This window comes from Amblyomma mixtum, chromosome 10 (assembly GCF_055824585.1).
Source record: "Amblyomma mixtum isolate Tamu chromosome 10, ASM5582458v1, whole genome shotgun sequence".
Taxonomy (NCBI): domain Eukaryota; kingdom Metazoa; phylum Arthropoda; class Arachnida; order Ixodida; family Ixodidae; genus Amblyomma; species Amblyomma mixtum.
The window spans coordinates 2,442,341-2,586,519 of NC_143021.1; the positions used below are offsets into that span (position 1 = coordinate 2,442,341).

Sequence of the window (144,179 nt, forward strand, 5' to 3'; positions counted from 1 at the left end):
AAGCCCTGCTCAGCCCGTGCAGTATATTTTATCGAACTACCGCTGCCTATCATCCGCAGACCAACGGCCTCACCTAGCGACGTAACCTCACCCTCGGGGACTTGTTCTTTATGCTGTTTATTGATGCATATGTGTGAGAGGTGAATGTCTGCGATTAAGAGCATGCATAAGGGCAAAGGCTATATAAACGTTCTTCCTTGAACAAATCCTGTTCAAAGTGCAGTGCTCGTCCTGTTCCCTTACTCGTCCGTGTTGCCATTTTGCGCTCTCATGTCTTTCACGAACACATGTTCTTTATGTACGTCACATCCAGCCACTCGGATTGGGATCTCGTCATTCCTTATGAGACATGCGTACGATATCGCTCGGAGATCTGCTACCGGCTTTCCTTCTTTCTTCTTTACGGACATCATCCGTCTGCTACAAGGGATACCATTCTGCGTTACCAACCCCACGTCTCCGAATATATCCTTTTCCGAAGCCGTGCAACACGCCGAAGACTGTCGCTAAATTGCCCGCTCATTCAAGACTGACACCCAGTATAGCCACAAATCCCGCCATCACAACGCTCCCACCTCATCGCACTTCTCAGCTGGCAACCTTGTCTGTCTCTGGATACCGGCAAGCACTCCTGTACTGTACCCGAAGTTTCTCGTCAAGTTCCACGGCCTCTACCGCGTCCTGGAGCGCACATCTCCTGTTAATTACATCGTCGAACCCCTCACGCTGTCTCTCAATCACCTCCACCGCGGCCGCGAGACAGTGCATTCCCAGCACTTAGTGCCTCACTAGAACCTTGCCATCTTAACGTCGCCGTACGTCGGCAGGATGGCTCCTCTTCTCCCTGGGGGCGATTGTAAAGCATACGCACATTTGTGACAAAGACGAAGATGACCATGAGCTTCAGCGGCATTCTCATCGCCACGAGTGTCTTTGCTCGACATGGCTGACCTGTGACTGTTTTTCGCCGTTGCTGCGGTCGTCCCAGTTACTTTCAATAAACCTCCGTCTCTTTGAAAAACGCATATGCTTCGTTTTACTTTGTGATCTCACTCACGCTCAAAGCATCTTTTCGAAAGCCTGCAAAGTGCCTGCGAAAAAAATCATTTTGTTCGGCTGCGCAGCCAGCCAAGCACCGTTTGGTGAACCTCTATTCCTTGCAAGCTTCTTTTTCATTAGAGCCTCTTTTAGAGGTCCGAACATGCGGTGTTAAGCGGAAGTCAGGTCTGGTGAGGGGCGATGATAAGGCAACCATTCAGAATGCAGGGTGGTGATTGTCACGGCTGTTGCCCGGCAACTATCAGACCTAGAAATGACATACTGCAAAATAACACTTGTAGAGAGCAGTCAACGACACTTCGTTTTTATGCAGGTGTAAGCGCGTTCTCCTGCAGCTCGCTGACTCTGTTCATCTTAGGTGTGTCACTCCTAACACAGACGAGGTTATGGATAACCCCTTCGCATGGTTGTGTTCCACAGTGTTTTTATATTCAGGATGAAAATGACGTCGTTCAATTCTTGCTCTGTTTCCGGGATGTTGTAACATGCCCATGCTTCATCCTCTGTAACGAGTCGTCACTTAGTCGTTCAGACGGGCAGCGCAAGTTCTTCACAGATGTGAACACGACGCTATTTCAACTCTGTGGGCGACTGCCATGGTAGGCACGTCACTAATACTTGCAGAAAGTAGAGCACGCCGTGACCAACCTATTGCGCTGAACTGTTGCTGAGGTAGAGTGCTGTAGTGACTTCGTCCAAAGTCACTAAGCGATATTGCCGCCTTAACGCTTCCACATTACTCTCCGGCGTCACAACTTGACCGGCTTGAAATGGGCGACGTGCATTCCTGACAGATGTCACAGCCGTTGTAAATTTCCCACTCCACTGCTAGGCTTGTTGCTGTACCATGTATGCACCACTTAGGTTTCGTTGTGTGATAAAATTCAACATGGTTTGCCCGTTAACCGGGAAGTTTGTAATACCCGAGCTCTGTTATTCCAACAGGTGCTTCGAGAACGGGCTAGATGCAGCTTAAGAAGGGAGAAAGTTGCGTGCATACCGATCAGAGGACGAGAGAAATTGCAGAGGCATTACCAAGGAACGAGGCTGCGTCAGCGAACCCTATCGGAAAAAAGCTCGCGTTTTGGGATAGTAACGGCTAGTCTTTTTCTGCCTAGTTCCTTGGCGTTTTCTTTATATTTTTATTTGAGCGTTTTTTCATGACCCCTATTTATTCAGATTAAGAAAAATTAACCCGCTTGTTGCTAGTAAGCGCTTGTCGTGTGTGTCCTTTCTTTGTTCCGTGTGCTCGTCTTCTTGCGCTTTAGTATCCATTACAGATGCTGCTTCATTTTTACTAGCGGCTTTCGTTAGAATGAAAAGGACACATTCAGTGACGGTACCACTCTGGCCACGAAAAGTGCAAGAAGAGGGACTGTGCTGTCTTGTGTGAAGCAGGTCTCGACTAACTCATGCGCCCACGAACGACATGAAAACTTATGACTGCAAATGGGTCGGCTTAGTAAGTGTGATGCCCGAGAGGCTACTCATTGGCGTTGCCGAGGCTTCCGCGAAAGAAAACTGAAACGAAACTTCTCGCAGCCCTTCCTGACGTCTATGGCACAGGCTGAGGAAAACAGGCCAAAGGTTTGGTGTGAAGGTCACCCTACTGCTGCTTTCATGTTTTAAAGTGCTTGTAAAAACGCTAATCATGAAGACCCTGCATATGAAGACGGGTTGTGATATTAGGCATGTTTCATCTTTTGTCGCCTCCTCAACAGCGGGTATTTAGAAAATTATTCTTTCTTGCAGCAAGTCCCTAGCGGGGAAGACTGGGCGTTGCCTATTATGAAAGGCTTTTCGAGCACACAAGGAAACGTGGCTCCCTGCAGGCTCCGGGAAAAGGAGGGCATTCAGGCCACCCGTGTGGTATCAAGCTTGGTAGTTATGTTATTCCCTATTCGTTGCCATGACCCGGAGAGGATTAGGTGTGTTCCCGAAGGATAAAAAAAATAATTTCTCACCTACGCGCGTGTATCATTGTATTAGTTGGAGCGGGTAGAGCGGGTCGTTTCTATTCTATCTATCCGAGCTGCCAAACAACTTTTTTTTTTATTTATTGCCTGGCTTTAGCACATAACATTTAACCAAAAAACACTCAACAAAAAACACACAAAACGCTATGAACATACGACACTGTCGTGGTCAGTCAGCACGAGTTTGGCTTCGTCAGACTAAAATTCCTGTAACATACAGAACCACTCGGGAGGCTCCGCAACGGGTTTCTGGATGGCAAGAAGCCAATCCATTCTTTCCCGAAAGTAAATTCGGGCAAGTTGTGCATGTGTATCACAATGATAGCCTGACATTCTTGAGCGCCATATAAAGTCGAGGCCCAAGAGCATTCTGAGATCAAATGGTACCCCCTCCTCACTAACAGTACCTAAATAACGAATTCTCTGCGAGTGATGTGGTAGCTCTTTGTTAATTGTCCTTTGTAACACATGGCAAAAATAAACGCCTTCCCCGCAATGCAAAAAAAAAAAAAAAACTAAACATCGTCTATTCTTTCGGGCTGTTTACAGATTAAGCAGTTCGTTCCCCACGGTAAAAAGAAATCCTTTCCCGCTAAAAACTCTAACTTATAGCGTCCATGGGGTGTAATTAAAGAAAAGGTTGGCACCTGCATTTTCTTCACCCTTTTCCCGGGCCCCTCTGTACAAGGCCGTGTAGATGGGCTCTGGGAAAACATTATCACAAATATCACAGTGCAACTTTTTCCTTTTAGTTTTGTACAAATAATCGCTGGAAAAACGTGCAGACGGAACCTAACACTTGCTACAATCTCTCTGTAGTAGGCTAAAATTTCACTCTACAGCTCTCCTGTGGATACTACTACTCCGGGAGCAATCGCCTCAGCCTCAATTGGAATACGGTGCGCAAGAACGGGTCTGTGACGTCGCGAAAAAACAAAAAAACTGTTCACCTGCTGCCTTAAAAAGAGGTGACCTAGTCCCAGCCCCCCGTCTTTTACCCGCCGGAACAGGTGCGTGCTGCTGCAACGTTCCCATTCGGAAGCCCATATGAAGACGGCAAAAATCCTGTGTAGCTTATGGATGTTCACACGCGAGCAATGCAAAACGTGCATTACATACCAGAGCTTGCTGGTAAAAAAAAGGTTGCAGACTGTAGCCTTGGCGAAAATTGAGAGGTTGGTGCCTTTCCATTTCCCAGTTCTGTCACGTGCGTATTTAGTTTGCTCTTTCCAATACTTCTCGCTATCGCGATAAGCCTCGAGGGGAACGCCTAAATACTTGCCCGGGGTTGTCGTCCACGGTGCGTTGGCGAAATGGCCCGGGTGGGATGGCCACCATCCATGCGAGAGTCCCAGGCACTTAGACCAATTAAAACCGCAGCCGGTGACTTCGCTGAACTCGCGCACAAACCAGTCAGCCTCGCTTATGCCACCGTGATCAACTGTGAAAACTGCAGCCTCATTGCATAAGCTAGCAGCATAACTTCAGCTGCTTGTAACCTAAAGCCATTAATGCTGCTGCTTTTATTATTTTCGTACTAAGCGTTTGGATACAAATACAAAATAAGAGGGTGCTGAGGGGGCAGCCCTGGCGCACCGAACGCTGCACGCTAATGGGTTTTCAGTTTTTTAACTCACCACATCACAGTTACGCGATTTCTAAGTTGTTCTTTTCCTAGTCGTCACGTGGGATTATTTCACGTTTACAATGTACTCCAATAAAATCAATTGGTAAATAGCGCATAATACGTTCATCTTTTGTTTTTCATTTGTGGCCTCGTCATTGTAAGCAGCGCAGCGCTGCTAAAAATCTGTTCTTCTGTAGTACATTTATCTACCGGGCCCGCGCTCTCCTCTATCCTCAGTCTTCTGCTACTTGCTGGAGATTGCTTCCGCGCTGCTGGCTTGCAGGGCAGTTGAAAGAAATATCGCGTTATTCAAAACTTACTGTGTTCATTTGCCTCACCAATATATAGTGGTGAAAAGTACTCCGCCGAAGTTTCATCCTGTAACAAGGTACCCATGTGGGCTAGTTGGTGTACATCAGACATAGCTTCACCATAGCTGCAGGAGTGTATCCACTCCTTGGTGATTTGCCACTTATGTATTTGCTTGTTTTTTTAGTGTGTCTGATACGCATGCGTCTTTTGGTGACCTAGGTTGGCCGTTTCTCGACTGAACACCAGTTGTTAGTGCAGCGTTGTCGTGTGTCCTCCTTTTCCTGGTGTCTTGTACTTTCGCTGGTGAAGCTATGTCTTTCATCCTGTAGCAGGAATTTGAGTAACGCAGCGCTAGTGTAGAGCCCATAGCCCTCTGTTCGAGAAAAAGAGTCTCATATAATGAAACATCATGAGTATCCCATTTATTGCGAACCTTTCATAATATACGGCGTTTCACTAGCGCTCATTAAAGGTGCGGCCAGCAGCGGGAGCTCAGAAAAGGAGCACCCGGTCTGCGTCGTGTCCGATGTCCCTGAGCGCCGGCTTGCACAGCTCGCTGATGAGTCTCGGGGGGCCGCAGCAGAGCACCAGGGTGCCGGGCCCCGGAGGCGGCAGCTGAGCGGCCAGGATCTCCTTGGTCAGCCGGCCCTGGAGGAAGCTGACTGGTGCGCCGGACGTCGGCAGTTTGCTCAGCACGTGGAAGATCCTGCGCAGAGCCACCAGCCTCCGCTGCTGCTCTTTGCACAACGAACCGCAACGCTCGCAAAAGTCGCCGCCGCATCGCGCTCGGCCCTTCGGCAGCCGTTACGGCCATCCATGCATCGGGCCAATGCCGCGAGCCGCTTGAGCCCTCAAGCCCAGCATATCTGGACAAACGTTCCCAGTGTGCGCGATTGCCAGCACGTCTGCATGGCGATCGACCAAAAAATTGCAGCGGGAATTTTCAATGTTCGGTTGACCTCAGTGACTTCCTATGACCGTAAGAAATAGTCGGTCTCAGCGCAGGAGCATTTTTATGAATCTTCACCTGCCGCGTGCAAGCTTAAAAGTTATGAGCCTGCAGCGGGCGACGAGCACTGTTATTAGCCATGTATCGTACGTTGCCCAGATGGAAACGGACCTGCGGGAGTGTCGTACTATTCGCTGGGTGAAACAATACTTCACGGAAGTGGGCACTCGGTGACAACGATGGAGTGTCGTTTGGAAGAATGGGCGGCCGCTAATATAATAACGTGATAGAGCTATTGCGCGCATCCATTAGTAGTCATGTTCAGTAGTGGCCAGCTAAATGCAATGCTAAAGCAATGCATCCCTTCGCCACGGCTTACACGGGCTATTTTTGAGTCATTTGTATATTTACCTTATACACAGCAGTCCTACTCCAGTAGCACTACTGAGCCGTCGCGGTGGTTCAGTGGTTACGGCGCTCGGCTGCTGACCCGAAAGACGCGGGTTCGATCCCGGTCGCGGCGGTAGAATTTCGATGGAGGCGAAATTCCAGAGGCTCATGTACTTTGCGATTTCAGTGCACGTTAAGGAACCCCAGGTGGTCAAAATTTCCGGCGCTTTTCACTACGGCGTCCCTAATAGCCTGAGTCGCTTTGGGACGTTACACCCCAATAAACCAGTAGCACTACTCCTCAGCTGAGCTTGAACACAATAATTTGCACGAATCGTTTAAAGTAACCGACCCAACTGATGTCAGAATCCTTGTAAATAATGCACTAATAGAACACACGTTTTCATTTAAGTATCTAGGTGTCGCATTTGACAGCCACTTACACTGGCAAGACCAAACTGAGGCAGTCTGCGGGAAGTTGGCAACTGGATGTCATGCTCTTCATCAGGTTAAGGAATTATTTGACATCTCTACATTACGAATGCTTTATTTTGCCTTCATCGAAATCCATCTATCATACTGTGTCGAAGCATGGAGTGGAACTTACCATACGTATTTAAATCCTATTATGCGTCTTCAAAAACGTGCAATAAGAATAATAAACAAGTCTAACCGTTATGAGCACAGCAAACCGTTATTCCGCAAGTCAATTATCCTTCCATTTGATTCACTGTACAGATTAAAAATCTCTATGTATTGACAACATAGTAAGACACAACCACCCTTTTCATGCATCAATACTTCATCTCCCGCTTCGGTCCACTAGAAACCTCTCTTTCGGCAATTTCAACCTCCCTCCCATCCGCAATGTATATGGTGAGCGTTTAGTGCAGTCTGCTGGGGTAAAAATTTGGAACGCGATACCCATTTCTCTTAAAAACTCACGCAATTTTGCTGGTATGTTTAAAAAACACTTAATTGAAATAATTGATTTAACCTGAAATTCTTTTTTCGTCACAGTTTTCTGTTATTATGTACTTTGTATGTAACACGATAGTTTTTACTAACATTTGATGTCCGAAAGTTCTTTTTGCGTGTCATGTTTTCAAAGCTATTTTCTTTCGTTTGCCGCACCGAATGTTATCTACCAGCGTTATTTAGACTGCTTTGCTTTTAATCTTTTACTACGCTTACGCTTTTCTGTATATGTCCGCCGTTTTTGAATTTGCTTTTACATATTTTGTGTACATGGACCCGAACAAGCCGCTTGCTATGCGTCCAAAAAGTGTTTGTATTTCCTGTAAAAGAAATTCGAAAATAAATTGAAATTGAAACGATGTAGACACACTTTAGGAGTAAGGCACGCGTGGAGTTCCTGAGTATTAACTGAGGAATGCTTACTTATAAGCAAAATCTGAAATAAGCATAAATCTACACAGACCAAGTTTAGGTGGTTCTGTCGAATCATTAAGTGAAGCGAAGAGTCGTTGTGTGTGTTCGAACAAATTTTATTCCTGTTACTTTTACAGACTCGGCATCGTCTGTGCAAGCGCGACATGAATGTCCACGTGCCCATCTATATTAAACAATGACGCACTCATTGATGCGACATGCGAGTGCACCGCTTAGACAAATGGACCACCCAGCCACGTCTCTGCTCCCCAGTGGCTCATGATTTTGCTTATGATTTTCGGATGCTTGTGTAACACTAGCGCAGATGTGTGATACCCGAGCAAAGAAGCTGGAGTAGCAGCAAAAACTCGATAGTTTGCAAGCGTTCGGCGAAAGCCTTTCTCGCCTCCTAAGGAATGAATTCGCAGCTGTCCTATGAGCTCACAAAAGGGGCCTTCATGACAAAACCTGAGAAAAGCGTCAACAGTTTTGCCGCTGTCCTACCATACAGCAAAGACTAGGATACATTCAAGAGGGAAGTGGACTGCTTGCCCCCTTCCCATAACTCTTCATTTTTGAAGAGGTGCACAGCATACCTATCTGAATGCAGTCAGATGAATGTCGCGTGCATCGAAAGACAGACTAAGAGAACAATCAAACTCTCTCAAGAACAGCACTGGGGAGTACCTGCCGGCGCACTGCAAAGAATGCGGCTTTTTCTCGATTTTCAGCGGTACAGTTACTTTAGGCCGCAGAAAAGACAAGCTTGAAAGCGAAATTTCTGAAGCAGCGGTCATTCTTCCTTCCGGGAAAAACACATGCGTGAGCATTCCATCTGTGCCACTGCTCAAGAAAGAATTAGAATTTCTACCAAAATGATAAGATTTGGTGCAAGGCGATGTTCGCTTGTGTCACACGTGCCGTGTTTGCTAATCAGTTTGTACCTAGTGCTTTCTTCACTGTATTTTAAGTTTTTTTTTTGTCGTTGATGAGCGCAAAGCATATATTCGTTGACGCGGATTAATAAAATCAGTTGTTAGGTGGCGCTCTGAGATGCGTTTTCTAGGTCTTGTCCTTGTCTGCCGCGCCGAAGCACTTCTTGAAGTTTAAAAAATACCACGTGACAGCGCGCTCCCTGCGCCCGAATGCACCGAGATTACAGCGCTATCATCCGTGCTTTGTGAAAAGCATCATTCGCTTCGTGCCTTTCGTGCTGCCCAAGACAGAGCTTCGTGTTGTGCTTGGTTCTAAGATAAGCGGCAGTGGGTTCGGGCGGCAGTTTGAAAGAAAGCGCGGCTCCCGTTCCTGCGGCGATAATTGCGCTCTCACGTTAGCAGAATGCAAGCGGAGGAACGATGACAATCTCATGAGTTCAAATTTGGGAGCAAGATCTAACAAGCGAAGATGCTTATGACAAACTTGATAACGTCGTGTGAATTACGATGATAAACGGGAGCCGCGCTTTCTTTCCACTGCCGCCCGTACCCACTGGTGATTATCTTGGAACCAAGCACAACGCCAGGCTCTGTCTTGGGCAGCACGAAAGGCGCGAAGCGAGTGATGTTTTAAGCATGAAATGCTTTTAGCTCCCGATGCCGGCAGTGGGGTGACGTCACGCCGAGACCGATAGCCAACATCCGCGCACTGAATTCCACTCATCCGGTCAGTGAATTCCACAAATCCGGGAGCTGAAACGAGAGCATCCGGGCACCGTACTAATTTTAATGAGACTCTAAGAGAGAGGGCCGCTTAGAGCTAGAGGGGAGCTCCAGGGCGAGAAGGGCTTTGGGCGGAAAAACTGCTGCCGCGCCGTCCCCAAGGATGGCACCGCGGTCCCGCACTCACACACGTAAAAGACCGGCCGCTGGGCCTTCAACTCATGACGTTTCCCTCTTTGGCAGGCAGATGTATACATGCTCGCGGAGTATTCGAACGCGCTGCTTATACATTCCTGTCAGGCCTGCGTCTCGTCGTGTCCGCGTACGCTTCTGCATCGTCCTGCATTTCGATGCCGCCACCGTCACAGCTGCTTAAGCAGAGCAATGGAGATAGACAGAAACCGGATACAGCTGACGTGGCAGGACGGAAGAGATTTCCCAGACACTCACAGGAAACGATTGCGTCCACATGGACCAGTGCACAGTATGTGTGGTGTGTTGAACACTAAACCCATTTCAGGATTTTGACTAGTACCATCTACAACCAATGTGTTATGCCCGTAAACATTTCATGCTTACTCTACTCTCGGTTACGGGGGAGGCAGATATTTTTTTACAAAGCACGGGTGATAGCGCTGTAATCGCGGCGAATCCGGGCGCATGGAGCGCGCTGTCACATGGTATTTTTTAAACTCCGCGAGCTTTCGTTTACCCCGAATAAAAACTGCCATGCTAAGTCTATCTCGTTGGAAGTTCCTGGGATGGACAATATTTGTGGAGCTCCACAACTTTCCTATTGACACCTGAATGTTTCAAGCTATATTATTGCGAAAGCTACCCTACGCCAGGTCTAACCGCTCGTCGCGTGGACCCCCTTGCTCCTCGAGGAGCCGCCGCCCCGCCTAACAGATAGTGTGACGTAAGCCTCTCTGTTGCTATGGCGACGTGTGACGTCAGCTTGCTCTCTCCTCTGAAGTTACGCGCGCCCGCGGGGCACTGCCACGCAGGGCTGCCAACCCCGACAGCCGCTTCTCCCCCAATTTGCAACCAAAAATTCCCTAGATTTCCCTAGATACGAAAACTAGTGTTCAGTTGTACGCGTATATTGTAAAATTGTAAAACTGTAAATTAATGCGGAGTTCAGTAGCAGCTGTTATCATGCAGCTACCCTATTACCAGACGTTGGTAAGCAGATTAGCTGTAAATTTGAAATGAAGGATGTAAAATGAAGAACTTCTAAATGAAGCTACAAGATAAACCGTAGCGCTCTCTGGAAATTACAAATTAAAGGCTCTATATCGTATATATCTTTTTTTCACTGTACGCAAGATATTAGTCAACATCCATCGAAATGTGGAATTAACTGATTTTTTTTTCCCTCATGTTGTGTCGGTTTTGACTTCAGCCGAAGGACAGCATGTACAAAATGCCTGATGGTCGCTTGGGGAGTGTACGGAAACTGCGATATAAAAACCGGTGATTCATTTCTTGCGACTGCTCTAGAGGGTGGCTGACGTAACAGTTTGAGTCAATTGAAACAATGAAGCAGTGATTGGCTTTTGTATGCCTCTTGTGACCTGAACTCACTTTGTTCGTCGTGGTGGACCTGGAAATTATGGTTGATGATTTTGGAGGGTCTAACGTCCTAAAGCGACCCAGGCTATGAGGGATGAAATAGTGAAGGGCTCCGGAAATTTCGACCATCTGGGGGTCTTTAACGAGCACTCTCATCGCAGAGTACACGGGTCTCTAGAAATTCGCCTTCATCGAAATTCGACCGCCGAGGCCGGGTTCGAAGCCTCGTCTTTCGGATCAGCAGCCGAGTGCCATAACCACTGAGCCACCACGACGGGTGAACTGGGAATTGGTGCCTTAGTTAGACTAGCTCAGATTTCCAACACGGCGCTCCTTTATAAAAAAAATGGCGCTGTTGTTCTTTCCTAGTTATCAAAACAAACATGCAGATATGCTTACTAAATGGGAATTTCACGTTGTGCATCGAGATCCAAATACAGCGTGAGGAAGGGACGCGCGTGTTGAGGGAAGAGGTGGCGCGCCAGATCACAGCATCGGGTGCCACTGGTACTATAGGATCGGGTGAGCGTGGTCGGGCCGGAGAAGGGACGAGGAAGGCGGGAGACGGGGTTACGAAGAGAAAACAAGGAAAGAAAAGTTTATACAGGAATATTTACATTATTTACAACAAGGGTAACTGAGAGGGATTCTCAGTGAAAGAGAACTTCTTCAGGAATCAACAGGAGTGCTCTCGAGTCCCAAAACAACACCTCGTTAAAAAACGCACGGATTCCCCAGATCCCTGTCTGGGGAATATAGTTCGAAGAATGACGTCCAATCGCATGGACAGACGTGGACTCCGGAGGTACCACCCACGGCTGGGGCGGTGCTGGCTGTCCCGCTCTCTCAGCTCGGTCGGTGAGAAAGGGTAGAGTCGGGAAATGAACCTATCCCGCAGTCTACCCGCAGGTGAACGACCTTCCTCGGGCACATGTTTGACGCTTCCCTGCCGGATGTCCAAAACACGAGACGCCGAGGACACAGCCGTCTTTCATTAGCACATCTGTCCGTCGACCCGAGGGTCGACTCGGCCACCTGACGCTGCCACGTCGCCACCACGTCGCCGCTGCTTCTGCCGCTGCTGCCGTCTTTGCCAGCCCCCGCCGCATCTTCGGCCTTCGCCGGTCAGGGTCCGCTGCCTTAATCCACTTAGGCAGGAGGGGACCGCGAGCTGCCTTAATCCACCCAGGCAAGAGGGGGGGGGGGCATCCCAAACCCAACACTGGCCACGTCAGGGACCATACACGTCTGACTACGTCCGTGTAAAGGCTAGTTCACATGCATGCAAGCGACTGAAACTTGAGCAGCGCAGCGCTGCGAAAAATTTGTCACTAGTTGGAACATCTCCGCTCTGACTGCTGGAGCCGCCGCAATGGGTCTAAAGAGCTTTTGCGCTGTAGCAAGAAGGCGTTTTCACCTGCATGTTAAACAGGCTTTACTTGAGCGCGCGGCGTTGTTGTGCTGGCCTCCGTCAGGTGTAGAGAAAAAACAACGAAAAGCTTGTACTGTTTTCACAATTTCAGGCAGAAAAAAATAATAATTCTTCGAGCAAATTATATTTCCCTAGATTATACCAAAAAATCACTTTTCCCCTAAACGACGTCCAAATTCCCTAGATCCAGGGAAAAATTCCTACGACGCCGCTTTACCGCCGACGTCTTCGGCGCGCTCTGACGGTGCCGGCGTCGAAACGAAATATGTGCCCATTCTGCGCGGGGCGCATGGAGGAAGGAAAGCTAAGGAGAGGCCCTTGGTATTCCCAATGCATTGACGAGAATGTGGCGGAAGTGACGTCAAAATTTAGGCTTAAAAAGTTGGGCCACTAGCAACGTTGTTGTTGTTGCTAAGAAAAATCGGGCCACTAGCAACGGCGTACGGCGTCGCTAGCGTCGTTGTTGCTAGGGGCCCGAGTTTTTCTCGGTGGCGGTGGACGGGCTTTCGGCACGGTGTGTTCGGCCTTGCGTGTTAAATTCTACATGCCTGGCGTCGTGACGTTACGCACGCATCTACGATTGCTTTTTAATGCGTCAAATAACCGCTCATTTGATATTTTGTTAGTCAAACTTGGTGTCGTTACGTATAGCGATCGATACATTGAAATGAATCTCTCGAAAAGGTGGCACTCCGGAACCGCGCTTCGACACGCGAAGAAGCGTTGATTGTTTTGATCAGCGAACTTTCGCACCTCACCAAACAGCACAGAAACATGAAGCTAATGAAGCCGCTCTCGGCGATGCTGAGCTGCGCTTCGAAGGCCACACGGCGGGTGTACGGGTAGCCCGAGGAGGATGGTGAGCTGAGCTATAAGCGGCTCGCAATGTCGTCTTTCTTCGCCTGGCGTCGGAAAAGGTTCACCGCACCTGTGCGCCGGTCTGTGTCTAGGTGCGTGTTTTCGGGGAGGGAGGTGTAGGAGTGTAGCGGCGAGCGGCGCGGTTTTTTTTATACCTTTCTTTTACGAAGCGCTTGCGAGCAGCGCGCGGTTCCCGCCCCGTAGCTCGGTGGAGAAAGAAGATAGTGAGGAGAGCCGAGCCAACTTCCGGTTGCGGGGCGGCTTCACAAAAAGTGACGTCAGGGCCTCTCCTTAGTTCTTTCCTTCCTCCATGGCCGGGCGCGTCGTCTGCGGAGCACGTGGCCGCTGCTCGGAGGCAGCAGGCCGGACGAATGGATTTCTGCGCATGCGCGCCGATTGTCGCTTGGCGCTGTCGCGCGGAGCGAATTTCAGCCCGGCGCAGCGTCGCCAACGTGACGTGTCCGACCACAACCCCCGCGCGCGCCGGGAACATACAAAGCCATCACACCGCAGCGATCGCCAGTTGCGCATGCGCAGTAGCGGCGCATAGCTTGCGTGCCGGGGCCGCCGCCGCGCGCCTTTCAACGCCTCTCTCTCTGTCTCCTCGTTCCTTTCGTAACTCTTGAAATTTAACCAAAGCTAAACCACTGCCAATTTTTTGGAATACACTGTGTGTGTGTGTGTGTGTGTGTGTGTGTGTGTGTGTGTGTGTGTGTGTGTGTGTGTGTGTGTGTGTGTACAGGGTGTCCCAGCTAAGTTGGACTAAGATTTATAAAAAAACTAAGCGTTCTTCAGAACTGAAATCGCGCGGACGTTGTTAGGGTTTATCTAAAGTTACAGCACTATTTTTTCAGTCTTCCTATTTGAACAATTAGTCGAGAAAAATAAATTAACTTTTTAAATATAGCTTGAAACGTTCAGGCGTCAATAGGAAAGTTGTGGAGCTCCACAAATATTGTCCAACCTAGGCACTTCCAACGAGGTAGACTTAGCGTGGCCGTTGTTACTGGGGAAAAACCCGTTGTTACCGGGGTTTAAAAGATACCACGTGACAGCGCGCTCCGTGCAATTGACCTTGCTCCGTGCGCCCGAATTCGCCGCGATTGCAGCGCTCTCGTCTGTGCTTTGTAAAAAGCATCACTCGTTTCGCGCCTTCCGTGCTGCCCAAGACAGAGCTTCGAGTTGAGCTTGGTTCCAAGTTAAGCGCCGGTGGGCACGGGCAGCAGTTGAAAGAAAGCGCGGCCCCCGTTTCTGCGGCGATAACGTTAGCAGAATGGATGCGGAGGAACGATGACAATCTCATGAGTTCGAATTTAGGAGCAAGATCCCAACAAGCAAAGACGCATATAATAAGACGCATAATAAGCTTGATAACGTCTTGTGAATCACGATGAAAAACGGAAGCCGCGCTTTCTTCCAACTGCCGCCCGAAACCACTGGCGCATTTCTTGGAACCAAGGAAAACTCGAAGCCCTGTCGTGGGCAGCACGAAAGGCACGAAGCGAGTGATGCTTTGTACAAAGCACGGATGAAAGCGCTGTAATCGGGGCGCATTCGGGCGCAGGGAAAGCGCTGTCACGTGGTATTTTTTATACTCCACGGGCTTTTATTTTTTCCGAATAAAAACGGTCACGCTAAGTCTATCTCCTTGGAGGTGCCTGGGTTAGACAATATTTGTGGAGCTCCACAACTTTCGCATTGACGCCTGAACGTTTCAAGATATATTTAAAAAGTTAATTTATTTATCTCGACTCATTATTAAAATAGGAGGAGCGAAAAACATGGTGGTGTAACTTTAGACAATCTCAAACAACATCCGCGCAATTTCAGTTCTGAAAAACGGTTAATTTTTTTTTTATAAATTTTGGTCCAAGTTAGCTGGGACGACCTGTTATATATATAAATAGTTCAGGAAAGTAAAAACAGCGCTAAATTCTACACAAAACACACAGAAAGACGGACAGGACGGGCGCTGACTCCAACTAAGTTTATTGAAGGCGACAAGTAGCATATATACGAGGTTGTTAGAAAAGTATCCGACTTTATTTTTTTTTACGAACACCTGATGGATTTGAAACAAGCACGCTTGCACCAGCCTACCTTGAACCTTCGTGCGTATGCACAAATTTTTTCTCGCCTGCCGATAGCGTCAGACAGCGTTTGAGTGAGGCAGTGCGCAGTGCTCTCGTCGGTTTTTTATTGCAAGGAAAATGGCGGAGCGACAGGAGCAGCGCTACTGCATGAAATTTTGCCAGAAACTAGGAGACAGCCAAATGGAAACCATTCGGAATATTCAGACGGCTTTCGGTGACAATGCTATGAGCACCACACAGATTAAGCAGTGGTACAATTGGTTTAAAGACGGCCGCACATCGGTGCAGAGAGAGCCACGCTCCGGTCGGCCATCAACATGCCGAAATGACCAGGTCATTGACGAAGTGAACGCTGTGGGGACGCGGGACCATCGTGTGACTATCCGAGAAATTGTGGAAGAGGTGGACATCACCAATTTTTCTGCACGTTGCATTATCACCGAAAATTTGGCCATTGAGGAAGATGCGGAGAAATTCGCGCCAAAGCTGCGCACGGTGGATCAAAAGCAGCTTCGTGTTGAAGTCTCACAGGATATGCTGGACTCCACAAACAGTGACCCCGACTTCATGAACACCATAATCATTGGTGACGAGTCTTGGGTACACGGGTACGACCCGGAAACCAAATCCCAGTCGTCACAATGGCAGCATTCCACGTCACCAAGACCAAAGAAGGCCCGCCAAGTGCGCAGCAATGTCAAAGTGATGCTGACTGCTTTCTTTGACTCCCTCTGTGTGGCACACCACGCGTACGCACCCCACAAAGTAAACGTTGCCCAAAAGAATACTACAGGGATGTCCTCCGTCGTCTGCGTGTGCTGTGCGGCGCAAGAGGCCGAAGTTGAGGTCAACAGGAAATTGGCGCATCCATCATGACAATGCTTCTGCACATTCCTCGCACTAAATGCACACTTTTTTCTCGAAAAAAATTGGTTGAGGCTTAACTTGGTTAACCCTGGTCAGATGCGAAGCGTATTGATGGCTAGGCTTGGTAATGCATGGCTTTCCTTGGTTATTGGCGCGTGACGGCGATCTGTCGTGACGTCATGTGTCACGTGGTATGTCACATGGTGTGACGTCACTGTACCACGTGGTCTGCACGGCGTGCAACCACAGCGACGGCGCGAGGTGGACCCTCATCTTCCTCTGTCGTGACGTCATGTGTCACTTGGTGTGACGTCACTGTACCACGTGGTGTGCACGGCGTGTAACCACGGCGAAGGGCTGTAGTGTACCTCCGTCTTCCTCTGTCGTGACGTCACGTGTCACGTGGTGTGACGTCACTGTACCACGTGGTGTGCACGGCGCATAACCACGGCGAAGGGCTGTAGTGTACCTCCGTCTTCCTCTGTCGTGACTTCATGTGTCACGTGGTATATCACGTGGTGTGACGTCACTGTACCACGTGGTGTGCACGGCGCGTAACCACGGCGAAGGGCTGTAGTGTACCTCTGGTTAAAATGCTTCGCATAAAACCAGACTGCTGTAGTTCAACAGACTCCTTACTCTCCTGATATGGCCTCCTGTGACTTCTGGCTGTTTCCCAAAATCAAGAGGCCATTGAAATGAGCGCGATTTCAGACAAGAGAGGACATTATGGCTGCAACGACAGTTGAGCTTAACTCCATTTCGAAAGAGGCCTTTTCGGAATACTTCCAACAATGGCAGCACCACTGGGAGAAGTATGAGGAGTCCCAAGGAGACTACTTTGAAGGTGATTAGGTTTCCAACGCTCCAGCTATGACAGTTTTTTTTTTCTTCGCCAAAAGGTCATATACTTTTCTAACAGATCTCGTATAGCCCGAAGAAGGTGAACGCATGCGCATTCCTTACATGGCAACACACACACACACACACACACACACACACACACACACACACACACACACACACACACACACACACACACACACACACACACACACACACACACACACACACACACACACACACACACACACACACACACACACACACACACACACACACACACACACACACACACACACACACACACACACACACACACACACACACACACACACACACACACACACACACACACACACACACACACACACACACACACACACACACACACACACACACACACACACACACACACACACACACACACACACACACACACACACACACACACACACACACACACACACACACACACACACACACACACACACACACACACACACACACACACACACACACACACACACACACACACACACACACACACACACACACACACACACACACACACACACACACACACACACACACACACACACACACACACACACACACACACACACACACACACACACACACACACACACACACACACACACACACACACACACACACACACACACACACACACACACACACACACACACACACACACACACACACACACACACACACACACACACACACACACACACACACACACACACACACACACACACACACACACACACACACACACACACACACACACACACACACACACACACACACACACACACACACACACACACACACACACACACACACACACACACACACACACACACACACACACACATATTTATTTCTTCAAATACTCTAAAGACCCTCTGCAAGAGGGTATTACATAGGGGGGCACACGAAACACACTAATAAGAATATGCGAGAAACAAAATAGTAAGAATAAACAATTTCAGCAAACATAGCAAGAAAACCACAAAATACGCAAACACCAATATTAGAAGTGGATTAAAGTTCGAATAAAGATAAGATAAAAGTGTGAAAATTGAAACACCGGGGGTTCAAGGATAACACAAAAAGAAAAAACTACAATACGATATCGAACAAGATGCACAGGTATTAAATTAGTCCTAAAAAAAGAAAAAAAGAAAAAAAAAACAGCTAACCACAAAAACGCACAGAGACGTCAAATTCTGATATGAGTCCACAGCATTTGATGAAATTGATCGGTGTTAACTTCAGTGGCAATATATGATGGTAGGTTATTCCAGTCAGCTATGGTTTTGGGGATGAATGATTGTGCGTAATGGGCCGAGTGGCATGCTGGGCGTTTGACTTTGCAGGGATGATCACGGCGAGGAAAAATGACAGGGGGTGACTGAAAGAAGTCGTCGCGCAAACGATCATGATGATAAAGTTTGTGAAAGAGAGATAAGCGGGCGTGTTTCCGTCGTAGTGATAGCGGATGCAGTTCGGCACGAATTTTTAAAGATGAAAGACTGGAGTACGGAGAATAATCTGAAAAAACGAAGCGAGCAGCACGGCTTTGCAGGGATTCAATGTTACGTATAATGTAGTCTTGGCTCGGGTCCCAGATGGCACATGCATATTCAATTTTAGGCCTGATTAACGTGATGTACGCGAGTTTCTTTAGATGTGAAGGCGCTTGCTTTAGTCTGTGTTTCATGATTCCGAAAGTACGGTTAGCAGATGCAAGAGTAACGTTGATGTGATGATGCCATGTTAGATCCGATTGCAAGTTGACTCCTAAGTATTTGTACGTGGTAGTAAGTTCGACAACGTTGTTACCTATAAAGTATGAAGTTGGAATACGGGAAGAGGAGTGTGTAAATGACATGCACTTAGGTTTAGTATGATTTAGGGTCATTTGCCAGTCTGAACACCATCTGTTTATTGCGTTGAGGTCTGACTGCAATGCTTGATGGTCAGTGTCAGTAGAAATGGTACGGTAAATTACGCAATCATCGGCGAACAGTCTTACTCTGGACGACATGCAGTTAGGCAGGTCATTAATATAGATTAGAAAAAGCAAAGGGCCAAGCACGCTGCCTTGTGGAACGCCGGACGTGACAGGAATAAAAGGGGAGTTGTGATGATTAATATTTGTGAATTGAGTTCGAAATGACAAGAAATCTTTTATCCATGCAATGACTTGTGCGTCAATGTTAAAATGTTTTAGTTTCAGCAGTAGCCTGTGGTGAGGAACGCGGTCAAAAGCTTTAGAAAAATCTAAGAATATCGCGTCGACTTGGTTGCCAGCGTCAATACATGAAAGCAAGTCATTAGTAAACCCTGCAAGTTGCCCATCGCATGAATATCCCTTGCGAAAGCCGTGCTGGTATTTGATGATTATGTTATGTTCTTCTAAGTATTTTATGATTTGAGAATGTATGATATGTTCCAGTAGTTTGCAAACGGTGCTAGTTAACGAAATAGGCCGGTAGTTAAGCGGTGATGAGCGATCGCCAGATTTAAAAATTGGTATAACCTTGGCTGTACGCCAATCATTTGGAATTTGGCCGGATGACAATGACTGTGAAAAAAGAGCGCACAAGATTCCCGAAATGCTTTGCGATGTACTTTTAAGCAACTTGTTGTTGAACCCAACGTGGTCAGATGCAGATGATACGTACCTTACGATTATTAAGTAGTGATATGATACCGGACTCGCTAATATTTATCTGTGGCATGATGATATCGGAAAGTGTACCTATGTTTGGGCATGAAGTGACGTCCTCGCGGGTGAATACAGACGAGAATGCATTGTTTAATATTTGTGCACACTTTGACTCGGGAACAGTGGCGCCTGTGGTATCGGTAAGTGTTACATCTGGATGATTGCTTGGATTTATTACTTGCCAAAATTTGCGAGGATTGTTAGTCAGCATAGATGATAGGTCGTGATTAAAAAAGTGATGACTGGATTTAAGTAACTCTTGGTATTCTTTGTCGCACTGTTTGTATTTAAGCCACGACGATGAAAGATCGGATTTCTGGGCTTGCCTGTACAATCGCTTTTTTTGTTGTTTAGACGCCGAAGTTGCTTGTTAAACCATGGCGTAGAGCTCCTACTCCTAATTGTTATGGACGGTATATACTTGCTAACGACGTCGTAAACATATTTTTCAACGCGACCCAGTTTTCTTCAACTGTACGGGACAAGAAGTCATTAAGAAACTGGTCTGCAAAAAGAGATAATTGTGCATTCATTCCATCAAAGTTAGCTCTGCTATAGCATTTAATTTTTTTTTCAATGATCTTCCTACGGTTATGCCGACAAACAATGTTCCCAGTAATGACGTCATGATCGGAGAGCCCATCTAGGTGACTAATGTTGGCGCAGATGTCAGGGATATTAGTAAGGATTAGGTCAAGAATACTGGAGCATGTGGCAGTGCGCCGTGTGGGCTGCATGATAAGTTGGGATAATGAAAAATCTAAACATGACTGAAGAAATGCATTCGATTCTCTTTCACTCTCCGTGACAGATAGCGTTGCCCAATTGATGCGTGGATAATTAAAATCCCCAAATATTAAGAACGAACAATTTGGAAATCGGTTACACACTTCACTCAAAATGCGATAGAACTCTTCAACAAAAGCACTGCCCATATCAGGGGGGCGATAAAAACACCAATAAGTATGTCAGTACTGCTACCGTTTAACAACACCCATACACATTCAAGAAACGTAGAAATTATGATGGGTACACATGATAATTCTTTTTTTATTGCCAAAAGGACACCACCGCCTCTTCGATTTGACCTGTCGAAGCGAAATATGTTCAACGTCGCCTCGGTAACAAAAATGCTGTCGTCGGGAACATTGTCCGTAAGCCATGTTTCCGTGAACGCGATTAACGATGCAGAGCATGAATCGATGAGCGAGGAAATGGGAACAGCTTTAGAGAGGATACTTCTGGTATTTGTATAGAGGAAAGTTAAGGCGGCATCATGACAAGGCTTATGAACTGACGGCAAAGAAGGGTAGATTACTTGAGCTGAGGCAGGAGAATGATTGGGTCATTCGTCTGCACTTCCGTGGGCGCCGTCCCCTGCCTGTGGCGCATCATTTCCAGATGTTTGTAAACGGACTGCGCAGTTGGCATCCGTGTCCCACACATAAGCGTCATCATTTAGAATGAGCTTGGTGAAAGCAAGGCGGGGACGATCACCCTCCTTTTTTATTGACTTCGAGAACTGCCAAAGCTTTCGGCGCTTATCGCGCACAGCAACTGAGTAGTCCCGTGCTATCCTGAAATCTGTTTCCTTCAGCTTGCTGCCATTGCTGAGCAGAGCCTCGATTTCTTTTTCATTGTAGAATTTAGCTATTATTGGCCGATTTTTCTAGGCTGAGAACCGACCCAGGCGGTGGGCCCTGGCAATAGACTGTACTGAAACCCCCAGTTTATTTTTACAAAATTATCGAACTATAGCCTCGGTACTGTCCCACGTTTCTGAATGGTCGGTGTCTGCAATGCCAAAAAACAGTGCATTCGATCTTCGTGAACGGTTTTCGAGGTCATCAATTTTCTCTTGGAGTTTGCGAACGTTGCTGTCACAGGTTTCTGGAAGTTGCGTTGGAGGCGTAGGCACACATTTGGATTCAAGCTCATCGACGCGTATAGTTAGCGCGTCTAAGTCTTTCTTAAGGATGCTATGCATTTCTAGAGCTTTTTTTTACAGATTCTAGAAGGCTCGCGTTATTTGTCTCGAGACGCTTAATTGCATCGCTCACTAAGTCAAGCTTCTCCTCTTGCGCCTTTGTCATCGGACCAGGGTTCGACTCAATATCACCACCTAATAGCAAACGACGCCACAGGTACAAAGCCGCAGTACGAAAACGCTTGCAACAATCGGGTGGCCACGACACCGCAACAAGAGAGACATTGTTATCACGAAAGGCGTAGGAATCGTGGTAACTAACCTGTACAAATGCAAACGGTGAGAACAACATCGCAACTGCGGTGGCGTGGCCCGACATGTCGAAGATGTTGGCGTCCTTTTCACAGTGCGGATCAGCTGACAATGTTCCATGTTGCCAGACGAAGGGTGCTCCCATGTCCAGAAGTGGTGGTGTAGGTAGGGCCGGCTCGAGGATAGGACACACTGTTCCATTCCAAGGGCGGCGGTCCTAGTTGATGCGTCAGCACACCATCCGTCCTTTATCTTGAAGAGCCGAGTCGAAGCAGTAGGCGTTAGCAGACCAAGCCCAGTCACCAGCACCTGTACAAATGCAAACGGTGAGAACAACATCGCAACTGCGGTGGCGTGGCCCGACGTGTCGAAGATGTTGGCGTCCTTTTCACACTGCGGATCAGCTGACAATGTTCCATGTTGCCAGACGAAGGGTGCTCCCATGTACAGAAGTGGTGGTGTAGGTAGCGGCCGGCTCGAGGATAGGACACACTGTTCCATTCCAAGGGCGGCGGTCCTAGTTGATGCGTCAGCACACCATCCGTCCTTTATCTTGAAGAGCCGAGTCGAAGCAGTAGGCGTTAGCAGACCAAGCCCAGTCACCAGCACCTGTACAAATGCAAACGGTGAGAACAACATCGCAACTGCGGTGGCGTGGCCCGACGTGTCGAAGATGTTGGCGTCCTTTTCACACTGCGGATCAGCTGACAATGTTCCATGTTGCCAGGCAAAGGGTGCTCCCATGTCCAGAAGTGGTGGTGTAGGTAGCGGCCGGCTCGAGGATAGGACACACTGTTCCATTCCAAGGGCGGCGGTCCTAGTTGATGCGTCAGCACACCATCCGTCCTTTATCTTGAAGAGCCGAGTCGAAGCAGTAGGCGTTAGCAGACCAAGCCCAGTCACCAGCACCTGTACAAATGCAAACGGTGAGAACAACATCGCAACTGCGGTGGCGTGGCCCGACGTGTCGAAGATGTTGGCGTCCTTTTCACACTGCGGATCAGCTGACAATGTTCCTTGTTGCCAGACGAAGGGTGCTCCCATGTCCAGAAGTGGTGGTGTAGGTAGCGGCCGGCTCGAGGATAGGACACACTGTTCCATTCCAAGGGCGGCGGTCCTAGTTGATGCGTCAGCACACCATCCGTCCTTTATCTTGAAGAGCCGAGTCGAAGCAGTAGGTGTTAGCAGACCAAGCCCAGTCACCAGCACCTGTACAAATGCAAACGGTGAGAACAACATCGCAACTGCGGTGGCGTGGCCCGACGTGTCGAAGATGTTGGCGTCCTTTTCACACTGCGGATCAGCTGACAATGTTCCATGTTGCCAGACGAAGGGTGCTCCCATGTACAGAAGTGGTGGTGTAGGTAGCGGCCGGCTCGAGGATAGGACACACTGTTCCATTCCAAGGGCGGCGGTCCTAGTTGATGCGTCAGCACACCATCCGTCCTTTATCTTGAAGAGCCGAGTCGAAGCAGTAGGCGTTAGCAGACCAAGCCCAGTCACCAGCACCTGTACAAATGCAAACGGTGAGAACAACATCGCAACTGCGGTGGCGTGGCCCGACGTGTCGAAGATGTTGGCGTCCTTTTCACACTGCGGATCAGCTGACAATGTTCCATGTTGCCAGACGAAGGGTGCTCCCATGTCCAGAAGTGGTGGTGTAGGTAGCGGCCGGCTCGAGGATAGGACACACTGTTCCATTCCAAGGGCGGCGGTCCTAGTTGATGCGTCAGCACACCATCCGTCCTTTATCTTGAAGAGCCGAGTCGAAGCAGTAGGCGTTAGCAGACCAAGCCCAGTCACCAGCACCTGTACAAATGCAAACGGTGAGAACAACATCGCAACTGCGGTGGCGTGGCCCCAATATATCTGCCCAATATATATATATCTGACAGCCGTCGCCGTAGCTCAGCGGTAGAGCACCAGACGCGTAATTCGGAGGTCGTGGGTTCGGACCCACCGGCGGCATGTGGTTGTTTTTTCTTCTGCTTTTCTAATCAATTAGCTTTAAACGATAACATATTCGGTAATATTCTAAATCGAACAACAGCACAAAATAAATAAATAAATTAAAAAATTCCCTGTTTCCCTTGGTTTCTGTGGCTGTTGGCTTCTCTCATATTTGTAACGAGCCCCTCAGTACCCCTGCCCTTGTTGCTATATATATATATATATACATATATATAGCACAATAAGATAAACGTACTTGGTTGCTAGAGGTAAGATGCGAAATTGAGAAACGCTGGATTTATATATATATATATATATATATATATATATATATATATATATATATATATATATTGTAATGTAGAACAAGGACGTCGGGGACGGCGTCTAGGTTGGCGAGCGAGTGGGGGCGATCAAGACCAACACGATCAGCACGATGGCAATTCCACAACTGCTTCTTCTTCGTCGGCGTCCAGCGAAGGGGTCCATCATCTTCTTCACAATGACCCCCAGAGAAAAAGGAGCTATCCTGGCGTCTTAAGGGTACGAAGATATAATGGGGTCGTAGAACGGCTTAAGGCGCTGCACATGTACAATTTCACTGCCAAGGCGCCGAAGATCAGAAGGTGGCGTAAGAGGCTCTGTAATTGACTGGCGAAGTGCGCTCGACGACACGGTAGGGCCCATGGTACTTGGAGAGCAGTTTTGTTGAGAGTCCGATGCTGCCGGATGGAACCAATAGCCAGACGAGTGAACCGGGCTCGAAGTGTAGTGCATTCTTCTGAGTGGTGTCATGGTGATGTTTTTGGCGCCATTGAGAGTCCGTCGTGAACGATCAGGCAATCTGGCGGCATTCTTCGGCGTGCTGTGCAGCTTCGGTAACGGTGGTACATTCAGATGCACCAGGGTTGTAGGGGAGCACAGTATCAAGGGGAGCAGATGAATGCCGACCGTAAAGCGAAAAGAACGGAGAGAAACCCGTGCTGGATTGCGTAGCAGTGTTGTGTGCATAGGTGATATAAGGAAGGACAATGTCCCAGTTGGTGTGATCGGATCCGACGTACTTTGCGAACATGTCACCGAGGGTGCGATTAAATCGTTCAGTAAGGCCGTTTCTTTGCGGATGGTAGGCGGTGCAAGTACGGTGAATGATTTTGCACTGAGTGAGCAGGGCTTGAACGACGTCAGATAAGAAAGCACGGCCTCTGTCGCTGAGCAATTCGCGAGGAGCACCGTGACAGAGAATGAAGTGCGTCAATAAGAAACCGGCCACATCACGGGCTGTTGCAGCTGGGAGCGCGGCGGTTTCGGCATATCTCGTCAGATGGTCGACCGTGACAATGACCAAGCGATTGCCGGCAGCTGTGTACGGAAAAGGGCCGTAGAGGTCAGTGCCAACGCGGTCGAAGGGTCGAAGCGGACATATGAGAGGCTGTAACTCACCAGCCGAACGGTGAGAGGCAGGTTTGCGGCGTTGGCAAGCCAGGCATGATCGAACGTAGCGATGGACCGAGTTGTACATACCGCGCCAATAGTAGCGAAGACGGATTCTAGTGTATGTCTCGAAAACTCCGGCGTGACCGCACTGCCGATCGGCGTGACCGCACTGCCGATCGGCGTGGGAAGCTGTAGATATTTCGGTCCGTAGATGGCGCGGGATCACGAGGAGCCATTTCCGTCCACTTGAATTGTAGTTCCACCGGTAAAGGAGGTTATCCCGAATCTCATAGTGGGAAGCTTGGCAGCGAAGGGCTCGTGAACGGGTAATCTTCGAATGGTCGGAGAGGTAGTCAATAAGAGAGGCGATCCATGGGTCCTTTCGTTGTTCGGCGGGCATGTCACTGACGTCGAGCGTAAACGCCGCGGGGTCCAAGATGGAGAGGCTGGCAGGGTCGGCTGGAAGCGGCGAGCGAGACAAAGCGTCGGCGCCTGTATGCTTGCGACCAGATCGGCAAACGATACGAATATCATATTCTTGGAGGCGAAGAGCCCATCGTGCCAACTGGCCGGAGGGATCTTTGAGCGATGAAAGCCAGCAGAGGGCATGATAGTCAGTCACTACATGAAAAGGACGGCCGTAAAGGTAAGGTCGAAACTTTTTGAACGCCCAGACCATGGCCAAGCGCTCCTTTTCCGTTACCGTTAGTTGGTTTCGGCTTTCGTGAAAGTACGGCTGGCGGAAGCGTACGGCTGGCGTATTCGCCAAAGCCAGAGGGGCGCTGAGCAAGCACAGCGCCGCGAGGCTGACACCACTGGCGTCTGGGTGCAATTCGATGGGCGCTTGGGTGTCAAACTGGCGCAGGATGGGCGGGGCTGTGAGGAGGCGGCGCAAGGTGTTGTAGGCGGTGTCGCATGCTGGTGACCACAGCGAAAAGTCTGAGTTGTTGCCAAGTAGCTGAGTCAGCGGGGCGACAATGGAAGCAAAGTTCCGTATAAAACGCCGAAAGTATGAGCACAAGCCCAAGAAGCTCCCGAGTTGCTTAATGCTAATAGGTTTCGAGAAGGCAGTCACAGCTCGAAGTTCGTCGGGATCAGGGCGGATACCCTCCTTGGACACAACGTGGCCTAAAATAGTCAGCTCACGAGCAGCGAAACGACACTTCTTCAAGTTGAGCTGCAGACCGGCGTTCGCAAGACATGTTAAGACCTGCTTCAGGCGAGAGAGGTTGGTCGCAAAGTCCGGCGAGAACACCGCGATGTCGTCAAGGTAACACAGGCACGTCTTCCACTTCAGGGAACGCAGAATAGTGTCGATAATACGCTCGAATGTAGCAGGAGCATTACACAGACCGAAAGGCATGAGGGTAAATTCAAAGAGGACATTGGGGGTGACAAATGTGGTTTTAGGGCGATCTTCCGCAGCCATGGGTACCTGCCAGTAACCGGAGCGTAAATCGAGCGAAGAGTTTAGCGCCTTGTAAACAGTCATCTATACGGGGTAGAGGGTAGACATCTTTCCGCGTGATTTTATTTCGTCGACGGTAGTCAACTCAGAAGCAAATAGAACCGTATTTCTTCCTGACCAGGACTACAGGAGAGGACCACGGCCATTATGAAGCATAGTGTGAACTTGGGCTTCAATAACTCGGCGCTCGGTGGCAGAGACCCGATAGAGGCGCTGACGCAGAGGAGCATGGTAACCGGTGTCAGTGTGGTGGGCGACAGTTTATGTGCGGCTAAGTCGAATGAAGAACGGAACTGATGAAGCAGTGCGAGAAGTTCAGAGCGTTCAGGGCCAGGAAGATTGGAATCGATGGAGCGGAGGAAAACGTCAGGAGACGAGTGGTCCAGCGCAACAACAGGTGGTGTGAGTGCAGCAAAGTATTAAGGCTGTGAAGCGGTTGTTGCGTCAGCGGTGAGAATGAAATCATTGAGCTGTACGGTGCCGAGGCATTCACCACGATGCAGGGAGAACGGATACAGGGAGAACGGAAGAACGGATTAGAAATCCAGAGCGCGGTGAGGCCAGCTGATATAGAAAGTACGGCATAAGGCAGGGGAAGACTTTTGCGGTTCAGAAAGACGGGCGATGGTGTGAAGAGGACATTCGGTACTGCGGGAAAAAGAAGAAGCGGTGGGCACAAGAACGAAAGAGCACGCAGGGAGGTCAATATTTTCGGCAACGACGACTTTGGGAGAAGGGACGTCCGGCAACGGTTCGTCATGCGCAAAAAAGTACAGTTCGGCACGAGCACAGTTGATCACCGCATTATTACGCGACAGAAAATCCCAGCCCAAGAAAAGATCATGAGAGCAGGAAGGCAAAACGGCGAACTCAATTGCGTACAACCCTTCCTGAATGACGACTCGTGCTGTGCACACCGCTATAGGCTCTACAGGCTGGGAACTTGCCGTGCAGAGTGAGAATCCTGAAATAGGTGTCGTTACTTTGCGCAATGAACGGCAAAGACTTGCAGTCATGGCAGAAACAGCAGCGCCGGTGTCGACCAGAGCCAGTCGTACAAAGCCCTCAACAGAAACTTAAGCAGATTTGGGGGGGATACGTGAGGCCTTTGACAGTTCGCTCGTTGCGCAGTTCTCGCCTCAGGAACTGCAGCATTCAGTTTTCCTCTTGCGGAAGATTGGGACGCCGTCGCAGAGGAGATAGGGAGCGGCGACGCGGCGAGGTTGAGCGACGAGGAGAAAAGGTGGCACGGTCATCCGCGACGGAACTTGCAGATGGATCGGCGGCTGCGTACTGATTTCGCGGCTACTGCCAGGAAGCTGACATTCGGCGCGGTACAAAATCGTCGGGAGTGTGATTTCGGCAGTACCGGGCGACATGGCCAGCAAACCCACAGGAATAACAAATGGGATGGTTATCACTTGTTCGCCATGGATTGCGGCGCTGCGGAAATTCCTGTACTGGCCCTGGAGGCGTAGCGTAGACCAAAGGGTAGCTAGCTAGGAGCGGGCGTGATTGGTGAAACGACAGGGACGTCGGCGTATGCGAGGGGCTCAACGGCTGGTGAGGGCTGTGGCATGGGCGCTGGCGGAGCGACAGAGGGAAGGGCCTCTGCCACGCGATCATCGAAGACCTGTCGAAGGGGCGTCAAATTTTGAGACAGCTCGCAGTTCGTGGGAAGTAACGACATCTGGCGAGCAACTTCCTCCCGGATGAAGTCTTTGAGTTGCTGCCGCAGCGTGGGGCTCCCAGATGTAGAGGAGAGACCAGAAAGTATTGCCACAGGCCCGGAAGGCGGTGGAGTGATGAGGCGCTGCTTGCGCAACTCATCGTAGCTCTGGCAAAGGTTGGCTATTTGGGCAACACTAGTCAAATACCGGGATGTTAACATTTGAAAGGCTTCATGTTCAATACCCTTGAGGTTGTGCTTTATCTTTTCTGTTTCGGACACCTGTGCGTTGAAGCGACTGCACAGATGGATCACATATTGAATGTAACTTGTAAAAGTTTCGAAGTGCCGCTGTGATCGATCGTGCAGGCGTTGTTCGGCGCGGAGCTTGCGTACAGCAGGAAGGTTGTAAGGTTAGCCTTGAATGAGTGCCATGTCGTGATATCGGCTTCGTGGTTACGATACCACAAGTTGGCAATGCAGGTCAAATAAAAGACGACGTTTGTTAACTTCGTGGCGTCGTCCCACTTATTGTATGAACTGACTCGCTCGTACGAAGCAAGCCAGTCATCCCAGTCTGTGTCATCAGTCCCACTGAAGAGCGCAGGGTCTCGCTGGCGTAAGGAGCCCGAGCAGACAACCGGCGGGGTCATCGGGGCCGCCGGTGGGCGTTCGTCTTCAGCCATACGAGTTACCAGGAGCGTTCGGGTGCGAAGCTCCAGTGTGAGGCAAGGATATCAGTCCGCACCTCCACCAAATGTAGAAGAAGGACGTCGGGGACGGCGGCGAGGTCGGTGAGGAAGCGGGGCGATCAAGACCAACACGATCAGCGCGATGGCAATTCCACAGCTGCTTCTTCTTCGTCGGCGTCCAGCGAAGGGGTCCATCTTCTTCTTCACAATATATATATATATATATACATGTATATGACAGAAGCCCATATTTATAACGAGCCCCTCATTCCCCTTCCCTTATATATATATATATATATATATATATATATACATACATACATACGTGGGTGGCGCTGATGAACACTCTCAAGGTTAGGTTACTTGTAAAACATAAATACCCCCGAAAGCAGAAGATTTGACAGCCGTCGCCGTAGCTCAGAGGTAGAGCACCGGACGCGTAATTCGGAGGTCGTGGGTTCGGATCCCACCGGCGGCAGTGGTTGTTTTTTCTTCTGCTTTTCTAATCAATTAGCTTTAAGCGATAACATGTTCAGTGATATCTAAATCGATCAACACCACAAAGTAAAAAATAAATTAAACATCCCCTGTGCCCCTTGGTTTCTGTGGCTGCTGGCTTCTTTCATATATATATATATATATATATATATATATATATATATATATATAGGAGACAAGGGACGGGGTATGACGGGCTCGTTATGCATTTTGAAGAGAAGCCAACGGCCACAGAAACCAAAGAACACAGGGGATATTATTTTTATTTATTTATTTTGTGGTGTTGATATATATATATATATATATATATATATATATATATATATATATATATAGAAGAAGGGGTCACAACATTGCAATTATCTTCATTTAATACCGAGAGTTTCGAACGGAGGACCATCCTTCCTCAAGGTATACCCTGAGGAAGGACTCGGTATTAAATGAAGATAATTGCAAAGTTGTGACCCCTTCTTCTACAAGTCTTCCTGGCTCATTGAACAAGACCTGCTGCAACTATATATATATATATATATATATATATATATATATATATATACATATATATAAGGTCGTTCCACGGTCGAAACGTCAATATATTGTTTCAAGCGTTTCAAACGTTGGTCTACGTTCTTGCTGCTACATACCGTGCCAAGATTTTCCCTTTTTTGCATTATATATATATATATATATATATATAATGCAAAAAAGGGAAAATCTTGGCACGGTATGTAGTAGCAAGAACGTAGACCAACGTTTGAAACGCTTGAAACAATATATTGACGTTTCGACCGTGGAACGACCTTCGTCAGAACGGCATTCTGACGAAGGCCGCTCCACGGTCGAAACGTCAATAAATTGTTTCAAGCGTTTCAAACGTTGGTCTACGTTCTTACTATATATATATATATATATATACCGGTCTACGTTCTTACTACGTTGGTCTACGTTCTTACTATATATATATATATATATATAGTAAGAACGTAGACCAACGTTTGAAACACTTGAAACAATTTATTGACGTTTCGACCGTGGAGCGGCCTTCGTCAGAATGCCGTTCTGACGAAGGCCGTTCCACGGTCGAAAGGTCAATATATTGTTTCAAGCGTTTCAAACGTTGGTCTACGTTCTTACTACTACATACCGTGCCAAGATTTTCCCTTTATATATATATATATATATATATATATATATATATATATTTCGGTTGACACACGGCAGAAAAACAGCAACTTTATTCTAACGTTTCGACCAGGGTCTGGCCTTCGTCAGAGGGATGGGGTACAGGCAAAAGACACAGTTTATAAGTGCATGTACGCGGGGAGGGAACATTCTGATTAGCGCATCGCAGCGGCAAACACCTCAGTATGAATCGCCAGTGAATGATAAATGTAGTCAACTAAGCACAGTCAAAAATTACTAAATCATCATGGAAGATAACGGCAATCACATTGTGAAAAAAATGTAAATAATACAAAAATCGTAGCTCAAATGCACAAGAAAAGCAAGCAACAAAAAAAAATATACAAAAACAAAATCATCAGTCACGAGAACACAGGTGAATACCACTTTTGATTAAACAACGCCGCTTGTGAACGGGTATGGTACTATAGGTTATGGGTATGGTACGTTTATGTTCTACCGGATCCATCCGATCTTCACCCCCTTCTTAATATACACACACAAGAGAAAAGACCACGTAAGACGTTTATTCTAGCCCTCTGCCAGAGACATGTTCCAAGCGAACAGCCCCAAGCGATGACGACGGGAATTTACCGGTGAAAGAGAATGAAGTCGCCGCCAGAGAGGCGACGGCGACGAAGGCGAATGAAGTGCTCACACTGACTACCCGCGCGGCCCGAAGCGGCCAGCCTAGCCGCGATTATTCTGATTAATCTGATTAGCCTGATTGGTCTGATTAGACTTGAGGCGGGAAACGTGTACAGTTTCAGTCCCACCGTAACGGCGGTCAGGAGGAGGATCAACAGGAGTGACGCGGTAGTTAACTGGTGATGTTTGGTTGAGCACCAAGTAGGGACCAATGAAACAGGACTGAAACTTGTCGCATAGTCCAGGCGTCCGCAGAGGGGTAGAAAGCAGGACCTCGTCTCAAGGGTTGAACGAGACAACGCGGTGCGTCGTGTCGTAGTGACTTGCGGTCTTCCTGATAGGCTTCCGTGTTCAGGTGAACAAGATGGCGGCACCGGGCCAAGCTGGAGAGGAACTGGTCGGGGACAGACGGTGAGGAGTTCGCAGGCGTCGAGAAGAGAGAGAGAGTCACCGAGAAGGGTAGTGGGAGAACGGCCGTAAACGAGGAAAAACGGGGAGTAACCAGTGGTTCGTTGCAACGCGGAATTGTAGGCAAAAGTGACAAAGGGAAGGACTGCGTCCCAATTCCGCTGGTCATATTCGACGTAGCACATAGCAGTCATATCTGACAGGGTGCGATGAAACCGCTCAGTAAGACCATTGGTCTGGGGGCGGTAGCTGACGTCATCTTGTGAAGTGTAGAAGAAGCTTGAAGAGCTTCGGCATCAACGTTTGAAATGAACGTCCGGCCGCGGTCGCTGAGAAGCACCTGAGGGGCGCCGTAGCGCAGTGCGATCAATTGGAGAAAGTAGGTGGCAACTTCGGGCGCCGATCCATCAGGCAAGGCTGCGGTCTCGGCGTAACGTGTCAGATGGTCAGTGGCAGTGACTATCCAACGATTACCTCATGTAGAGAGAAAAAGCGGGCCATAAAAGTCGATACCGATGACGGCGAACGACTTGGCGGGGCATGCTAGAGGCTGCAAATGTCCAGCAGGAGGTGAAGTCGGACGTTTGCGGCGCTGGCACAGCGGGCAAGATGCGACGTATTTAGCGACGCTGGAGGGAAGGCCAGGCCAGAAGAAACGGCTCTTGACGCGGACATAGGTTTTGTGAAAACCTAAGTGACCGGCAGTAGCTTCATCGTGGAAGGCCTCCAAAATACGGGAGCGAAATGCACGTGGTACCACTGGAACCCAGCGTGAGCCATCAGGGCAGTAAACGTAGCGGCAGAGCACATCGTTTTCGAGTTTGAACTGCCGAAGCTGCCGACGCAGCCGAGCGGAGGTAGGAAGCTCCCGTGAGAAGGTCGATTAGGGAGCGGCAATACGCATCGTTGCCTTGATCCGATACAAGGGCGTTTAAGTCGTCAGATGCAACGCAGAGGACGGCGGCGACGTGCAGAAGAGCTTGCGACGAGGAGGAGTCACTCTGACAGGAGGAAGGTGGGGCAGAAGAACTACACAGACTCCAGAAGCGGGAACGAGAAATGGCTTCGGCGTCTCGGTGCGTTCGACCGGCCTTATAGTTGCCGTCAAAATTGTATTCTTGGAGACGAAGAACGCAGCGCCCAACGCGGCCTGTCAAGTTTTTGAGGCTAGACCACCGGAATAATGCATAATGGTCCGTGACGACCGTGAAGTGGCGGCCGTAAAGATAGGGGCGCAATTTATGAACTGCCCAAACGACGGCAAGACATTCCTGCTCAGTAATAGTGTAGTTACGTTCCGCAGGTGTCAGAGTGCGGCTGGCGAACGCAATAACTCTTTCGCGAGAAATGCTATCACGTTGCATGAGAACAGCACCAAGGCTGTGGCCGATAGCGTCAGTGTGTAGAATGGTGCGAGCATTATCGTCGAAGTGGCCAAGGACAGGGTCGGAGGTGAGTGCTTGCTTCAAGGCTTGAAAAGAAGTTTCGCATTGCTCATTCTAAACGAAAGCACTGTGAGCAGTGAGGAGCTGATGCAGTGGCGCGGCAATGGTAGCGAAATGTCGTATAAAACGCCGGAAATAAGAAGACTTTCCAAGGAAACTGCGATGTTGTTTAGTCTGCTGGGGACGGGCAAAGTTCAGGAAAGCGGCACGCTTATCAGGGTCGGGTCGAATGCCGTCCTGGCCGACGAGGTGGCCCAGAATCGTGATTTTTTTCCTGACGAAATGGAACTTTTTCGTATTGAGTTGAAGGCCAGCAGAAGCGAGGCAAGCGAGCACGTCATTGAGGCGGCGTTAGTGTTCACGAAAAGTTGAAGAGAAAATAACAATTTCGTCCAGATAGCATGTGGGCAATTCCTCTGCGCGGGGACGCACAGGCAGTCACTCGAGGCAGGACTTCGTGCAAACGGTTTATTCTCACATGGCAGGGGGGCCGGTCGTCGTCGTGGCAGCTGGGTCAGGTGGTCCTTCTGGCAGGGCTGGTCCAAGAGCGAGAGAGCGCGAGCCTCTCCGGTCTCGCCTTATAAAGGCTTTCTCCTCGCCTCTCTCCCCCCGCCCCACCACTCGGGAAGAAGGGGTCCGAGACTACCCGCGGTGAGCGGCGCGAGATTTGACTTGCCCGCGAGCAGACCCTACATCTCCCCCCCCCCCCCCTCAAACGTCCATCCCGGGGTCCGCCAGTAGGCGTTCGACGACCTCCGGGTCCGGGTCCATAGAGTCGTCGCAGGGGGGAGGGGTGCTCGCCGGGGGGCCGCTCACCGCTGGCTGGACGGGCTCCTCACGAGCCGCCTGGGGGAGCGAGGCGCCTGGCTCCGCTGGGGGCCCTGCCGGCAGCGCCCTCCAAAGCTCCTCGGCCGCCGGGGACAGCAGGTCTGGGCGGCTGGACTGGAGGATGCGGAGGGCCGCCTCCTCCGGGCGCCCCTCTGCAGTGGCGCAGCGGGGGAAGGCGCTGCAGCCGCCAAGCGCTTTTCCGCCGCGAAGGGGCTGCGCCTGGTCCCGCCACCTGGACCGCGCGCAGTAAGAGATGGCCGCTCCGTTGGCGACCGTGGTCCAGGTGGCCACGTGCCGCAGGACCCTGGGCCGCTTGGGTTGCGGCTGCTCGGCGGCCGAAGCGCCGGCTGGGTGCTGAGGGGGGCCCTGCGCCTGGTCGTCACTGGCCCTCTTGCGTTGGCCTGCACCACTGGGAGGTGCTCTCCAGTGGTTAGGCATGTGGTTTGGCGGGCGGTGGGGGCCACCGCGGCCGTGGAACCTGCGCCACTCGCGCGGCTCCTGCCGCCAGCCGGGTGGCGCGCCTTGATGGCGGCCACCGTTCGACGGTGGTCTGCCTTGCCTTCTGGAGTCCGAGCCACGGGCGTCGGTCCGCTGGAGCTTCCTAGAAGACATACTGAGAGGGCGAGAGCACTGCGAGTGATAATTGATCGAGAGACACGGGTGCTACCTGGTCCTCAGGTTGTAGCGTCGGTTGCGAACCGCACCGCTACCTGCTCGTCCTCCCGGGGGTGAGATCGCCGCATCGCGCTGATTTTCCACCGCTTCGCAGTCATCGTCCTTGCGAAGGTGGAAAGCCTTCAAATCAGCGACATGCACCGGACCGGCGGTTTCGCCGTTTGTCAACAACCGCAACTGGTAGGTGAGCGGCGTAGTCCGTGCCGTAACTTCGTACGGCCCAGCCCACTTGTGCGCTAGCGACGCGGCGAAGCCGCGCGCTGCGTTACTAAGTGGGTGCGTCCTCTTGAGTACTAGGTCGCCCGTGTTGAAAACGACGTGACGGCGACCTTTGTTGTACTGATCTGCCTGCTCCATGCGCGCCACATCGAGGTTTTCGCGGGCTGCTCGCTGCGCTGCCTCCAGGCGCTCCCGGAGCCTTGCCGCGTACTGCGAAAGCGGAGGGGGCGCAGGCCCCGCCGCGTCGAGTAGGGCATTCTCTAGCGGAAAAGCGATCTCTCTCCCGAAATTCAAGTAAGCGGGTGTAATACCCACTGACCTGTTCACGGTTGTCCTTGTAGCGAACGCCAGTTCGGACAGCCGCGCGTCCCAATCTCTGTGCTGCTCGGTCGTCGCGACCAGCATGCTCTTCAGATTTCGATTCACCCGCTCGGTTATGTTGCTCTGAGCGTGGTAGGGACTCGTTCTCCTGTGGCGGATTTGAAGCGCCCGACAGGAGTCCACAAAGACTTTGCTTGTGAAATACGAAGCATTGTCTGTAATCAGGTCGGAAGGGAAACCGAAACGAGTGAAAGTCTCCAACAGTTTTTCCCAAATTCGTTCCGACACAAGCTTCCTAAGGGGGAAAACCTCAACCCACTTGGAATAGTGGTCCGTTATTACCAGGATGAATTGGTTTCCGCGTGCGGACCGAGGGAGGGGTCCCATGATATCGCACGCGACCACTTGCCACGGGTAGTTGCTAACTACCGCCTTCATCATGCCAGCGGGCTTGCCCGCCCGAGGCTTGGCTACCTGGCATACCGGGCAGGTACGGGCGTATCCCAGCACATCCTTTCTCATGCCCGGCCAGGTCGCGACACGGCATAACTTGTCGTAAGTCTTACTGCCGCTGCCATGGCCTGCCAGCGCTGAGTCATGGAAGTACTGCAGGAACCGCTTCCGCAACCTTCTCGGGACCACGACTCGGAAAGGGGATGCTATCGCCGCTTCCTCGTCAAGTTGGGGAATATAGCGGAGCAGCAAGCCATCATCGCCCAGCAGATACGCGTCGTACTTGCCCTCAGCGTTCCCGGTGCAAGCTGCGCTGCTCGCAAGCTCCTTCAGCACCCGCTGGCAAAGACCGTCTGCTTTCTGGGCCTCGATCAGCTCTTCTCTACTGACCGCTACTCCCCAAGACAGATTTCTTTCTGCCTCGCTCCTAGGCAGGCGAGCGGTCGCCGCCACGAGCTGCTGCGTTTCCCTTCCGTCACAGCACCGTGCGGGACCTTTGTCCGTCTCCTCTCTCTCCAAACCGGGCGCGACATTCCCGTCCGCCCTCTCTTCCTCTCCAACAGCGGTGACGCCGCTTTTTACAAAGCTGGGCTGCGCCTCTGAAGCGCTTCCGCCAGCATTCCATGGTGCGCGCGATAAAGCATCGGCCACCTTGTTCAAGCTGCCCCGGCGGTACTCGATGGCGTACGCGTAACGTTGCAACGTCAGCGCCCATCTCGCGAGTCTGCCTGCGGGGTTCTTGAGCCTCTTTAACCAAGACAATGCCTGATGATCTGTCTGCACGGTGAAGACCGCTCCGTCTAGGTACATGTCGAACTTGGACAATGCGAACATGATCGCCAGACATTCCTTTTCGGTCACGGAGTAATTCCGCTCCGCCGATGTGAGCGTGCGACTAGCGAACGCGACAGGGCGCAGTCTGCCTTCGTGTTCCTGCAACAAAACAGCTCCAACACCGTAGTCACTAGCGTCTGTCTGCAAGACAAACTGCTTGTTCAGGTCGGGGAGGCGCAGACTAGCGGTATTCGCTATCGCGCGAGCCAAGGCAACAAATGCGTCACTCTGTTCCTTGCCCCAGACCCACTTCGAGCCTTTACGCAACAGCAGGTTCAGCGGCCTTGCAAGCTCCGAACAGCGCGGGATGAATTGCCTGTAGAACGCAACCATCCCCAAAAACCTCTGCAAGCTTTTCACATCCATGGGGCAGGGGTAGTTCAGAATTGCCTGCAGTTTGTCATCATTCGGTCTCAGTGTGCCATCATCCACGACAAAGCCCAAGAGGTTCACTCTCTTCGATGCCAACTGCACTTTCTTTGGATTGATGGTTAGACCGGCACGTCTCATTCTATCCCGGTCGTCGTCGTGGCAGCTGGGTCAGGTGGTCCTTCTGGCAGGGCTGGTCCAAGAGCGAGAGAGCGCGAGCCTCTCCGGTCTCGCCTTATAAAGGCTTTCTCCTCGCCTCTCTCCCCCCGCCCCACCACTCGGGAAGAAGGGGTCCGAGACTACCCGCGGTGAGCGGCGCGAGATTTGACTTGCTCGCGAGCAGACCCTACAAGCATAAGCAGGTTTTCCATTTCAGGCCGCGAAGAACTGTATCAATCATGCGTTCGAAAGTAGCAGGAGCATTACATAGTCCAAATGGCCTAACATTAAATTCGCAAAGGCCGCCGGGAGTAGCGAACGGGGTTTTTTCCTTGTCCGCTTCATGCATAGGAATCTGCAAGTAACCGGAACGAAGATCTAGGGTGGAAAAGTATTAAGCTCCCTGGAGAGAGTCGAGGGAGTCATTAATCCGGGGCATGGGGTAAACGTCTTTACAAGTAATTTTGTTAAGTGCACGGTAATTAACCCAAAATCGCAGGGACCCATCCTTCTTCTTCACCAAAACCACCGGGGAAGACCAGGGACTGGCGGAAGGGCGAATAATGTCTCGGCGGAGCATATCGCTGACATAGCCTTCGATGATTTTGCGTTCAGAAAAAGAAACGCCGTACGGGCGGCGGTGAACAACCGAGGTACCTTCGGTAACGATGCGGTGCTCGGCAACAGAAGTTTTGCCCAGGGGCTCTTGCGAAGCAAACTCTTGCCGTTGCGACGCCAGGAGATCTGGATTGATGATGGCAGAGAAGATGGAGAGAGAAACGTCCGCTGAAGGAGCCGCCTGGGAGGAGGGCGCTGTAAGCACGACGATCGAAACCCGGTGCTTGTCCAACGTGCAGAAAAAAGAAGTGTCTCTGGGTAACACGAGAGGTTCACGAGAAGTGTTCAAGGCAGCGACGATGGCAGATCCATTTTCAAACCGAACCAGGCTAGGCGGCAAGGCAAGTCCCCTGACGAGGTGTCGATCAGAAGGCGCGATGAGCACATCCCCATGAACGATGGTATCAGAAGTAAGCGTGACAAGATTTTGACTCTGAGCGGGTAAAACCGAATCTGCAGCGGCAATGAGGCGATGACAGGGCTCGGGGACTTCAGATGATGGGTCGCTCTCGGTGATGTGGACGATGCGGTCACGGCAAGAAATAAAAGCACCGATGGAAGACAAGAAATCCCAGCCAAAAATTATAAGGTAAGTACAAGGAGACATCACGACAAGTTGTACATGATGACGGACACCGTCAATAGAAACCCGGACAGTGCACTAAGCGGGCGGGCGAATGATGACGTCGTTAGCTCCAAGCAGGGGAGCCCCACCGTACGGCGTTCTCACTTTCCGCAAGCGAGAACATAAGTTAGTATGAATAACAAACTGCAGCGCCCTTGTCATTCAAAGCCTCCAGTCTTAAACCTTCAACCCACACTAAAACCATATCAGACGGGCGCTCCGGAAGTATTTGTGTCCAGAGCATACAGCTTTCCCACCAAAAACTGCGCCAGCTAGTTTTCCGAGCGAAGGTCAGGCGCGGGAGAAGCCGGCCGGAGCGGAGAGGAAGAGCGGCGGTACGGCAAAGAGGATCGAGCTCTGGTGAGTCGATAATCACGAGGCGGAACAGAACTGGAGGGAGGTGAAGAACGTTCGAAAGAGTCAGTGGAAGAACGGCGCTGATGAGACGCACCGCTAGGTGTGTAGGCGCTTTCGAATGCTTCATACCCGCGACGTTCGTTTTGAAGGCGCCGACGGCAGAAGCGGGAAATATGGCCCCGGAAGCCGCAATAATAACAAATCGGGTGGTTTGGGCACTAGGGCAAGTAGAACGGGCCGTTGAGGTTGGAGCTGCCAAAGCTGTGACATGGCTGTGGCGTAGGAGGTGGGCCATAGACCGGTGGCATGGCAGCGACCTGAGCGTACGTGGGTGTTGGGGCGAAGAGCAGGGGTGTCGGATACCACAGAGCAGATGATCGACGCCAACTCTTTTTTATTGATGCTGCGAAGGCCAGCACCAGCAGAGGACGGAGATGGAGGCGCAGGTTCGGTCAGGCACGAAGAACCGTGTGTGAGAAGCTCTTCACGAATGAGCGCACGAATCAGGGCACGCAGGTCGGAGTCGGTGGGCAAAACGGAGGCAGCCGGGTCAGGTTGCAAATGGATGGATTGCGGCTGATCGAGGCGCTGGCAGGTCGCTATGGTGGGATCTACGGACGCAGGGCTTTGGACGGCAAGCGCATTGAACGCCATAGAGCCGATACTCTTCAGGACGTGGCGAACACGGTCAGCTTCGGTCATTGTGGCATTGGCACGCCGGTAGAGAGCAAGTCCAAGAAGTGTACGACTCGGCAGGGCGCTGGATGCGGTCAGCGAGCTTCTTCTTGGCTACTTCAGAGCGAACAGCAGCAGAGCCAAAAATCTGTCGCAACTGCTGCTTGAAACTTGTCCAGTCTGGCAGATCCGCCTCATGATTAAAGAACCGTGTGCGTGCGACGTCAGTCAAATAGAAAGACACATTGAGGAGTTTAAAGTAGTCGTCCCAGCGGTTGAAAGAACTCACGCGGTCGTAGTTGTCTATTTTTCAGGAGGACACAGGGGCGCAATAAAAGACACGGACAGAGAAGTAGACAGGGACGAGCGCTTACTATCAACAGGCTATATTCGACGTAGACCGTAAATATACCTTCGCTTTACCCAAGCGCCACTAAGCGAATCACAAGCACGTGAGTTCCAGAGAACACCAAAAGAATTCCGAAGGCAGGCGATCGGGAGCGGGAGGGACCTGGGCCGTCGGCGTTCTCCTCTTCAGTCATGACGGCGAGAGTACACAAGCGGCGACCGGCACGCAGCTCCAGGGGGAAGCGTGGAAAGAGGATACCAGGAATCCAAGGTGCACCTCCACCACGTGTAAGGGAAGACTTCATGTAAGACGTTTATTCTAGCCCTCTGCCAGAGACGTGCTCCAAACGAACAGCCTCAAGCGATGACGATGGGAATTTACAGGTGAAAGAGAATGATGTCGCAGCCTGAGAAGCGACGACTACGAAGGGGAATAAAGTGCTCACAATAGATAGGCTGCGAGAGCATGGAGTATTTCACTGCTTAAGGGACTATATAGCGAAGTATACGCTTCGGTAAAAGAAACATATCTATTTGACTCGATAGCCAAGTTCCTCCTTTGCTCACTATTTTCTTTAGATTGTGCGAAACTTTGTGCACAAACGGGATGCACGCTGTTTTCTTTCTTTCTGCCTGACCCGCATCGGTGCAGTTGATCTTTCGCAAACTACATTCAGCAAGCACGGACTCAGCAGCATTTGTCACCATCTTCATGGGGTATCCCGCTGTGGATAGCCTGTTCACCTGTGCGTAGAAACTGTCCTTTCTCTGATGCACACATGATCTTTGCGGCGCGGCTCTTAGCCATGCCATGACGACACCGCGCTTAGCAACCTTGGAGTGAGCTGACCGGAAAGGGAGAAGGCTCTTCCTGGACCGCGGCGAGTATGCTCAACAAATATGGTTGTTAACAATTGTCGGTTCAATGTCTAAAAATCTGAACCTAATATTATAGGGGAGCTCTGAAGTCACTTGGAGGTCATTAAGTTCATGACAAAACACGCCAAAAATCTTTGGAGCTGTTTGCTGTGCGTCATTACTGCGACACAAAATTAAAAATACATCAACATATCGCACCACCATGGGCCACCATGGATGACACCAACTGGTGCATCTTGGAAGGAGTTGAGTCCCTTCCAAAAGACGTCAAGAAAGGTAACACGCGTGTTCTCACCTCCGCTGGGGCAGCCCTCAGAGACGCAAAGGTGAAGCTGCTTCAGTCCCACGAGAAGGGTGGCTTTGTCATCATGTATAATGACTTGTACAAGGAAAAGGCTCAAGAAGCAGTCCAAGCCAACTTCAGGGAATTACAGCATGTAAAATCTGATAAAGTGCAAGAAAAAGTTGTTTAGCTTTGTGAAAAAGCTGGCCTCTCGAGGCTGGCTTCGTCGGTAAAAGCGTCGAAAGGAACTTGCCTTTCAGTGTTCTTCACTGCCGAGACACACAGGGATCAGTGCCCGTACCGCGCAATCGTGTCTGAAAGTGGCACATGGCAACGTAAAAACGCTGTTTTCTTGAAGAAGTGCCTTTCTCACATACAGAAGGACGACTCTTTCCTCATCAGGAAGCCAGAGGCTGTTTCAGACTTCCTTCAAGATGAGTGCCCACCCTATGCAAGACCTTTTTCTGTTGATTTGAAGGACCTAAGAAGAAACATAGGGCCACTGACCAAGTCAAAGTTTAATTAAACGTACTGACGTTTCGGAAGCCCTACGGCTTCCTTGTCCGCAATGGGGAAACCAGGCAAAAAAACATGTCTTCTTCGAAATACGTCGTAATGGTCTTGCGTAATGAGATGGCAGATTTCCTTGCGTCCGATTTAGTGTGCCATGAGTGGTCTGAATCATCAAACACTCTAGATACAAGCGTCTAGAAGTGATTCGTTCTCTGTCAAGCACCCGTGCCCCGTCCCAATTGATGAGATGTCCAGTTTCTTGCACGTGTTCGGCCAGAGCGTTAGCAGCGCTGTGTCCTATCGCCACGTCATTTTTGTACTACTGGATTCGTTTGCACCAGTTTCCGGATTCCCCGATATAATTGCGGTCGCAATCTGCACACGGAATCCTGTACACGACCCCAGGATATCTGTAAGGGGGAAAAGGGTCTTTCACATTGACGAGCGCGTGTCTAAGCTTGCTTTTTGGAACGTGGGCAACTTGCACGCCGTACTTTCGAAATATCTTACCAAACGCTTCACTGATCTGTGGGATGTAAGAGATGTAGGCGCGTCTTGGCTTAGAAGCATTGGAAACGTCAGAAGGTGGCGGTCGCTTTAGTAGTTTCTTTTTTGTGTTTGCCACAAAGCTTCTTGGATAGCCAATTCTCGTGAAATCCGTTTCGGCAGTCCTTAGCTCTTCCTTCAGAGATTGCTCGTTAGAGGACGTGTTTATTGCTCTTTCGACTAAAGAGCAGACGACAGAGCGCTTGTGTGCCATCGGGTGGACAGAATAGAAGTCAAGATAACGGCCTGTGTGCATAGGCTTCCTGTACACGGTGAAACCCCGGCTCGTGGGTTTTCGCGTCAAACGGGTGTCGAGAAAAGAGATGCAGCCATTCGCCTCCCCTTCTACAGTGAAATTCATTGAGGCTTCAATGCCGTTGAGGTGGTTTCGCAAGTCGTGCCCTCACAAAGTGCATGATAGTGTCAATGATCAGGTCTCACATCTTTTGACAGCAGGCTTCCCCAGACCGGTCACTTCAGCTGTCGCTGAATCGCCCCTAGAGAAACAAAAGGCGGCCAGAAAAGGAGATGTGATTTCCCCTCCACTGCGCAGGTGGTGCTTCCATATGTGCACCAGCTTAAACACAACCTTAAAGGGTCAGTCTACTGAATTTTATCGACCATATTTTCTTTGCGGCAACCGATAGCTCTTTACTCAAATTACCGTTTAGCCAGCTGTGGTGCCAAGGAGTGCGGTAGAACATTTTAAAATAGAATTTATTAATTGGGGAACACATCTGTATGAGATGGTAGTCTCATCTGGCAACCATCTGGATTTCCTCCGCGCGGCGGCAAACATGGCGGCGTCCGTCGAAGCCGGACCTCTCGCTTCGGACTGAATTCTCGTTGTTGCTGCCTTTTTCAGTGCGTTCACTGGCCATAAATGGGGCGCCTGTCTTTTGCTTCGTCTCATCTCGCCTAAAAGAAAACATATAAGAGATAAATTTGCTTTATTTTAATAATTAGAGTGACGATTCTGCCGCTCCTAGGCTTAAGTGGAGAGTCGGTTTGTTTACAGCAATGGTTCCCGTCCTGACGACCAGATGGTGCCACTATAGGCTGAGTTTATTTTTGCGTCTCTGCTAGCATACGCTGAACTAGAAGTGGGAATGTGCCTGCGTTTTGCGTACGTGTAACTATAAATATTCAAGTGATTTACAAAAAAAGCGAGCGGTACGCCTTCTACAGTTTACTAGGACAAAACGTGCGTTTCTCTGACATTGGGGCATACAAATGGTACGTAGTATATTCACTTATGCTTCTACAAAAAAAGACTACCACTTTCTTGAACAAAATGAACGTTTGGGGTCGCCACCATGCTTTTTTTACGCGACTTTTAACGCCGAAATAAAATATAAATTCCTGCCTAAACCGGGCGCAGAACCCTCGTTATTGATGTTATAGGGTGCCAACTACCAGAATATGCCATTATTTATACACTCATCTCGGGGAGTAGACTGCCCCTTTAAGAAGGTTGCCTGCAGGCACCATGTTCCTTTGGTTTTTGCCAGCCCCGAACGAGCCTACAAAGCTTTGCTCACGCATTTCTGACGGTCATCGCGGGGCTGTAATAAGAAATATGGTTTTGCCAATGTCAACTCTGCTGAAGAACTCATATAGAGAATCCGCCTTTCTTGCGGGGCTTCCTATGTAGTCCAAACGGGCCATTGCATCAATGAACGGCTACGGAAGCATGCCAGAAATATAGAAAATAATGACAGATACTCTAATCTTGCGCGTCATTTATCCTCTTGTGTCAGCACGTACAGGGCATAACTAGAGGACACCAGGGTGCGGGGCATGAGCGCCTATGAAAAAGCTCGCCTTTTGCTTGGAGCGTTTCATGTCCGAAAGCTATCTGATCGATGTGTGAGCGACACTTCTGTCCGCCTGTATGATTCTGAGTGTCATATTTGAATTCGTATTACTGAGAATCACGATTGCATGATGTGCTTCCTATTGTTCCGCTTCTGTCTGTGCACGCTCGCCTCTTCCCTGTACATTGCGGTTTGTAAGCAGTGAATAAACAGTTCGAAGTAGCGCCTGTCGTCGTCGTGTATGTTCTTCCAGCCTACGTCCCTTGTGTTGTTTACGGTGATTTTTTTCAAAAGCTGGTTAAGTCCGGGGGTCTACATGCGGTTGGACGAAGCCAGTCTTTCGCTGGATGATTGCGAAGCCCGAATGTGTACATTGTATATGGAATGTATATTGCGTGCTTCATTTTCTTCTGAATTGTTGTCTCAGTGGAATTCTTTCCAAAGTCGGGGAATAAAAAATAAAGCGTTCTGGCCTATATGTAGTGCGCGCTTCTTACAATCTACAGGTCCTGAGTTCTATTCCGGCTTAATTTATTACATTTTTTTCCCCGCAGTTACCTTACTTTGCATAAATATTGTTAAGATGTTGGCGAACAATGCATGCATGCTAGAACTTGTGTCTTTCTCACCGTGTTGGTTCCGCGCATTAACAGGGGTGCATGCATGTGCAGCAAGCAACAGTGTGATCACAGTGGAATGAAGCCTGTTTCACGTGCAAGCGAATCCTGCCGCCGGGAGGCAAAAAGCTGTCGCGGCGGGTCGAGCGGCAAGGTTCCAACGAGTTCGCCCCGCCGCTCAATCGCGTGCATGTGAACCAGCCTTTACCCGCGCGGGGTCATGACCCTGGTCATTAGTCGACATTTTTTCGCCACGCTGACGCAGGCTTTTCTGCGTTCTACTGGCGTGACAGCTGGGGAAGACTGCAGAAATATACGGCGGCACTGCAGTCCACGACACTGAAACGCGTCAGCTTTCGTGTAGCAGAGCGACAGCGCAACATCACCGCATTGCCGCGCACAAAGCAGCAAAGGATTAGTTTTGCTTTCTTTCTTGTTTCATAGCTATAGTTAATTCCGTCTGCTAAAATGCCGAGCTCATATAGCAGCTGCAGCTGCTATATGAGCGCCATTTTCGCAGGCCCAAGTAACTATCACCGCAAAAAAATACAAGGCTCGGAAGAAAGCAAAACTATTCCTTTCCTTGCTTTCTTCCCTGCAGGATATACATGTTGCATGTGTGACAAGACATAACTGGCGTTGGATCATCTTAATTTGCGCTTGGCTGGTGTAATTAGGCTATTTACTGTAAGAAACGGTAAGACTAGAAAGGGATCAACGCTCGAGCTTTTAGAACTGCATCATGGTATCGCGGGCCGTTGCATTTACGATGCATACAGCGAAAACGACACAACGTGGCTTCATATATGCGCACTTACATTGTGCAGTGACTGTACCGCCAAGAAAAACAGCGGGAGAAAATTCTTCTTGATAACATGCGTCTTGCTGCATATTGCGCCGTTTGGCATCTTTATAGCGGTGTGCAAAAGATTTCGGCGATTGTAGAAAGCGGTTGTAAGACATATCATTTGCAAACATCCCACAATTTTCGCGGACTGCGAGATTGTTGACCGTGTTACAAACGAGCCGGCGGCTGGCGAACGCCTGCCAACGGGTCGGCGGCGGAGCCCGCTAGGACGAAACGAGACGGGTGGCTGGAGCAAAAAGAACAAGGTTTATTTCCTGGCTTGGGTTCTTATAGCCAGTTAAAGAAAACGAGATTGAAAGGAAAGGAAAGCTGTGCTTGGCCGTGACGCTGTGTGATAAGATGAGCAGGGCGGAAGAGGGCACACGTGGCGCTGACGAAGCAGTTAGCTGTTCGCAGCAGGCAGCAAGATGCACTCCTCGCGCATCAGTGTGCTTACTGTAGTAAACCTTCAGACAACTGATGGAACAATTCCATAAAACAACGTTTCTTCGCCAATGTCCTCACTTTCCAAAGCCTGAAAAAAATTTTCACGCGCACAGTACCTACAATTCAAATGACAATGCAGCTCGTGCCGAGACAAAGAGATAATTACGATGCCACATGCCGGGACAATATCGGGAAGGATCATGCTTCCATCATCATCATCATCATCATCATCATCATCATCATCATAATCATCATCATCATCATCATCATCATTCCCCCCCCTTAGCACTCGTTCTGTGTACCTTTTTGTGCTGCCGCATGTGGTGCGCTAAGATGTAATCGGCCTTTAACTATGAGCACATAGCTAGAGCACATAGTTATGAGCACATAGCTGTGCGTCGGCAGTCGTTGCGATTTACACTGATTTATAATGTTTAAGTGGCTCTGGTTTCTTTTTTATTTTGCAGCAGATTCAGAAGACACTCCAGCACTCCACGTAGTATCATGTGCACGCGTGCATTCTTGCTTCTTTGTTCTATTGGATATAATTTTTTTTAGTATTCAAAGTTTTTCGTGGCCATGGCCGACGTGGAAAAAACGTAGAAGGAGCAAGTGTATAGAACCCAGGAATGCATGCGACATAAAATATTTACACGCATGTGTGTGCGGAGGTCGGCGACACAGACGAACTTCGCCGAAAGCTTCTCAGCAGTTTCGCCTGTACCGCAGCTTGTGTAGTATTAGCGTCTGTTTGAATAGCGTGATTTGTGGGGAAAGCTCAATTATGAGTTGACAGTTGATAGTCAGCGCTTGTTTGTGTTACTCTGTCGTCTTTCGTTTTTCCCGTTCTTGTTGCGCTGTGAGCAATATCATGAATACTTACCAACTCGCCCAGATTTCTGCTTTGCTGAAAGCTCAATTATACCTGATATTTCCCGGGGCCTGCATCTTCTCTTTTAGGGCTGTGCAATCGCAGTGTTCGTGCTCAAATAAGCGAAGGTTAGGTAGAAATATCGGAAACGCGCCTGTGTCAAGCATTTATGATGTGCGCTTGAAATCTTTAAAATATAATGCGTATCAAAGGGCAGAAATGCATAAGCAGCACAGCCGCAGCCTAGTACAAGTCAAATCTATGAAACGGTTTATGGAGGCTTAACGTCGAAGAGCGACTCAGGCTATAAGGGACGCTGTAGTGGAGGGCTCCTGAAATTTCGACCACCTGGGGTTCTTTAACGTGCACTGACATCGCACAGTGCTCACGCCTCTAGAATTTACTCTCCAGTGAAATTCTACCGACGCGACCGGGATCGCACCCTCGTCGTTCGGGTCAGCAGCCGAGCTCCACAACCCCTAAGCCACCGCGGCGGCAAATCAATGAAACGTTACTCACCAAACAAGCCGTTAGTCCTCATTTTTGTGGCCTTAAAAATAGATCATTTGCGCCCTTCGCCTGTTCTTGGATACCTGCTTGCCTATCCTAGTGCATAAGAATGGTATAAACGCCGCTTGGTATACATGAGAAAGAGAGAAGCAGCAAACTAGGCAAAATAAGGGGAATTTCGCGGTGAGACGCAGTATATCAATCAATCAATCAATCAATCAGGTTTATTTTCACATAAAGGATGTGGGGAGCGGGGACAAAAAGCCTATAGAGGCTTGACGGAGGTCCCCGCCCCCTACAGCAACTACATTGTGCACAAAAACTCACAATCACACAACGGTACATTATATGTTATGCCTGTGACATATTTAAAACAAAAGCACATTGTATCGAAAATGAACACGTTCAGGGCATCAAAAAACACATAACCATCAAACATATCACGTAAAGAGGGAAGGCATAGAAGCAGGCTGAGTTAGTACACTAAAGAAAGAAACTATATGCTGTTACTCTTCACTAATGACAGTTTTTCACAAATTGTTTAAAATGGACGGGATATTGTAGGACAGCATTTGTCTGCCGTAGTTAGTTCGCGTTCGCGGTAAATACCAGTTGTCTCCGATGCGCGTATTGTAGGGGCGTTCTCTGCATGTTAGTCTAGACAAATCAGCGAGGAATGCAGTTCCTTGATTAATATTTGATGTGTACTTTTTGCGCAGCAGGACAGAGTACAATTGCACAATAGGTACAATGTGTAATGCCTCAAAGACAGGTTTGGTGTGTGCATCATTTGGAATGTTGTTAATTGCACGAACTGCTTTTTTCTGTAGTACATGGAGTTTTGTAATATTGGAGACAGTAGTTGTACCCCAGACTAGAAGCGGACAGTCTGCCACGCTTCAAGATGGATGGGTAGATGGATGAATAGGAGCGCCCCCTTTGAAACGGGGTGGTGGAAATTGCCACCATGCTCAGCTTTTCTTTCTTTATTATTTTTTTTGTTTACTGTGTTGGCAATTCTCATTAAGAATCGCCATCATCTTTACCTACAGTTTCCTACAATTCTAACCTACCTCCACATCTCTGCTTTTCAGCCACCAATCCTCCAATCGCTTTTTGCTAACTTCCACTGCAGATTTATTTACATGACCATTGTTATCTTTATACCCTAGGGCCTCAGGAAAAGTGACTGCGCCTGCATCGACATCCGGATGGATACCATCACATTTGATTATGAGGTGTTCAATTGTTTCCACAGATGTACCACACACTGCACATGTGTCATCTTCTTCGTTAAATTTCTTTTTGTAGCTGCGCGTTCTAAGACACCCTGACCTAGCTTCAAAAAGTAGGGCACTGCCTCCTGAGTTATCATAGAAAAATTCTTTCCTGATCTGCCTTTTCCAGTATCGATATACTATGTTTCTTTTCCATTGAATTCATCCAATTTTTAACTTCCGCGTTTTTAACCTGTCGTTTAATGCTCTTTCTTTCTCCGTCCTCATGACCTGCATACTTACTGGTTAGTTTTCTAGTTCTTTTCCGCCACTGTGAGTCAACGCTCTTTCTGTATAAATATTTAAATACCTTAGCTGCCCACCTGTTATCGTCCAATTTCCTTAGGCGTTCTTCATATAGTATTTTACTCTTAGCTTCCCGTGCTTCGAACGATTCCCAGCCCATATCCCCTTGTACTGCCTCGTTTGTGGTTTTGCCGTGGGCACCTAGTGCTAATCTTCCAACAGCTCTCTGATTTACGTCTAATCTCGACTGAACTTCTGCCCTTAAGCACAGAACCGCATTGCCGAAAGTAAGTCCCGGCACCATTATTCCTTTCCAAATACCTCTTAGTACTTCATATTTGTTGTGCCCCCATAATGCCCTATGTTTCATGATCCCGGCGTCTCTTCGTCCTTTTGCCCTAAGAGCCTGTTCGTGCTTTTCCGTGTATATCTGCCCTTCGTTTAGCCATATCCCGAGGTATTTGTATTCGGCCACTTTCGGTATTTCGTGGCCTTGTATTGTAAGGACCTGGTCAGTTGTATCGTTAAAAATCATCACACCTGATTTAGTTGCGCTAAAACTGAATCCTAGAGCGTCTCCTTCGTCTCCACAGCAATTAACCAAAGTTTGTAAATCTTCCTGGCTATCTGCTAACAGTGCAATATCGTCCGCATACATTAAACCGGGGAGTCGCTGCTCAACTACATTTCCGCCTAATATGTACGACAGATTATAACCTAGATTAGTTTCTTCTAGCCTTATTTCCATATTTATCACGTAAAGCATGAACAGCGGCGGTGATAGAGGACAACCTTGCCTTAATACTTTGTGCACCCCCACAGTTGTGGTACTTTTTTTCCCTTCCCATGTAATTTCAACTTCATTATCTCGGTAGATTTCCTGTAGAAAATCAATTACCTCGTGGCCGATACCTAAATCTTTCAATATGCTCCACAGGAGTTCCCTGTTCACGTTATCGTATGCACCGCCGGAAAGGCTAAAAACAAAGGTCTGTTTTCCGCCTTAGCTATTTCTATGCATTGGGTAAGCACGAACAGGCTATCATCTTCTTAGAAAACATAGCGCAAAAAGGACACGGACGACACAGAAGTGGACAGGACGGGCGCTATCCACTTCTGTGTCGTCCGTGTCCTTTTTGCGCTATGTTTTCTAAGAACTGTTACCAACTAGCCCAAACCAAGCTACTAGGCTATCATCTAAACGCCTACCCCTTCTGAACCCATTCTGAAGTTCTCCGAGTATCCGATTACCTTCTACCCATGCCTGCATTTTAATTTCACCGCCTGCATTGCCAGCCTGTACATAACAGACGTTATCGTAATCATACGGTAGGATTTTATGTTCATCTTACCCCCTTTCTCTTTATAAATCAAATTCATTTTACTCTGTCTCCAGCTGTGCGGATTTTGCTGATTTGTTATGACTGTCTCCAATGCTTTTATCAGCGCTTCCTTGTGCGGGCGACGGCAGCGCCGCCGCTTCTTTCTACCAAAACTCGTACTGGCTGAACAGTAGGAGGAATACTCGAGGTCACTGTAACTAAAGGGCGGCCATGACGCCACTTTTTGAAAAGCCACCTCGCCACCGGGAGTTTGTTTCTCTCTCCTAACCTTCTTCCTGCTGCGGCCAGCTTCGGGGCGCGGTTCGGGTAACGCCGTGTCGCACGAAAGCGAAAATTGTGAAAGTGCAGTGCGTAATTACGATGGTTACGTTGCCAGCGCCGTTTTCAGACGGCCGCGACATGTCTGCGGAGTGTCATAAGCAAGCTTTTGTGCTCCACGCAGAAGGCCGCATACACGACTTTTCGGTTTCTCAAGTGGGCATTTCATCGATTCATCTGCTTACGCCAAGCGAACATGCGTTTTCTTGAAAAGTAAGCTCCGTCGAAACAAGGGGGCTGATACCCTGCACCATGGGCATCGTCGCATCTAGTCCGATTTACGAGCGGTGCAATGCTTACGCTCTTGGTGAGAGACAAGCTTATCCCCATACGCACGCACGCACGCACGCACGCACGCACGCACGCACGCACGCACGCACGCACGCACAGAGAGAGAGACAGACAGACAGACACACACGCTGCTGAGAAGCTCCGCCCACATTCAGGCCGTACGCTAAGAATTGCGCCACAGAAAAACAACTGGTCCAACTTTAAAACATTTCTTGTTACATCAACAAGAAGCTAACCACCAGACGGATTTATAAGGTCAAGAAGCGTATATGTCTCTGGCTTGGTTAACACAGACAAACATTAACAAGCGAATTGCGTTTACTTTTTTTATTGGTCAGCGGAGTAAGACAGGACGCCGGCAAGCACCGGCCGTTGTTACCAACGGCTACCTTTTAAGTTTTATTAATAAAGCTGGGGCTCCCGTGCCGGAGAAAGCTGCCATTACACTCTCGCAAGGAGATTTTTGCCAGCGCTTGGAAGTGCCGCATTATTTTCGAGGCTCCAGCGTAGCATGGTTGGTTGTTGTTTATTCTGCGCAAGCAATGCCTTATGCAGTGTTATATGTGCTGATCTGGGTTGTCGTCGACATGAAGCATCTGGACGGTATCCGCGACATTTCTTTTGCAAATACACTGACCGCAAGAGCTGTTTTGATGGGCCGAGAATACAAACGCCATGACAGGTTCTGCAGACAGCGGCCGCTACGGCGTCGGCGTGCTGACGCTGTGCTGCTGGCGGCGGCCACAGAGGATGAACCGCGCGTCTCTTGCCGACGCCTTCACACGAGGTGCTCACCTGATTCGGCTAGCGTATCCGTCCAGTTCCTCTCTCGCGATGATGTCCTCCTCGGAGGAGTTGACGTCAACCAGCACGACGTTGGTGTGGTCTCCCTCGTCGGCGACCACGTGTCGGAGCAACTGCAGCATGGGCGTTACTCCGCTGCCGGCAGCCACCAGGCCCAGCTGCGTGGCCACAGGGAGCCGGCGACCGTCGCTCAGCGAGAACTGGCCCCGGCCCTCGTACACGAAGCGGCCCTTGGGACCCTGAACCTGTGTCGAACGGGTGCATCGATTCGAGGAGGCTCCCAGCACAGGAACCGCGACTAATAACTGGTATTCAGGCACACCGTTCCTGATAGGTCAGTCCTTTTGCGCGAGCGATCTTTGCCTGCACAAAGCAATAGTGCTGCGGGATGAAACGAGCTGCATGGCGTCGCTCTGCGCCGTTGCCTTAGGAAACGATTGAGTAAAATAGCGTTTCCTCCGCAAAGTCTTCTCGTACACTTAAAAAAATACCCACATGCCAATGGTCGTGAACGCTTCGCGAAGAGCTCAGCGGGAGAAAAATTCGGAGGAGACACTTAAGGTCCGCCTTAAGGGTATGACGCGATAGGGTTATTGATTGGTTTTGGTTTTGTGGGGTTTAACGTCCCAAAGCGACTAAGGCTATGAGAGACGCCGTAGTGGAGGGCTCCGGAAATTTCCACCACCTGGGGTTCTGTAACGTGCACTGACATCGCACAGTACACGGGCCTCTAGAATTTCTCCGCCAAAGAAGTTCTAGCCGCCGCGGCCGGGATCGAACCCGCGTCTTTCGGGCCAGCAGCCGAGCACCATAGCCACTGAGCCACTGCGGCGGCGATAGGGTTATTGAATCAATGCCCATATATGTGGAATTGGCCATTCCCTGAGCCTGATGCTTCTGATGCTACGTACGGTGAAACGGACGCACGGAGCGGCAAACGACGTAGAAGGGCTGCCAGGCTCCTTGCCTAAACGCACGGAACTCAAGTTGCAGTCGTAGTTCGTCGGAACGTCGTTCTTGAAAAACACGATGCCACGAACGCCAGCATAGCTTCCGCGCCGAACGAACGGGCAGCAAGCCGGAAGCTTCGTGGAGAACGCGCCTTGGATGCGCGCTGCGTTGCTCGCCACTCACCGCGTTATTCCTGCGGCCCCGCATGGCCCCACTGCGCCCTAACGAGACGAGCGGGAGGCGCTGCCGTCGCGCAGTATCTGTTGCTGTAGTGGCGTATATTGCGAGGAGGAGGAAGGAGTGGTTTTAAAGGGCGCCGCCTGATGGCGCTACGTGCGCGCCAAGTGAAGAGGAAAAGTAGCGGGAACGTACACGCTTAAGTGCGACTTCTGTTATTTCCATGCTCATAATTACTAATACACACCACAGTAAAATTGTCTCTAAGGCACCCTTCTAAGACAACACCGTATTCACTAGACGCGCCTTTGTTCATTCCAAACCAACGAGCTGGCGTGACAGAGTGGAGTCCCAGCAAAGCGGCTGGTAAGGATCAGGTAACATGCAAAAGCACCGTAGTTTGGGCCAGTTGGTATTGATCCATGTTGAAAACATAGCAGCGAAAAAAACGGGGACAAAATAGACACAAGTACGACAGGACGTATGCTGCAGGTAACAGCTAGGTCTCTTGAAAGACAGAGGGCAGGTTGTGCTAGAAAAACTAGCTATTCTGTATACGGAGTGCCTTTGACTTCGAGCGTACCCGAAGTTCGGAAGAACGTTAACATTATCGTAATTCATAAGAAAGCAGACGCCAAGGACTTGAAAAATTTCAAGCTTGAGGAACGGTTGAATCCTAAAGCAGCGCGAAACACAGGACGTAGTGGAAGAAACAAGAGACGACACGAGCGCAATCTAACAACTTAAATTTATTCCTAGAAGGGTTAGGTATATAAGCACCAAACACAGCGATAAAACACAAAGACACATCGCGATGGCCCCCCAAAAATCCGTACGCGCATGCAGCGGAACGCCTCATCTAAACAAAGCCATTCAGCAATCTGGGAAACGCCTAGGGAAACTGTCCTCGCAAGCGCCAACCTCTCGAGAGATCCCAGGGCGTTCCTGAAGGCGATAAACAGAGGTGTGTCATTGAGTGCTCAGAAATCGTCGTCAACTACAAGGGCAAAAAGGCGTCAAGACGTATAAAGGGGCTGATTAACTACTTGGCAGCTGAAGGTTTGAGGCCTCTTCCTTCTGACAAAGAGGGGTTCTTCTTTCTCGCACCAGATGATGTGTTCACCAAGAAGGCAGAGGAAGCTGTGGAAAAGAATTTAAAACAAGTGGTTTTGAGGCCTGCTGCCATCAAGAAGCAGGCCATGAGTTTGCTACAAGGAATGAACCTGGATGCACTGTGTGCTACTGTCAACAAAAGAAAAGGTACGGTGTTGGACCTGTTTTTCACGGTTAAGACCCAAAAACCCGATGTCCCTTTTCGGGCAGTGGTATCGGAGCGTGACACCTGACAGCATGCTGTTTCAGCTATTTGCAGCGACATTTAGGCTCCCTTAAGCTGCCCCACCCTTTTCTGGTGAAGAACTCTACTGAGGTAGTTGATTTCCGGTCGCGGAGGGAGGACCAGATGCTTTATGCGTTTAGCATGCATGTGGAGGATTTGTTTTACTCCCTACCCCGTGCTCAGCTGTTGGAGAACGTCATGAACTGCATTGTCAAGGATAACGACGAAAGGTACTTTGTGACGATTCGTGCGCGTACACCAGTGGCCGCACAAACACGGTAAGTGACTCCCGGGAGGCGGCAGACCGCGCCATCCTGGCGGCGTGTCTCCACGGAGGGGCAAGGCCACATAGCGCATAGGATGGCCGTCGACGACTCCTACGGTGGGGATTAAGCCTGTCACGAAGATTCCAGGGGAGAGCTGCGCGGAGGGAACAAAAGGAAGCGGCGAGCGGGCGGCGCCGCGGGGGCACCAGTGGCCGCACAAACCCGGTCAGGACTCCCGGGAAGCGGCAGACCGCGCCATCCTGGCGGCGTGTCTCCACGGAGGGACAAGGCCACATAGCGCATAGGATGGCCGCCGACTCCTACGGTGGGGATTAAGCCTGTCACGAAGATTCCAGGGGAGAGCTGCGTGGAGTGGACCCGGTCAGCGACTTTCCCGGGAAGCGGCAGACTGGCGTCGCGTCGCCACGGAGGGGGGCTCGACGCTGTCACGAGGAGGGAGATCTGCGCGAAGGGAACAAAAGGAAGCGGCGAGCGGGCGGCGCCGCGGGGGCGGCGTGAAGCAGCCAGCGGCTACGGCGAAGGTGGAGGCTGCAGAAAGAAAGAAGCAAAATGCTTAAAAAGGGGGAGCCGACGGGAGGAAAGGACAGAGAGAGACAGGGATTCGAGCGAGCGGTCGAGACGGAGGAAGGCAGAAGACCGGGGCCGCGCATTGACCAGGGAGCCCGGGGTCTAGCCTTCGCCCACGTTCGACCTCCGACAGCACGCTTCCACACCAGCAGCTCCTCCAACGCCTGGCCGAGAACGAGAGCTGCACCGCCGCAAAAAGTCCCCAGCCTGGCCGCAGAAAACTTCCAGCCATTCGTCGAGCCCGTGCCACAACAAGCTAACTAAGCCCTGACGTGGACGAGCCCTACTGCATTTCCCGTAAGCGGCATCAAGCCAGATCCATTAATTAAATCATATTCTAAAATCATTCTTGGAGTCTGTGCATCAATCTCCTCATGCCCAGTGTGGACCCAGGGCAAATTTAAGAAACCGGTCCATCACATTGGTGTCAGAAGTGGGGTCCACACTTAAATCATTGGGCAAAAGCTGGATTGCACCCCCAGCGAGAGGAGCTTGAGGCACTGACTATTCGGTCTAAAATGGATGCGGCCCACTCGAGTGCACAGCCCTTTGGGGCAAGCGTATTTGCTTTGTCAAACTGTTGTAGGAACGAATTGCGCACAAAAGACACACACAGGAAAACATGAGGGAGACTGAAAGAGCGCTCTTGCGCTCTTTCAGTCTCCCTCGTGTTTTCCTGTGTGTGTCTTTTGTGCGCAATTCGTTCCTACAACAGTATGCACCAACTCGCCCAACAAGAAGTTCTTCTTAACTACTTGCTTTGTCAAGCATGGTGGAGAAATTCACTGGCGACGGTCAGGGGCCGTCTATTGTCGAATATTTTGACATGTTAGAGCAGGTGAGCAAAATGGGCGGTTTAAATGATGCACAGCAGCTGGGACTGGCGAAATGTCGCATGTCTGGAGCAGCACATAACTTTGCCTGGAGAGATGAGGAAGTCAGGAAGGCTGGCACGGTGACTGAGTTCAAAACCCTGGCGTTCAAATATTTCGACAGGGAACCTTCCAGTGTAAAACTCAGGCGGTTCCTCGACGATCGACAGGGGCCAAAGGAAGACGCACGCGCGTTTGCCTCCCGCCTTCGCTTCCTGGGGAATGAAACCCTAGCGCGAGAACCGGGACCTGATAGTGCGAGGCAAAAGTACGCTAAAGAGCTGCTGCTGGAGCAAATGAAGTCACAGTTCCTCATTGGCCTGAGGGATCCAGTGCGCAGGTTTGTCTTGTCTAGAGCACCATCGACTCTTGAGGGAGCGATAGAGGCAGCCGTAGAAGAGGAGCGTAATGAGCTGCTGGTCTCTAGTGAGGAAAGGGTGCGACTCGTAACGGAGCCAAAAAGCGCAAGCGCCGACGCGGGCATTATTCAGTATTTCAGTTGACTGATAGGCTAGATCGGCTGGAGGCGCTCCTTGCTCAAAGCATACAGCCGAATAGCAGGAGCAATTTTAGGGACCGTGAACGGAGGCAGGTTCGCTGTTATGCTTGCAAAAGGTACGGTCACATTACTAGATTTTGTCCCGAGCTAAACCGCGAATCGTGTGTGTCAAATGGGCAGCAGCGGGCACAGACCGACATGGAGAGGGAACAAAGAGCCACCGCTCCAAAGAAACTCGTAGAGTCCCCCGCAGCCGAGCCGGTTGAGGGGAGTGATTGCCAAATTCGTGGTAAACGGGGTCACTTGCAATCTTTTGGTTGACACTGGCTCGCGGATAACGCTCCTCAAGGAAAAGTTTTTAGATTTACTGACAAGGAGGGGAGACAGGCAGGTGCAAGAGGCCCGAGAATCTCCGAAAGTGCGCTTCGTGGGGATTACAGGAACTGATCTCGGCACAGGAGGACTGTACCTTTTGCGCTTCACAATTGGGAACAGTAGCTTTGACCGTCCAAGCTACATTTGTTCAGACGCGGTGTCGCTGCCGGATGACATATCGGGCCTCGTAGGTCAGGACCTGTTGCGGCAACATGGCATCGATGTCATACTAAGCCAAAACTGCCTTTCCTGTCGCGGAACTTTGGTCCCATTAGCAAACCGAGAGGCTGAGTACGTTGCACGAGTGGACTGTGGGGAACAGAGCGCGGAACAATGCTCGCCAACACATGCAAGTGTTAGTGTTAGGGCAAGGAGAGAAACGGTAGTGCCGCCTCGGTCTGAGATAGAACACAAGCCAAGCAGGGCGCACACAGACGCGGACGCATTAAATCGAGCTAATTTGGTGCGCACCGTGAATGAGCTTCTTCCAGCTATAGATTCAGACGACCTCCGCACCGAGCAGCGAATGGACAAGGCGCTAGAGAAAATATTTCATGCTGTTTCGGGGGGGATCGCCCGAGACCCCGACAATTGTTACTTTATTGACAACGAGGGGACACTACGGAAGCGCACCCGGCCCACGCGGTCAGGAAGGCAGGCCGACCAGGTATGGGAAAGAGTGGTGGTGCCACGGTCAATGGTGACGCACATCTTGAGAGTTTTTCACGATGCCCCGTACGCGGGCCATCTGGGAGTAATGAAGACGCAACGTAGGTTGGAGCGCTACGATTACTGACAGGTAGAGATGTAAAATTTCAAGAAATTTTGAAGGGCATGAAAAAAACCGTTCTTTTCAGGGTTTTTTTCATGAAAAATTGGAAATTTTGCAAAACATGACATAAACAGATTTATTTGCAACAGCACAACGATCAATAATAATGCTCTGAAGTTCAGTCGAATATGCAGTTATAGATGTCATATTGTGAAACGAACTTCTTGTTCTATTGCACCGAGAAGATAATGATTTGCACTTGAGGCGAATATGGAGATATAAGTATCATATTTGTGGAACGAACTTTTTGTTCTATTGCACCAAGAAAGGGAGCATGAAAACTGATCTATAAGTCACTCCATATCGGACACAGAGTCACTGTCGCTGGATGCGGCACTACGCGCAGCAGCATGGATTGAAGCTGTGTCCACAGCTATTTTCGACTGCACATACACAAGCTTTCGAACGCGTTCCCCTGACAGCCTGCTGCGAATCCTTGTATGGACGTTTCCGAAACGTGACCAGTTTCGTTCGCAGCTGGCGGATGATGGCGGTATTTGCAGCAGTCGGCAAGCCAGACGAGTTAGCAGCTGGTTAATGCAGAGGCCTTGCCACCAGGTAGATGGGGCCACGTGCTTCGCTGAAGACGCCTTTCATGGACCAAATTTCTGCGGATGTCCTGTACTCTGCTACGTTGGAAACCAAGAAGCTAGGCTTGCATTTGGCTAAAACCGCTTACGTGCACAGCAGTCTATGTTATGTGTAGCGCTGTAGAATTTGCAGCCATTTTGTTCTACTTCAGCCGTGAGTTCAAGTGTTAGTGTTTTTAAGTCAAGCCTGGGTCTTATATGTGACCTGGCCTTCAACCCGCGTACTCGCAGCACGAACATTTTAAAAGCACTACCTGGCACCGGTGATGACGACAGCTCTCCAATCATTCAACGATGCACGCTGTAATGATTTTCAAAGGAGAAACAAAAACCTAAACTAAAAGCAAGCAATCATAGAACCTTGAATTTGCATTGTGAAATTTTCGATGTTTCTTTCCATTTTTCCTCGTCTGAAAAAAAACGAAAAAAACCGGTTTTTTTCCAAAATTGCAGTGTTTTTTTCAGGCCTTCACATCTCTACTGACAGGGCATGCGTTCCGGCGTTAAAGAGTACTGCGCTAACTGCCGTTCTTGCCTGGAAAGAACGACGACAGGAAACAAATACGTGTTGGTCTGCGTTGACCATCTGACGAAGTATGCCGAGATAACAGCACTTCCCGACCAAAAGGCAGAAACTGTGGCACGAGCCTTAGTGGAAACAGTGGTTCTGCGTCACGGCGTCCCACGCCAGTTGTTAACGGACCAAGGGTCAAACTTTGTGTCGAGGGTGATGAAAGATGTATATGGGCTTCTGGGAATTGACAAACGGCAGACCACGCCGTATCACCCGGCTTGTAACGGTGCTGTGGAAAGGCTGAATCAAACAGTAAGCAAACTGTTATCCCACTACGTTTCACGAGACCAACGGGATTGAGACTTGTGGATACCATTTGCTGTTTTTGCTTACAACACCGCGGTACATGAGAGCTCCGGTGACTCTCTTTTCTACCTCCTGCACGGTCGCGACCCAGACACACCGAACGCGGTGGTTGATGGACAACGACGGGTGCCATACGGGTAGCTAGAGGATTATCGAGCCGAACTGACGTCTCGATTGCAAGTGGCCCATGACGTAACAGCCGAAAAATTACGGGATGCAGCCGACAAAAGGAAAACACGGTTCGACTCTAGGGCTAGGGCGGTTCCTTTAAAGGTGGGAGACCGCGTATACCTTGAGTGCGTGCAGGTCAAGGCAGGACTCGCCCGTAAGTTGACGCCCAAATGGAAAGGACCTTACCGCGTAGTAGAGCAGCTATCGCCGGTTAATTTTCGGATTCGGCTTATCGCAGGGGCATCGACAGCTGTAGTTCACGCTAACAGGTTAAAGCAAGCACCAGCATGCTCGCCTCTTTCTGAAGCGGCTGCCTCAAGGGGACAGGAGGGGGAGGACGATCTTCGCACGGAGCCCGCCATTGTAAACCACCCTGCATTGCAGAAAAGCGGACAGAGCAGCCAGCACAAAAAGTTCAGTCCCTGTGATGAACTGGAACACTTCATGAAGTCGCAGCTCGGAAGCGCCCTCCTTGAGGAGGAGGCAGCCCAATCAGGCAGCCTGATTCCACGGACAGCAGCCGAACAAGCTAGGTCAGCTGAACCGGTTCCTGCTCCCTCTCTCATTCCAGCAGCCAGGTACTACCTACGTAGCAGAGTAGTGGACAGGGGGTTGCCTCACTAAGTCTGTATTCCCTTTTGTTTTGTTAGGTACGGTACAAGTGCGATTCTTTTAGTTTCGTTTTGTTTGTTTTCTTGTTTGAAATCTTGTAAATACTGTTAATTATTATTTCATTGTGTGCACTCGAGTGGTATCTACGTGAAAGAATTGTTCTTAAACTTCGGTCTGGCTCGATGCTCGTTGGGAAGGAGGGCGTGATTTTCGTGCAGTCCTGAACAGCGTGCGCGCCCGTGTGTGCGGTGAACTCCTAATGTTCGATGAACATTCTTTTTAAGAAGGAGCGGATGTGACGATTCGTGCGCGTACACCAGTGGCCGCACAAACACGGTCAGTGACTCCCGGGAGGCGGCAGACCGCGCCATCCTGGCGGCGTGTCTCCACGGAGGGGCAAGGCCACATAGCGCATAGGATGGCCGTCGACGACTCCTACGGTGGGGATTAAGCCTGTCACAAAGATTCCAGGGGAGATCTGCGCGGAGGGAACAAAAGGAAGCGGCGAGCGGGCGGCGCCGCGGGGGCACCAGTGGCCGAACAAAACCCGGTCAGTGACTCCCGGGAAGCGGCAGACCGCGCCATCCTGGCGGCGTGTCTCCACGGAGGGACAAGGCCACATAGCGCATAGGATGGCCGCCGACGACTCCTACGGTGGGTTTTAAGCCTGTCACGAAGATTCCAGGGGAGAGCTGCGCGGAGTGGACCCGGTCAGCGACTTTCCCGGGAAGCGGCAGACTGGCGTCGCGTCGCCACGGAAGGGGGCTCGACGCTGTCACGAGGAGGGAGATCTGCGCGGAGGGAACAAAAGGAAGCGGCGAGCGGGCGGCGCCGCGGGGGCGGCGTGAAGCAGCCATTGGCTACGGCGAAGGTGGAGGCTGCAGAAAGAAAGAAGTAAAATGCTTAAAAAGGGGGAGCCGACGGGAGGAAAGGACAGAGAGAGACAGGGATTCGAGCGAGCGGTCGAGACGGAGGAAGGCAGAAGACCGGGGCCGCGCATTGACCAGGGAGCCCGGGGTCTAGCCTTCGCCCACCTTCGACCTCCGACAGCACGCTTCCACACCAGCAGCTCCTCCAACGCCTGGCCGAGAACGAGAGCTGCACCGCCGCGAAAAGTCCCCAGCCTGGCCGCAGAAAACTTCCAGCCATTCGTCGAGCCCGTGCCACAACAAGCTAACTGAGCCCTGACGTGGACGAGCCCTACTGCATTTCCAGTAAGCGGCATCAAGCCAGATCCATTAATTAAATCATATTCTAAAATCATTCTTGGAGTCTGTGCATCAATCTCCTCATGCCCAGTGTGGACCCAGGGCCAATTTAAGAAACTGGTCCATCACAACTTCATTGCCAATTGTGGCATTTCCGTGGAGAGTTTTCTTGAACATCTGTCCTTTTACTTGCGTTCGACCTTCGTTGGATGGGGTGAAAAAGTTTTCTTCCAAAGGTCTGGTGTGTGGCCTGGTGTGTATTGGGTCTCGGGTCGCCCCGGTGTTGAGTGACATTTTTCTCCGCAGGATGGACATGAGACTGGATGAAGATCTTCAGGACTTAGCTATGAAAGTGTATCGCTATGTCGATGATTTTTTAGTGTTTCTGAACCAAGGGTCCCTCAGGAGTGTTACCGATGTCATTAAGATTTTCAAAGAGAAGAGTCAGGGTCTGTGTTCCACGTTTGAATTACCAGACTCGGGTTCTATTCAGTTCCTTGACCTGAAAGTCAATTGCTTTTACACAGGAACGTGTTGGGAGTATAATCCAAGAACAGCTGAGCCGCTCCTCAGTTTCAATTCAGAGCAATCTAGGTTGGTCAAGGCGGGAATAGCGACGGCATGTCTCAAGGCTTCATTGCGGAAGTCGTGCTCCCATAGGGTTGAGACTAGCTTCCAGGGGCAGGTTCGGAGGGTGAGGGACGCTGGTTATCAGGATGTGGCTCTGGCTCAAATATCCGAGAGGATACTGACTAGGGACGATAGTCTCGCAAAAGAAAAAGACGGCACGCTTACAAGAACCGCGGGGATTCCGTTCGTACATGGAATGTCACACCGGTTGAAGAAGGTAGGGTCGAGATACGGGGTGAAAGTGGTTTTCACAGCTAAGAATAAGCTGAGCGGAGTCTGCAGTGCGGTAAGTAAGAAGATCGACTGCTGGGACGACCAAGCGAGTAACGAATGCGCAGTTTCCCAGAAAAAAACCACTGGTCGTTTGCAACACCGGAGTGGTTTATTCTATACCGCTTCATGCGGCAAGACGTACAGTCTTTGTCAAAAGTTTAGAGCCCAGGGGGTTCACTTCCAAGCTTTATACTGGGACTCCAGGAGCATTCATGGAAATCCTACCTATTGGAGGAGGCAGTACCCGAAATCTTGTCATGTCCAGGAAATTTGGAGCGCTAGAGATCCATTAAGAGCGACACAGTGTGGTTCGAAAGAAAACCCCCTGGGCTCCAAACTTTTCACAAAGGCTGTACATCGGCCAGACAGGCCGCTGTATAAACGAGCGGCTGTTTGAACACCGCAGGTCAGTGAAAGGGGCAGTGTCATCGAACCTTGCTGTGCACTGCCGGAAGTGTAAATATTCTCTCCCCCATTAGGACAGGACAAATATCTTGTTCAGCCACCCAGATCGTACCTGCAGGGAGTTAGTTGAGGCGTTTCTGATAAGCAATGAGTCTGAAACATGTGTCGCCTCGCCTTCTATTAATCTCGTGCAAATAGAGATTCGCGCTCTCGAGGAATGTGCGCAGACAGGGTTGTGGGTTTCTGAGTGGACACAGGCCACCACCCACCGCGGGTTCGAGCTTCGCGCGAGCCAAGGGCCCCGATCAGCCGTCACCACACACACACTGGGACACCGATGCGGTGCACTCAACCTCCGCTGGGAGGAGAGCGATTCGCCGCAAAGAAATAGGCCTCCAAGTTCACAAAGGAGACGTTTATTCACATCGTCCTCCAGCTGATACACACACACTCAATAGTCACCCCGTCCCGGGGGCGCGCGAGGAGCAAGGCTCCGCTGCGCGCACGAAGCGACTCGAGTAATGCGCACCGCTAGCACGCCGCTGCAGGAGAATGTCCCCGCGGCAGTGCTGTGATCTCTCTCTCGTGTCGACCGTTGGGCCGGTTGCGAGAGAGAGTGGGCATTCAACGCTAGGTATGCCTGTCAGAGGTCGCTGGACCCCGCTGGACAGGCTCGAGCCGCTGCAGGTCAGAGGACACGTGCGGGCGAGCTCGAGTAAGCACTGGTCCGAACGGCAAAGGCCGGCAGGGACAAACAGTAACGTACGCACCTTTCGCTGTCTCGGAGGGATCTCTCTCTCTGGGCCCCGCTCGGACGGTCGCGGGATGCGCGGCCGCCAAAACGGGTCCCGGATTCCCGCCAAAAGGCGCCAATGGCAAAGGCCCTTGGGGAGCCGGGGCGGAGCTGTGGCTAAATGACAGTGATTAGTCACCCAGCCGCCTCTCCACCGCCTGAGGCGGGAGCAAGGGAAAGAGGAGAAACAACGCGGGAGGCCGGCTAGCCGCGCAAAGGCGACGGCGGAAAGCTAGATTCCCACATCCCCCTCTCCTTAAATGCCCTACTACCCATCGGCAAAGCACGCGGCCAAAATAAAGAAATCAATACACAAAAAAATAAGCTACACTTCAGTTCCAAAATAAAGAAATGAATACACAAAAAAAACTATATACACTTTAGTTCCAGCCACAACAACGTAAGAAAAAAAACAACACAAACAAAGGAAAACAAGGCAAACAAACAAACACGGGCATACGCTTCAGTAAATCAAAGCAGCCTGCAGATTATATACACGGTACACAAGATGTGAATTCCACTGTACAACTATGTGACAGGTGGATGTCAGCCTCAAAGTTCGATGGCGCGGCCCAGTAGGCCGGTCGGCGACTCACCGCTCGCAGACTTCAAGTTGAACGGGTTGGGAGGGCCGACGACTGATGGCGGTCTTCTTTCCGTTGATGTAGGGTGCGTTGATGACGACGGGGCCGCGGCAGAGCACTGACCTCGTGCCCTTGGACACGACATCACGTTCGGCACAAGAGAGTTAGTGCACCCCCTTCACGCCGGCTCAAACGGGCGAGGACGTTCGGCGGTGTCCTGATGTGTAACCTTGGCCACAGCGAGGGGTCCTTCTCATCCTCGCGCTCACGCAGAAGCACAGCGGCACAACTCACAGGCGTCGCCTTGGTTCATGGTTACGCGCGCACACAGTCACAGCCACAACCACGCATACACCGGCACGTACGCGGACGCTGGTCGGCGCTAACGATCCCCTCATCAGAAGCGTCCAGAGGCGCCGCGGCGAGGGTCAAAGGGTGCACTTTCCGCCCCCATCGCTCCAAACGCCCCGCCAACTTCCCCTCCATACGGGCCGCACAAAACTCCACCGCGACACACGGCTCCTTAACGAGCCAACCACCCACAGTCGGGCCGGAAATGAGAAAAGGCTCGCTGTACAAACGACACCTAATCCAATCTATTCCTTCTAGAAGATAAGAGCAAGCACGAGCGGGCTGAAGTTTGCCTATGTACAAGTCTGGTAAAAAAAACTGAACGCCAATGCTGACCCATGTTGCCTATGTACAATCTCGGTACGTTAGAACGAAAACAGACGTACAAGCAGGAAACGAAAGTGGCTAGAAACTGACGTAAGCAAACAAATAAATAAACTGATAAACACACAAGGCTGGAACTGAGCATGCTGCAAAAACAACAACAAAAAAATTATCACACCGTGCTTCGCCTAGGTAGGGCCTGACGAGAAAGCTCGCCAGCTAGCTGAGGCTGCGTGCCTTCGGTTGCGGAAAAGTCCGCCGTGCGGCATAGATCACACCGGTGACCGTCGCCTCAGATTGTACCGGTGCTCCGTACGCTTGCGTTCCGCAGCACCAGTTGTGCCTTTGCGCTTGTCTTTGATACCAATGGGTACCGGCGCAAGCTCGTCAGACCGTGACGCGTAGGCCTTCAGGTCTGCGATGTGGGCACGGCTGGTTTTCCCCGTAAGGGGATCCTCCAGCAGGTACGCGAGTGGCGACCAGACTCTGACCACTCGGTACGGACCAAGCCACTTAGGAGCGAGCGAGGCTGAGAACCCCTTGCTCGCATCGCTAAGAACGTGGTTGCGCTTCAGGACAAGATCACCCACCTGAAAAGTCAGGCGGCGGTGCTTGCGGTCATATTGAGCCTTCTGTTGGGCTCTGGCTGCCGCCAAACTCTGCCTTGCTCTGTTGAGAGCCCGACCAAGCCGGTCCCGAAGCGTCGACGCATAAGCAGAGCAGTCTGCCCGCGTCTGCTCATCCCCGAGCTGGCTCTGCACGACGTTTGACATCGGATTCGCCAGCTCCCTCCCGAAATTGAGGAAGGCGGGAGAGAAACCAGTTGAGCGATTCTCAGCTGTTCGAATGGCGAACGCGAACTCACTCAAATGGTCTGCCCAATCCTTTTGACACTCGGCAAAGGCCGCCAGCATTGGCTTGAGCGTTCGGTTGATTCGCTCGGTCAAATTGGACTGGGGGTGGTAGGGTGAAGTGATGCAGTGCTCGATTCCGAGGGAACGGCACGTGCTACCGAACACCCGAGCGGTGAAATAGGACGCATTGTCCGTGATCAGTCTTTCCGGAAAGCCGAACCGACAGAACACTTCCTGGAGTTTATCCAGCACCACTCGTGCTGACACTTTCCGAAGGGGGTACAACTCAACCCATTTGGAAAAGTGGTCAGCGACTACCATCAGGTAAATGAACCCCTGCTTGCTCCTGGGGAAAGGCCCCATCAAATCGCAGGTGGCCATCTGCCACGGACGCACACTGTCAATTGGTTTCATCATTCCAGGCGGCTTGCCGCCCCGTGACTTCACCGCTTGACAGACATGGCAGGAACGGCAATAGCGGAAAATGTCACGCTTCATGCCGGGCCACGTCACCGATTGACTCAGTTTTGCAAAAACTTTGGAGCCACTCAGATGACCGGCCAGTGGTTCGTCATGAGAGAATCTCAACAGTGCACCTCTCAGACTTTTGGGGATAACCACCTTGAACGGGTCGATGGACTCGTCATCGGTGGCTATGTATTTCAGCACGAGCCCGTCATGGTCCAGCAAATATGAATCCCCGGGGTTCGCCGCGACACACGCTGGCTTCTGCCCCCCTGCGCCCGCTACAATACCAGTAGCGTCACGGCGCTCCGTCTCCCTGAGACCGTCGCTCATTACGCTACAAAAGGGGTCATTTTGCTGGGCTTTCAGTAGCTCTTTACGGCTGAAAACGATTCCAGTCATCCCAGAGGGGAGCGTGGTCTCGTCTCCACTCAGGTTTGCAGCCAAAATTTCCGTTCGCGTCGGCAACTCCGAGGCGCTCACGAAGAGCTTCGCCTCTCGTCCTCTTTGCGAAGCGCTGCTTGCCTGGTTAGCGGAATGGGTTAACCCGTTCACGGGCTCTCCCTCCTTGCCGCCCGGCGGCTCGTCCGCTGTTTCGCCCCCTCCGCCTACAGGCGTCAAGGCGCCGCTGGCGAGTGGGGCACGGGATAGCGCGTCAGCTACCACGTTTGTGCTCCCCTTTCGATACTGCACGGAAAAGTCGTAATGCTGTATCAGGAGAGCCCAGCGCGCCAGCCGACCCGCAGGCTCGCGGAGCCGCATCAGCCAACTGAGCGCACTGTGGTCTCTCTGCACCACGAATTGCGTTCCATCAAGGTAGACGTCAAATTTGCGCAGTGCAAACACGATGGCGAGGCACTCCTTCTCGGTCACGGAATAATTCCTCTCCGAGGGCAGCAAGGAGCGGCTGGCAAAGGCCAGCGGTTGCAGCACGCCATCGAATTCCTGTAGGAGAACTGCTCCTAAACCCAGATCGCTCGCGTCAGTCTGGACTACGAACTGTCTGGTCAGGTCGGGTAGCCTGAGCTGCGCTGTCTCGGCAATGGCACTAGACAGGAGGCGAAAGGATCGCTCTTGCTCGGGCCCCCATCGCCACGCTGCAGTATTTCCCAAGAGCTTGGTCAAGGGTGCCTGCACGCGGGCACACGACGGGATGAACGACCGATAAAAATTGGCCATTCCCAGAAAGCGGCGGAGGCCGCGTACGTCCTTGGGCGCGGGAAATTCGAGTATGGCTCGAAGTTTCTCCGCATCAGGCTCAATGGAGCCCTCGCCCAGCGTGAACCCTAGTAACTGAACCCGGGTCCGCGCTATTTGGGCTTTCGCAGGATTCAAAGTCATCCCAGCAGCCCGTACCCTCTCGAACACGTCGGCAATGTGGCCTAAGTGCTCATCGAAGGTTCGTGAATAAATCACGATATCGTCCAGGTAGCACATGGCGTGGGACCATGTCGCTTCCCCCAGGACGCGGTCCATGAGCCTCTGAAAAGTCGCAGGACCATTGCAGAGACCAAAGGGCATACGAGTGAACTCAAACAGCCCTCTGTGACACGTGAACGCGGTCTTAGACCGGTCAGTGTCAGCCATCTGGACCTGTAGGTAACCTTTGGAGGCATCTAGCGTGGAAAAGTACCGCGCGCTGCCCAGGTTTCCTACGATTGAGCTGATCGTCGGGAGCGGATAGGCATCCTTGCGAGTCAGCGCATTTAGACGGCGATAATCCACACACAAACGGTGGCTGCCATCTTTCTTAGGCACCAACACCACCGGAGACGCCCAGGCGCTGGACGAGCGGCGGATAATGTCCGCCGACAGCATCTCATCCAGCAACCCATCAATCACCTGCCTTTTCGCAAGGCTGACGGGTCTAGGGTTGCACTTCAAAGGAAGCGCGTCTCCAGTGTGGATCTTGTGGCTCACTAAAGTGGTACAGCCAGGTTGATCCGTGAAGAGCTCATCGTACTGACGCAATAGCGCTGTCAAACGAGCCTTCTGTGTGTCATCCAATGTTACCGCACTGGCGGCCAGCGGATGTGGTGCCTGGTCGTGCCGCGCCGCTCGGTCCCAATGGGGAGGCTGAACGACGGAACGCTCGACACAAGGGCGTGGCCCTGTCCGCTGAGCGTGGCACTCTCCGAACGCCTTCACTGCGCAGGCAGATACTGACGCCGGTGGGCTAATGAACGGCTTAAGCTGGGAAAATGGTCCGTCGCGATAGCCGCCATTCGCAATGTCCACCACGATCCCGGTTTTCAGGAGAAAGTCCCGTCCGAGAATCATGGGCACACTGAGCCCTGGGAGATGGATGAAACGCGTGCGTCTCGTCCGCTCTCCCCACCTGACAGTCAGCCTCGCGGCGCCAGCCGAATGGGCTACGCCTTTCGCAAGGTTGAATGCCGTACGGCAGTCCCGCAAGCGCACAGAGTGCTTTTGCAAGTGGGACAAAACCTCTTCACCGAACAAGGAAGCGCTGGCTCCCGTATCCAGTAACGCCGAAAATTCGCGGCCAGCAATGGTGACCGGAATAAACGGCGCGTGCGCATTAGCAAGGCAGCTTGCTCTGTACGCAGAGGGAATTAGCAGAGATTGGGCCGGTGGTCCCTTTACGACCGACCCCCGCCGCCGTTTCCCTGCCTCGCAGGAGGCCTGGCTACGGTGCATTCTCTTGCTAAGTGGCCCCTCTCTTGGCAGCGGAAACAGCGCACACCGCCGCGAGCTTGGTCGCGGGACAATTGCGCCTCTCCCTGCCTGGGTCCGCCCGCTGCACGACCAAAGGGTCGGCCGAGTCGGGTTTCCCCCTCCGCTGTGCGTTGGAGCGCTTGGCGCCCCTCAGCACGCGCTTCAGAAAACGGTGCAGCGCAGGCTGCCCGTCTCCCGTACGAGTAGGGATCGAGAGCTCTGTCGCTCAACTCCCATGCATCGTTTTGCCCGCTAACAGCTGCAAAGGCAGGTTGTGCGGGTGGTCGCCGGTTGGGTAAGGGCAAGGCCCCTCTCCATGCACAGCGTGGCTCAAGGGCCTCGCTTGCCGGCGGTGGCGGACGATAGGCGCGCGCGGCGAGAATGTCGCCTTGAATGCGCTTTGCCTCGGCGGCCAGCTCCTCCAAATCTCGGAATCGGCCACCGCGCAGGTAAGCCGAAAAGGTCGGATGTGCCTGCCTGATCGTCCTTTCGACACGCTCCTCGTTCGAGGCTCTGGGCTCGGCGATTGAGAAAAGGTCTTCCATCGCACGAACATACTCTTGCAGCGACTCATCCGGAGCCTGAGTACGGAGCTCCAGCTCTCGCCGCATCCTACGCTCGTAGTCAGCGGGCAGGAATTCGCGCAGGAATGCTGCACGGAACTCCTCGAGAGTCGCTGCCCGGTGGCCGGAAAGCCGATGCCACCGAGCTGCCGTGTCAGTCAGCGCTGCGGGGATGATGTGTGCAAGCACCACCTGCTCAGTGAGACCCATAGTTCTCTGATAATGGGTGAGGGACTCAAGGAAATCCCGGGCACTGAGTAGGTCATCATACCCGCGGTATGTTGGCATGGGCAACTTGACCGCGGGGTGAGACAACTTCGGCGTGGCCAAAAGTGTCCCAACAGCCCCTGACAACGACTGGATCATCTGGGCAGCACTGGCTAGCAGCGCCTGCGCCCCGGCCTCAGTGGAGGTTTGGGCGGGCTGCACGAACGAGGGAGGCAAGGCTCCTAGTTCGACGAGCGGCGCGGTTTCCGCAGGGAACCGGGCCAGCGCCTCGCCGTTCCCAGAGCAGAATTGACTGCTCGCGGGGCACGGCTGCTGCTGTTCGAAACTGCCGGTTGCGGCAGCGTGACACGAACTGCTTTCGCACTGGGCGGAAAGCGTGCACAGCTGAGGCATGTGACCAGCGGATGCACCGCAGGGTGCTTCCGATACAGCTCCAACGGGAGCCGCGTGGTCGACATTTTGGGTTGTGTCGCCGTAAACCCCAACGGGGGCCGCGGCCAACCACGGTGTCTGGCTATTCGAAGGAACAGCAGCCAGCGGATCAAACGACGCTACAACTCCGTAGGGAGCCGACATGTAGCTACCGAGTGCCCCGCTGGGGGTAGACATGGTGCGCAAGCGTGATCGGCAAGGCGACCTGCTCGGCTAATGTGTCATCAAAGACGTAGCGCCAATGACTTATCACGTTGGGCGCCAGTTGCGAGAGAGAGTGGGCATTCAACGCAAGGTACGCCTGTCAGAGGTCGCTGGACCCCGCTGGACAGGCTCGAACCGCTGCAGGTCAGAGGACACGTGCGGGCGAGCTCGAGTAAGCACTGGTCCGAACGGCAAAGGCCGGCAGGGACAAACAGTAACGTACGCACCTTTCGCTGTCTCGGAGGGATCTCTCTCTCTGGGCCCCGCTCGGACGGTCGCGGGATGCGCGGCCGCCAAAACGGGTCCCGGATTCCCGCCAAAAGGCGCCAATGGCAAAGGCCCTTGGGGAGCCGGGGCGGAGCTGTGGCTAAATGACAGTGATTAGTCACCCAGCCGCCTCTCCACCGCCTGAGGCGGGAGCAAGGGAAAGAGGAGAAACAACGCGGGAGGCCGGCTAGCCGCGCAAAGGCGACGGCGGAAAGCCAGATTCCCACAGGGTCATACCAGGTGCTTGTCATGTGCTAAGATTGCTGAATGGCTTTGTTGAGAAGAGGCGTTTAGCGTTCCGCTGCATGCCCGTACGGGTTTTTCGGGGCTTTCGCGATGTTTCTTTGTGTTTTATTGTTGTGTAACCCTTCTAGGAATAAATTTCAGTTGTTAGATTGCGCTCGCGTCGTCTCTTGTTTCTTCCACTACTTCCTGTACTGCGCGCTGCTTTAAGATGAATCCGTTCCAACTTGCCCAGATTTCTCTTCTCGTTAGGAACGGTTGACATGTTTAGCGATTTTTCGAAAATGACTTTTTGGCAACGCGCATTCTATTCGGAGTACCTTTTTAGGAACATATTAGGTATGTTGCCCGGTTCCATACCTTTAGTGGTATCAGTTTTTAATAAAAAGTTCTTAGCCCTATTCACATACACCTCACTATCCGTACTATAATTCAAAAGGAGGATTGGAACTATCATCATGGTGGAAGATACAGTTGTTATTATTAGTTATGAGATATGGTCATAGGATAAATGTAAAGTTGGTCATTGATAATGAATGATAAAGTATTATGAGAGGAAGGAAGTATCGTCTTCCAAAATACTCACATCAATTATTTATGCAGAAAACTGTCTTCAGAAACAGGAGTTGTATCACATTGCCGCAGTATACTTGCTTTGAAAGCCAAAATTCAGATATATCAAGCTTTATTTAATTCTCATCTAAATTATTCTAGGTTGGTTGGTTGTAGGGGTACAACAACTGAGAGAAATGTAAACGGACTTCTAACAATATAAAAGGGAACAATTCGTCTTATTGCGAACATGGAACCAATGGCCACTACAACAAGTACCTTCAGACCATTTGAAGTACTTCGCGTTGACGGTATTTATGAATTCACCCATTGAAAACAGTTTACTCTTCCTCCCTTACAACAATCAACCAACTAATGTCATTGGCATCTCTGCAGCGCCGTGACACTAACGTACTCGCAAGAAATAGAGATTTGTGGGAAATCCGAAGGTTCCGAACATTTTATAAATATCAGGCCCTGTCGCATAACCTCCTGTTTATACTAAACAAAAACACATAGTTTAGGATTGAGTATAAAAGGTTTGAGGTCTGTTTTTTTTAATTGCTATGTTCTGGTAATACCTTTTGTTTGTTACAATTCATTATGTTTTCTTTTTTTTTAGTTTCGTTCACTTTGCTGTTCACTGTTTCTTTGTTTTGTTCACGTTCTCTCAGCGCTTGATTTAGGCTGGAGGGAGCATGAACGTTCGATGGGGACTGGAACAGGTTCGAATCAGCCTCTTCATTGTATGGACTGTGAAATAAACTCCTGCAGACCCATTCTTGAGAAAACCTTTGTTTTAGATAGAGGCCGCGGTCGAGTGTCCCGTGAATTAAAAGGAGGTTTTTTGACCAGGAAACAGGGCCCCAATGCCTTTAGCGATGCATCTATCATCTTGTACCAAAGTGAAGAAGGCTTTTTAGAAAGGCTTTCCTTTGTACGAGCATGTGTACAGGTGCTTTTTTCTAATGTAATCCAAAGTGTTCAGTGCAAAAAGCCTTTTTCAAAGGGTTTTCATGTTTCACGTGCATTGTATCTTTTTTTACTTTTTTAATGCATTTTCGTTTTGTTATCATCCTGTCGGATCCCATACACCACGCTTCTTCGGCCTTCCACTCTCACTTGGTCTCTACATATCACATACATAGTTAACAACGCCAATCGTATGCTGGGTTACATCCGCCGCAACTTCGCCAGAGCTCCTTCATCCCTCAAACTGCTATTGTACAAGACATTAATACGTCCAAAACTAGAATATGCCGCATCCATCTGGGACCCTCATCATGAAAACCTTATTCATTCACTCGAAATGGTCCAACATAACGCAGGCAGTTTCATTCTCTCCAACTATAATAGGACCGCTAGCATATCTTCAATGAAATCAAACCTTAATCTGCCATCCTTAGCTTCACGTCGCAAAATGTTTCGTATCTGCCTATTCCATAAGATCTTTCATCATCCACACCTGCGCAGTGTATTACTCTCCTCCCCGCATCACCTATCATCAAGATTAGATCATGCCTACAAAGTCGGTGTCCCATTTTGCAGAACTAACGCTTTCTTTCAGTCATTTTTGCCTCGAACAGCAGCAGAGTGGAATCACCTTCCCGCACCAACAGCAACCATCAAAGATTACCAGCTTTTCAAGAACGCCTTAGCTAACATTGTATGATTAGGCACATCTGTAACTTTTTTGATAATAGCCCCATATCGTTTATTGTATTGTTGTTTTTTTTTTCACCTGTAAGCACTCTCTAATGCCAATGGCCCTGAGGGTATATGAAATAAATAAATAAATAAATACACCACATGTCTTGCCTTTTAATGTTCTTCCGCAGCTTATATCGTTTTCAGCTACGTCGTGTTTTTAGTGTTTGTGTCTTTTATCGCTTCTATGACCCTTTACATCATTCTGACATTTGCTGCAGCTCATAGATGGTGTGACGGTGTGCCTATATATTACGTGTTTCTTTCACTAAAGCAATCAGATGTCAGTAGCGCGTTGTCTTGGCCACCTTTCTTAGGAATGTCTCGTTTTTTGTGCTAACGTTTGTACGTAGAGCTATGCACCGACTATCCCAATAAGTGTTACTTGAAACCTTGTGTAATAAAACCTCAGCACCGTAGCTTTCACTGCTTATAAGCAAGTCGCTAAAAGAGGTGACCATTAACACGTGTAAAATGTATAACGACATTTAGTTTCCGCTTAAGATAATGACAATAATGTTTCAGAAAACCTCCTTGTGACCTAATAAACCAATTTCATTTTAATTCATTTAATTTTATTACCTTAAAGGCCCGTTAAAAGGGGTGTTACATAAGGGGTGGCAAGAATTAAAAGCAGAAATTCACAATAGCAAGAATAGTTTCTACATTATCATTTAAAAGACTTGGGCAAGTAATGATGGCAACATTGTTTGGAAGGCCTTTCCAGTCTGCGGCTGCACGAGGAAAGAAGGAATTAGAAAAAAGTGACGGTGTGTGAGCGTGGACGAATTACTGCGTGATGAGATATGCGTGATGGGGGAAGAATATAAAGTGCGATGTGCATAGGGCTGTGGAAGAATTTGTGAAATAAGGACATGCTGGCAGTGCGACGGCGGAGCGATAAGGGTGATAATCCGGATGCTATTTTAAGGAGGAAACGCTGATGTCATAAGAGTAGGATGAATGAATGAAACGAGCAGCGCGATTCTGAACAAATTCGAGGGTATTGATGAGATATGATGAGATTCTTTAATTGATTCATGCTGCTCCTCGGTCATTGCGCTTACCGAGACTTGGTTAAATGACATGGTTCCTGATGATGTCGTTTTCGCCTGTGACTCCGAATTCAACATATTTCGTTGTGACCGCACGGGCCGTAGAGGTGGCGGTGTCCTTCTGGCTGTCAATAAAGTGCTCACTGCTGTGCCTATCGAGGTCACGTCGTACATAGAATCGGTATGGGTTCGGTTGAGTTGTGGTCCCACGGTCGCCATCATTGGCGTCATTTACCGCCCTCCGGACATGAATTCTTCATTCGCAAGTCAGTTTTCTAATTTACTAAGCGATCTTACTTGTCGTTTCCCGAATTCAAGGTTACTTTTACTTGGTGACTAACTTTCCGGCTATTAACTGGTCGTCATTAACAGCTCCTGCCAATGATCCTGAAGCTCAGGCTTTCCTCCAGTCCTGTCTCGATTTCTCTTTGCAACAACTTATTTCTGAACCTACGCGTCGTTCCGCCACTACAGCCAATATTCTCGATCTTATCTTGACAAGTGATCCTTACCTTTGCTCCAACATTGCGCTCTTAGAAGGCCTTTCCGACCATTCCATAATCACGGGTAACCTGAATTTTGTGCCCCATAAAAAGGTAACTCGTACTAAACAAATAAGGTGCTACAACCGAGCAAACTTCGGTGAAATAAACGCTCAGTTGTCAGTCTTTGCTGATCATTTTCTTCACGATGTTTCGTCACGCTCCGTGGAAACGAACTGGAACTTGTTCAGCGTGAAACTGGCTACTCTCATTGACAGATTCATACCCGTCATCAGTATCCCTTGCACTAACACAGCGCCTTGGTTTAATAGGCATCTACGTCGCCTTAATAACAAAAAAAGCGCCTTTACAGACAAGCCGACAAAAATAGACACTCCGAATCTTGGCAACGGTACAAACTATGTGATAAGGAATACCAGTCTGAGTTGATATCTGCACGTAGGCACTTCTTCACACACGATCTACCGGCAATGCTACCAAACAATCCACGGAAGTTCTGGCAGGTAATAAGCCCCGCTAATCATCCTGACATTACTCTTACCAACGCGGAAGGCAGCAGTGTTCCAGTGGCCGAATGCGCCGAACTTTTCAATAACGCATTCACATCCGTTTTTACCCGCGAAGATCTCCCTCTACCTCCTATTTCTGTCAGCACTTCTAATACATCAATGTCCGAAATAGTTATCAGTGAGACCAGTATCTTATCCTTACTAGGGAAGCTTAAAACATCATCAGCATCAGATCACCTTGGCTTTAATAACAAAATACTCAAAAATTCATCTGATGGTATTCATCGCATCTTGTCCGCTATTTTTTCACAATCTCTATCATCAGGCGTGATTCCGCTGGACTGGCGCCTAGCTAAAGTTGTGCCAATTTTCATGTCTGGCGATCGTTCCTCACCACTAAATTACCGACCCATTTCATTAACTAGCACTGTTTGCAAACTTCTTGAACACGTAATTCACTCGCAGGTAATTAACTATCTTGAAGAACATAACATTATCTTTAAATATCAACATGGGTTCCGTAAAGGCTACTCATGCGAAACGCAACTTGCCGGATTCATTCAAGACATACATTCATCGATTGATGCTGGCATTCAAGTAGACTCCATATTTCTTGATTTTCCTAAAGCTTTCGACAGAGTACCTCACAACCGGTTATTAATGAAAGTAGCACTGCTTAATATTCACCTTCTTGTCATTGCATGGGTTAAAGATTTTCTCTTTTCCAGGTCTCAATTTACAACTGTCAATAACCACAATTCGTCTTTCAGCCAAGTACACTCTGGCGTCCCACAAGGAAGTGTGCTTGGCCCCTTACTTTTCCTAATATTTATCAACGATTTACCGGATTCCATTTCTTCCCATAGATTTTTGCTGATGATTGTGTAATTTATCGCAAAATTTTTGCTAACACCGATTGCCAATCCCTTCAATCTGACCTGGATTCAGTAACAGCATGGTGCTCAACCTGGCTTATGCAACTGAATCATTCAAAAACTAAATTGATGTCTTTTACTAACCGAATGTCTCGAATTCAAAAAGCATACTCCTTAAATAATAGCTCACTCGAGCTAGTCACCACGTATAAGTACTTAGGACTTCACCTTCATTCAGACTTAGCATGGAACCACCATATTAACCTTATGCTTGCATCTGCTAATCGTTCATTAGGTCTCTTAAAACATAACCTAAAGCATGCTCCTCCTCACCTCCGTGCTCATGCCTATACCACTCTAATTCGACCTAAAATTGAATATGCCTCGGCTATTTGGGACCCTTACCAATCTTACCTAATAAATAACATTGAATCATTGCAGAATCGCGCCGTTCGTTTTATTTACTCCGATTATTCACGTAACACCAGCATCACTGCCTTAAAGAAACGCGCAGGTCTCCAGGATTTATGTCTCCGCCGTAAAATTGCACGACTATCACTTTTTCGTAAACTTTATCATCACCCATCACTTCATAACGACTTTTTTTCTTTGCCTCCTTCGATTTTTGACCGCCGCGGTCATCCCTTTAAAGTTAGACGTTTCACGTGCAGAACATTTATCTATGCGCATTCATTCTTACCACGCACAATATCTGACTGGAACACTCTGCCTTCACATATCGCAACCACCACTGATCCTGATAAATATTTTAAACTTATATCTTCAATAACTACTGCTTAACTCTTCGCATACATTGTTATTTTATTTGTTCATGTCTTCCTTTTTTACAGGGTTTGTTACTAAAAAGATTCATTGTGCTAGTGTTCTGTTTGTATAATTTTAATACTGCAGTAATCTTCGTTCTTTGCCGCGCTGCAATTCTTTTGATTCTTTAGCTTACTTATGTCATGCAAAGTGTCTTATTTGTGTTTTTGATTGATTCTTTTGCTTACTTAGGTCATCCAAAGTGTCTTATTTGTGCTTTTGTTGTTTGTTTTATATTTGTGGTTTTGTTTTATTCTGTTCAATTGCCTGTGCCCCCCCTCCCCCTATGTAATACCCTCTCGAGCGCCTTTAGGGGTATTCTGTATAAATAAATAAATAAATAAATAAATAAATAAATAAATATGCTTGATGCGGATTCAAGATGGGCGACGCAAATGATAGTTTGGACCTAACGAATGATTTGTAAGCTAATAACTTGACATGCTGGGGAGCATCGTAAAGATGGCGCTTTAGGAAACCTAACGTCTTGTTTGCTGACGATATTATGTTAGTAATATGCAGGCTCGAAGAAGGAAACAGTTATGCCTAGGTACTTGTATGACTGAACTAGTTGTACGGGAACTTCAGATATTACGTAAGAGAAGGTCAGATGATTACGGCGGCGGCTATTGGACAAAAGATTACACTTACGTGGGTTAAGTTCCCTTAGCCATTTATTATACCAATCCTGGACGGCATTAAGATCATTTTGAAGAGAAGATTGGTCAGCGGTGGTGAGAATAGCACGATAAAGTACACAGTCGTCAGCGAACATGCGTATGTTAGATGTTATGTTTGAAGGCAGATCATTAATGTATATGAGAAACCGTAGTGGGCCAAGCACAGATACCTGTGGGACGCCCGAGGTTACTAAGAGTGAGTTAGAGTTCTTATTGTTAACGGAGACAAACTGCGATCGATTAGACAAAAACTCTTCAATCCACTTCAAAATATGAGGGTGTAAATTTAATCGAGAAAGTTTTATCAGCAGGCTGGGGCAATTTATCAAAGGCTTTGGCGAAATCTAGAAAAACGATTTCAGTCTGTAGATTAGAATCAAGGTTAGCATGCAGATCAAAGAATGAATGTAGCAAGTTGGGTCTCGCAGGAGTAACCCTGGCGAAACCCGTGCTGAGGAGGATGGAAAAAGTTATTCGAATCAAGGAATGTCATGATGTGGTTATAGATGACGTGTTCCGTGATTTTGCAGGGAATACTAGTTAGAGAGATGGGGCGGTATATTAGCGGCGAGTTCTTATTACCTCATTTGTAGACTGGAACTATCTTCCCATTTTTGCAGTCTATGGGAAATTGACTTGTGAAGAGTGACTTAGCGAATAACAAGCACAACAGAGATGAACATATATCTTTGGTATTAATCAGTGTTTTAGCGTTGATGTTATAAATTCCAGCAGAGGATATAGCGCTTGCCTGTGTCTCCTCGCTTGTCCCGTCTTCTCGTGTGCGCTATTTTTTTTTCCCTTAAGAGGATGAAAGTTTAATGTTTTCTATTTATAGTGACAAAATTCCTGCTGAAGAAAATATAAGAGGATGCATAGTATCTTGAATAACTGGGGGGGAGGGGGGGGGTTGAAGGAAATGTCGGATCTGTTTCAGAGTAGACACGGATGAAAAGGCTGCGTTGAATATGTTGGTGCAATCAGTTTCAGAGACAGTTGCAACCGAAGCATCAATGAGGGAAAGAGTACGTGTCACAGTGATACTGTCATGTCTCCTGAAAGGGCTGCGTGCCACTGCTCTCGGCTTTTTCTTATCACATGACTCTAATGTATAACATATAATTTTCAGGATAAACACTTAGTTGCCAGTTAGTGCTCGTCCGTGTCGTCTTCTACAGAGCCTCCTCCGTTTCTCGCTGTAGCGCCCACAATGATCTAACTTTACCAACTCGCCCGGCTATCTATCCTTACTCAGCCATAGAACAGGCTGTTTTTGTTCACGCTGGTAAATACAGATCAATGCGTAACGCGATTCTATACCAATGATGCGGTCAGGTACCTCAAAAATTCTTAGAAGGTAAAAAGCAACACACTGCAGCAAAAAAATGCAAGATATATCAGAGTGTTTTTTTTGAAAGAACATTAGCCGCGTTGCTGTAAATATGCAGTGCTGCAAAGAACTGCATAGGATCTGCAAAGAACGACAATTCTTTGCAGATCTAAAAGAAATACAGCACAGATAAATGACTACATCCGGGCCGCGGCGGTTGAATTCCTTCGGAGGAGAAATTCTAGAGGCCCGTGTACTGTGCGATGTCAGTGCACGTTAAAGAACCCCAGGCCGTCGAAATTTCCGGAGCCCTCCACTACGGCGTCTCTCAGAGCCTTAGTCGCTTTGGGACGTTAAACCCCATAAACCAAACCAAACCAAACATTCAAAATGGTTTTCTACGCAATAAAAAATAATGTTGGGGCTTCATATCCGCACCTGTATCTCGTCTCCGGGCACCAGGTGGTCCAGGTACTGGGACATGATCCCCCCGTTGGGGAAGGCGGCCGACGCGTGCGCGGCGTACACCTTGACCACGAGGTCGAAAGAGCCGCGCTGGTCGCAGTGGCTGACCGGCGTGTAAGGGCGCACCACGACGCGGCCGGCCACGTGCGCATGGAGGTACACGTGCTGGCAGGGGCGTAGGCCCAGGTTCTGCGACGCACAGCAGCCAGAGACGCACGGACAGGCAGTCACGCTCTACTGCACGGAAGTGGCTATGAAGCTATAAATCAGATTCTATGGAATTCGCACCGTAAAACCTTTTGACATTGATGCCATTGAACAGGCCGTTAATTGATTTTTTTTACTTGCCTTGTACTTTTTGTTTTGTGCTTCTTTGTATTGTGTTTATTGTGCCCCTCCTGCCAGGGCCCTTCACTGGGCCTGCAGTATGTCCTAAATAAATAAATAAATAAATAAATAAATAAATAAATAAATTCAGCCAAAGTTTATTTTGCTACTAGAATAAATCAGTTGTTACTTTGCTCTTGCCCCGTCTTCCTCCATGTGATTTGATCCTTTTGCGACCCATCTTTACGCTGTATGTCTTATTGTGGGATTATGGCCCCCTATAAGAACAGATCTCGTGAAAAGTGTTTTCTGGATATTTTTTCTTTTCTGTATGTTACGCGCAACTCCTTTTGGTAACGCTGTTTTATGCTTGAAACTACAGTCCACGGATTGCGTAAAGAGAGCGCGCTTTTCTTGTATTGAAGTGAAAAGCTTCACTACGAGGGTCGGAGCCGAGCTTCGCGTATGCCGTACGCCGCGACCGAGTGAAGTCATGGAAAGGAAACGACGCCTGCCTCTCACGTCTCGGTGGACAGCCGAGCCGCGCCGTAATGGAAGGAAAATAAAATGAAAATTGGTTTTAAGGAAACGACGATCTCTCATATCTCCGTGGACACCCGAACCGCGCCGTTAGGGAAGGAAAATGAAAAGAAAATTGGTTTTAAGGAAAGGAAACGACGCCAGTCACTCTCACATCGTGGTGCGTAGCCGAACCGCACCGTAAGGGCCTTAAAAAAATGAAATGAGATGAAAATTGGTTTCAAGGAAAGGAAATGCCTGCCTCTCATATCTTGGTGTACACCCGAAAGGCATGCACACCACAGCACGTCTCTAAAGCACCCTTCTAAGACAACACCGTATTAACTAGACGCGCCTTTGTTCATTCCTGCAGCCGCGTGTTTACCAGTCTACTCCTACCCCTACTATCACCTCCGCCGGAAGGACGAGGAAGCTGTGAACAGCATTATACGTTCAGCGTACAAAGCGGCACTGGGGCTACCTCAGTACGCCAGCACACAGCACCTCCTCCAACTCGGCATCTACAACACGCTCACAGAACTCATAGAGGCACACAAGACCGCCCAAATCCACCGCCTCTCCCGCACTAAACACGGGCGGCTCATACTTGACCGTCTCAACATCAACCCCATAGGCGACGTCCACCCCACGACGCCCATTCCGATAGGGGTCTATAGCCGCCTAGTTATAAAACCAATCCCCAAAAACATGCTACCTGGCCGCCATGATACGCGCCGTCAGCTGAAAGCCCAAGCACTAGATGCCACATACCTTGCCGACGAACACGCAATATACGTAGATGCTGCACGGCAAAGTGCAAACACATACGTGGCTTGTGCAACCACGCCCCAATCTACTCTCGTCACCGCCGCCACAGTAGTAGCTCACTCTCCGACAGCGGCAGAAGAAACCGCCATCGCGCTGGCCATCGCTGACCCACGTACGCGCACAGTCCTCAGCGACTCCAAAAGAGCGATACAAAATTACTCGGCAGGTTTTATCTGCCACCCCGCATCCTTCGCGGCTGCACTCCCGACCATAAGATCAACCTGGTCTGGGTACCCGCCCACGCGGGAAACTCTGGAAACGAAGGGGTCGACCGACTAGCCCGAGGGCTAACCAACAGGGCGGCCGGCCCCACGGACCCAGACGCTCTTGCCGAGGCTCCCCAGACCTTTGCCGAAATTACCAACCGAAATCTGCAGCTAACTCGAACATTCAAATCGCTTTACAAGGAACCCCTATCCCCGTCACCCCCCACCCTCCGTATCCTTGGCCTTTACTTGCAGGATTCAGGACGCAACGATCATACCCTTAAAACACTCAAGGCCTCCACGCAATCTGTGTTGCAACTTCTACGCCGCGTATCCTCCCTGCACAAAGGTTTAGACGAAGCGGACAGCATGAAAGTAGTAGTAAGGTGGAAAGTTGGGCGAGTTGAATCTTATTCATGATGAAGTTTAGCGCCAAAAACGAGGACAAAGTAGGAGTGAAGACACAAAGCGCTCGTGTTGTGTCTTCACTCCTACTTTGTCCTCGTTTTTGGCGCTAAACTTCATCATGAAAGTAGTGCATGCTTTTACACTTAGCCGCATTTTATACGCCACCCCATATCTTAAGCTCAACCGCATGGAAACAGAGCGAGTGAACGCCATGATTCGTCTAGCAACCAAGGCAGCCTTAAACTTACCCGCAGCACTAGCACAGCCAAGCTCCTTGAACTAGGCATGCATAACACCTTTCAGGAACTAGTAGACGCGCACCTCCAGACACAGTATCTGAGACTTGCCGCGAGCGCAACTGGCAGGCATATCCTCGCTTCCCTTCGCATCAACATTCCCGCTAATCAGACATCCCTTATAGCTATTCCTCGACACATTCATACCCCCCTCGTTGTGAAACCCCTTCCCCGGAACGTTCATCCCCAGTACCACATCCCTCGCCGCATGGCTCGCGCTAAGGCCCTACACAAGTATTATGGACAAGCACAGGACGCCATTTGGGTAGACGCCGCGTGCACAACTCATGAAGCTGTAGCTGTTGGTTACAATCCAGCCCTAGCACAGCCCCTCACACACCGCCTTCCCTCGGGCTGTACGCCTGAGGAGGCAGAGGAAACCGCCATCGCCCTAGCCCTTGTACATTCCAATGCAAACTACATCTTTAGCGATTCCAAAACGGCTCTGTTCAACTTCGCGAGAGGCAGGATTCACGCCCCTGCTTGGGAGTTGTTGAACACCCCCACCAAAAACTTACCACGCAGGGTAGAGCTCCAGTGGGTGCCGGCTCACTCTGGGAATCCAGGAAACGAGGCTGCCGATAAATTGGCCCGACGTTTGATTTGCCGGGCTCAGGACGGCCTCGATCCAGGTTTCTCGAGAGAACGGGCGCACACCTTTGCAGAGCTCACGCAAATGCCCCGCTTGGACCGTCGGACTTACCCTCCTCCACACCCCTCCCTTACCCATTCCCAACAGATCCTCTGGAGACGCCTCCAGACCCGCTCTCTCTCTTCCCCTCAGCTGCTATCCCACTACTGTGGCACCTCCCCTGCATGCACCCTGTGCGGCGACCCTCACGCCACACTCTCCCACATCCTTTTCGGCTGCCCTGCTGATCCTCCCACGCAGGGACAGCCCGCGTTATCAAGTTGGGAGGACTGGGAGGTCGTGCTCTCGTCTCCGGACCCGCCATCGCAGCTTGCTGCGGTGCTTCGGGGTGCCGACGTCATGGAGAAACACCACATGAACGTTCCGACGTATTCCGACGTAGAGTGGGACCTTGCGGTGGTCCAGGGACCCAAGGGGGGTCAACACACTTGCCATAATAAAGTTTCTCTCTCTCTCCTAATTTGAAGAGTCTGTCCGTGATAGTGCTCTTTTGTAGGTTTAGCGCTGCTTTGGTAGCCATGCGGATAAGAGCATTGATCTTGTCTTTATCCGAACAGGAGAGGTTCAGGTAAGGAGTGGTGTAAAGAATGCGGCTAAGCACAAAGGCATGCAGCACCTTGAGATTGTCTGCTTCGTCTAGACCGGCTCGTGAATGTGAAACCCTTCTAAGAAGATGGATGACGGAGTAAGTGGACTGTTTTAGTGCTTTCAGGGTAAGGTTGTTTTTCCCCGTGTCCTGTAAATGCAGGCCAAGAATGCGGAGGGTTGGTGTTTGCGGTATGGGAGTGTCATGCAGGTCGATTGTGATGGGGGAGGTAGGGAAGCGCCGCGGCCGGATTATGAGGAGTGCTGACTTTGTGAGGGAGCATTCAAGCCCAATGTTTGCCGCGTGAGTAGCGATAGTTGTAGCGGCTTCCTGAAGGGTCGATTCTATGTCGCCATCCGAGCCGTATGTGGTCCAAACCGTTATATCATCCGCGTAAAGTGTGTGTCCTAAGTGCGGGATGCGGCTGAGAGCGTTGGCCAGGGGTATGAGGTTGAAGAGGAAGGGAGATAACACTGCCCCTTGCGGGGTACCAATGTTACCAAGCGTGAAGGGGGGGGGGGGGTCTGTATATCATCTATATGCAGTGAGGCTGTGCGACCGTTTAAAAAGGCCCGGATATAGTTGTAGGTCTTAGGCCCCAACTGCAGCTCTTGGATGCCCTGCAGGATGGCGCTGTGCGTAACTTTGTCGAATGCTTTGGTGAGGTCGACTGCCAGGATTGCTCTGGTGTGATGTAACATGTCATTGAGGATAGCGTGTGAAATCTGCGGTAGGGTGTCCTGTGCCGAGAGGTGGGATCGAAATCCTACCATAGTATGTGGATATAGTCCATGGGATTCCATGTGTTGCGTGAGACGGGTGAGGATGACATGCTCAAACAGTTTGCCTAAGCACGAAGTCAGCGAAATGGGACGGAGGTTTTGGGCGTTAATGGGCTTATTTGGTTTAGGAAAGAAAATTATTTTCCCGTGCTTCCATTCAGCAGGTAGCGCCCCCATTTCCCAGCTCTCATTGAAGTAGTCGGTGAGAAGGGAAATTGAACTGTCATCTAGATTTCTGAGCATGACATTTGTGATTTGGTCCTCCCCAGGGGTTGAGTTTCGGAGCTTGATAAGGGCTGCTCTGACTTCAACCTCCATAATGGGAGCGTCGAGGGAGGGTTGATCGGGGCCTGCATAGTCGGGATATGATACAGCTTGGCCCACAGTGGTATAAGTTGACTGGAGTTGGCGTAACAGTGCTTGATGATTTTGACGATTTTTATGGGTAAGTCTTTTGAGTGCGAGCCGAGTTTGCTTTTTAGCTTGAGTGGGGTCTATCATACGTCGCAAAAGATGCCAGGCCCTGGTGAAGGAGAGATTACCTCGTAATCCGTCACATAATTGGTGCCAGTTAGATTTGCTGAGTGCAGCACTGTGTTCTTCTATTTGTTTCTGTAGTTGCGCTAATTTTAGCTTAAGTTTCCGATTTTGCTTCTGGGTTTTCCAGCGTGTGAGGATACTGTTTTGAGCTTGGAGTAGGTGCGCTAAGCGACTGTCTGCAACGGGAGTCTCGGGGGTGGCGTCTAATGTTTGCGTGAATGCCTGGACATCCTGTTTCAGCTCTGTCGTCCATGTGTGGAGGTTAAAGGGGGATTCTAATGTTTTGGCCTCTCTGTGCTTCCGAAGATTATCCCAGCTGGTAATTCGGACACGGTAGTTTTTAGCTTTTTTGGCGAAATCAAGCTGTATAGTTATGATGTAATGATCACTGCCCAGGGCCTCATTTGAGTTTGTCCACACCGGCGTGGGAAGGTTGCGACCAAAAGTAAGATCTGGCCTTGTGTCGGCAGTGACACTATTGCCGATTCTTGTAGGTGTGCTCAGATCATTATATATGGACAGGCCGTGCATCTGAAGGGTGTTGCGCAATTCCGCTCCTCTCTTGTTAGTGCGTGTGTACCCCCAGTCTACATGTGCGCAGGTGAAATCCCCTAATATAATGAGGGGGTCCTTTTTTGCAGCGTTGGAGGCGGCTTTAATTAGAGAGATTAAATCTGAGACCGGTTGCCTCGGAAGGAGGTAACAGTTGAGGATGAAGAGGGGCTGAGATCTGTGAGTGGAGGGGATTAATTCTAGGAATGTGTGAGCTACCGGCGAGGTTAGTACATGACAAGTGTATGGTACGAAATGTTGGAGATACATGGTAACCCTGGGGTTTGGAGTGGTGTCAGAGGGTACCAGAGCGTATCCTGGCAGCGATAAATTTGTGCCAGCATCCTGAAGTGCTACTATATCAGGGGTTGTGGAGGAAGCAGAGAGGAGCTGCTGCAGGGGGTCTCGTTTGCGACGAAACCCCCTGCAGTTCCATTGTAGGATGCTTAATTGGAGATTATTGCCCGTCAACTGGGCCATGCTGGAGGGTGGGGTGGGGGGGGGGGCGGAGGATGGGAGCAGCTATGGGGTTGCTAGCTGGGATATGTGAAGACATTCCAGCAATTATTTGTGGAATTTGTTGTAGAATAGCAGAGGTTACCTGACTGATAATAGTTTCTGTAAGCTTAGTTAGCATAGTTTCATAGCATAGTTAGCATAGTTTCTGTAAGCTTAAGCTCACATAAGAAAACTTGGCAATAGGTGTGTCAGCACCCCATCGGTTTCACTTTTTTCATCCGAGTTCGAATTCTTAGATGCCGCCCTTAAATAATCTTTGACAATTTTTTTGTTTTTTTTTAGTTACCGCTTCCTCATGTGTGCTCGCTGTGATGGTCGCTTTGATATCTTTACCTTTCCTGCCCTCCTCCCTCTTTTTCAGTGGAACTTCGCCATATAAAGGCGCTGCCTGGTTTCAATAAAATTAGTTGTGAGTTAGCGCTTTGTGTCTCGTCCTTGTCTTTTCGTGGTCTGCATGCTCTGGCGCTATTTTATTCAATTCAAGTATGCACCAACTCGCCCAAGAAGAAGTGTTAAAGCTTAGTGATGGCGGCTTCAATGTAATTTTGAGTCTGTGCCAGAATACTGGCTTCGAGCTGTTGGACAAAGTTTTGTAATTTAGAATCCATGTCTGGAATGTCTTCTGGTCTGCGTTTCTTTTGTGGAGTGGGTGTGGAGGGTTGGGGTGTTGGTGAAGGAGTGGGTGAAGAAACGGTAGGAGGGATAGAATTAATGGCTGCCCTAAGATGCGTTACCTCTTCCCGCAGGAGAGCTATCTCTTCCTCCCGCTGTGAGGTTTGGGGTGTACTGGTGGGTTTGGTCCAGGCTCGCTGGCGATCTTGATGAGGCACTAGCGGCGGAAAGTCCTTTGGCGTGGGCACTGGTTGCTTGGGTTTCGGCGCGGTCTGTCTACGAGGTGGAGGGGTCCTGGCTTTGCACGAGCCGGTACCGGTAAGGTGGGAACCACCACAAAGAATGCAGCTTGGCGTGCATGGGGTCTCTTGAGGGGTGTGCTTATCGTCACACCGCGGGCAGAGTCCAGCCTTCGGGAGAGGGCACACGTCGTACCTGTGTCCAGGCTTCCTGCAGTTTGTGCAGGCATCGGGGTTTCCCTTGTATTTGGTGCAGCGGTGTACCACACACATATATTTAATTGTGTGAGGCACGGGACCTGAGGCAAAAGTTATTAAGATGGACGTTGTTTTACCCATGCGTCGGGCCGCTATAATGTTAGCGTCCGGGTTTCTGTACTGTAAGTCAGTTAGGATTTGTTCTGGTGTCTCATTCCAGTAGGCCCGGGAAATGACGCCCTTGACTGCCGCTGGAGGGGCTGTGATGTACGCGGCTACCGGGTATTGTTGTCCATCTAAGGTAATTTGCTGAATTTTCACCAATGCCAGAGCTGTTGCCTCCGCTACCATAGCCACTGTGAAGGTGTTGTTAGTTGGGTGGATTCTTATGTGCAACTCGCCAATCACTGAACAGCTGAGCGTCGAGTGAAGTGCCTGCAGGATACTGGGAGCCGGGATCTTCTCCAGGGAGAGGCCGCCTCGCGGGCGAAAGACGACTCTGATGGTTCCCGCCGGCAGTGCGGCGAGTTGCTTACTTCTACGGACGACGGCGCGCGTCATGCGTAGGAGGTGCGGCGTCTGTCTCCTTGAACGCGTTTCGTGAGTGCCCAGACGCAGCGTCCGGTGGCGCCTGGCTTAGGTTGAACGGAGGCCGATGCCGGGTGTTTTGAGGGCGAATTCGAATCAGTGGTCCGATTGCGGTATGCACGGAGCACAGTTTTCCACTCACCATGGTGGCAGTCCAACGGTTTAGAGGTCTCACCATCTACGGGCTCCTCCATGGCTGTTGGGCAGGGAGGAACGCGGCGCGCCGGCGAGGCCCGCCCCGATGAGGCGAGGCTTAGCGCAGCGGCGTGACTGCCAGAGACGTTTTCACCAGGGAGCTCACCGAGGTCATTGGGCACATCCAAAAGATGGTAGCGATTGGGGTCTGTGAACCTTCCAGGATCCGTTGAGGGCCTCGGTGGGTCCTAGAAAGGGCTTAGCTGGGCCAGCGCCTCCTCTATACTTTCTGTGCCTGGGCGAACGCTCTCCTCAGGCCGTCGGGCGCTGGCTCCGCCGCCGCTCGCGGCTGCCGCAAGGAGGCGCTGTGTGAGTAGAATACGTCGCGCGCGGCGGGTGCCTCGATGCCCGCGCTCATGGAGGATACGAGAAGCTCGGCTACTGCTGATCGGCCGCGCGGAGTACGATTCTTGTTTCTTTTTCAAGGATCAGGCTGGGCGCACTTCTGCCGTGTCATTTTCAGCTGCAGGGCCAACAATTACGTTCGTGAAGAACGTTTATTGGTGGTTCGTGCTTCACGATATCAGCAACACGACGCAGCACATACACGAACATTTTCCGGATGCTCGCCAATTCGACGACAGTGCTGATCCGCGGCTTGAATGGCTTGAAGTCACTTTCCCTATGTATTTAGAAGGGCTAAAAAAAAAAAAAGATCTGGGCATACCCGTGAATTTCTCACAGACGAAACCTATCAGGCAATTCTGATCACTACCTATTCTACAGTGGCGTGTGTCAAATATCTGCAATAGGATCGCTGCTGAATTTTCGGATGGGGACGAAAAAGAACTCATCAGTCAATGAATCCTTGTTTGGTAGTTTGCGAATGTCATCCGGGTGTAACGACATGTTGGATGTTGGGGCTGCATTGTCAGGTCTCGAAAAGCTACTCAAGACCGGGATCGCTGCGTATAATTCAGTATTCAATATTGGCCACAAAGAATGTGCTTCGATGTCAAGACTCTACCCGCTGACGTCCTTTCTTCTGCGCAACCAACTTCTACTTCAGCTCCAAAGCCTCCCCTGATGTCGACTGTACAAGCAGCGCCAAAGCTGTCGAGACCAAGATTGGTGCTTCTGAGGCTTACTACCACAATTTTTCCACAGCACCTGCCGTCGCTTCAGATCTCGGCTACCGCTTATGTGGGCGGTTACATTGCACTAGTTGTTGGCGAGCATATGGATTGCGAGAACTGCCTTACTTTGTGTACGAAGCCGGTTAGCAACCAGCCACTCCTTCAGTTCACCCGCAGCCAAGACCGAGGTGGGCTGCTCTACCCGTCAGATCAACTTCTCTTCGTTCTCGACACATTAAGAGCTTTTGCTGACCGCCCCCTGCAGGACGATCAGACCTTGAAAAAGCCTATCACTACATTAGTAGAGCACGCTGTCCCAGCCCTTTGTGCTTCAAAGTTGCAGAAGTGCAAGAGCGATGGCATCAACGAGCTCATGAACCTTATATCGGTTCGTTTCCTGAGGCCGCTTCTCTGCAACTACGCATTCAATGTCAATACGTGACAAGCATGACATAGTTAAACATTTCACAAAAAAGCCCCTTTCGCGAAAGTACGCGAGGCTCTGAGGATGGCGTACGTGTTACTGCCGTGTAGAAGTTAGCCTCCACAATAAATACTTTTTTTTTTCGAGTTTGAGTAAGTGTTGACTCACAACGCACTGATATTGAATATATGAACCTCTATATCTGCGCAGCGTTATGTGCAGGCATATGATGCAGCGTCTCACGTTACATAGCTGGTGGCACTGATAGCAGGGAGCATTTTTCGCGCGTACCATACACGCTCAAGTTGAGCGTCAACGATGCGATTCGAGACACCATGCAGTCTTGCAGGAAGTGTGCGGCAGATCAAATGATGAAACCAGTTGGCAAAGCTGCACATTTTCTGGCGCCAACTCTGGCCTCGGTGGCGACAATGGTAACTCAAAAACTTTACGAAGGAAACGCGGGATCAGGTACCGCCTTGGAAGCAGTCTAACGGCTTTACGTGCTACTTACATGAGTAAACAACAGCACGCGACGGAGCTCTTTCAGAGCCCAAGCTTTCAGTATTAGCTGCTGCCAAGCACTGCTTTCAAATAGAGACCCTCAGAGAAGCGAACTTAAAGGTGACAGAACAATTTTCCACGCAGTGGATTTAAGCAGGCGCGCGCTGTCATATCAGCGCAGCAGACGACGCGCGAGCGCATTGCACAGCAGTAGCCGCGAAAGACACGACTAAAATGGTCCGATTACCCTTAGCGACAAGTGCTTCTGAGCTCCTTTTTAAAAAAAAGTTTTGATTGTACTTGAAACAACATGAATGCAGCCGAAAACTCAACGACAGAACAACTGCGAACGGTCTGCGTTTCAATGAGCGACGGAGCGACGGCGCGGCAGTGATCCTACTCCGGTGGCGGCGCGTGGCGGCGAAAGGCCGTACTAGCCCCGACGGCGGGCTCCCATTGTTCGCCTCTCGTTCTCCCAGGCACAGAAAGTATAGAGGAGGCGCTGGCTGGGCACATGAACCAGAAATTGACGGAGCCGATAATCATCGAGCGATACAGAAGAGCTAGCTCGGGAGTTGGCTGAAAAGATATGAAAAGCTCAAAGCTAAACGAGCGGCCGAAACACCCGAAGAGCGGGAAGAACGCCTCGCTGAACGACGACAAAGAGAATAATGAAATAAAACAGCGCAAGGAACGGGACGAAACACGAAGGAGCAAAACACAGACACAGGCGCTTATTTCATTATGCAATACCAAGTAGCCCGGCATCTTGCACTTCTGGACAAAGAGAAGCGGAAAAGTGGCTTTTGGCCGCGTCCGTGGCCAGTGGGAGCAGCCACATGAGTGAAGGCGACGAAACAACTACGCATTAGGTGTTGCCTTTTCGCTTCTGATACCCTAGCTTAACCGAGCTAAGCCACTGCCAAATTTTATTTTCTTTGCCCTTAGTGGGCCTCTTCGATTATCCGCCTCTGGCAGCCAGCGTGCAGCGTGCGGGCTGCCCGAGCGCGGCGCCAGGCGTTTGATTTTCTCGGGCTGCTCCGCGCACTTCCGGTGGCTGCCCGGAACGCGTTGGTTATTTTCTGGCTGGGCGGTTTCGGGCTGCCAGCCGGCAGCCAGACTCGCCAGGCCGATTTTGTGTTGGTGGTGGTGGTGAAGAACATTTATCGTGCATTAAATTTTTACAGAGAGGTGATTGGGGTAGGCCCTATTGGCCCTTTCCCCTAACAATACTAGGTGGAGCCCTTATTCCGGGGCCCCATTGGCATGGCTCTCACTAATCCGAAGTCGAAACACATCATCACCGACTCGCGAGGGGCCTGTCGGAACTATGAGTTGGGCTGGGCTCCCCCGCTTTCCTGGCGCATACTGGAATATAGCTGCCGACGCGAAGATCCAACTCCACGTAACCCGATTTGGGCCCCCGGTCACGAGGGACTCCAGAGAAACGATCAGGCCGATCAGGCCGCCCGAGCCCGAGGAGTAGGCTTCCAAGGACAAGGAGACAGCCCGAGCACTCTCTCCTCGGGCTATCTCCTTGTCCTTGGAAGCCTACTCCGAATCAGACAATCTGGCCTTTACATTCAAACACATCACTGATTACTACAAGGAGGAGCACCGGCGAAACCCGGCCCCTTGTAAGGGACTGGATCGCGCTGACGAGCGCCTCCTTATCAAAATTCTCACTAACACTGTACTCTGCCCGGCGGTACTTAAACATTTCAACACATCCTTTGATGGCACGTGCCAGTTCTGTGGGGAGGTGGCTGTCACCTTCCACATTGTTTGGGCGTGTCAATCAAACCCATCTATCCCCCCCAACCCCAACCCCACCAGAGAGGGCTGGGAGGCGGCCCTGCTCGGCTGTCAGGACCTAAAGACCCAAAAGGCCTTGGTTCACCGGACGCGGGCGGCGTTGCTTGCCAATGGCTCGGGAAACTAGCAGACGACGGAGGGGTGGTATGGTAGCGGGAAGCTCGCGCGGCCATTCTTATAGGGACTAGAAGGACCGGGCTTCTTCATGCGATGTTTTGCGCGATGCAGGTGCTTTGTTTCCACCAGGCCACGGTGCATATCGACTGTGTCGCCTGCAATGGCACCTTTTGCGGTAGTTCTCGCTGTTTATTGATATGTTTTGCGTGCGTATGCGCAATCATATTTCGATCGTCTCACCAACTCTTGCTTCATATTACGATGGCATACTTCTCATTCACAAAATATTTCGGCTGTTAATTTCGTGCGCCCGGCTGATATTGCGATGGTGTTCGAGGCCGTTCACGAGAGCAGCCGCAGATTCCAGTTCTGAGTACGCGTTCAAAGGCGCGCATATATGCATGTGCTGAACGTGTTTTACGAAGTGTTGGTTGAGCGCGATACGAAGCGTATGGTCTTCATTGCGTTTGGCGCAGTGCAAAGGCGGACATGCTTTGAAAAACGCTTGACTGAAACATGTCCTTTATTAAAAGCCCTCACGGGCACATTGCGGGCATATATATGGCCACACAGTTGTCGCTACTACGGCAGCCTACCGAGGGCTGATTCGGTCGTCGCCAACGGTTTTACAGCTTGATGCTCGGGCTTTTGCCACATAAGCTCAAAATATCTGAGAAATACCGTAGACATGCATCTCCTCGCGTTTGGCTCATTAAAAAAAAACAGAGAGATAAAAATAAGCTCTTAGCGCTGATCATCATGCAAGCACACGCGAACCTGAGGCGCCGACACGCAGGGCTTTATTGTAGCGCCTTCCATTCCAGTGCCAGTTCTCTGCTATAGAGCTGTGTTATTACAGCTTGTTCTAGGTGAATGTTCAACAAGCTGATATGCGCTTTTGTCGAGATTATGCGTGCATTCCTTGCCCGCAGCAAAAGCCGGCGGCAAACACACTACAGTTGAACTAAACGTATCCCGATTTTTTTCTGTTTACAGCTTACAGCAAGCAGGCTACGAGTGCAGAAATCGCAACGACCACAGCAGAGTCAATCACTATGCAGGGTCGATCGTCGGCGGTCATAGTCATATATACTTACTGCATATAGTAAGCAAGCACGCAATAATCCGAGAGTACGGCTTGTCGTTTGATAAACAACGCACGGGCAGTTTTTCCGTCCTATGTGGTGTCGGTTGAAACCCGTTAGATTGCGATTGCTCATCGCATGCTTTTGAGGATTTCTCGAAGCTTACACAGCACACTGTGCACCGAAGGCACACGCTCGCGTTGCCGTCGCCGATGTTTACGAGTGCGAGCTTGATCAGCGGCATGTTCCGCAGTCTGCGGCACGCAGCCAGACGCAGCCCTCAATAACTGGAAGTCGTTGTTTTCGATACCAAGCAGCCTATTTCTACCGTATGCGTGCGTAGCAATGAGACGCAGCAGAACGCGACGCTAAATAGAGCATTTGCCCTCCGTGATCTGTGACTTGGTCGCCGCCGTGATTGCCGGCTAGGCTGGTTCCAGTGGCCGCCAGCCCACGTGACCATGATGCGTTTTACCGTCAGAGGCGAACTTGCGGACAGCCAGCGGGCTGCCCGAGCGCGGTAAATCGAAGAGGCCCAGTGTTTCAATGATTTCAAGCTTCTCGTGCTTTCAAAAAGAGGATATATGTCAAAAACTCTTTTCATTCGAAATATTCCGAACGCTTGTCCTGCGCCTTGCCGAGAATTATTTGAGAGGTTAAGCATATTTTATGCGAAGCATATTACAATAGGTAACCCAAGCCCTTCGTGACGGTTACACGCCGTGCACACCACGTGACACAATGACGTCACGACAGATGAGAGACGGGGCTCCAACTCGTGCCGTCGCTGCGGTTGCACGCCGTGCAGACCACCTGGTATGGTGACGTCACACCACGTGACACAATGACGTCACGACAGATGAGAGACGGGGCTTCAATTTGTGCCATCGCTGCGGTTGCACGCCGTGCAGACCACGTGGTATGGTGACGTCACACCACGAGACACAATGACGTCACGACAGATGAGAGACGGGGCTCCAACTTGTGCCGTCGCTGCGGTTGCACGCCGTGCAGACCACGTGGTATGGTGACGTCACACCACGAGACACAATGACGTCACGACAGATGAGAGACGGGGCTCCAACTTGTGTCGTCGCTGCGGTTGCACGCCGTGTGAATCACGTGGTATGGTGACGTCACACTCCCGCGCATTTCGAACGCGCGTTCACACTCGGTGTAGGTGAAACGCTCGCTCCACCGGGCAGGCGGACGCGGCTTCCGTGGCAATCCAGGCGCTCACCCAACGCGCGTCTCGGGGTTAGTCGACGTTCCGCTGTAGCCATGCCGTTGTCTTCCCCCACGACGAAGGCTTCTAGTGGTTGTATTAAAATGACCAAGTATGCAACCAAGGAAAGCCATGTATTACCAAGCCTAGCCATCAATATGCTTCGCATCTGACTAGGCTTAACCTTAGCTAAGCCTCAGCCATTTTTTTAATCCATCGTTCTGATTACGAACACTCGCACTGACCAGTGTGAACGAACAATGCTGGCGTGGCAGAAAGCCAGTCTTTCTATTTCGCGTCTCTGAATGCTTCAAAACCCGCTTTAGGAAGATAACTATATTTAAAATGATGTGCTGCTCCGTCACTGACATAGGTCACCTTAGTACATAAAGATACCGTATCGTTTAGCCACTCGTAGGATTTACTGAGTGTGTAAAACGCGTGAGCCGAATCGTGGGTTCTGTCGTCAGTTATGATAGCGAAATTATGGACCTTTAGTTCGTCGTGACGACACAAGTGAGAACAGAAACATGGAATTTCCTCCAGTTTTTTCGTGTCATCGGGAAGGATAACCGCCCTGTTTTCTGCAAAGTTGAAGAGGGGGGGGGGGGGGGGGAATGCTGCGCTTCTGCAAAAACCTTTTCCTCCTTATTGGTTTTTCACTGAAGACATGCTACATTGTGATGTGTTTTCCATCGCTGGCGGAGGTGGTGAAGAAATCGTTTTGTATCCGCTGAAATAATCTGCGCAGTGCATGCGGTTATGACCGCACTCCTTAGCCGTAAAAGCGAAAAGAAAGGAAGAGACAGTGGTGAACAGTAGACGCCTTTGCTCACGGGCCGGAGGTGCTCAAGCGAGAAAGAAACACCGAAAGAGGCGCCTTTCCCCGACACACCGCGTTCCCTCAAGGGGGAAGTTCAAGGCTTCGCTCTTCGTTTCGTAGACATCTAGGCTGCCTGATGAGGTCCGATTATCTCAGCTTACTGTCTCTTTTATGCGCCTTGCCTAAGGCGGTGCGACCTCAAAAGAAACGAGCATTGAGCAAGCGCGGCAGTTTTAGCAACTGATCGCAGAGCCCAGGTGAAGATAATAAGAAACAATGAATATTTTTAGCCACAAACCTCTTTTATGCGTAGCATATTGCAATCACTCAGTTCAGCCCTTGGGCTTGGCCGGGCAATCACCAAACCACGTGACGTCACGTGACGCCACGTCACGTGGTAACGTGATGTCACCAAACCACGTGAAAAAAAGAAAAGAAAAGAAAAAAAAAGAAAAAAAAAGGACGGCTGAGCATGGTGGCGGTTGCCACCGCCCCGTTTCAAAGGGGCGCTCCTATCCATCCATCCATCCATCCATCCATCCATCCATCCATACGTCACGGAGGAAAAGCTGCTGAGAAAATCGAGTGCCGCCAAGCAATACCTCGCGCAAAAAGACCGCGCAATGTGCAACGCATTCTTGGCTTAACCAAGCTAAGCCTGGGCATTCTTTTTTCTAGAATAATTCGTTGTTTAAAAACGTCGATCGCACATGCGTGTTCGATATATTGTGGACAGCACCTACAGATGTAGTTCAAAAGCGTAGATTTTTGGGCTTGTTGGTGCATAATCATAGCGAGAGAATATAGCGCAGAGTATACGACAGGACACAAGAAGACACGAACAACACGAGCGCTATGTTGTAGCGCTCGTGCAGTTCGTGTCTTCTTGTGTCCTGTCCCACTCTGTGCTATATTCTCTCGCTATGAGCACCTACAGCTTCCTAGATCCTTAGACACGTGGAAACATCCGAAAGATGGCCTCTGTGTTCGTTCGCAGAATGGTGAATGTATGAAATTCGTAGAGGATTCATGGACGGCTCGTAGACGTGGCAGCCGCATGCACAAGCAGTGCATGCGGCTTTTTTCGAGGGGGCATTTTCGTGCGCACACGCTCAGCCCACAGGTGCTGCACTTGACACTCATGAGATGAGAAATGCGTTTGCATTAACATTCCTATGGACGGTCCCACTTTTCCTTACCAGCCGCCTGCTGGCGTCCCCTACGTGAGGGAGCCTCAAGGGCGTTGTTAAGGCACGGCTGGGAAGAGAGAGGGGACATAGTGTGAGTGTGTGTCGGGGGAAGGCGGCTCGTCAACGTGTGTTCTTGACGGACGTTCCCGTGAGTTGCGTGTGACAACCGTGCGTTTTCTCTGTACCACGTTAAATGTGCGAAAGTCACTAAAACCCCTCTTCTATATTTTCTAACTGGTGGGACCTGTGTGTGTCAAAAGTGTTAACACTTATGATTGCCGTGGGACGGAGACGGCCCCCCCTCTCTCCAGCCGAGGTTTCATTCAATCAAAACTAATCAGGATAACCGATGGAACGAGGAAGGGGCTCACCTGTGTGGGCCTGGGCAGGGCGAAGCGCAGGAGGCGCACATTGTTGGTGAGCGGCTGCCGCTGACGGAGGACGACCGTGTAGAAGGCGCCCCGGTCGGCCAGCAGCACGTCGGCGGTCGCCAGCAACCGTCGCAGTCGTCGCGCACAGAGCACAAGCAGGGCCACGGCACCGGCAGCCGCAAGCGCCAGCAGCAAACGGCGTCGCCGAAAAACAGTGTAGAACCGCATTGTTTGCCTGCAGTGTCGGACAGCTTCGTTTTCGTCGGCGGCACAAGCGTCTCCAGGAGCCACGCTCTCTTCCAAGCCGAGGGAAAATGAACTTGTCCTTTCTTTTCTCTATCTTGAACAGACTTTTTTTTACTTTTCCTTTCTTTTGACAGAAGGAACCTCACTTGTAAGTGATTTCGTTTTCACATACTTGAGAAGGATTTCAGCTGCAGTGCTTTTTATCTCCTCATAAAACTACGGCGGGGACTTCCGATTACTCAAGTGCTTTGAATGCGTTCTTTTTTACCTTTTTCTTCTTATTTATCTTTAAATTTATTTGCCTTGCTTTCTGATGACACACCTACGCACTGGCATGCATGCCTTTGTTCGCAAAAAAGCGACACGGTTTTTTGGCCTATGGCTTGCCTCTCGGTCCGAAGGGCCTTGATTAAGTTCCCTGTACCTTCGAGATAGCTTTTATTTTTTTCATGGATACCACAGTGACGTAATCGAGCATTTTTGGGACCGCTGCTGCTGGTTTAGCGCCGACGCCGGATCTTGTTGTTGACGAGCAATATAAGGCTTTCCAACTGCGCGTATGCGTTCTTAAATAAGGACAGTCACCTAGCATTCCTCCCAAGCACAGCCATTATTGTTGTTGTTATTGTTGTTGCGACTGAGAGAAGGATGAAAAGGAAATTGCATGGGCCTGCTAACTGGCTCAAGCCGAGCTACTACCGCTGCCACGTCCAGATAGAGCAGAGTTAAAAGATAAGAGGAAAGAGCGAAATAAAAATTCAGGGGGCACTTTGGCTCTCTAAAGTGCTGCAAGGCGAAAGCGTTTCCTGGCGCACTGTTGTTTTTTATTTTCTTTTTATTTTCATATTTTTTTTGCTCCCTTTTGTTTTTATTGTTTTTATTTTTATTTTCATCACCTATTTTATTTTGTTTTTATTTTTGCTTATTTTCTTATTTTTATTTTCCTCTTCTTGACTTTATTTCTTTTATTTTATTTATGAAACCTATGCATTCACTATACTCCGTTTCATACATCAGGTGCAACGCTGTCAAAGCTAGCGCTCTTTTTTGCGAGCCGCCGCGGTGGCTCAGCGGTTATGGTGCTCGGCTGCTGACCCAAAAGACGCGGGTTCGATCCCGGCCGCGGCGGCTAGAATTTCTTTGGAGGAGAAATTCTAGAGGCCCGTGTACTGTGCGATGTCAGTGCACGTTAAAGAACCCCAGGTGGTCGAAATTTCCGGAGTCCTCCACTACGGCGTCTCTCATAGCCTTAGTCGCTTTGGGACGTTAAACCCCATAAACTAAACTAAACTAACTCTTTTTTTGCGCAGCCTGCATCCGTGACAGAAAATAGTGCGTTGCTTGTGGTGAGCGAGAAATAACAAATGCATTGCCGATAGGCTTCGTGGATAATACATTTGTCATCAGCGTGACAGAAAACGCTGTTATTGCGAGCGAATCGATCGAGATCTGTGATTTTGTATTTTGCGTTTGTCGTCCTTTTCCATTTCACGTTTTCGCTTGCCCCGCTGGCCGCCGTGTTTACTCTTTCCGTCCGCCTCCCTTTCACTTTTGAGAAAATGGCGTCCAGCTGAGCGGCCGCGGCCAGCTCTCCTGTACGCATTTTCCCGAAGGTTCGTGCACGCCAAGCAAGTAGTTGCGAATGTGTTCGGCCGCACCAGGATCCGTTTTCCGGAGAAGTCTGTTCGGGAAATACTGAGTGCTGTGAGCGAGGACACCGGAGTATCTCCCCGTAGCGTTGCCAAAATCAAGGCGGAGCGTCTGTGCGGGCCTGTGGCGTCTCCGAAGAAAAGACCTCGCGACGTGAAGACTTCAAGCTCGCGGATAGTCAAGAATGACAGCTTCACAGTCCATGCCATCTGTGTGAAAGTGCACAGTATGTAGGCGAAGAGGGTAGTCCCAACACTGGGTAGTGTGCTAAAGGCTGGCAATGAGGACGACGACCTGCCGAACTTCAAGAAAACCACATTGCGGAGGTTGATGAAGGACATCGGATTCACATTTCATAAAAGAAAACGGAATCTTGCACTGATCGAGTGAAGTGACATCATTGCCTGGCGTCGCAGATACCTGCGGGCGATCAAGGAATTCCGAGGACCGGGCAGGTACGGGTCGTTCCTTGCTTATTTTCTTACGCAGCACGTTTAGACTGGCTTCACATAGAGCTTGATGGTAGCTTTGCGACCTCGTAGTCGGAACAGTGAGTGTTGCTTCAGGATAACACGTTTAGAAGAAATCGTCTTAACCACGTTGCTGTTGCCGACCTTTTGTGTAGTGGATCACCACTACACAAAATCACGATGTTTCACGACCAGTTTTGCGCTACGTTTCGCTGGGGCACGTGTCTGCATGGGTCAGATTAAATCGCTAAATCCCAATTGGTGCGGCAAGCAAAAACAGCAAACTGCCAAAATTTAGCACTGCAATGGGTAGTGCCATCTCGTCGTCGCCGTAGGAACGAATGGACACCCACTGTGCACTGCCAGTTGCTCCGGTGGTGCGAGTTACTGGCGCTACTGCTGCGAACGTTGGCAATTTTTGTTCGAAGTCGCCGCGAGTGAAGAGATTTCAAACGTTGCCGAATTAGTCAAGTACCCCATGCAACCATACAGTGAATATAAGCTGGCTACCAAATGCCGTCTGGGCGTGAAGTATAAGCCCGAACAAGGGAGCAATTAAGCTGAGATAATTGATTTTCTCGAGTGTCTTTGAGCGGCTGTTTGTGAGACAGGGGTCAGCAGTGCGTTTGTTGCAGTGCATTGCCTACTTACATGCTGCAGCGTGTTTGTTTACTTACAAGCATTGACTCGTGTACTCGGTTGTTTTGCATTTACAGGTGCATCGTCTACCTAGATGAAACCTGGGTCAACGCAGGGTACACAAAAGAATACGTTCGGCAGGACAAGACTGTAAAGTCATTTCAGGATGCATTCCTGAAAGGTTTAACAACGGGATTGGCTGCGCCTTCGGGCAAATGGGCCCGTTTGATTCTTGTACATGGTGGGAGTAGTCCAACAGGATTCGTGGAAGACACTGCTGACTTCTTCAGAGCAGAAAAGGGAAACCACGCTGACTACCACTCTGAGATGGATGGCAACTACTTTGAGAAGTGGTTCACCGGCAAGTTTTTGCCAAACATTCCGGCCAATAGCATTGTCGTCATGGGCAATGCTCCATATCATAGCGTGGCTCTTGAAAAAGCACCACTGGCTGTTTCCAGAATAAACCATTTCTCGCAAATACTGCGGGGTCAGCATTTTTTTTTCTCCTGTCTCATTTATTCTTTGCTCTTTCGAAATATTTTTACCTAGCGTTGTACAACTTTTTCTGCATTCTTACTTGACGCTCCCACAGATTGGAAATCTTTTTACCTGACTGCACGGGAAAACAGGCCATATCGAGGTGGTGTGTGTAAAAATAATTTGACCCGAAAGTTACAGACGGCCACTTGTTAATCGGGCCACGGCGGAGCACTCAGCACTGTGCTAATTAATTAAACCCGATGAATGAACGTCATCTTTCGCACAAACCTCTCGCTTACATCTAAAAAGTATAGTCACAATGCTGCAGAATCGGAAAGAAAACTGATACTGGTGTTGTAAGGTGGAAAGTTGGGCGAGTTGAATCTTATTCATGATGAAGTTTAGCGCCAAAAACGAGGACTAAGTAGGAGAGAGGACACAACACGAGCGCTTTTTCGCAACTAAAACTTTAATGGAAGAACACATGACATATATACCCATCTCGTGAAGTAAATCAAAAAGAGGAAACATACATGATATCGTCAAGATAAACCTTAGAGGGCGATACATCTGAAGAGTGCTGAGAGTGCAAAAGGTACATAAAGGGCGCAAAAACAGGAAACTTCATGGTCACAATCACGAAGGCCAAACCAAAATACCAAAAAAGGGGGGAAAGGAAAAGATATTAATTCCACGTGTGATCCAGGTATGCCAGCTCTTTTGCTGTTAAAGAAATGGACGGTGCGCTTATGCATGAATTTCCCTGTCGCGAAATATAAAAAGCCTCGGTAATTTCGCGCTGGATGCGTTCTTTATGATGTGACAGAATTTCAGCCTGCGCATAAAGTGGATTGCATTTTTTCTTGCACACTGGCCCACATTCCGGCACACAATCCGGCTTGCACTCCTTACATCCTTGGCAATGGTCAACCAAATGCGAGGACTTCGACCCAGAGAGCGATTTCTCGTGTTCTTTTAGCCGCACGTTTACACAACGCCCTGTCTGACCTATGTAGGTCTTGCCACAGGAAACGGGCAGTTCATACACCACACCCGTTTTGCACGCGATGAATCCGGAAGTATGGCATGTCTTCTTCTTATTTTTATTTTGTCCTCTCTGGTTCCCTATTGTTCTGCTTACTAGGCCGCACACTTTCTTGAGCTTATTTGGGGCCGAGAAGATTACCTGTACGCCATAGCGCCTGGCCACGTTCGCAAGGTTGTGCGAAAGTTGATGCTTATATGGTATCACCACTTTTTTCGTCTTTATCTTCTCGTCCTTTTCCTTCTTTGGGGCAATACCTTTTACCCAGCGGATAAGTTTTTCGCATGCAAATCTAATTGCGCTGTCCGGATAGCCTGATGAAGTCAGGCTATCCTTCGAAGTTTATTCCCCAGTCAGGGATCTGGGGAATACGAAGGCTATTTCACGAGGTGTTGTTTTGGGACTGCAGAGCACTCCTGTTGACTCCTGAAGACGTTCCCTTGCACTGAGAGACCCTCTCAGTTACCCTTTTTGTAAATAATGTAAATATTCCTGCATAAAGTTCTCCTTCCTTGTTTTCTCATCGTAACCCCGTCTCCCGCCTTCCTCGTCCCTTCTCCGGCCCGACCACGCTCACCCGATCCTAATAATGTGCAGGACTCCAGACCTAGTTGCATTCACCCGCTACAGAGTTCCCCTCTGCATGCAGTGCTGATTCATTTCTTATCTTATTTAACGTGTGGACACTTGTGTTTTTGTTGTTGCGACTGAAGTAATGCTGAAAAGGAAAGTGCATGGGTCTGCCCATTGGCTCGAGCTGAGCGGCAATCGCTGCAACGTGCAGACAGAGGAGAATAGAAAGATGCGAGGGGAAATATTGAAAGAACAGGCGGGCGCCGCAACAACCGCGTCCGCCGAAGCGACGAAGCCGGCTTTAACAGATGTCCTAGTTCATAAATAGGGCACGTTCACACGTGCGACACACAATCTGGTGTTAGACTCTCCCACCTTCTAAAACACGGTTGTGTGATGAACCAGTTTCTTAAAATGGCCCTGGGTCCACACTGGGCATGATGAGATTGATGCACAGACTCCAAGAATGATCTTAGAATATGATTTAATGAATGGATCTGGCTCGATGCCGCTTACGGGAAAATGCAGTAAGGCTCGTCCACGTCGGGGCTGAGTCAGCTTGTCGTGGCACGGGCTCGACGAATGGCTGGATGTCTGCTGCCGCCGGGCTGGGGATTCTTCGCGGCTGTGCTGCTCTCGTTCTCGGCCAGGCGTTGGAGGAGCTGCCAGGCGTTGAAGCGTGCTGTCGGAGGCCGAACGCGAGCGAGTCTAGACCCCGGGCTCCGTGGTCCATGCGCCGCCCCGGTCTTCTGCCTTCCTCCGTCTCGTCCGCTCGCTCGAATCGTCCCTCTCTGCCTGTTCCTCCCGTCGGCTCCCCCTTTTAAGCCTTTTGCTTCTTTCTTTCTGCCACCTCTCCTTTGCCGCAGCCGCTGGCCGCTTCTCGCCGCCCCCGCGGCGCCGCCCGCTCGCCGCTTCCTTTTGTTCACTCCGCGCAGATCTCCCTCCTCGTGACAGCGTCGAGCCCCCCTCCGTGGCGACACGACGCCAGGATGGCGCGGTCTGCGGCTTCCCGGGAAATTCGCTGACCGGGTTCACTCTCCGGGCAGCTCTTCCCTGGAATCTTCGTGACAGGCTTAATCCCCACCGTAGGTAGCCGTCAACGGCCATCCTATGCGCTATGTGGCCTTGTCTCTCCGTGGCGACACGACGCCAGGATGGCGCGGTCTGCCGCTTCTCGGGAAAGTCGCTGACCGGGTTCACTCTCCGGGCAGCTCTTCCCTGGAATCTTCGTGACAGGCTTAATCCCCACCGTAGGTAGCCGTCGACGGCCATCCTATGCGCTATGTGGCCTTGTCTCTCCGTGGCGACACGACGCCAGGATGGCGCGGTCTGCCGCTTCTCGGGAAAGTCGCTGACCGGGTTCACTCTCCGGGCAGCTCTTCCCTGGAATTTAACAGAACTTCTGTTTGGGCTAGATGGTGCATAGCTATAAATGAAATGAAATTTAAGCGCACACAAAAAACGCACACAAGAGAAGATACACACAGGACAGGCGCTAGCGCCTGTCCTGTGTGTATCTTCTCTTGTGTGCGTTTTTTCGTGTGCGCTTAAATTTCATTCCCTGGAATCTTCGTGACAGGCTTAATCCCCACCGTAGGTAGCCGTCGACGGCCATCCTATGCGCTATGTGGCCTTGTCTCTCCGTGGCGACACGACGCCAGGATGGCGCGGTCGGCCGCTTCTAGGGAGTCACTGACCGGGTTTGTGCGGCCACTGGTGTACTATCGCGCTCAATATGAGTTGCAACGCGCGGTCATCGACCGGAGCTCGTTCCGTGATGTGCCTCCTCCAAACAGTCGCTCAGAATTCTGGGAGAAACCTTTTCCTGAGCTGGAGTGCTGTTGTTTCATGGAACAGCAGTTTCTCCCAGAATTCCGAGCGACTGTTTTGAGGAGGCACACCACGGAACGAGCCCCGGTCGATCACCGCGCGTTGCAACTCATATTGAGCGCGATAGTACGCGCACGAATCGTCACATCCGCTCCTTTTTAAAAAGAATGTTCATCGAACATTAGGAGTTCACCGCACACACACATACACACACGGGCGCGCCCGCTGTTCAGGACTGCACGAAAGTCTCGCCCTCCTTCCTTACGAGCATCGAGCCAGACCGAAGTTTAAGAACAATTCTTCAACTTAGATACCACTCGAGTGCACGAAATAGTAATTAACAGTATTTACAAGATTTCAGACAACAAAACAAACAAAACGAAACTAAAAGTATCGCACCCTTGGAGATTCTCTCGCCTCTTGCACCTGCCTGTCTCCCCTCCTTGTCAGCAAAAATCGAAAAACTTTTGCATGAGGAGCGTTATCCGGGAGCCAGTATCAACCAAAAGATTGCAAGTGACCCGTTTACCACGAATTTCGCAGTCGGACAGGACTCTCCAAACTCGCTTACAACCGCACAACTACCGCTCCCCCCCCCCTCAACCGGCTCGGCTGCGGGGGACGCTACGAGTTTTTTGGTATGGTGGCTCTTTGTTCCCTCTCCGTGTCGGCCTGCGCCCGCTGCTGCCCATTTGACACACTCATTTCGCGGTTTAGCTCGGGACAGAATCTAGCAATGTGACCGAACCCTTTGCAAGCATAACAGCGAACCTGGCTCTGTTCACGGTTCCTGAAATTGCCTCTGTTGTTTTGCTGTAGGCTTTCAGCAAGCAGCGCCTCCAGCCGATCCAGCCTATCAGTCAACTGAATAAGGCTCGCGTCGGCGCTTGCGATTTTTGGCTCCGTTACGAGCCGCACCCTTTCCTCACTAGAGACCAGCAGCTCATTACGCTCCTCTTCTACGGCTGCCTCTATCGCTCCCTTAAGAGCAGGCAAAGTGATGTGCTGCTCCAGACATGCGACATTTCGCCATCCCCAGCTGCTGTGCATCATTTAAACCGCCCATTTTGCACACCTGCTCTAACATGTCAAAATATTAAGGCGGAAGCCTTCAATGCCTCATTGTTGTAAGCAGGAGCTGTCGACAGAAATGTCACGCTTTTCAATTGGTCGAAACGGTTTTGACGTCACAGTGCGCGAATTTCAAACGGGGCCAATTGTACTTTGGCTACTAACCATGCAATCAATTAAAGGGATCGTATGATGCTCCAAGTAAGTTTGACTGAGTTTAGTTAATTGCTTACTTAACCAATTAGTCTAATTACCCTTTCTAGTCAGACCAGATAAATAAATAAAACCGAGTAAGAAATTGGCCAAGCTTGGGAATCGAACCCCGGTCTCCGGAGTGCGATCGAGCACGCTACCACTCCGCTATGCCAGCTCGATGGTTTGGAATGAACAAAGGTGCGTGTAGTGAATACGGTGTCTTCGTTCACTCCCATCTTCCTCCCTTCCCGTTACGGCGAGGTTTAGGTGTCCACCGAGATATGAGAGACAGACACATTTCCTTTCCTTAAAAAAATCTCTGCCTCTCCCGTAACCGAGAGTAGAGTAAGCATGAAATGTTTACGGGCCTAATGTCATCTCGGTGGACACCCGAACCGCACCGTAAAGGAAGGGAGGAACGCCACCACCCGTTCGGCGCGATGCCTTGCCCTTTGAACGCAGCGCTTCTCCCCCGGGCCCCTGTGCGCCTGAGCGGCTTTGCTTCGATGCGCGAAGCCCCTAAGAGATCACGTATGACAACGAAGTGTATCGTGGCATTTATGTGCTTTTTGCACGCGTTATTAGAAATCGGAAATTATAATTCCGTGCATTATCAAACCCACAGCTCCACTAATAACTGCTGCCAGTGCCTTCTCAATGTTTATCAAGATATCGATATCTTGATAAACATTGAGAAGGCACTGGCAGCAGTTATTTTTTGTCTCGTTTGGAGACCAACCGGCGCTTGCATGCCGGTCGCGTAGGAGGGCTTAGAGAGTCTCGTTAAATCTCGTTAAGTCTCGTACGGTGCCCGGATGTTCTCGTTTCAGAGCCCGGATAACTGGAATTCAGTGCCCGGATGAGTGGATTTCAGTGCCCGGATGAGTGGATTTCAGTGCCCGGATGACTGGAATTCAGTGCCCGGATGAGTGGATTTCATTGCCCGGATGAGTGGATTTCAGTGCCCGGATGATGGCTCTCGGTCTCGGCGTGACGTCACCACACTGCCGACAACGGGAGCTAAAAGCATTTCATGCTTAAAACCAATTTACCAACGAGCAAGGCGCATTTGTCCGCGTTTCATATTGGTCCAAATTGTCGTGACGCCACCGCGCGCGAATTTTGACGGGTGTCCACTGAGATGACAGAGAATTAGAGCCCCATTTCCTTTCCTCAAAAAGCGTTGTGTTCAAAGGGCAACGCATCGCGCCGAACGGGTGGTGGCGTTCCTTGGACTCCGTGGCAGCGCTACAACACGCTGTCGCGTTCCACTCCTAAAGGCGAAGCTTAAGCGTCATTAAATGGCAGTTAATTAATGCACCAACAAAATCTGCAGTGAACAATCCCGTAGCAGAATGCAGTACTTTCACCACTTTAGCCGCTAAAGTTCCTCGTAATTTTTCAACAATAGACGGCCCCTGACCGTCGCCAGTGAATTTCTCCATCATGCTTGACAAAGCAAATACGCTTGCCCCGAAGGGCTGTGCACTCGAGTGGGCTTCATCCATTTTAGGTTTGGTTTGGTTTATGGGGTTTAACGTCCCAAAGGGACTAAGGCTATGAGAGACGCCGTAGTGGAGGGCTCCGGAAATTTCGACCACCTGGGGTTCTTTAATGTGCACTGACATCGCACAGTACACGGGCCTCTAGAATTTCTCCTCCAAAGAAATTCAACCGCCGCGGTCGGGATCGAACCCGCGTGTTTCGGGTCAGCAGCCGAGCACCATAACCACTCAGTCACCGCGGCGGCTCATCCATTTTAGACCGAATAGTTAGTGCCTCAAGCTCCTCTCGCTGCGGGTGCAGTCCAGCTTTTGCCCAATGGTTTAAGTGTGGACCCCACTTCTGACACCAATGTGATGGCTCATGTTCTTAAAATGGCCCTGGGTCCACACTGGGCATGAGGAGATTGATGCACAGACTCCAAGAATGGTTTTAGGATATGGTTTAATGAATGGATCTGGCTTGGTGCCACTTACGGGAAAATGCAGTAAGGCTCGTCCACGTCGGGGCTGAGTCAGCTTGTTGTGGCACGGGCTGGATGCTGTCACGAGGAGGGAGATCTGCGCGGAGTGAACAAAAGGAAGCGGCGAGCGGGCGGCGCCGCGGGGGCGGCGAGAAGCAGCCAGCGGTACGGCGAAGGGGAGGTGGCAGAAAGAAAGACGCCAAAGGCTTAAAAGGGTAGTTTAGAAGAACTTCTTGTTGGGCAAGTTGGTGCATTACTTTGAAGGAACCACGTTGCGCTATGAAAAAGACAGCCACAGGAAAAAGCCAACGAGACAGACAGCGCTCTGTCTGTCTCCTTGGCTTTTTCCTGTGGCTGTCTTTTTCATAGGGCAACTTTGTTCCTTCAAAGCTTAAAAGGGGGAGCCGACGGGAGGAACAGGCAGAGAGGGCCGATTCGAGCGAGCGGACGAGACGGAGGAAGGCAGAAGAAGACCGGGGCGGCGCATGGACCGGGGCGGCGCCCGGGGTCTAGCCTTCGCTCGCGTTCGGCCTCCGACAGCACGCTTCAACGCCTGGCAGCTCCTCGAACGCCTGACCGAGAACGAGAGCCGCACAGCCGCGAAGAATCCCCAGCCCGGCCGCAGCAGACATCCAGCCATTCGTCGAGCCCGTGCCACGACAAGCTGACTCAGCCCCGACGTGGACGAGCCCTACTGCATTTTCCCGTAAGCGGCATCGAGCCAGATCCATTCATTAAATCGTATTCTAAGATCATTCTTGGAGTCTGTGCATCAATCTCCTCATGCCCAGTGTGGACCCAGGGCCATTTTAAGAAACTGGTTCATCACAGTTTTAAAGATGCTACACACATTTTGCACGTTATTAAAAAGTTGTGTCGGTAAAAGTCAATAAGCGTCATCGAGTGAACGACCAGCAAACCAAGCTGGCGAATATTACGTATGACCGCAAATTATTTTGATATGTGTTCAACCACTATCCGAGCAGATGCTCAGACTTTACAAGGTATCAAGTCACTTATCTTCATTTTTGTTAAGAAGCCAGTGAACGCTATAGTTCCAGGAAAGCAAATCATTTGTCTCAGGTGAATGTGGCAGCTCATTAGTCCCAGGACAAACTTTAGTGTGGGCAATTAAAAGAAATAAAATAATAGTGCCCTGCCCGCAGCGCTTAGAGCACAATGGGCTTAAACCAATGTAAAATAAATAAGGGAGAAAAGAAAGAAGGAACCAAGTTGCGCTACAGAAAAGACAGCCACAGGAAAAAACGAAGACAGCTCTGTCTGTCTCGAAAGTAGTTCGGACGGCGCGAAAACAACAAAGACAAAGGAGACACGAACACAACAGGACGGGCGCCAACTTGCAACTGAAGTTTATTGCACCAGACCCCTACATTTTATGCATCACCCCAGCCATATCTCGCAAGCCTATCACACATCAAAACGAAATTGTCATCAAAAGTGCTAACACCGGAAGTAGGCGCAACTATTACAGACAGATATGCATTCTGCACTATACACATGATAACATTTTCCTTATTTTATAAGTCTCGAGAATAGAAGAGCGCGCAACCCACATGAAAGCAATTCTTTCTGAAAAGAAATACAAACGCTTGAACAAGGCAACCAGAGCGCAAACTCAACAATCCTGATTTAACACAAATTGTGATAATGAAAGAATGACCAACAACAAACGCGGAAAATTTTTGGTGGACATGAAAACGTAAACCTTCGGGGAAACCTCCCAGCGTCAATGAACTATTTCTAGCGTCAAAATCATTGAGAAAACCTCCCAGCGTCAAAGATAAAACGTAAAATCTAAAGACAGCCTTCGAGAAAAGCCACCTCAGCGTCACTAATTGAAATTGAAGGCCTACTCACGCATGCGCTTCCCGCTTTCTTAATAAAAAATGCCTCCACTACTTCCCGCTCAAATCTGTCTTTACCGCTCTTCAAAAAAACTGTTTTGCTCAAATCCGGACTACACCCTTTGCAAGTCTTGCAGTGGTCAGCAAGGAAACTTCCATGTTGTTGGCGCACATTCCGCATGTGTTCGCTGGCCCGTTCATTAAAACATCGACCGGTTTGCCCTATGTACACAAGACCACAGCTTAGAGGAATCTGATATACTACTTGTGATCTGCATTTCGTGAACTGTTTTTGATGTTTAATAGGGCAAACCGGTCGTTTCTTCTCAGGTTTTGACATAGTGCAAATCTTTGACAACTTTGATGGGGCCGAGAACACAACCTGCACCTGATGTTTGCTTGCTACTTTTTTAATGCCATGGGAAACCTTATGCATGTAGGGAATCACAGGGACCGATTTTTTTTTCTTTCTTCTAGAAGTTTCTCATCCCGAGGCCGCTTCAATCTCTGAACTAACATTTCAGAAACAGCCAAAATCAAATGGGGCGGGTAACCGGCTTCATGTAACCTCTGTAATAAAATAAGGAAAATGTTATCATGTGTATAGTGCAGAATGCATATCTGTCTGTAATAGTTGCGCCTACTTCCGGTGTTAGCACTTTTGATGACAATTTCGTTTTGATGTGTGATAGGCTTGCGAGATATGGCTGGGGTGATGCATAAAATGTAGGGGTCTGGTGCAATAAACTTCAGTTGCAAGTTGGCGCCCGTCCTGTTGTGTTCGTGTCTCCTTTGTCTTTGTTGTTTTCGCGCCGTCCGAACTACTTTCAAAATATGAACCAACTAGCCCAAATCAAAGTACTTCCTGTCTGTCTCCTTCGCTTTTTCCTGTGGCTGTCTTTTTTATAGCGCAACTTGGTTCCTTCAAAGAAGTTCTTCTAAACAAGGAATTTTGCATTGCAGAAAAAGAAGAAAAAAAAAGAGAGAAAAAAAGGGGGGGGGGGGGGGTCTACCATCAGCAGCGAAACCACAGCCGAGGGGGGGCCCGGCTCAGCGGCTTTTGTTTTACACTGAAGATTATGTATTAATTACATGGCTTTCTTGATTTTCTTGACTTAGAATTCTTCAGTAAATTAAAATTCTGACATTAGCTGTTAGAAAATTCTACTCTAAATTTATATTGATGTCTATCTGGGTCTTCTCTTCACACTTCTTGTTCTACATGTTGTGTAGTAACTGGGCGGTCATGTCATTTCTGAAGACGCTGTCCTCCAGCTTGATACTGGACGTCCAACAATATGTCAGCCATGCTGTCGGTGTTGGCTGTCCCAGCATTCTTGGAGATTGCAGTCACTGCAGTCGCTGGGTCTCGTCTGCCGTGCCCTTACGTGTGGCCTCACATTCTGAAAAACTCACAACTCAGGAACACAGGAATTATTTCTCTATTCTCTATAATTCGAATAACTAATTTTTTTACTTTTTCTACTGTAATTCCTGTCATTGTTGCAAGAGAATGTTGGGAGGTATTTCCACTCAGAAGGCCATGTTTAGTGTTTCTCAATTCACATCCTTCTCCTCCCTTGTCCTAATACGTCTATTCCCTCCTACTTTCACTATTGTATTAAACACACTGTGCAATAATTCCTCGTTATTTAATTTACTTTGCTCTCCCCTAATGGGGCGGCCATTGTTTTGTACGCTACCCATTGATTTCTGTACTTCTTATTCTACTTGTAGCGTTATTATCGAGCACTTGCTGGACTTCTCTATTACTGATGCTTCTTACGTTTATTATTGTTTTTTTTTACACTATATTCATTCTCTTATTGTTCTATTGTTATGACAGCACAAGATAACGCCAGTTCCACATGATGCTTTTGTTTACTTGATTACCGCTAACCGCGGAACATGCCTCCTCGGGGCTTGGGAATCAAACTTGAGATTGCCATGGTGGTGAGTTTTTTTTCTCCGGTGGTTGCCCCTAAGGGATTATCTTTTTGAGCCTGATTGGGTCAAAGACCCAGAGAGTCGGTGATGCTCGACCCCAAAGGGAAGCATTGAGGTTGTCCGATACTTAAGGTGCTCACCTCATAGGGAGCTAGTGGGCTTGTCTTCAGAGAGTGAATTCGCTCAACCCAGTCCCAGGACAGGGGGAAGAGACATCACCAGTGATTCTATCAACTGGCCTTCAATTAAATTTAGCCTAATTAACTTTAAGGCACCGAATAGGCAAAAGAAATTTAAATTATTGAGAAACGGAAAAAATTGAAAAAGCTAAGGCTGTTATGGACTTAAGCTATCGATAGTTTATTGACTGTGTCCAGACAAAAGGAAATCAAAGCTGTTAGACATTATTCCACATATAGTCTATAGACAAACGGAAATTGAGGCTGCTAAAGAATTTAGTCTACTCAAAGAGTGCAGATCACATAAAGGCAAAAGGAAATGAAGGTGTTATAGACTTGAGTCATAGTCTATAGAACATCTATAGACGAAAGGAAATTAGGGCTGTCATAGACTTTAGCCTACTGGCAGGCTATAGAACATCTAGAGACAAAAGGAAATTTAGGCTCGCACAGAATTTATTCTGTAGATAGTCTATAGGCTCTCCATATAGAAAATAAAATAAAGGGCGTTACTGGCTTTAGACTATAGATAGTCTACAGGCAAAAGATAATGAAATGTGTTATCGACTTTAGTCTACAGAACCTATGGATTGTCGTAGACAAAAATAAAATGGAGGGCATTCATCATAGACTTTATAGATAGTCTCTAGATTAGCTGTTGACAAAAAAAGTCTAAAGGATGGCTATAGGGTCTAAAAGAAGTCTATCGACTATTTTTATATGGGCAGGCTATGACTCATACGAGCGCCCCGCAGGAATAAAAAAAACAAATGGGAGCTTCTTTGGCCTCTTCATTTAGGTAGGTTTTTGAGAAAAGCGAAATTCCCGAAGTTTTCATTAATGTCATGGGTTAGTGTCCGAATTTATGTAAGAAATATGACTCTGTTCTCTTTGGTGTCTTGGTTGAAAGCACATCAGGAGGAGGACAACCCGGATGTCTTCCAGTGTATATTAAGGCGAGACTCTTTAATGGATCATACTCGCGGCCATGGCTCTGTCCGTCCATCGGTTACATGTGATATGTGAAAGACATTACTCATTACTAGTCAGAGGTCATGGCTAACTAGTCATTAACCAGTCATCAACTTATTAGTCATGACTAGTTAGCCGTTAACCAATCATAACTAGTTCGTCGTTAACAAATCATGACTAGTTAGTCATGACTAGCCAATTTCAGTCACCCCATAGACGCCTCACGTGTGCCTACGGCCGTCGTCTCGTTAATGGCTCACTGTGCATGCGCTTAGGTGGCGCCACTGTCGCTAGCACTGCTCTCTCGCCAGACGCCTTGCAGCAGTCGGATGCGACGGATGAAGCAGGGTGGAAAGGCTTTCGGCTCGCGCACTTTAGATCGTCAAAGTGACCCCTCAATTTTTGTGGTATATAGGTGCGTAGAAAAGAGCAGTTCTGGCAGTGCGTGAATCTGGGCCCTATGTTTTTTGAACCGCAATCTCAACGGCATTTCTTTCATCCTGACGGTAAGATCAGAGAAGATTTCTTTAACGATGGTTGTGGTTAGCATCCGACTGCAAACCTTGCGGCGTAATTTCCGGTAATGTTGACACGCAGGGTTCAGGTTAGCATTGCGCTTTGTTTTAGGTTTAACTACCTATATACGACACCTATATACCACAACCTACGCACCTATATACCACAAAAATTGAGGGGTCACTCTGACGATCTAAAGTGCGCGAGCCGAAAGCCTTTCCACCCTGCTTCATCCGTCTCATCCGACTGCTGCAAGGCGTCTGTCTCTTCCTTATCTACATTAACGACCTACCTAAATGCATTTCCCATTCATCTATCAGGCTTTTCGCAGATGATTGCGTCATTTATCGCACAATAACTGACCACACTGACTCTATTAAGCTTCAAGAAGACCTTACAAGCATATCTAACTGGTGCGATAAATGGCTCATGCAACTAAATGCTAGCAAATGTAAAACAATGCATGTATCGCGTCGCACTAAAATCACTGACAACACGCGCACTTACTTTCTTCGCGGCACTTCCCTTGAATCCGTCAAATCATACAGATACCTAGGTGTTCATATTTCGCGTAACCTATCATGGCATATGCACGTTGAGCATGTCACTAATAACGCTAACCGGGTTCTTGGATATTTACGTCGAAATTTCTCTGCTGCGCCTCTACCAATAAAACTAACACTTTACAAAACGTTAGTGCGGCCGAAGCTAGAATATGCTTGCGCAGTGTGGGATCCCAGTCAAATCCCATTAATCAACACACTTGAATCCATTCGAAATCGCGCAGCCCGTTTCATCTTATCTAACTATACCCGTCACGCCAGCATTACTTCCATGAAAAACACCCTTACCGTGCCAGACCTTTCCTCACGCCGTAAATGTTTTCGACTCTGTCTTTTCCATAGAATGTATCATCACAACCCTGTATTAAAGGATCATCTTTTTGCTCGCCCATCATACATATCGTCCCGTTCTGACCACATGTTTAAAGTTGCTGTTCCATTTTCCAGAAGAAAAATGTGTCCTAATTCATTCATTCCCAAAACGAGCGCAGACTGGAACGACCTTCCTCTCTCCATCGCTGCCATTTCTGACATCTGCAATTTCAAGACAACTGTATTTTCTGCCGTTTTGTAAATAATATTGTATAACATGCACTGTTCATTTTATGTACCTTACCACTCCTTTCTGTTATGCCTTCGGGCCTGAAAAGTATCCGAAATAAATAAATAAATAAACTAAAAAGTGCTTAGGGTTCCTACTTAGCCGATTCCTACTCTTGGTGGCTTTTTAAAACTGAGGGTCAAGTAACTGCTTTGGTGGATAGTGTTAAAATGCTTAGAGAGGGCGTTCACGCCTGATATGTTTGATGAATGCCTGCGAACGAGGTTGGTTGGCCATTCAGCATGGTACGATTTTTGAGAAATAATTATTTTATTCCTGTCTAGACCACGAGAATTCAGGTTAGGGTACTGGACGATGGAAACTGGATATTTTTTCAGTAAAAGATTTGTCCGTCGTTGCTCTTCTGCATGACGGTCAGAGTCATCGAGTTTTGAGCATATCCGTCGATATCTATAAGCGTGTGAGGTGTGTGGTGCGCAACAAATCGTAGGAGGGTTTTAGAGTATTCTGCGTCGAGAGCGGAGCGTTGCGCGTGTGCACGTGCGAATGGTGAATGCAAGGCGCCGACGAAGAAGAGCGTGACGAGCACGAGGCGTGACGTGTGAGGAAACCGAGGTGAGACAGCGCAGCTGAGGTCGGGGGCTTCAAGCGTGGAGGTGGCAGCCGAAGGACTGTGGGTCCGTGCTGCCCTGGATCTCCCTCAGATCGCCTGCACTCTTAGCCTGCGACGCCTCGGGAAGCCTTCGACGAGTCACGGCTACGCTGCTCCCGCTGCTGCCAAATTCCTGGGGCTGCTGACGGAAGTCCGCCGGCGTCTTCCTGCGGTCCTCTTCATTGGCTCCCTTCCGCCGCTTCCTTGGACGCAACGCCAGCGACGCGTTGCAGTTTACCCGCCCTGTCCCGAAGGCGTCCCCGCTTCGCCTCGGACACTCAAGAACTGGTCAACTCTTTCCTTCAACCTGTATGACGGGCGCGTGTTGAGTGTGCATGTTTTTCATCGAGTTTTCATATTGGCTATTAGCCTTTATACTATAAACATGATTTCGTTTTGTTTCGTTTGGTCTGTCTGTTCTCTCGTTCGAGCCTGCACGCGATAGCATTCCCCTATTGAAGTTCGAGACGCGTTACAAATTGGCGACATAAGGTAAGTTCGTCTTGCAGTGGTGCCGTTGGCTGCTCTTAAAATGCAGGTACTGCTGGCGGCAGGTGGGCTTTCAGAAGAGGTTTTTTTTTAAAATACGATTCCTTTTTTCTGTATTGTAACCTCCAAAATTTTATACTTTTTTAACATCAAGCAGGTAAACTATATGGCTGGGTGAAAATTGTTGTAATTTGCTGTATAACTTAATAGGATAGGTTCACCGTTGGGCTAAATCAGAAAGATATCGTCCAGAAAGCTTTTGTAGAGGAGGGGCTTCGAAGGCTGGGTGTCCACAAAGTGCGTTTCGAGTCCTGCCACGAATATATTGGCTTATGCCTGTGCCAATATAGGGCAGAAAAAGTTCCTAGGGTTAGGTTTCCAATTAGGGTTAGGTTAACAAAACAGAGGTTGTGAAAAAAAAACAAAAACTCTTTACTTTTCTTGTACGTTTCGGCCGGGGATCGGCCTTTGTCTGAGGAAATCGAGCCGCAGGATTACTCTTAAATTTTTGTGATGATATTATCACTATTTGCAGCACTGGTGTAGAATACGTAGAAAAAAGGAAAAGGAAGCACTAAGCTAAACTGTGGACAAAACCATGCAGTCGCGAAGACGCTGAAGTTATACAGGGCGTCAAGGCCATTTAGCCATTGTTTTGAAACATTTTTTTTGAGGTAGGCCAGGAAAACCACTTACATACACCTATCAGCCGGCTTGAGGCATCTAGGGAATTTTTTGTACTGCTATTAATTATTTATTAATTAATTAATTATTTATTTAATTATTAATTATTTATTAATTAATTATTAATTAAGATAATTCCTCTAAATGCGTAAATATTGACTTTAGACGGCAGATGTGAAAGTTGGAGAGCTCCTTCAGAAACCCCCATTCCTTTTATTTGCGATAAAGAAAGCCTCAAGTGTACCTTTTTTCCGAGCTCCAATGAAAGCCCGCGAAATGCATTCGCGGGCCACTCTTGTGCTGCTCTCAATCCTGGCTTCAGTGAACGAAATGAGCTGCTGGTATGGCGCGAGGACTACATCGTTTCGACAGGCCGACATGCCGACGGTGGTTGTGACGCCCGCACGAGCCAGTCTGTAAGCGTGATGGCGCAAGTTGCAGCGAACGCACCGGGCATTGTGAGCGCGATGAAAAGCCCAAAGGTGGCAAACACAAATGCGACGAGTTTCATTCGTCACTGAGAGGTAAAACAAGGTGAGTAAAATACTTACCTAAGTACCACCGTCGACATATCGGCCTGCCGGGGCAATGAGGATGTCGCGTCTTGCTAGCCGCTGATTTCGTTCACTCATGTCACGATTGAGAGCAGCACAATCGTGGCGCGGCGCACGAATGCTCTAGTCACGTGATTTTTTTTTGTATTTCGCGGGCTTTCTTTGGACCTCGGAAAAAAGTAATACGCGAGGCTTTCTTTATCGCATATAAATAGAATGGCGGTTTCTGAAAGTGCTCTCCAACTCTGCTATTCACATTTGCTGTCTTATCTAAATTGCGAATTAACTAATTGCAAAACATAAAATTGCCTATGATGCTCAAGCCGGTTGGTAGGTGTATGTAAGTGGTTTCCCTGGCCTACCTCAAATATTTCATCTTTTAGCCCTTGGCTAAAGTTAGCCTGGACAGCCTGTGTATCGGGGGTCATCTAAAATATGAAGATAAACTAGACACGTGGCTAACGTACAGGGTGCAGAATAATGTGGAGCGGACACATGCCCAAAAGGTGCAGCCAAAAAATAAAGGACACGAGGCGAAGCTGCATTCTGGATGATAATGCGTAGCTTGAGTGAGATATGTATACATTAATTAAATTAATAAAACTGGGCGAAGCACCAGCGACTGAGTGCCATGGAATCACAATAGAGATGTCCTGTGTAGTCACGTATAACGCATTTCACAAACAGTATCAAAGATACATGTGACGTCCCTGCTACTCCCGAGGTTGTTCCGAAATATGGGGCGATTAGAACAGACAGGTTAGCTTGCCAACGCTTTGGCTTATACCTACGAGTCTTCTTTAAACTGGTGAATTGTGAATTAAAGATGATTCTCTGCCTTCTCGGTTGCAGTGAGATCGAAGCATAGGTTTGAAGAATGTGGGTTTTAACCGGTCAAATAAATGACGCAAAACAATGACGTGGTTTGATATGAGCAGGTTGGCTAGACTAGCGCTGTTAGCCTTATTGTTTTTAAACCGCAATCTGAAAGACGTCGTTTATTGATGGCAATTTTATAATGTGGCACCACGGTGAAAAAAAAATTCCACACGCTTATCGCGGAATTAGTTTTCATCCCTCAATCTCATTCTCGCACGCGTGCAGTCATCAGCATGTCGGTCTAGAGCGCTCGAAAGGCCAGCTTTTGGCTGCATGCGCGAAGCCTACCGATAACACCTGGTTTGAGATATCTTGCATCTGAGCATGCGCTGCCGCACTGATCACATTGCCTTCTGCTTTATTGCCGCGCCGATACGCAGCCGCGATCGCAGCGGTCGCCGGTGAAGGCCCTGGAGGCCGCGGGACCAAAGCCGGGATAATACTTTTCCGAGACGTGTTATCTCTGCTTTGATCCAGCGGCATCCAGGTCCTTTACCGGCGATCGTATGCGATCGCGGCTGCGTATCGGCGCGGCGATAAAGCAGACGGCAATGTGATCAGTGTGGAAGCGCATGCCGTTGGGACTGCAGCGTCTGCTGCCTCTGTTGCACAGAGGCGAGCGAAGAACGACGCTGAGTGAACGGATGTTCATGTACTATCGAGAGCAAAAGTAACAGACCCCCGCCAGCGCGTGCCGATCGGCGCCGAACTGCATGCGAGCGCCGCCTGACGAAGCAGTCCTTGTGCCGAGACCGGCGCAGCGTGCGCAGTGCGTAGCGCTCCTCGAGATCGGCGCGCGCCACTGCGCCGGTCTCGACACCAGGAGTGCATCGTCAGGCGGCGCTCGCATGCAGTTCGGCGCCGATCGGCACGCGCTGGCAGGGGTCTGTTACTTTTGCTCTCGATAGTACAGTACAAGGTCTATTGAAATAGGTCGCGAAGCCGGAGCCCGAATGCGGTCCAGAACCAAGTGCTAGCGACATCAAATTATGGGTGGAACTAAAGCGCCAAAATGAAATGAGTGGACAAACAACTAGAAGGGGAAAACAATTAGGACATATTTTGTGTTTCAAAAGCATTCAAAAACAATTGCAGTGATTCTTTTTTAAAATATTTTAGTTGTGTGCATTTTGTTAGAAAGTATAGCGCTTGCTTAGTAAAAATTTATGACAGCGTTCGCTCAGAGTAGCGGCAATGGCAGCGGGACGATGCCAAGGTTGACGGTGCTCTGATGTAATACCCTGGTCATATCTTTTGACCATTCTGCTTGCTTTTGTTTGAAACTCGATTCTGCTAGCCCTACTTTTTCCTCGTTGCTTGTTGCTCGAGTTCTTGGTGTGCATCGTTCGTGTACAGTTTCCGCTTTTGCCTTTTGCCAGCGCTTCTGTCTAGTTTCGTTCCGTTGGGTGCGGTTCTGTCGCTTTTGCCCCCAAAGGGCATCGTCTGTGGCCATGGCGCCCCCGTACGCAAAAAAGAGGTGTGCGGTTGCACGATGTGCGAGCGATAACCTGTCTGGCGGCGTCACATTTCATCGCTTCAGCGCGACACCTGCGACATTCAGCGCGACACCTGAGGTGAGGACGAAGGAAAAAGGCACAACGAGAACTGACTACCTAAAAATAGCGTTGGTGGTCGGCACTCGTGTCTTCTTCGTTCTCGTGTCGGGTGTCGCGCTGATTGATTGTAAAACATTTTATTCGCCGGGAAGAGCTTGACAAGAGGTCGCGTTAAGTGGTCGAGAGTACATAGCCCTCGACGACTTTGTCAGCCCACTCCACCGCCAAAACTTGCGTTCTGGGGTCAGAGCTAGCCAGCACGGTCTCCCACCGCTCGAGAGAAGGAGCTGTAACTAGATCACCCGGAGGTGGCTCTATTTTGCAGTCCCACAGGATGTGATCGTAGGTAGCACGTTGGCCACAGTGTTTGCAGTTTGGGTTGTAAGGATCTGGATAAATGTGCGCGAGGAGTGATGGGGTGCGTATCGATCTCGTCTGTAGACGACGCCACGTAACCTCTTGTTCTTTAGTAAGTCTTTTGTCTGGAGGGGGGAAAATTCTCCTCTCTAGTTTAAAATGATTGGTGAGATCATGATATGTGATCATGGAGTCCTTCGTGAAATTCAGGGAGCCAGACTCATCCACTGCCCGGTCGACGAAACCTCGGGCTTTATTGTGGGCTGCCTCGTTCCCCGGATTCCCCGAATGGGCTGGGACCCATATCAATTGGGAATAATTTGGTGAGAATTTGGTTACGTTAAGGATTCTAAGGGAGATGTTTGTAATTCGCCCTTTAGCGAAATTATTGATACCCATTTTGGAATCGCTGAAGATGATGCTCCCTTGGGTATGCGCTAGGGCGAGGGCTATAGCCGCCTCTTCTGCCGTTTCAGAGGATTTCGTTTTGATTGTCGCCGAGACGATGTGGTCACCATTCTCGTTCACAACCACAATTGCAAAGGCATTGGTATTTTTGTATTCTGCCGCATCTACATAAAGTGTTCCAGCGCACTGTCTGTATTTGTTATGTAAGGCTTTGGCTCTTGCTTGTCTTCTACCCTCATGGTGTACGGGGTGCATGTTTTTGGGGAGTGGTTTGATTAGTAGGGCCGTCCTATAGTCGCGGGGTAAGTCTACTTTAGCATCGTTATTCGTAGGTTGAAAGTTAATTCCGAGCCTGGTAAGAATACTCCTGCCAGGTCTGGAATTGGCTAATCGCGCTGTTTGAGCCATTAAATGGGCTTCTTTCAGTTCGTTGTAGGTGTTATGTATTCCTAACCTCATAAGCCTTTCGGTTGAGGCATTTAGTGGGAGTCCTAACGCAGCCTTATAGGCCTGCCGTATCATACTATCCAATTTGTCCTTTTCTGCTTTCGAAAATTTGAGATAAGGGGTGGCATAGAGTATCCTGCTTAGCGCAAAGGCCTGCACTAGTCGGCATAAATCTCTTTCCCTCACCCCTTGTCTGCGGTTAGCTATGCGGCGGATTAATCGCGCCGTCGCTTCTACCGTGCGTTTTAGCTTAGTGAGTGTGTCAGTATTCTTTCCATTCGTTTGTAAATACAACCCCAGTATTCTCATGGTCTGTACCTCTTTGACAGATCGTCCATTAACATAGACGTTTATTTGCGGGGGGGATGTCGTGGTACGCCTAGCTCTTTGTTTACGACGGATCACGAAGAGTTCAGATTTTTGCTCAGAACAAGTGAGGCCGGATTCCCATGCGCATGCCTCAATGATGTCCACTGCTGCTTGGAGTGTGTCTTCTATGTAGCCTTCGCATCCTTTGGTTACCCAAAGTGTGATGTCATCTGCATAGAACGTGTGATGTAGGTCTGGTATTTGTGCCAGTTTGGGGGGAATTTTGATGAGGGAGAGGTTAAAAAGGAAAGGGGACAGGACGGAGCCCTGTGGCGTTCCTTTACTTCCTAGTGTGATTGGGGCAGACTCTATTGTTCCGACCGTTATCACTGCTGTTCTGTTAGTGAGGAAGGATCGGATGTAGTTGTACGTCCTTTCTCCGGGGTTGATTTCTGACAAGTTTGTCAAAATGGCTTTGTGGGTGATGTTGTCGAAAGCTTTAACAAGGTCTAAACCCAATATTGCTTTCGTTCCTGTTCCCTCGTCAGCTTCAATTATGTCCTTGTTAAGCTGCAAGAGTATGTCCTGGGTAGATAGTTGGGCCCTGAATCCTAACATTGTTTCAGGTAGGAGGTTCATGTCCTCCGCATAGTTTTGGAGCCTATTGAGGATGACATGCTCCATGAGTTTGCCTAGGCATGATGTTAATGAAATTGGGCGTAGATTCTCAGTGCTGAGTTTCTTACCCGCTTTAGGAATAAAAGTGATTTTCGCGTGTTTCCACTCTGGTGGTATGTTGCCTGCATGCCAGTATTTGTTCATAAGGTCTGTAACCGCCGCGATCGACGTTGCGTCTAAGTTCCTGAGAGTCTTATTTGTTACTTTGTCTGGTCCCGCCGCAGATGTTGTCCGCAGTTTTCCAATTGCGTACCAGACCTCTGCGTCTGTGATGTCTGCGTCTAAATTTGGATTTGGAGTCCCCCGGTAGTCTGGTTGAGTGGTACCATCATCCGTGTTTAGATAACGTTCTGCTAGCTCTTTGATTAGGTCTTCAGTTGTACCCTCATATTTATGTATGAGTCTGTACAGTTGACTTTGTTGCACGGGACGTGTTTGTTCTGGGTCGAGCAGGTGTCTTAGAAGATGCCATGTCTTCTTATTTCCGAGCTGCCCATTGACGCTTTCACATATTTGGTTCCATTGTTGTTTTTGGAGAGTAAGTGTATGTTCCTCGATTCGCCTCTCGATTTCAGCGATCTTTTTGCGTAGTCGCTTGTTGTGTTTTTGCTTCTTCCAGCGTTTTTGGAGGCCTTTTTGTGCCTGCCACAGGTGTAACAGTTTTGAGTCTGCAATCTTCTCCTCCTTCTCAACTGGCACCACAACGCTAGTGGAGCTGACATTCTCATTCAGGGAGATAACCCAGTCGCTAAGGTTAGAGATCTCCTTTGGAGCTGTTTTGTCGCGAAGTTGCCTGAACTTGTCCCAATCCGTGGTTCGTATTTCTTTTGCTTTGTTTCTAAGTTTTGTCGTGGGGAAGGTGATGCTAAGGATGAAGTGATCACTACCAAGGTTTTGCCCGGTGTTGACCCACTTTGCGTCCTTGACGTTTTTAGAGAGGGATAAGTCTGGAGATGTGTCTACACATACACTGTTACCCATGCGTGTGTGGTCGCTCGGGTTGTTTAGCGTTGTGAGCCCTAGTGACTGTATGATTTGCCAGAGCAGGTTCCCTTTCGGAGTTGCTTTGGTATATCCCCATGCTGGGTGTTGAGCGTTGAAGTCTCCCACAATTATTAGTTGAGCCCTAGCAGCCAGCTTTACTGTGTTTATCAACAAGTGTGGGAGTCCATTGCCTTTGTTTCTGGGCGGGTTGTATACATTAAGGATGAAGAGATTTGAGTCTCCTTTTTGCCTTGGTACTATTTCAAGTATAGGTGTAATCTTCTTCCGAATCATTTATAAAATGTTGAATTGCGGTGATATTTCTATGCACCAGAGTGGCTGTGAAGGAGCCGGCTGCGTTACTAGTATCATAATGAAGTGGCAGATATGCTTTATAGCCTGGCAGTGTAGCCCTGCCGCTAGCTTCTTGCAATGCAATCACGTCTGGGGTTGGAACAGACGGTGCTTGTTGGATGTGGAGCTGCAAGTGGGCCCGCTTGCGGCGGAAGCCTCTGCAGTTCCACTGCCAAATTTCAAATTTTTGGCGTGGTGCCATGTTGGGTTATAGATGGTTGTGGCGTCGTGGACAGATCCAAGATGGGGGGTAGGCGGGCCTCGATAGTTGTAAGCCTATCCATTATTTGCTGCATGCAGGTGGCTATTTGGGATACCTGTCCCTCTAGTGTTGCAAAGCGCATATCTATCTCAGCAAATTTGGTAGTAACGAGGCCTTGGAAGGTTGCTTGTTCTGTTGATATAGCGCTAGTTCTCTCTGACAGAGTATTGATGTCTGCCCTGAGTTTGGTAGGCGCTTTCGACGGCTGCGGGGTGTCGGCTTCCGAAGCCTCGGCCTTTCTTTTGGATTCCTCGCCTTCTTTTGTAGGAAGCGGTCTTTTAGTTGCTATTCTGGCGTCTGTGTCCGTCGCGTTATGGGCCGAAGACTGGGACGCGGTGGAGGGAGCGTGGCAAATGGCGTCCGTTTCCATCGCATTATTGGTCGAAGCCTGGGACGCGGTGGGTGGCGTTCTAGCCGCAGTGACATTCTGTACCTGATGCGCTTGTAACAGGCGTTTAATGTCAGCCAACTCTTTTTTAAGGCTGGCAATTTCTCTGTCTCGGGATTGTAGTTGGATCTGAAACTCCTTCTCTCGAGCGTCAATAGATTGGGAGGCCTCTGCTGGCCAGCTCACCTTTTTATTGGAGCGGCTATCGCTGCGTCCGCGGCTCGAGCTTCTCTTGTCGTTCCCTGCAGGGTTCCCCAGGGGCGGGAAGGAGCTGGAGTTGTTCCGGCTGTGGCTGCCTCCTTTTCCGGTAGCACCCTGTTCCTTCTTCCTGGGCCTAGATTGGTGTCCGTGGAGTGATGAGTCGTTGTCCCCTTGCTTGGGTGCCTGGTTGCCATGGGGCGTTCCTTGTTTGTTCTTGGTGATCAGCCGGAATTTGCAGTTCCGGCTGCCTGTGCTGTGGCCCCCGTTGCAGACGATGCAGACGGGTTGGCAGGTTGGCTGTTCTCCCTCAGGTGGAGGCGAGTGATTTTCTCCGCAGCGGCGGCAAAGGTTCGTTGTAGGTTTGTAGCAGACGTCGGCCCGGTGTCCTACCCTCCTGCAGTTGTAGCATACTTCATGTTGCTCCCTGAAGGGGTAGACCCGAAAGACGCCGCACTGATAGATTACTTGGCTGGGTAGCTTCTTTCCAAAAAAGGTGATTTGTATTGTTCTGGACTGTCCGATCCTTCTGGCATCCACAACTTCTATTCCTTCGTTTCTGTTTCCGAAGCCTTGGCGAACCGCTTCGGGCGAGTCTCCCGCGTAGGCGTTGTAAATGACCCCTTTTACCGAGTCTTCGGGCGCCGCCACGTACGACGTAACGTTGTAGGTTTTACCTTGGAGGTTCAGTTTTTCAATCTTGGCGTATGCAGTCGCCCGTTGACGATCGGGCGTGCATAGCGTGAAGGTGTTGTTGGCCGTATTGACTCTGATAATGTCTTCATTCTTCACCGTATCATACGGCAGCCTGGACACCTCGCAGGCGCAGAAGAGTAGTAGTCCGGGCGCAAAGTCCCTCAGATTCCAACCTTGTGGTCGGCAGACGATTTTGTAGTCATCGGTCGGTAAGCGCGGGAGAAGTGCTTTCTTGCTGAGTGCAAGTAGCTTTTTCCCGTTCTTTCGCGATGGAAAATTGGAATTAGACTTGCCTTGGCGGTGCCCCTGCGCAGGCTCGTCGTCGGTTGATGCGGGCCCTTTATTCTTCAGGCCTCGTTGTCGGTCGCGGTACCGAAGAATGGTTTCCCATTTTCCGTCCTCGAGCTCCGACGCTGATATTTTCTCGCCTTCCACGGCGTACTCCATCTTTGCAGGTTCCTGGGAGCTCAGTTCCCGGCGGAGAGGTGACGAGCTAGGTCGAGCTCGATGGCTAGGCCGGCAGTCAGCCGGCAATATGCCTAGGTGTCCGTAGATTGGCAAAATCCGGCTTCAGCAGGCACTGGACAATGGCCCGGATGTCGTCCAAAATATTCGAGCCCGAAGGCTGACGCTTTCTGCCGAAAAGTGGCTTCGAGGCAGGAGCCCATGCGAGACACGTCAGCACAGCTCCGTCCTCTCGAGCGTTTCCTGTCGCGCTGATTGATTGTAAAACATTTTATTCGCCGGGAAGAGCTTGGCAAGAGGTCGCGTTAAGTGGTCGAGAGTACATAGCCCTCGACGACTTTGTCAGCCCACTCCACCGCCAAAACTTGCGTTCTGGGGTCAGAGCTAGCCAGCACGGTCTCCCACCGCTCGAGAGAAGGAGCTCTAACTAGATCACCCGGAGGTGGCTCTATTTTGCAGTCCCACAGGATGTGATCGTAGGTAGCACGTTGGCCACAGTGTTTGCAGTTTGGGTTGTAAAGATCTGGATAAATGCGCGCGAGGAGTGATGGGGTGCGTATCGATCTCGTCTGTAGACGACGCCACGTAACCTCTTGTTCTTTACTAAGTCTTTTGTCTGGAGGGGGGAAAATTCTCCTCTCTAGTTTAAAATGATTGGTGAGATCATGATATGTGATCATGGAGTCCTTCGTGAAATTCAGGGAGCCAGACTCATCCACTGCCCGGTCGACGAAACCTCGGGCTTTATTGTGGGCTGCCTCGTTCCCCGGATTCCCCGAATGGGCTGGGACCCATATCAATTCGGAATAATTTGGTGAGAATTTGGTTGCGTTAAGGATTCTAAGGGAGGTGTTTGTAATTCGCCCTTTAGCGAAATTATTGATACCCATTTTGGAATCGCTGAAGATGATGCTTCCTTGGGTATGCGCTAGGGCGAGGGCTATAGCCGCCTCTTCTGCCGTTTCAGAGGATTTCGTTTTGATTGTCGCCGAGACGATGTGGTCACCATTCTCGTTCACAACCACAATTGCAAAGGCATTGGTATTTTTGTATTCTGCTGCATCTACATAAAGTGTTCCAGCGCACTGTCTGTATTTGTTATGTAAGGCTTTGGCTCTTGCTTGTCTTCTACCCTCATGGTGTAAGGGGTGCATGTTTTTGGGGAGTGGTTTGATTAGTAGGGCCGTCCTATAGTCGCGGGGTAAGTCTACTTTAGCATCGTTATTCGTAGGTTGAAAGTTAATTCCGAGCCTGGTAAGAATACTCCTGCCAGTTCTGGAATTGGCTAATCGCGCTGTTTGAGCGCTGAAGCGTCGCGGCGTTCAGCAGTTTATTCTTCCCGCCAAGCAGCACCTGACGCTGACGTCACGTATATGACGTCACTAAAACACGTGACTTTGACGTCGCGTTTTTGTTTTAATTATGACGTCAGTTTTTAGTTGTCCACGCATTTCGAAGACGGCGCTGGCTGCGCACCACAAGCCGCCATGTTTTGAACGTATGGACTTCTATGGAGCCTACGCTACCATAGTACATCTACCTTGGTACAGTACGTGCAACGGCTTTTGCACAATAGGTACTACGTGCAGTCGAGCGCAATTTGAAGGTCATCGCATTGAGTAACATAAAAGTAAAGAGCGGACACTCGGGCCCTTTCGCGGCCGAGGTCGGCGCTTCCCCGTTTCCGCCAGATGGCACTGAACGTGCAAATAAAAAAAAAGAGTATGGTCTTGGCATGTCTTGGCTTCCTTCTGCGGAGTGACTGATGCGCTCATTGTCACCCTGACAGAATGCACGTAGTAGGTTCACTGCCGCTTGCCAAGCGCACGCGATGCGTGGCATAACGCCTTTGCGGCTTGTGGGTGACGTGTTCGCCGCGGCGTCCAGGCAAGCGATCAAAGCCAAACGCTTTTGACGAGCGTTGCACGTCGAAACCTGGATAATCGTTGCGTGCTCCGTAATCGTCACGCTGGTGGCCGGCTGCTTAGCTGGGCAATGTGACACCGCCTCCTTCGCGAGAGTGGAGAACGCACAAGACGCAATGAAAGTAGAGCCTCCAAGATTCCTGTTATGGCATATCATCTCTGAGGCCAGTGCGTTTCCCCGGGTCCGCTAGGTGCGCTGTGCACAAAAGTCGGCCGCGGGGGCCTACGGGAGTGTCCGCTCTTTACTTCTATATTACTCTATGGTCATCGTGTGAGCGTCGACCGGGAACATGAACAGCGTCATGGCCCAGAATTCTCTGCTGAGGCGAGGGAGGTACCAGGACAGCTTCCCTCACTCTTTTTGCTGCTCCTTCAGCAGCCGTAACTCCCTGCTGGGCTATCAGTTTCTTTTTTTTTGTTTCTGTGAACAGGCAGTGATCGTAGTGCGCATGACGTATTCTTCGGTATTGTCTGAGATTGGACGCTGGAAGCTGTATCTAGCCTATGTACCGTCATTGCTGCAGAGCCAGGAAGAATGGATGACCAAGACATTAGCATAAGCATGTGATGCGTCCGTTATGTGCGGCCTGCCTCCACTTTTTTTAGAGCGCAGCTCTTTGGCGTCCGTTCCTGGGTTTCGCGTCGTCGTCGGCGTTGTCGTCGGCCTCGTAACCAGCTCCGCCCCCCTTTCATCCCCCCAGCTCTAGCAGCGACCGACTGATACCGCTGGATGCCGCTGACGCCGCTAGAGAGTCAAGATAACGTGACTGCATAGAACACCGTCGCCGCCATGCAGAAAGAGGAGGAAAGGGTCCCCCCCCCCCGCCCTGTTCTTGTGTGGCGGATAGGGTGCTCTTCAGTTGCGACGCGCCGGTTATTTCACGTAGGCCCCGGCACGTCGACGAATACGTGACCACCTTCCCACGGCTAGACCTGGTTCTTAGCGCTGCGGAAGCGAGGGTATCATATTGTTTGTGTCGGCATCGGTGGCGTTGTCCCTGAAACCAACTCCGCAGCTGGGGTTGACTCACTATCGAAAAGGTGAAACAGCTTATTTGCTGCGCTCAAATTTCGCATTAGGAAGTAAGGTAATCGTCGGTAATTTTTTTTATCTTCTTTTCGGAGGCTCCAACCAAGGAAAACGACGAAGGACGCGGAAAGTACAAACGCCAGTTTGGATAAAATGCTCATTTATCCAGATCTTTACAACCCAAATTGTAAACACTGTGGCCAACGAGCCACCTATGATCACATCCTGTGGGACTGCAAAATAGAGCCACCTCCGGGTGATCTAGTTACTGCTCCTTCTATCGAGCGGTGGGAGACCGTGCTGGCTAGCTCTGACCCCAGAACTCAAGTTTTAGCGGTGGAGTGGGCTGACAAAGTCGTCGAGGGCTGCGTACTCTCGACCACTTAACGCGGCCTCTTACCAAGCTCTTTTCGGCGAATAAAATGATTTACAATCAATCGATATCTTTATTTTTTCCTAGCTTTCGCGCCGTGAATTGTACTATGACGAAATATTGTAGCCAGGTATGTCCTAAAAATGAAAAAATTACCGACGATTACGTTACTTCCTAATGCGAAATTTGAGCGCAGCAAAAAGCTGTTTCACCTTTTCGATAGATTGAGGCAAAGAAATCGAGCAACACATGTATGCGCTATCACAGAGTTTTTTTTTTATTTTTCACACGTATTCCTTTAACAAAGATTCCACTAACAGTTCTTGACAGTCATGAATGAAGCTTTGTGGTCGGAGAAATAGACTGATATATGTTCGACTTGGTACACCAATGCTTGATTCTCAAAGACGAGATCTATACAAGTGCCTCGCGAGGTTGTCACAGCCGTGGGACGCGTTACGAGCGAGAGGAACGGGATGTTCTCCCGCATAAGTGTTAGGAAATTGCTGTTTGTCTTTATGTCAACATTAAAGTCCCCCACTACTAACATCGGTGTGGATCGATGGACGGTTAATGCGAGTTGCAGGAAGTGCACGACGTCTTTCGTGAGTGCGGTAGTGGCGAAGTAGGCAGCTACTACCAGCAAGCCGTTGGGCAACTTTGCGGCGCACAGTTTGCCAAGTTCATGTGACGTGCCAAACATTTCGACTGGTATTGCAGAGAGACCTGTGCGCAAGTAGATAGCGACTCCCGCCGCTCTGTTGTGGTCTCTGCGAGCACCACAGCAGTATAGGAAATCTGTGATTTCGAGAGGCTCTTCGGGATCCATCCAGGTTTCAGCAAAGCAAAGTACAGAGGAATGGCGCAGAATGTGATCGTGGTGTACGTCCTTGGCATGTGCGGCAAGGGAGCGTACGTTAAGAATGTGGTTGTGAATGATGAATCAAGTGCTGCCAGCGAATGACGCGTCCATTGGCTGTCTGCGTGTGTTACTGATGTGTGGTTAACATGTTAAGCTTCGCCTGTAAGAGTGGAACGCGACAGCGTCTTGCAACGCTGCCAGGGAGTCCACAGAACGCCATCGCCAATTCGGCTGTACGCCTTGCTGGACGGTAAATTTATTTTTTGAGGAAAGGAAATGTATCTCTCTCGCATATCTGGGTGGACACCTGCACCTCGCCGTAAGGGGAAGGGGGAAGATGGGAGTGAACGAAGACGCCGTATTAGCTAGACGCGCCTTTGTTCATTCCAAACCATTCAGCTGGCATTACGGAGTGGCTAGCGTGCTCGTATCGCACTCCAGAGACCCTGGTTCGATTCCCCAACTCGACCAATTTCGTTCTCGGTTTTATAGATTTATGCGGTCTAACTAGAAAGGTTAATTAGGCTATTTCATATTTACATTATTGCATTTCTATCCATCGTGTTCTGTCATTAACCTGTCAATTGTTGGAACTGTCTAGGATGTTCGACACAACGTATATGAAACGAGCAACGTCTTACTGAGTGGGGAAGTGCGTGGTGGTGGTGGGAACGCGGCTTCGTACTTATCTGTTTTTTTTTCAGCAGCGTCTCCTTCCGCGGACGCTGTTGTCGCTGCGGCGCGCGTCTTTCTTTTCTTTTCTTCTGACCTCTTCATTCTCCTCTATATTAATTAGGCTAATTGATTAATTAAGCAATTAACTAAACTCAGTCCAACTTAGTTGCAGCATCACTATACGATCCCTTTGATTGGTTGCATGGTTACTAGCCAAAGTACAATTGGCCCCATTTGAAATTCGCGCACTGTGACGTCACGAGCATTTCGACCAATTGAAAAGCATGACATTGGGGGCGGAGATGGTTACGAGGCCGACGCCGACGCCGACGCCGACGCCGACGCCGACGCCGACGCGAAACCCAGGAACGGACGCCAAAGAGCTGCGCTCTAAAAAATGAACATTTTTTATGCGCGGTCGTCGAGAACTGTCTGATTGTCCCGGCGCATCACGATTTTCTTGTGTTTCTGACTACAGCACGATCCATCTTATTATCACTATTGCAAGGAGCGACCAGAGGATGAGAGCTCCCGTTGGTTAAAAACGACAAACGGCAGTCGTGGGAATGAACCTTGCGGTTGATACTCTCAGTTTCAACTTTTCCTGCAGTTGTCTGCACTAGTTGTCTGACACTTGTCTGCAGAAGTTCGGAATCAACGACAGCCCAATGATTTTGCATTTTGCGAATGCCTCCTAATACATTGAAAAGTTCTATAATGTTCTCGAATTCTTCATGTGTGTGTGTGTGTGTGTGTGTGTGTATGTGTGCGTGTGTGTGTGTTTGTGTGTGTGGGTGCGTGTGTGTGATAGATGTGGAATTGATTAACTATTTAAGGCTCAAGGGATGACTGTGTGACGGCGTTCCCTGTAATTACTGAAGAAGTCTTACCGTTAGGTTAAGAAACAGTTAAGGACGCAGTATAATAAATTAACAACACTAAACATGGATACATTTTATGCACAAATAAGAAAAATAGACCTAATTATGATGTTCCCTTCAAAGCTCTGTAGTTACACACGTGCGAAGCAGAGTGAAATCATCGCCGATGTTAGGATCCACATGTGCAAGCTGGTCCCTGAGGCCGAGATCAAACAGTGCGGTCGGCATTAGAATGTGTGCTGCCGCCAAGCCGGATCTGCGGGTCACAAATAAGAGACAAATGAGGAACGACAGATTCACTAAGGCGTTTGAATTTCGATAAACGCTAACCGTTTCGATATCTGTTCAGGCTGCGATGGTCTCTCAATGGTGCTGCGAATTTCAGTGATGGTTGTCTAAAGAATTATTTCATTTTTGACGTCAGTGGCATGGTATAGGGAGATGGCTAAGCAACGCACTACCTCTGAAAATGGCCGTGTCATCGATGCTTATCCATTAATGTTGATTAGGCGGGAATTCATTTCAATCCTTCTTTATTGGCTTCCAAAAGAGACTAATGCTTCTTGTCCATTATTCCAGGCTTAACCCTTTGCCCTCGGTCGTAATATTTATTTATTTATTTATTTCGTGTACCCTCAGGGCCAGAGGCATTATAGAGGGGAGTGGTTACAAAAATTTAAGAAAAAAAAGTACAGTGCAGCAAACTAATTAGTAATACAAAAATGATTGCTCCTAGTTATACATTATTAGCTGTTGGGTTCTTGGTGTGCTGGTTAATAGTATATAATACACAAAATACACAAAATACAGCGCAGCAATACAGTGAAAAACAAACAAACAAAACGCTCGTACAAAAAAACAAGAATATAGAATTAAAAAAAAAAGATGATGCTCCTACTTATACAGTTTTCTAATGCTGTTTTGAAGCGTTGGTTGTCAGTAATGGTAGCGGTAGATGCAGGAAGGTGATTCCACTCAGCAGCTGTGCGCGGAAGAAATGACTGAAACATGGCATTGGTTTTGCAAAATGGAATTCCGACTTTGTTATTGTGATCTAGCCTTGATGAAATGTATTGGGGAGGGGAGATCAGTTCGTGGCAAAGTGAAGGATGATAAAATATCTTGTGAAAAAGTGAGAGTCTAAGGGCTTTACGGCGAGATGCTAAAGATGGCAGGCTGAGATTTAATTTTATTGCAGAGATGCTGGCAGTTCGGGTATAATTACATACAATAAAACGAGCAGAATTATTCTGGACCATTTCTAATGAGTGAATTAGGTTTTGTTGAAAGGGATCCCACACTGCTGCAGCATACTCTAGCTTTGAGCGGACCAGTGTCTTATATAGAAGTAGTTTTAGGGAAGAAGGTGCCTTAGAGAAATTACGTTTTAGATATCCCAGCATGCGATTAGCATTATTAATTACGTAAGAAGTGTGAATGGACCAAGTGAGGTTGCTAGTAATATGGATACCAAGATATTTGTAAGAAGAAACAGGATCTAGAGGGACATTATTAAGGTGATAGGAAGGTAGCTGGCCGGATGCTCTTGATACACGCAGAAATTTACATTTTTTGATGTTTAATTCCATTGACCATGATTGGCACCAAATACAGATAGCGTTAAGGTCTGATTGAAGAGAAGATATGTCATCGTCGCAAATTATTTCCCTGTAGATGACGCAATCATCTGCGAATAAATGAATGTTAGAGGAAACACAAGAGGGTAGATCATTAATGTAAATTAAAAAAAGTAGAGTACCAAGTACCGACCCTTGAGGTACGCCGGACTGTACTTTACTTGGCTGCGAGGTTGAGGCATTAGCAGAAACAAATTGCGAACGGTTAAAAAGAAAGCATTCGATCCAAGCAAGCAGTTTGGGGTCAATGTTAAGTTGATGTAACTTAAACATTAGAAGGTTATGGCATACTTTATCAAATGCTTTCGAGAAATCTAAAAATATACAGTCGGCAAGTGAACAGCGGTCAAGGATGACGTTTAGCTGATGCGTGAATGATAATAGTTGTGTTTCACATGAATAAGTCTTGCGGAAGCCATGTTGCGATGGTGAGAAAAATGAATTAGATTCGAGAAAGCTAGCTAGATTTGAGGCAAGGACATGTTATAGAATTTTACATGGGATGCAAGTGAGCGAGATAGGCCGGTAGTTAAAAGGACAATGCTTGTCACCTGATTTATGGAGTGGGATCACCTTCCCTACCTTCCATTCAGCCGGCAAAGAACTTTTTTCGAGCGACTGCTGGAATATCTTTGTTAGAAAAATGGAAGAATAACAGCTCGTGTTTTTCAAAAATTTCGCGTTGATTAAATCGTGCCCAGGAGCGGAAGATGGTTTTAGAGATGAAATTATTGATTCGATGCCTTCTGCTTCAATGGTTATGGGAAACATTGCTGGATAAACATTGCTGTGCGTAGATTGGGGCGTAATATTGGTAGTTGAAGAAAAGTTGCGCAGGAAAACTTCGTTAAGTACAGACGCACATTCGTTAGCTGGAATAACATTGGAAGAGCTGTCAATCAAGGTTATCATGTCATCCGCTTTGGGGTTAATCACACGCCAGAATTTTTTTATGTCGGTTTTAAGCATTGATGGCAGGGTATTATGAAGAAAGTTATTCTTTGCTTGTTTAAGCGCGGTTAAATACTGATGGGCTGCCAGTTTGTATTTAGTCAACCGTGTTATGCTAACAGAACCTTTCGCAGATTTGTAGAGACGCTTTTTTTTATTAGACAAGCGCTTGAGACAGGTGCTGTACCATGGATCGTTATGGTTACAGACAAGGGTGCGAAGTGGGATGTATTTGTTAATTCAGCAATTTTGGAAGAAAACATATTCCAGTTAGACTGAACACTACGGCAGTCAAAGTCTTGTAGAAAGACGTCAAGGAAGACTGATAATTCAGTATTAATGGCTTCAAAATTAGCTTTTGCATAATTTCGAAACGGTTTGAATATTTTAACGGTTTTTGGCCGCAAGATATTCAAGTTGAATGAAAGGGCCGAATGGTCGCTCAAGCCGGGTAAGTACGTGATGTCGGAAACAAGATCAGGTTGCGCTGTTAATACAAGGTCCAGTGTGTTTGCGACAGATTTCATAATTCTTGTAGGCTGCGTAACAAGTTGTGAAAACGAAAAAACAGAGCACATTTCTAAGAACTCATTGGCTAATGAAGAAAAAGGCTGTAAGGTTGGAGATCCAGTGTTCCATACTATATTTGGTAGGTTAAAATCGCCAAGCAGAAATAAAGGTAACGTGGGATAACTGCATGTAACGATGTTAATGATATCATGTACCTCATTTACGAAGTTAGATGAATGGTTTGGGGGGCGGTAACAAACACCAATGATTATCTTCTGGTGGTTTAGTTAAACGATGGCCCAAACCATTTCTAAGTCAGTAGATACATGAATACACTGGGATGCAAGATCTTTCGAAATGGCTAAGAGCACGCCGCCTCCCTGTCGCATTGTTCGGTCACAACGATAGAGTGAAAAACGATGAGCGGTCTGAAAAAGTTCGTGATCTTGAACCTGTGAATGGAGCCACGTTTCTGTAAGCACTAAAATATCGGTATTGCAAGTATCTAAGACAGAAGTTAAGGAAGCGCGTTTATTCATGATGCTACGAATATTAGTAAAAAAAACTGATACGTGGGACGCGTCTTGTCCACTTCCCCTCGCGCTTTCCTAACTTGAGACGTGTTCACAATCAACATGGTCGCCGCTATCTCGTGGTTCGTACGCGGCATTTTCGCTGATGGTGTCTGTTGCCGGGTCATAGACGAACTGTTTTTTATTCATGATTAGTTTAGTGTATCTTAACTGGAAAGTACATGGTTGGGGCTGGCTTTTAGCGTACTCAATGAGTTTTTTTCGGGCATGGCGTGTGGCGGGCGAAAAATCTTCGGAAATAGAGACATCATTTTCTTTTAGCTTTGCTCGCGCGGAAAGTACTTTGTCTTTTGTTTTCGTGCTGGCGAACTTGACAACAATTGGGCGACACTTATCGGGCGTGTAGCGACCTATGCGATGGGCGCGTTCTATTGCTGTGTCGGGTAGGCTGTCGATTGCTTCGGCTAGTGCTGCCCTTACGTTCGACTCTGACTGTTCCCATGATTCGCGAGAATCAGGGATTCCATGAAAAATTAAATTATTGCGTCGAGATCTATCCTCAAGTTCGTCAACACGCAGTTTTAAAGAGTCGAGCCGATTTGTCTGGACTTTTGCTGACACTTGAATTCCAGCAATGTCATCATCGAGACGGTCTAATACCTTTATTTTTTCTTCAAGATTGTCTAACCTCGTCTGGATTGCCTCAATTTTGGTCTCGATGTTCTTTTGACCAACCTTAATTGCCTTAACGTCGCTAACCAACTCGGCCTGGCCCTTAGCGGATTCTACAGATCGTGCCTGGAGGTCCTTCAATAGCCGAAAAAGAACTTCCATCTGCTCCGAAGAATTGGCGGGCAAATGTTGCAGTTCAAGTAATGCTTCAGTATTACGCGTGGTGGGCCCCGGATTAGTCTCTACATCACCGGAGCGCAGTATGAGCATCGCCATTGAGAAACAATCGCAGACAATTTCACAAAGCACTTGTTGGCACGGAAGCAATAGCAAGAACGGGTCGTCACTTTTCTTAGCATAAAGCGAAACGTTTTTACACACCTGCGAAGGGTAAAGATGAGCTGCATGAGCCATGGTGTTCCAAATGCTGCTTCCGTGCCAACTAAACGGACTGTCGCTCAGACAGCCGCTTAAATTGCCATTGCAATGTGACTACTACTGCGACACAACTTAAACCAAAGACCACGCGGTGAGCTCTGCAAAGGAAAATCACAACTAACTTTAGGGGACCAGAGAACAGAGTCGGTGAGGGAACAAACGCGACTCACAAGAAAAGATGATTGAAGCAAACCGAGAATAAATAACCACGCTTGGTGCATGCTTGTGCGGTTACTCAATCTCTGTTTGCTTCAATAAACTTCATGTCCCTCTCTTTCGCTCTGGTAAATTGAAAAACGACACCGTACCAACTTTCCAAAATCTCCCTTATTCTGCAACAAACACCAGTTAGGACATTTCAGTAGAAATCAAGAAGAAATGGGCATGAGGAAGGCAGGTAATGAGAAGGCAAGACAATCAATGGTCCTTGAGGGATGGCCAACGGGCTGGATCTTAAGAGAAGGAGAGCGTAGCGGGGGCCAGCAGAAAGTTACGTGGAAGGTTGAGGTTAAGAAGTTTGCGTTGGTAAGGCGGTCGCCGCTGGCACAGACCAGAGTTAACTGGACAAATACGGGAGAGGCCTTCGCCCTTCAGTAGGTGTAATCCGGGAGGTGATGATGACTTCGCTGCTAAAACTAAGGAGTGGGCCTGTAAGGGATCGGTAGTGTACGCGGGGTCATCGGAACGCGGCTGGGGGCGCTCAAAGCGAAGCGTCTCCTATTTGGAACGCGGCCGCTCGCGAACGCGCCAAGAAGTACGGGTGTCCACCCCACCCCGCGGTACCGATTCGCGCACGTGCTGGCACGAATGTCTATTTGTGTTTGTTTTTATTTTGTGGTGGAGAGAGTGCTCTACCTTACGGAAGCTGGAGGGCTGGCCATGCCCTGGATGAACCAATGATGTTAAGACCGCAACATGATTGGAAGCTACGGAATGTGGGCCGGGCCTTTAGGGCTTTAAAACTGGGCCCCGGAGCCGGAAGCGAGGTTCTGCGCTAAGGTAAGATGCTATGCATCTTCGGCTACGTCGAGTAGGGGCCTCCCCTAGTGTTAGCCAGTTCCACCCTTTTTGTTGTTTGGTTTGTCCTTTTTGGTGCTTAATATGTCTCTAGTGCGCCTAAACTTGTATATTCTGTAAATATTTGTATATAAATCTTCAGTTATTCCCTTTTTTATCCCTGCGTGTCAACACATCTTGAGACCGTCTCTGACGGGGCACCCCTGGTGCGAAGATCAAGTTTCAGTCTTCAGAGTTAAACCAACCGTCTCTGGCGGGGCACCCCTGGTGCGAGGAAGATAAAGAACCTGTGAATTTTACTGGCGCAGTCGACGAGGATCCTGCGGCCATGGGAAGACGGCGCAGGAAGAAGACTGAAGGCAGGGAGAAAGGCGACGGTCAGGCAACAGCAGCGTTCGAGAAAGGACCTGCGGAGAGACGGCGGTAAGGACGCAAGGACCACGGCAGTAGTCCAGCGACGCGAGACTGCGTCCGGTGAAGGAAAGCAGCGCGTCGAGAACACGACGGTCGCCGGCGGGTCGCAGCAAGTGACGACAACGTGCACAAGACCAGCGGCGTGCGACAGCTCATCGCAGCGTCCGGTGAAAGTGGCGGTGGACTGCGACGCCAAGGAGCTGGCAATGCGGATCGACGCATAGAAACAGTGAGTTTCCTTCGTCGCATTGTTCACGTCCCTGTGCACGTGTTCGAGCCGTTAGGACAGTTGAGGAGTACAGACGGCGGTATGGAGGGTTATCCATGCCGGCCCTCACTTGATGTCAGGTACCGTGTAGAATTGGCGAGGCGCGCTTAGCTTATTTTCAGGCTGAGCTTGCAAAAGTGAATGGAGTAAAGGCGCCGCTGTGCGAGGAAAAACCTCAGGATGTTAAGTGCGTCTTGGAGGTATTAGAAGCAAAGCGCCAGCAGCTAGCGCTGGAGCTCGCTGAGCTCAAGGAGTCTAGGAGAGCTAGTGAACTAGCCAGGGGGAACTGCTCCGAGTCCAGACAGCCTGCGCTGGAAGGCCAAGGCTTGTGCTCGTCAAGCACAGGTGAAGGAAGCAGCAGCCAGGTGGTTGTAAACAAGCAGCCGATATGCAAGAACGCCTCTTCGTTAGGAAACGCCGCAAAAGGTTCAGGAAGTGAAAACAGGATTCCTGAAGGACGCGGAAATATCACAGCTTTTCCGCCACCGCGGGCGGCTAGCAAAGAACAGGAGCAGCCCAATTCTCATGATCTAGGGCCAATCGAGGCCAAGGTGTCCAATAACAAACAGGACAGCGGTGGAATTCCTGCAGGCTCTATGACTAAGATTGTGACCTTCGACACGGAGCTAGTAACAGGTGAAAATCTGGCGTTGCTGCAAACACACTGTGTCGGGCATAGGGCATGAAGTGCCCCGTAGCGTTACTGGTGGCGAGAGCCCTTCATCCGAGGCAGAGAGCGGAGGTGGGCCTGTTGGGCCGAGCCGGCAGAGCGTCGCGCAGTTGTCGAACGCACCCGGTGTGTGTCCGGCCAGGTCATTTGAGGACCTGGAAATGAGTGGCGACTTGCCGCAAGGCAAGCTGGGGTCAAGTGACTGCGAGGGAGCTCATGGAGCCTCAGAGTTCGACGATGCCACGAAGCCGCCAAATGCCTATCAAGCAGAAGACGGCAACGTCAATGTTTGCCCGAGCAGGAACGGGGCAAATGGCTCTAAGCGAGGCGAAGTACCAGGAGGCAGATGCGTGGCTTTCATGTTGAGACAACATGAAAGCCTGTCGTGTTTGTCTCTTTTGTCCACGTCTTTTGCGCCATTTTCCTGTTGAATCATGAACCAACTAGCCCAAACTAGAGTTCTTCATGTTGAGAGTCGGCACGTGGAACATTACGTTCCGTGCTGCAGGTCGCCCATTCAAGTGTAGCGAGACCGGCTGCATTGGTATGGTTAGACGGGGCAAGGGCTATGCTCCTTACGCAGCACGCGGTTCGTACCGGCGCGCCAGAGAGAGCGGGCCCTCAGGTGCGTCGTGTAGTCAGGGGTTCGGACCCATCAAGGACCGGGACGTCTTTGACCCTGGAGGGCACCAGCTTTTGAGCTCTCGCCCCTCGGTGGCGCCAGCCTAATGAGCATAGCGACCATTAGGTGTTAATCGTGTCGATTGAGACACGTGGGGGCTCGAACGCACACAGGGACGCTCGGTGCGACCAAGGAAGCTCACGTGGCCGCTAACGGACCCCATGTCAGTGCTACTGAACGCTCCAGTTGCGAGTGTCTGTGTGTGTGTGTGTGCGCGCTCGTTCGCGAGCAGGACGAGGTGTGTTCTTGGAGGTGGCGAACTGGGTGCAACGCACCAACTTGGACGCTGTGTTACGGCGCACGGCAGGCATGCCACTGTGTGTATTTAAGTGTGCAGTTTGCGTAATGTTGTGTTGGTGCCCGTGTGCATTTTTGTGTTTTTGGTTTTGTTGGCGCCAGTGCTGGTGTAGCTGCGGCATGTCACCCACAGGGTGGTTTTGTGACCCGTACCGATCCCTTTGTTATAATTCTAAAAGTGGCATATGAGCCCTTTGTAGAATCTTGGGAAGGGCGTGTAAGGGATCGGTAGTGTACGCGGGGTCATCGGAACGTGGCTGGGGGCGCTCAAAGCGAAGCGTCTCCTATTTGGAACGCGGCCGCTCGCGAACGCGCCAAGAAGTACGGGTGTCCACCCCGCCCCGCGGTACCGATTCGCGCACGTACTGGCACGAATGTCTATTTGTGTTTGTTTTTATTTTGTGGTGGAGAGAGTGCTCTACCTTACGGAAGCTGGAGGGCTGGCCATGCCCTGGATGAACCAATGATGTTAAGACCGCAACATGATTGGAAGCTATGTAATGTGGGCCGGGCCTTTAGGGCTTTAAAACTGGGCCCCGGAGCCGGAAGCGAGGTTCTGCGCTAAGGTAAGATGCTATGCATCTTCGGCTACGCCGAGTAGGGGCCTCCCCTAGTGTTAGCCAGGTCCACCCTTTTTGTTGTTTGGTTTGTCCTTTTTGCTGCTTAATATGTCTCTAGTGCGCCTAAACTTGTATATTCTGTAAATATTTGTATATAAATCTTCAGTTATTCCCTTTTTTATCCCTGCGTGTCAACACATCTTGAGACCGTCTCTGACGGGGCACCTCTGGTGCGAAGATCAAGTTTCAGTCTTTAGAGTTAAACCAACCATCTCTTGCGGGGCACCCCCGGTGCGAGGAAGATAAAGAACCTGTGAATTTTACTGGGCCCAAAACCGCTGTTCATGTAAATGATATGCAAGAAAAGTAAATCTCACCGGCAGCCATCGACTCTCCAAACACAGAGTCGCTGGTTCCAGCAGGTAGTGAATGTCGATTCGTCACTAAAGATGACGTGTTGCCAGCCCTCAGTGCTCCATGTTTCGTGCCGACGCGCAAATTCTAGACGCTTCCTGCGATGTTCGCTGGTCAAAAGTGGCTTTCTCGCAGCCACGCGGCTTTTAATACCCGCAGCGTTAAATCTCTTTCGGATGGACGAAAGGCTTAGGCGAAGGCCAAGTTCTTTGATTTTCTTCGCGGTCGTGAATGGATCGTTGACGGCGGTAGCTATTATCAGAGCATCTTCCTCCTCAGTTGTTCCTCTAGTCCTCCTTTGATGATGGGCATCTTCTAAGCGGTTCTCCCGATGAAACTCTTGAGGAATGCGGTTTACTTTCTTCTGAGGAAGGCTACCCTGCAGGGATACCTCTCGCTGGGACATAAACTTTCCCAATGAAACAATTTCTTGGCGCTCGTCTGCCGTAAGTCGTCGTGGCATTTTTCTTACGACAAGTGTTCCAGGATTGCATCGATCATTGCAGCAGTTACATGCCCTTGTGAAAAAATGTTTTGCGGAAATTTATTGGTTAACAAGGGCCATATGACGAGGCGATGCTGTGTTGACAATTTCTTTCCAAATTCAAAGTCGTTAAAATCTAGAACTGCCAGCACTGGCTTTACCACATAGTTCCCACCAATTTTGTTATCGGCCGCGAAGATAGCAGGTAATCAAGTCCACACTTTATCGTTACAAATGGAAAGCTTAGAATAGAGAGAAAGGGCGGTTGGTTTGTCGCGGGGGTGATGTTTGCTGTATGGAACAACGAACGAGGGACAGAAGAGTGCTAAATCATGATTTTTCCTGTCACAAAACCGGCCGCCTGGTGCCTAGAGTGCTAGGCTGGTCGACACCCGCGCGATAACTTTCAAATGGCGCTCGACTGTACAAGGGCCGAGAGCACAACGGCCTAGTACAACGGAGTAGGGCGGTCCCGGGAGAGCGCCTGTCTGGCGTGATCGCTCGTCTGCTACCCGTCTGCTGCTGCGGCTCAGCGCGGCTCCGTTTTTGTAGCCGCCGGTGGCCGTTGAGGCAGCGAGCAGTTCGAACACTCCAATCAGGTCATGTCACATTCCACCGTTCGAATGGGACGAATGGTCGACAGGAGCTTGAAGCTTTGCAGCCTGGAAAGGGCTGCCGACTCTAGACAGGAGGAGGAAATGTTATCACTGTTCCTACAAGGGTGACAAATGAATCTGAAACCCTACTTGACTTGTGCTTCACGACGCAAACAACTGGTCAGGTGTCCTAATATCTGAAGTAAGTGATCACATGCCGATATTTGTATTTTTTAAGCCAGAAACAAAACTACACCGACAACGCGAACATGACACGCGACCACCATACAGAGCAATAAACAAGAGCACGATGGCTATTTTTCTTTTATATATTTATTTACAAGATACTGCCGGCCTCAGTTTGAGGCCTTAGGCAGGAGTGGACATATCAATAATACATTAAGGAAACGAACATAACAAAAAAAACATCACAAGAATTTAAGTGAGAAGAAGAGACGAAATCCAGCAGTAATAATAGTAACGAAAAGTAAAGCGCGACAAAAACAACAAGGCGCGTGCACAGCAGCACGACACAATCACGCATGTTCAATCACATGAGCAAAAAACGAAATTTACAAACAATGAAAACAATCATGTATATGAAGCACTCAAGGCATTGCACCTAACGACACGATGGTAATTCTATTTTGTCTCAATACTGTTAAGCATGCCGCAGAATGACTGGACCGTCGAGCATTCCATTGTACTCGAGGTGAGCGTATTCCACTCACTTACTGTCCGTGGAAGAAACGAGTTTTTAAAGACGTTAGTCCTGCAAGCAAATTCTTTTAATTTTTTCGAATGATTAGATCGTGTTGGGCGCTTAGAAACTAAATTAATGTACACATCCTTATCTATTCCCAGCATATCATGATATAATAGGTGAATATATTTCAGTCTGTCCCTATACCGTCTCAATTTTAATGGCTCTAAGTTTGCGTTGTTTAGAAGGACCGTCGGAGATACTTGCCAGCTATAAGAGTTGAATATCAATCTAACCGAATTTCTTTGAATGCTTTCTAACTGTGTAATGTTTTTCTGGGTATACGGGTGCCATATTACTGAGGCGTACTTAAGAAAATGACAGATCCGTTCTGCCGTTTTGCTACAGTATTCGAACAGCTTTATGAGGAGGCATTTCCTTTAAGAGAGACTAAATGCAATAAGAAATGCAGAAAACCATGGATTGATAACGAGCTGTTAAAAAGAATAAAAGAGGGAGAACGACTTTTTGCTGCTTTTATAAAGAAAAGAAATCCGGAGTACTTAATAAAATTTAGAAAGGTAAGAAACGGACTGACCCGGGATGTAAAATTAGCTCGCGAAAGTTATTATGAGAAAAAATTCAGTACTATTCTTAATGACCCCCAAAAGGTCTGGAAAACTCTAAATGAACTGCTTCCTCATAAAAAAGAAAGCCCTGTTTCTGAGATAAGCGATGGCGGAACAATATACACCTGAGTTTCACTCGCGAATAAGTTTAACCAACAGTTCTTGAAAAGTGGATCCTCAAGTGCTTCGGACACTTGCAACCCTACGTATAGATCGTATATCTCAGCTAGTATAAGCAGTACTGAATATAAGCAGTAGTATAAGCAGTTCTGTTCTTCTTAGTATAAGCAGGTCTTTATTTTTCACACCTACAGATGGGACAGAAATATGCGATCTTCTTTTCAAGTTAAAGAACTCGGCAGCTTGTGGTATCGACGGTATAAAAGCGCAGCCTGTCAAAACAGTTGCCGCGTTCATTAGTAAACCCTTTTCATACATCTGCAATCTGATATTATCAAATGGTATCTTTCCAGACGAATTAAAAATCGCGAAAGTATCCGTGATATTTAAAGGGGGTGACAGGAATGACATTAACAACTACAGGCCAATTTCAATCTTGCCAGTTTTTTCAAAAGTAGTCGTACAGGTGATTAATAAACGTTTATTAAGTTTCTGCAATATAGATAACATTCTGACCGATAAACAGTACGGGTTTCAAAAACAACAATGTACGGAGACAACACTACTACGCATTAAAGAAAAAATAGTCAGCAACTTTGAGAATAAACTGTTCGCAATAGGAATATTTCTTGACTTTAAAAAGGCGTTCGACTCTATCAAACACGATATCTTATTGCTAAAGTTAAGTGAGTATGGCATAAGGGGAATTGCACTTAACCTAGTGAAAAGCTATTTAAGTAATCGACTACAGTGCACAGAAATACTTAAATAGAGATCCGCACTAGGAGAAACCAAATATGGTGTCCCACAATGGTCTATTCTCGGTCCGCTCCTTTTTCTTTTGTGCATAAATGACATTATTAACGTGTCCCTAACAGCAGACATCATACTATATGCTGATGACACTAACGTATTTTTTTCTGGTGTAAACTAATCTAATGTTCAGCGCGAAGCTAATATTCGGCTAAAGAACATTTCTTAGTGGCTAGGAATAAATAAATTAGAACTTAACATTAAAAAAACAATGTACATTGTTTTTCGCCCTCGCGGTAAGCATAATGATGAAAACATAGCGCTAAAATATAACGGTGAGACCATCGAGCGCTCCATTTCTCATAAATTTCTGGGAGTTTTGTTTGAAGCAAACTTGAACTAGTCAAATCATATTGACAGCATAAAAACCAGTATTGTGAGATCTATTGGTATTATTAATAAGTTAAGAAACCTGCTACCCCAACAACTGAAAATTCAGCTATATAATAGTCTAGTGCATTCACGCCTTCAATACTGTTTATCCGTTTGGGGAACTACAACAAAAACCAACTTGGATAGGTTATATACATTACAGAAACGAATAGTACGCATTATAGAAAATGCACCTTACAGGACTCATTCTGCCCCGCTTTTCAAGAAGAACAATGTGCTAACAATCGAAAACCTGGTAAACAGAAAAACTGCAATTGCCATATTCCGCGCAGTCAAGCTTAATGAAGCTGAATTTTTCCGAAAATATCTGCTGAAGGAACACAGCTACAACACAAGGTGCACAGCTTACAACATATTTAAAATACGCACAAATTATGGCATGCAAAAGCAATCCTTTGTTATACCAGATTTGTTAAATAGTCACCCAGCCATCATGACAATTTTAAATCGATCACCCTCCATAGGGGTTTTCAAAAAGAAGTTGAAAGCCTACTTAATGCCATGTAGAAAGGACTTGACTTCGTACATTTCTTGCTTTTTGAGTGCCAGTCTCTTACCTTTGCATCACGTTTTGTATCCCTACATGTTTTTTTTCGTTTTTTTCACCTATAATTCAGTGCCTGCTACCGTGTCATGTCCACATTTTCCTTTCTTTTCCTTCACCGTATGCTGAGGAGCTGTGTGTATTGAGAGGCTGACACTCGTCAGGCATCCGTGCCTTTTTGTCAGCCTCTTGACAGACCTGTACATTTGTATCACATCTGCCTGAAATAAACTTTCAAACCTCCCACGAGTGCTACACACAGCACTACTCTACAATCACGTGTGGTAGAGCAGTCTGGCGAATGAAGGGGAAAACATCAGGCTCTCACCTCGCCTAGGTAGCGGACGCTGGTCGATCCCGCAGCCAGCCAGCCAGCCAGCCAGCCAGCCAGCCAGCCAGCCAGCCAGCCAGCCAGCCAGCCAGCCAGCCAGCCAGCCAGCCAGCCAGCCAGCCAGCCAGCCAGCCAGCCAGCCAGCCAGCCAGCCAGCCAGCCAGCCAGCCAGCCAGCCAGCCAGCCAGCCAGCCAGCCAGCCAGCCAGCCAGCCAGCCAGCCAGCCAGCCAGCCAGCCAGCCAGCCAGCCAGCCAGCCAGCCAGCCAGCCAGCCAGCCAGCCAGCCAGCCAGCCAGCCAGCCAGCCAGCCAGCCAGCCAGCCAGCCAGCCAGCCAGCCAGCCAGCCAGCCAGCCAGCCAGCCAGCCAGCCAGCCAGCCAGCCAGCCAGCCAGCCAGCCAGCCAGCCAGCCAGCCAGCCAGCCAGCCAGCCAGCCAGCCAGCCAGCCAGCCAGCCAGCCAGCCAGCCAGCCAGCCAGCCAGCCAGCCAGCCAGCCAGCCAGCCAGCCAGCCAGCCAGCCAGCCAGCCAGCCAGCCAGCCAGCCAGCCAGCCAGCCAGCCAGCCAGCCAGCCAGCCAGCCAGCCAGCCAGCCAGCCAGCCAGCCAGCCAGCCAGCCAGCCAGCCAGCCAGCCAGCCAGCCAGCCAGCCAGCCAGCCAGCCAGCCAGCCAGCCAGCCAGCCAGCCAGCCAGCCAGCCAGCCAGCCAGCCAGCCAGCCAGCCAGCCAGCCAGCCAGCCAGCCAGCCAGCCAGCCAGCCAGCCAGCCAGCCAGCCAGCCAGCCAGCCAGCCAGCCAGCCAGCCAGCCAGCCAGCCAGCCAGCCAGCCAGCCAGCCAGCCAGCCAGCCAGCCAGCCAGCCAGCCAGCCAGCCAGCCAGCCAGCCAGCCAGCCAGCCAGCCAGCCAGCCAGCCAGCCAGCCAGCCAGCCAGCCAGCCAGCCAGCCAGCCAGCCAGCCAGCCAGCCAGCCAGCCAGCCAGCCAGCCAGCCAGCCAGCCAGCCAGCCAGCCAGCCAGCCAGCCAGCCAGCCAGCCAGCCAGCCAGCCAGCCAGCCAGCCAGCCAGCCAGCCAGCCAGCCAGCCAGCCAGCCAGCCAGCCAGCCAGCCAGCCAGCCAGCCAGCCAGCCAGCCAGCCAGCCAGCCAGCCAGCCAGCCAGCCAGCCAGCCAGCCAGCCAGCCAGCCAGCCAGCCAGCCAGCCAGCCAGCCAGCCAGCCAGCCAGCCAGCCAGCCAGCCAGCCAGCCAGCCAGCCAGCCAGCCAGCCAGCCAGCCAGCCAGCCAGCCAGCCAGCCAGCCAGCCAGCCAGCCAGCCAGCCAGCCAGCCAGCCAGCCAGCCAGCCAGCCAGCCAGCCAGCCAGCCAGCCAGCCAGCCAGCCAGCCAGCCAGCCAGCCAGCCAGCCAGCCAGCCAGCCAGCCAGCCAGCCAGCCAGCCAGCCAGCCAGCCAGCCAGCCAGCCAGCCAGCCAGCCAGCCAGCCAGCCAGCCAGCCAGCCAGCCAGCCAGCCAGCCAGCCAGCCAGCCAGCCAGCCAGCCAGCCAGCCAGCCAGCCAGCCAGCCAGCCAGCCAGCCAGCCAGCCAGCCAGCCAGCCAGCCAGCCAGCCAGCCAGCCAGCCAGCCAGCCAGCCAGCCAGCCAGCCAGCCAGCCAGCCAGCCAGCCAGCCAGCCAGCCAGCCAGCCAGCCAGCCAGCCAGCCAGCCAGCCAGCCAGCCAGCCAGCCAGCCAGCCAGCCAGCCAGCCAGCCAGCCAGCCAGCCAGCCAGCCAGCCAGCCAGCCAGCCAGCCAGCCAGCCAGCCAGCCAGCCAGCCAGCCAGCCAGCCAGCCAGCCAGCCAGCCAGCCAGCCAGCCAGCCAGCCAGCCAGCCAGCCAGCCAGCCAGCCAGCCAGCCAGCCAGCCAGCCAGCCAGCCAGCCAGCCAGCCAGCCAGCCAGCCAGCCAGCCAGCCAGCCAGCCAGCCAGCCAGCCAGCCAGCCAGCCAGCCAGCCAGCCAGCCAGCCAGCCAGCCAGCCAGCCAGCCAGCCAGCCAGCCAGCCAGCCAGCCAGCCAGCCAGCCAGCCAGCCAGCCAGCCAGCCAGCCAGCCAGCCAGCCAGCCAGCCAGCCAGCCAGCCAGCCAGCCAGCCAGCCAGCCAGCCAGCCAGCCAGCCAGCCAGCCAGCCAGCCAGCCAGCCAGCCAGCCAGCCAGCCAGCCAGCCAGCCAGCCAGCCAGCCAGCCAGCCAGCCAGCCAGCCAGCCAGCCAGCCAGCCAGCCAGCCAGCCAGCCAGCCAGCCAGCCAGCCAGCCAGCCAGCCAGC

General features: G+C 49.7%; 2 protein-coding genes across 2 annotated transcripts; both read right to left on the bottom strand.

The window, feature by feature from the left end:
* Window positions 1-5,445: 5,445 nt before the first annotated feature.
* LOC149324988 (NADH-cytochrome b5 reductase 3-like) lies at window positions 5,446-95,576 on the bottom strand. Its single transcript, XM_089564159.1, has 5 exons — window positions 95,349-95,576; window positions 78,645-78,860; window positions 51,507-51,760; window positions 12,432-12,443; window positions 5,446-5,680 (listed from the first exon to the last, which is right to left on the bottom strand). Exons 1-5 carry the CDS (start codon window positions 95,574-95,576, stop codon window positions 5,467-5,469), a joined length of 924 nt encoding a protein of 307 aa, XP_089420285.1. The 3' UTR covers window positions 5,446-5,466.
* Window positions 95,577-131,932: 36,356 nt separating this feature from the next.
* On the bottom strand, window positions 131,933-132,943 carry LOC149324989 (uncharacterized). Its single transcript, XM_089563150.1, has one exon. It carries the CDS (start codon window positions 132,941-132,943, stop codon window positions 131,933-131,935), a length of 1,011 nt encoding a protein of 336 aa, XP_089419276.1.
* Between the last annotated feature and the right edge of the window lie 11,236 nt (window positions 132,944-144,179).

Excerpts from the sequence above, each read along its gene's own strand:
- LOC149324988 (XM_089564159.1), bottom strand. The coding sequence starts at position 95,576 with ATGCGGTTCTACACTGTTTTTCGGCGACGCCGTTTGCTGCTGGCGCTT. Across the intron at positions 78,861-95,348 it reads CCCTGCCCAGGCCCACACAG|AACCTGGGCCTACGCCCCTG; the intron begins GTGAGCCCCTTC and ends TGTGCGTCGCAG. Across the intron at positions 51,761-78,644 it reads TGCCCGGAGACGAGATACAG|GTTCAGGGTCCCAAGGGCCG; the intron begins GTGCGGATATGA and ends CGTTCGACACAG.
- LOC149324989 (XM_089563150.1), bottom strand. The coding sequence starts at position 132,943 with ATGGCTCATGCAGCTCATCTTTACCCTTCGCAGGTGTGTAAAAACGTT.